Consider the following 127828-nt stretch of genomic DNA (forward strand, 5'->3'; position numbering starts at 1 on the left):
AAGTTTACCTGAACCATCACTCAACCAATAAAAGTGGGTTTAGACTATGATGCCATTTAGTCCTCGGACCCCATACTCTCGCCTTACCCACTGCTAGAATAAAGCATAAAACTAACTATTCAGCATCTGAAGTTGATACAGAAAGCACCACGAAGCCACCTGCTGCCCCCATATGACTGAAAAGCTATTTGAAACTGGGAGCTGACCAGCGCCACTTGGGGGTGTTAAACCGACAGGAACTCCTCCTAGATGTGGAGCTCAGTGCATTTCTACCCCAGGAAATCAGAGAGTAAAAACTGACCGTCCCGTCTGCTTCAGCATGTCTAACATCTTCGCCTGGAAAACAGGGTCCACGGCCTCCACACTCACTCCCTGCAGGAGAAGGAAAACAAAAGGGTTTCGCTGTGCAATGCTGGGGAGGGTTTTCTTCCAGGAATGTGCAACAAAAGGTCCTCTTTAAGGGTTTCTGCAATTTTACACAAATCAGTATGTGATACACTGGCATAGTCACCGCTGCACTCAAAATCTTCTTGCATCTACTGAAGCAATTCTAGGGATGCGATCTAGGACCCTACAGGTTACGAGCGTGTGACGTAAGCCATTACACCCCCCACCATCATCTTGAAGTTTACAGTGGAGTGCAGATGGGTGCGGTAGATGCTCACCGTTCCAGACTGGGGCATGGCAAACACGTCGATCACTCGCACGGTGTAATCATCCACAAACTCTCCCAGCATGAGACCCATGACCTCCATGGGGACCCCGGCTCGGCCGTGTTTCAACATCTGCGAGAGAGGGTGGGGAAATTCAGTCACCTGTGCCGCTGTTCCAGGGCTCAGTTCCACTTCATACTTTCCAGTTTTTACCCCCAAGAAAGCAAAACAAACAATGTACTGCATATACTTTAATGGAAAATTACACTCAGTACCAGTCGAACTGGACAGTACCACTTGTCAGAAACTAGTTTTTTTCCCCCCACGAGGTGTTTAGGCTAATCAGGAAACGAGATGTAGGACACTAAGTATTGCCCAGGTTCCATACGTACTGTCACTTCTCATTGATGCTGTATGTAGAAACCAGCAGGTAGGGACTGGTTTAGAACCGACGCAAGGATCACAAAGTCCACAATCCCTCATCCTTAATTATATTCAAGTTTTTATTTTATTCTTTTGTTTTCACACATGCCCTTCCTCACTTCACGGCAGCAGTACCTTGAGCAGAGCCAAAGAGGAGATGTAGACCTGTTCAGCTGTGTCTACTGCAGGGGCGTCTGTTGGTGGACCCTATAAGGAGATAGAAAGACCACAGACAGACAGACAGACAGGTCACCCCCATGTCAGAGGAAAAGCTTCAGTAGTGAAAGAACCTTACAAAGGAAAACGGTACAAACATTTAAAACTGTAAAGCTTTTGGAGACATTACAGAACCACTGTACTATAGTGTTACTTACATTTATATTCTGTGCTAAAGAACTGAAATTTACATCAGTAGCTCCTCCCTGAGGGCTCAATGAAAAGACCCAGTTGCTTGAACTAATGGGAAACAATCTATTCTATTCTTTGAGCTGCAAAAAACAATTGAGAGGAATTCAAAACAAGAAAAAAAGTGCTGAGCAATGCTGAGTAAACTTCCATCTGTCAGTGTTAGCAAACTATTTGAAGAGGCAGAGGCACCACTAAGAACTCAGCGAGACAAGACATTCATTACTGCAACAGAGCATCACCCACCAAACCACATCAACACCAAGTAGGTCCCAGCAAACCTATATGTTTAATTCAAACGATTCTGGCGTTTCTCCTCTCGGTGCATTCTACTTCTGAGCAGAAATGGTCTTAAGTAATATATTACTTGGCTGGAAACCGCAAATGAAAATGAACCATCCACACACGTCAATAAATGTGTTAACGTGACATCAGGAACCTGCGAGAAATGTGCTTCAAAGCACGTGTGTCGCACACAAAGCGTACCTGTCCCAGACCAGGCATCCCACCACCAAGTCTCAGCAACCGGTCCATGACTCTGCAAGGAAGAAAAATAGTAGTCAGCGCACCTGTGAGAGCTGCATCAACTCAACCAAATCCCCACCACGCTTTGAACGAGAAAGGTCAAACACCGAATCGGAAGGCCATTTTTAAACATCCCATTTAAAAAAAAAAAAAACCCAATTTAAGAATTAAAACATCACACTTTGTTAAGATAGTAGTTAAAACATAAATTCAGAACTTGCATTCACTTCCAAAAATAGTCATCTGCGTGCTTATGATGGCTGTGTTCGAGACAAGGCTTCTTTATGGGTATTTGCATTTTTATTAAGTGCTTCTCAATTGTTCAAGGTTTTGTTTCCCCACAAAAGTAAGTAAACAAGCAGTGAGTATACAATTGTATCTAGTCAAAAAATATCATCCAAAGACATATTAATAAACTAGACTTTAAGAGCAGATTCTAGAATTTTACAGTAAAATAAAAAGTACCCAAGCAAGCCTAAACTGCAGAATAATTAACTTAAAGTCGTGGTGTCTGCTTTTCATTTACACACACAGCACATTTCCTTTAGCCAAACTAGACCTCAGGTAAACATTTCACTTCCATAATCTTCTTTCATCATTTCAAACTATGAAATGTTCTGAAGCGACTCAGTGTGTCTACTGTTGTTGCACTCAGGTCCACATGATCACGTGTGTGTGTGTGTGTGTGTGTGTGTGTCACACCATTCCAGTGCCAGCAAAGCAGGAGTCAAAACTGTGTGTGTGCTCACCACATTTCATTATTTGATTCCTCTGATTTTTTGTTAGATTTTCCCGCTGAAAGCCAGGGGAACACTTCACTTGTATTTCGCCTCTTTCACACAGCACCATGACTACATGACTTTCACAGTGAGTGACAGTGAGTGTGCTTTACATCCACAGTTCAGCTCCAGACGGGTGAAACTGCACACATTCGCCTTCACACAGCGTGACAGTGGAAACGCGGCCCTCAGCTACTACAGGGAAGCCAAAAAAAGCCGCTCGGGCCTGAGCCGACAGCACAACTCCGACAACAGCATCATCATCATGCCGCCTGTCGCGACAAAGTGCATCCGGAAACAAAGTTTCACCGTACGAGTTTAAAGTATCACATTCAGAACTGTTTCAATTACCTGTCAGGATGCCGTAAAAAGTCCTCAAAGCGGAGATATTTCGTACTAACTGTGGTGCAGCCTGCAATGAATCAGCCGGATTTCATTGAAAACACAATCACGCATAGGACGAGCACTTCCGGGTCATTAAGCGGAAACTTCCGGGGCATAAATGACTACTGATTTGCGATGGTTACTTCTGGGTCATTGATGATGTATTTCCGGAGATTCCACAATTGCTTCCGGAAGGTTGTTGCGCTTAAATAATTTAAGATAATTATTTTAGTCCAAAAATAACTCGACAGATATATATATAAAATATAACAATATATAACAGGTATATGTTGAGCACAGTTAACAAGTGTAGCTAAAGCTTAACGACAGAGTAGGTAGCAAGAGTGGGTTAGAGCGATAAATAAATTACAGAAATAGCAGCAAATAAGGAATGTTTGCATTTTATTTATTTAAAAATAAATAATAATTCGGGATGTTCTAAAGCTTTCTAGTTAGAATAGTTTTTTTTCTGCTGAGAATAAAAAAAGAAATCACTATTTCATCACAGTGAAGTAGTTTACAGTGAGGTGTACATCGATACATTTTACATGACGTGGATATGAAATTCACCCAGTAAACAGATGAGGTGAAAAACATAGAATCCCTGTTTTCCCGAATCTTCAGCACGAAAAGGAACCGCACAGTGAGAAACACTGATGAGAAACAGACCTAAAGCAATCTGGTCCCAGAAATACCTGGATAGTGGAAAAGATTAAAAAAAAGAGCAGGAATTATTTCAATATCAACAAAAATAAAACAAATTTTAGATGTCCTTTAAAATTAACTATTTATTACAAGATTAATAGTGATTAATAATTTTAAATATATCTCCTTCATTACGAATCAGACATTGATTTGGTATCGAGCATCTTTTGTGTAGACTGAAAGTAGAATATAATGTTAACTGCTCACAACAGACCTTCAGTCTTCCCATCTTATTGCCAATAATAGATTTTCTGATGATCTGATCGGTGCGTTTACATTTATTTATTTATTTATTTATTTATCAGACGCTTTTCTCCAAAGCAACTTCCAGTGAACTCTATGTAGTGTTATTAGCCCACACACCTTATTCACCATGGTGACTTACACCGCTAGTAAAACACACTCTCCCTCTGTCACTCACACACTATGGGGGAACCTGAACAGCATGCCTTTAGAGTGTGGGAGGAAACCAGAGCGCCCGGAGAGAACCCACGCAGACACAGGGAGAACATCCAAACTCCATTTAGTGTCTGAGATGATAATTCCATGTATGAAGGGGTGAGGAATGTGGCAAGTAACATTTCCACACATCATACAGGGTTTTATCATAGTTTAACTTGATATCAGTGGATGTAACAGGGCCTCATTCACCATGAAAAAAGCAATGTGTCAGTGGGACGGAACTGTACACTAGAGAGATGACTCATCACATGCTAGATCTGCGATCCCTTCAGTTTCATAACAAGCAAATTTACCAGTTCTTTGAAATAAAACCTCGAACGGCCCCAGTGCGCAATGACATCGACAGGTACCCGCTAAAGATGCCTCGACCTGCGAATATCATCTCCCATCATTCATCCGACGCCTTTATCCAAGGTGATCCGCAATGTGATGTTTGGACACAGAGCTACTTGGAATAATTTGGCCATTTATAAAGCAGGATAGTTTTTACTGTACCAGTTCAGGTTAATAATAATAATAATAATCATAATAATAATAATGTGCCCAGTATCAGTCAGGCAAAACCTTCAAACCTTCTACCATCTGGATTGCCGCTGCCACGCTCCACACACCTCTGTGCTGCTCCACACACACCGAGCGCTTTGTGTGAGAACGGGAGGGACGGTTAGCGGAGCTTTTGTTTCCCCTTTGGCTGCTTTCACCACTTTTGCTCCTGGCAACGGTGAAACTTCATAACCTGCCTGCCGTTCGTTCTCCCAGGTGGCTGGTGTCCCTTTCTCACACCTTTAATTCACCAGACCCTCTCAACATGAGCGCAGTGGTTAGAGCTGCTACCTGTGGACCTGAAGGTTGCAGGTTTGAAATCCATATATGGCTGCAGTACCACTGAGTAAAATATTTACATTAAATTGCTCTAGTGAAGTGACCCAGCTGTATAAACCGGTATATAATTGTTGGCAGATTAAGACTGCATGTGGCTTTGGAGAAAAGCATTAGCTGAAGGAGTAACTCTAAGTCCATATGATGGAGAAGTCAAAGGGCCCTTTACCTGATTCTGCACCCTCTCCAATCACATGGTAAAATCGGAGATGGTATTTCCTTGCATGTTAATAAAGTTCCCATAAAAATGTCCTCCACTATGTATGTTCTGATAGGAGGAAATTCACAAGTGTGATCCGTGTCTCCGGTTCCAGCCATCAGTTAGAAAGGAGAGTGAAAGTGGTGCGTGAATCAAATACATTTCCATGCTTTGTAAGTGCTGCGATTTTTCAGTTTTAACTTGCAAGCCCCTGTTTTAATCATAATTAATTTTGTGACAAATTGAATTGTAAAGGAACTGGGGTTTGTGCATCAGGAAGGGTGGGGGGTATGGGGTGGGGGGCTGGGAGGCCGCATGCTGGTGATGCTCACGCTTCACTTGGTTCTGCCTCCAGACACTGGCAACAAAATCAAGCCCAAAAATAGACGCAGCTGCTTATTATCCCTGGCAAGTGCTGCGAAAGCATTTTGTCCAAACAATTGGCACTAATTTTGCTCAGTTCCAATATGCTTTTCACCCACATAAAGCTTAAATTATTCAAAGCACACAATATGCTGCCATGCGGTTGATCTCATGGAGCCGCCTCTTCGGAGCAGCTTTCCACACGTGTCACATTTACACAAGTGGATGGAGTGAGGCTGGTCCACGTCCGTGTTCTTTCATATATTAATACAATTTTAGCAATTGTTGGTCACAAACATCTGTAAAAAATTTGGAACTTCATTGATGACAAAAACAAAAAATTGATTTTTTTCCCCCCCTAAAAGTCCATGAAGCTGTAGCCTTGAAGTCTAATTTTGTGACTCTTGACACAGATTATTTATGCTTCTCATCAGTATTTTGTAAATAATATTATTTAATCACATTTTTTAAAACTATGTTCTTTTAAAAATGCAATTAAAAACAACTTGGAGTTGCACATTTGAGGACTTGCATCATGTCCATAAACCTAATTTTGCTTTTAAGTGTTAAGCTGTAAAGTGAAGCTGTTGAACTCAAGCAGTAAAGCTTTTTTCAAAATTAATAATAACAATAATGGAGCATAATTCTACGTAATTATGGTACAATAAATGTTGAGACAATAGCAGTTAGTGGCCACTAGATGGCGGTGGTGAATTAGGAAAATACAGACCTGCTGTAAAATACATTTTTTTATTGTTGCTAATTTATTCCTTTGCTGACATATTAATTCAAAGCAGATTGCAACATTTCACCCATTTGTACAGCTGGGAGTTTTCTTCACTACAGTAGTGATGGGTCATTATTTCGCTGTGGGGGAATACAGCAGAAGTGGGGAATGGGTCTCAAACCAGCAACCTTCAGGTTACTTCGCGCTTATACTCTCCCCGCTCCCCGCAGGCCCATCTGCCCCAGGGACCTTCGAAACCTGTTTTGAAAAGTGGGGAAAACAGAAAAAAAGTCGCTCTCATGTAACACGCGGTGCAAATAATGCTGAAAGTCTTTGGATGAACAGAAATTAAAACCCTACTCCCCCCCCCCCCCCCCCCCCCCCCCCCGGGATGCGCGGACAAAGCTAAAGAGGATATGAGGCACTTTGGTTTCCTGTTTATTCCCACGCTGACATGAAACATACGTGAAACGCTTTGAAAATCTGCAGCCACGGTAACGCGGTAAACAAGAACAGGCTGAAAGTCATGCAGGATTAAAAATGTTGTGCTGTTATGATAAATAAACCAAGTGAGTAACAATGAATAAGTGGATAAATTCCCCCATTATAAATAAGGTTTACGATGTTGTTCGTCGCTCCGTGGCCCGGTGTCCGGGATTCGCACCCATCACCCATCCCTCTAGGATCCGGGTGCTGCTGCACATAGGTGGGAGGGTCAATAATTGATGGCGCTCTCTCTGCGAGCAGCGAGGCCGCGGGGCCACCCAGGCGTGCAAGCGCTTACGGCAGACCCGCGACGGAGCGCAGGGGTTCGAGTGCTTCGGATGTTTTTTTTCCTTCCCCCGGACACATCCTGCCTGGTTCGACGCCAAGGCCTCTGCGTTACTTTGCGTTTGCGCCGCTCCCCTCTCCTCGCCCCATGAGACATCTGAGAAGCGTGTTTACCTGGGTGTTTACCCCATCATGTGCCCTCTAGTCATCGGCGCATGAAACGCGCTCCGTGTTCTCATGCATTACACATGAGCTCCGGTGATGATCGGAACCCGTCGCCTTTCTGTACTCGGCATCCTGCGGTAAGGTACGAATCACGGTAAACAAAAGTGCATCAGCAACAGACGAAAAGCTTTAGAAATAGGATTATGGACGCACAACTTGTGTGTCTGACACCACCATGTTGCTGGTTCACATCCCTCAGGTAGCTCCCATTGAAGTGACATTCAAATGTCAAAGCAGATGGTGTTGGACTCATTCGTGGAGCTGTCAGAAGATTGTCAGAGAAGTAGCTCTGAAGGAGATCCGTTTGAGTCCCTTCTTGGATGTGGCAGGGACGCAGCAGCTCTGAGGGACAGAGGGAGTTTATTCCAACACACTGGGGCTAAAACTGAGAACATACAGACTTTTGATTTCTGGACCCTTTGTGAGCAGGACCACCATGCAGCTGTCTTAGCTCTGAGGTTGGTACCTGGATTTCACCTTGCATGGTATTTCAAGTGCTCTGACCGCCCTGGTACTGATTAAGCAGAACTAGGGACTAAATCCCAACCGTGCCTGTAGATGTGAGTCAAAAGTGGACACAAGATATAATTAAGGGAAGATTTCCAGTCTTTGAAACGAGAGGTTCGTAAAACTGATATGGCTGAATAACTGTTTCTACTGTTAATCTGAGTCGGATCCCTCAGAACCGGTAGGATGTGCTGTTCGGGTCCCGTTGAGCTTGGGGGCAAGCGGGATCCTCTATGGGTGCCACGCCCCCATTCCACAGGCCTCTGCAGCATTCCTCCCATGACCTCCGGACCCCATAGAAATGAAACAGCCCCCCCGGGCAGGACCTGCTCCCTGAACCGTGATCGGACCCGCAACTCAGAAGGGCTCTGATGTCACATTTAATGGCCTTCATTTCAAGCAAAGACCTGCTGAGACCTGAACCTCCCGGCAGTCATTTTCACACACAATTCCATCTATTGTCCTAATAACATGTCATTTTATTGTGTCAATTTTCAGAAATACAGTTACTTCATTCACAAGGCTAATATACTGACGCTCATCTCACACACACATCACACACATCAGTCTTTCAGTACAAGTGGGCAATGAGATCTCTTTAGCTGGTCTGTCTTCTCGTGGGATTATTATCCATATCAATATGAATATTAATAGAGTTGCTCCTCTTTTTACAGGCAAATCTGGGACCATAAATCTGTGCGCAGTTTTGTTTGTTCGTAACTCCAAAAGTCACTTTTACCACCGAGTCACAATCAATAAACTGGCTGTGTTGAATTAAGGCAGTAGAAACTTTCAGAAAAATTTTAGGAAGTTCATTAATGAAGGTAATGCGTCTGAAAATTCATTAACTGACCGGAGAATGTGTGCGACTCAATTTGTGCAATTTATGCTATTCATACACACGACTGTGCCGTTTGGGTGCTCAATTTGTATGCATTATTATTCTGTTTGGGTGCGTTTTAGCGACACCTATCTGCTCGACAGGTAAATGCAGGTCGTGTTCAGAAGACGACACACGTTGCGGAAAAAAAGATTCATGAGGATTTTATTTTTATTCCTTTAGCTGATGCATTTCCATAAATCGATGTACAATGTTAAGCTACATGCACTTGTTTATTCATTTATATAGCTGGGTAATTTTTACTGGAACAGTTTTGGGTGCAATAGCTCAACATGGGATTTAAACCTTTGACCTGGGGGCACAAAGGTAGTACCTCTAACAACTACCTATAAGCTAGCCACAAATATGACAATAAATGCAAGTAAAAATAAATGCAAAGATAATGCAAAAAAGGAAAAAAAATAAGGAAAATGCACTCAATTTGTACGCACTACTATTGTTTGGGTGCGTTTTACTGACACCTGTCTGCTCAACAAGTAAATGCAGGTCACATTCCAAACACAAAGCTTAGAAAAAAATTATAATGAAATAATAATAATTAGATAAACTCAAAAATGTATGCATCATACTTTGTACAATTCATACACTTCATACACATTTTATACCCCGCAATGGATGGGTGTCCTGTCCAGAGTATACCCCCCCCCAGCCTTGCACCCAGTGCTTCTGGAACAGGGATAGGCTCTAAACCCTTGTGACCCTGACCAGGACAAGGATTTAGCGAACACGAGTGAGATTAAGATAATACAAATAAAAATAAATAATCTGGAAAAATGTGCTCGGTTTGAGGGGGGCGCGGTGGCGCAGTGGGTTGGATGGGGTCCTGCTCTCTGGTGGGTCTGGGGTTCAAGTCCCACTTGGGGTGTCTTGCAATGGACTGGTGTCCCGTCCTGGGTGTGTCCCCTCCCCCTCTGGCCTTATGCCCTGTGTTGCCGGGTAGGCTCCGGTTCCCTGTGACCCCGTATAGGACAAGCGGTTCAGAAAATGTGTGTGTGTGTGTGTGCTCGGTTTGTACAATTTTAACACACCATTATTCAGTTTGGAAGGGGGGTGTGGTGGTACAGTGGGTTTGGCTGATGCCCGCTGTGTGGTGGGTCTGGGGTTCGAGCCCTGCTTGGGGTGCCCTATAATGGACTGGCATCCTGCTCTGGGTGTGTCCCATCCCCCCTCAGCCCTGCACCCTGTGTCGCCGAGCTAGGCTCCACCTCACCGTGATCCCCACTCAGGACAAGCGGTTGTAGACGATGGATGGGTGGATGGGTGGATAGATATTCCGTCTGGTTGCATTTTACTGACACCGACCAGCTGAGTGAGTAAAAGCAGGTTGCGCTCAGAATCCCAACATACATTTTAGAAAACCAGATAAACGAATATAATTCAAATGTAAATGACATTAAATAAATACTTTGAAAATGTGCGCATCTCTGCTGGTACAATCTGTAACTCGCTGGTTTGTAATAGGGGGACCGGTGTGGGTCACTTCTACACTGCTTTGGCTGAACTAGCGTACAGTGGCTAAGAACACGATGCCAGATCTTTCCACAGCACCGCATAGCTGGAGGTGTAGTGGTTAGAGCTGCTCGTTCAAATCCCACCTCCAGCTTTAGTAGCCTTGAGCAAGGTACTTACCCTAAAATTACTCCAGTAAAATGACCCAGCTGTACATATGGGTAAATGAGTGTAAGTCGCTTTGGAGAAAAGCATCAGTTAAATAAATAAATGTAAATGCAATTACATACATCTGCATTGCTATGTTTATTTAATTTTGGGGAAGAAATCTTAGAGGCGGTGAGCGCCAGCAGGCCCAGAGCAGATGCAGCGCACCAGCGGAGGCGGAAGAAGAGCTGGACCATAGAGATGCTGCTCTGCTCCCCTCCAGATGAGCCAATCAGATGACTGCGGAAGATAAGTCACCTCGGTTTAATCAGATGACTCATGTAAGCTAAGTCGCTGGCGGTCACACTAATAACTTCCAGTCAGAAGTCAGAGCACGCGCACACACACACACACACACACACACACACACACACACACACACACACACACACACACACACACTGCCCTGAGCACTGGGTGAAGTATTACTCACACATTTGCATGCGTCCATTATTAAGCGCACATCTGTGGCTCATCGCAACGATGGGACCCAAACTGTTCCCTGTGATCTGCGTGAGACGTGTCGCCGTGGGCGGCCGGTTGGTGACCAAGTCCCTTTCAGGGCGACAGCGGTCGTGGCGTTTGTTCCCTGCGTTGACGTCACCAAGCTTGAATCACGAAGGGCTGCTGAGACTTGAGGAAACGGACACATTTTGAGTACGTGGGGGGGGGGGGTCCAGCTTCACAGAGGCCCCCCTGGATGTGAATTTATATGAAAATTTCCATGAACACATTTATGAATATATACAAAAATACCAGAGGGGACTTTTGCAGAAACTTTTCAAAAAGGTGATATTTTAGGAGGGTTTTTCTTCTGAACGCAAACAGCTGAGTGCAACATGGTGGCGCAGCGGGTGGTGCCAGTGCCTCCTGGGTTCGAATCCAGGCCGGTGGAATTTGTGTGTTCTCCGCACGTTTGCATGGGTTCGCTCCAGGTGCTCTGGTTTCCTCCCACAATCCAAAGACGTGTGAACTGGTAACTCTAACTTGCCCTCTGCGTGTGTGTGTGTGGGAAGGAGTGTGCGATTGCACTGTGATTATGTATCCTACCCCACCCTGCATTTCTGGGATTGACTCCGGACCACAGCAACTCCGCACTGGACAAGTGGCCCTTGTTCATGGATGAATGAATGAAAAAAACAATACAGTGTGTACAGAGTAATGCTTTAAAGGTGGGAAAAAAAAAAAAAAGAAACAAGGTAATTTATTTCCACTAGGCGTCTGCCCTTTTCTTCTCTCCAGGTTTTAAAGAGGAAAACCTGCGTGAAATGGAAGTGGGAGTTTTTTTTTTGTTCCTCACCACGTCTGTTTCCACTGACAGGAAATGATTTCAAATTCAAATGCAGAGCACGCATTTCCCTGCAAGGCCTTTAATAGCTCTCCAACCCCCCCACCCCTCCGTGGAAACGGTCGCGTCACAAAATCCAGGAGTGCTCCTCTTTTGGAGTCGGGTTCGGAGCGCCGGGAACGCCCTGGAAAGGGCGGCAGGCAGAACCCGGTTCGCGGAACCAGACCCGTGACCGAAAAGCCCCCGGAACGTGAGCTGCCCTCGTACCTTCGAGCGAACCTCTTAATCTGAACTGCGTTGTGCAGTCAGTGTCCAGCTGTGCTGTCACGTGTCTTTCCGTCACTGTTGTGTCACATCTCCAGGGCTTCGGGTTCGAATCCATTCCCAGCTCTGTCTCTGCGGAGTCGTCCCCCCCCACCCACCCACCCACCCACCCATTGTTTGCGTGGGTTTCCTCCTGGTGCTCCAGTTTCCAGTTTCCTTGCACATTCCAGAGACATGTGGTCCAGGGAAACCGGAGACTCCAAATTTGCCTCGGTGTGTGCGAGGGAATGTGTGCGCACTGCTCGGGGTGCACCTAGCCTCCACCCGATAGGCTCTGGATCACCCTCATCCAAAGTGCACAAGCGGAGCCTGAAAAAGCAGACGGTACATGTAAATTAAAAACGGCTGCGACTGTTACTAATGAATATGCAATGAAATGTAATCACACGCACTCTGCGAGAAATACCGAGCGCGTAAAGCGGAGAAAAGGCCCGTCGCTCCTGCCAGCACACACCAAGATCTGAAAAATGGGTCCGGAACGTAGTTTTTTCCATTCGGTAAATGCGTCTCAAATAGACACGAGGACAACAGTAACCTTCACATCACAGACATGCTTCCGCTCTGCCGGGTGCCGGTTTGGGACTGGAGCTGTTCATTTTTATAGCTGTATGGGGCGTATTGAGCTTCCGCGAACTGCTGCAGAGTGCGTGTCGGAGAAATGAATGGCTGCGGAGACAGACGGGTGAAGCAGGGGCGGGAGATGTCGGCGGCCGGGCCCTTCGTATTAGTCTGCTTTTCTTAAAGCGTTCCTGTCGTAACAGCCAGGTTACGCTGTACATACTGTATGAATCTAAGGCACTAAATCAGTGGCCCTATAAACCGGCACTTCGGCATTCAGATACGACTGGGACTCGAAGTCTGTTTCGTAAATCATTTCGATCACAGCTACAAAGTCACCGTCTCCACTTAGTTACGATCTTAAAGATTTAGCTCCTATTCCGGAGTCACAGGCCACAAGGCTATGGGAGGGAGTCACCTGGGACATGATGCCAGTCCATTGCAGAGCTACATTAAAATGTTAACACATTTAAAATGACAGAAAATAGAAATCCATCGCTTCCAAGAAGGTCCTGTTCCGTGCCAAGTGTCGGCCGATTCATCCCGTAAACTGGAACATCAGGCACGAGCTGCAAACACTGTGGAAGTGAGTTGAATTGAAGCGGTTCCACACTTCGGCTCCTGTTGAGATGCTCTCTACGGCCATCAATTAGTTCAACTGGTAGAAACAGGTCACTTTCAACTTGATATACTGTATGCTGAAATATTTGGAATTAATTAAGTGTATTAAAAATAAATACTTTGGAAGATGTATTTGAAAATGTGTAACTCGGCCGCTCATAACACAAAAAATGACAGGCATTATAGTATATTTAATATATCGTGTGCTGTACGTATCATTGGTATTATATTCATAGCCTTTTGCATGGATACAGTGAACAAGTGGCACCAAACTGTAGGGATCAATAGCAGAGGGTCCTGCCGAAATTTCTTTATGTGATGGAGCTTTTGGGGGAGGGGTTTGTCAGGTGGGATTTAACAGTACAAAAAAAACTAAAGTCATGAGAAGAGCAAATGATGCTTCTTACAGTTTATGGATGAAATGTATGCTGTCACACCAATCTGAGCCAACGGTACTGCTGGTTATGAGTCGCAAGTTTATCGCACCTTTATATCATAACATGCTACTCCATTATAATTTCACCGTTTTCTTTCCGCTTTCGAGGCGACACCTGACAGTTCTGCCGTTGGAACATGTCTGCCCTGCGACGTGCAGCTTCTGTTCTGCGCCTGCCTGCGGGCGAAGCTTTTCCTCCGGCTTTGCTGGCATTGCTTCCGTATGCAGCGACAGCAGTTGGAACGGAAACTCTGAGCTGCTCGACACACAGGGAGGACAGCGAGGACATTACCCACGAGCACTGAGCGACGGGGGCAGAGGGCGATGCTGTGAACGTGCTGCCGGTAGACTGTCGGTTCAAATCCCAGCGCAGGCACTGCTGTTGCTCCTCTGTAATGAACCAGAGTAATAAACCACATCGGTAAATATACAGCCTGGATACTGGGTAAAATATAACCCGGTAAACCAAGTCTATGCAAAGGGTTATGAGAGCAACTATATACTGCAATGATGGTACCATAATGACAGGCAGGTGGGCAGTGTAGTATTTGCAGCTGCTGCCTTTAGACCCAAAGGTCACAGGTTTGAATCCCACCTCCAGCTCTACTATCCTTGAGTGAGGTACTTAGCCTGAGTTGCAGCAGCAAAGTTACCCAGCTGTATAAATGGGTAAAAAACTGTAAGTTGCCTTGGTGAAAAATGCCAGCAAAGTGAATAAAAGTTAATGTAAGAAGTGAAGTGACGCTTCCCGCTCAGGCGGGACGAATGCGGTTCGTTGCATTCGCTCTCCGGCGCTCGCAGGGCCTGTTGGCTGACAGGTTGCTTCCTCCCGGGCAGGTCCGCACGATCCGTCAGCACCTGGCACAAACGCGGCCACCTCCTCGATCCCCGGCTTCCAGCTCCCGCCGAAAGGCTTAATTAAACACACGCAGAGCCGAGCTCTCGCCTGCCAGCGGCCGCTAGCGCCGTTAGCGCGTTAGCATTTACGTCACGTGCTTTGCAATGCCTCCCTCCCTCTTTTTAGGAGGAACGACGCAGCTTGCTCGTGTAAGGGCAAACAAACTATGGATTCGCCGTCGCCTTATTGCAAACAAATAATACGGGAATGTTTCTGTCCGCCAACTGTAACCTCCCTGTTAGCGGAAGAATGTCGCTAGTTAGCAGGAGGCTTCCCGCTAACCTTTGCCCCTGAAGAGATTCTCCCTCCAATCTTTTCCCTGCGTGAAATCGAAACTGTTGGCCCCCGAATGGCCTTGAAAGCGCACCCTGTGTGGCCGAGTGAAAATGAGAGGACATTCGATCCAGATGGGAGGCGGATTGGCGGGAGCAGGGCTTGAGGGTGCGATGCAGGGCACCGTGGCGGGGGACAGGCGACCCGATCGCGGGGCGAACTTTAGTCACTCAGCCGACTGGGATGTTTCCCCCTGAGAGCTTCCCACTTTGCTGGAAACCACGTGAGCAAAGCTGGATCAATACCCGCTCCGTCTCCGGTCGCTCCTCCGTACCGTCAGCACAGTCTCAATCGCTTGTCTTTCTGGAAATTCACGTAACAGATTTAATTTCCTCAGCACTTTGTGTACCGTTTCTCCGGGCGACCCCCTGGTCATATGTTATTTATGAATGGTCATGTTTTTGGTTCATTTAATGACTTCTCCACGGCAACCTAATTCCAAAGGTCACGTCGCGATGCCGGTATTTATCTCCCACGGGCCTCCTACTTGTACCCCAGGAAGAGCAAGTTACCGTAGTACTTCCTCCGTAGATATTCTGAGCGAAACGTCCTGGAAAAAAATGCCTTTGTGCAGAAAATGTGCGCGGTTGCAGCTCCCCATTTGACTCGCCAGTCTTCCTCCCACATGATTTATTCATGTGTCATCGGCAAGCAACGGGGCTCCGCTTCCTGCCGATGAGATGTTGACGGAACACGTGTGTGACCTGGACACGCCAAACCCCCGAGATCCGAATCACGAACAGCCTCCCCCCTCCCGCACCCTATGTTTACAAAACAGACAGAGTGTTCCAGAACCTTGGCTTTTGGCAAACCACCGAAATCCTGAAATCCCACAACCCTCGCTGGGTACAAAGGCGGCAACACGAACCAAGTGCTGCAGGGCCACGGGTTCGGGAGTGGGGCAGATCGGATGGACCTCCGCGAGGGTCGGGGGGGGGGGGTCGCTGACAGAGGAATGCAGCGAAAGAACAACATCGAAACGGTCACATTTCGTAAACTTGGCCAACAGTCTTCTGAGGAATGTGCCATTAAGGAGAAAAATATGATTTCATTCCCAAATAATTCCTAACATAATAAGCGACTGGAAAGAAGAAATCGCCGCGCTCGTGATTTTGTTTTCCGCTCCGGGCTGAAGAGAGAACAAATGTTTATTTCTGCACTTTCTGTCCGCACCCCCCTCCCCTCCACACACTACGGCATGATTCGGAGGGGTGGAGTCGCCCCGGAGTCGTTCAGCTCTGTTTACTTCCTCGAAAATGTCTTTTACAACTCTTACAGCTCCCTAAAATGGGTCACAACTGCTGTGAGTCACGCAGTAGGCATCGCCGCGCCCGGGGCGGGAAAATGGCCGTCAGCAGGAAGTCGGTACCAATGCCGAATTGCCGAGGAGATCAGGATCCCCTCCAGAGACCGTCGCACAAAAGGACGTCGGGTCTATTCGGGTTCCGACCCGAACGGAGTCCGGGCTCTAACTGGCTGCGAAGCTGAGGAAACGTGGAGACACAGAGCTCGTGTTACGGAACGTCTCTAACAGCCATGGCTGCCTGGATCCCAGCGCTTCCTGTTATGCGGTGCTGCTTATTTATCTGGGAAAAGCACAGATGCTCGCAGCAATATTACACATTTAAGCAATATTTATAGACTTGAACCCAAGCAGACATGCTTAGTGTTTTCTGCGAGGTGCTGGGCTGTTTACCCAGTGCGCCTTGCTGTTCCGCGGCTCTCGTAGTGAACTTACACTAGATGTCTTATTATTCTTGACAAAAAATCTGAAAATTTGTCCCTGGACTAGTTAAATTTACACTTTTTTTAATGAATTCAGCTCACACTTTCCCATAGCAACTCACAATTATTTACCTGTGTAAATAGCTGGGTAATTTTACTAGGGTACCGCATACTTTAACTAACAGGAGACATCAACAGCCATGATGGCACCTGTTGTTCCTCTTTCTGCTTTGAGTATGCAGTGGACTTTATGTGCTGTGATCAACATTTCGTCTCTTGAAGAAGATAATAAACGAAGTATGCGTTGTCTAACACTACCACATACACCGCACATATGAGCAGAGACTACAGTAACACCCTAAAAATCCGCCGCAACTTTATTAGAAAACCCATGGATCTGCACCTTGATACCTACAGGACCTGACCATTCCCTACACCACACTTCTGGTCACTTGATGGTCCCACTCAGAAGGGATCCAAAAATCAAATGCCAGAAGCTTCTCAGCGTTGGCCTTAATGTGGTGGAATGAGCTCCCTCTGTCCCTCAGAGCTGCTGAATCCCTCCTGGCATTCAAGACAGGTCTCAACACCCATCTCTTTCAGACCCACGTCTTATCTAATCAGCTTTGTAAATGAATGAATATAATGGTGTTTCAATTATAAATACGCTCAACTGACAAAGTGATTGCTTTGACCACTGTTTGTATTTTGGACAAGGGGGTGTGGTGGCGCAGTGGGTTGGACCGCAGTCCTGCTCTCCGGTGGGTCTGGGGTTCAAGTCCCGCTTGGGGTGCCTTGCGGCGGACTGGTGTCCCGTCCTGGGTGTGTCCCCTTCCCCCTCCGGCCTTACGCCCTGTGTTGCCGGGTAGGCTCCGTGGCCCTGTATGGGACAAGCGGTTCAGACAGTGTGTGTGTGTGTGTGTGTGTGTGTGTGTGTGTGTGTGTGTATATTTTGGGCTCCAGAACCGGACCACCAGTGACACCCATAATGAAAAAAAAACTCAGTCCATATTCTTTCATTTTTTATGTGTAAATGGGAAGGGGGTTAAGTGAGAAGCTATGTATGTGTCCCATGATATAAACTTTATTAAGTGAATGATATTAAAAAAAACAAGAATAAAATAAGGTGCTTGAGATTCTCATGCTACTTAATCTCCTGGAACAAAAACTAGTGGAGATATGATCGCATTTTACCACATGCAGTGCTGCTTGAAAGCATGTGGATCATATAGGGATGGTCAGTATTCTTGTACAAAATATTAAAATACACACACACACACACACACACACACACACACACACACACACACACACATTGTCTGAACCGCTTGTCCCATACGGGGTCGCGGGGAACTGGAGCCTAACCCGGCACACAGGGCGTAGGGCCAGATGGGGAGGGGACACACCCAGGACGGGATGCCAGTCCGCCGCAAGGCACCCCAAGCGGGACTTGAACCCCAGACCCCCCGGAGAGCAGGACCCGGTCCAACCCACTGCACCAGCATTAAAATAAACTTAGAAAATCTAAATATTAAATTTACATAATGAATAAATGACTGTGATTTACACACCTGATCCTACTTACCTTCTTGGTGTAACCAGTACAACTTGGGCTTCACTTATTTTTACACCTGCGCTACTTGTCTCTTTCTACCTCACACACGATTTCCTCCAAAGCAACATATGGAGTTGGTCATTACTCACCTGTTAGGTGACTGGAGAAACACTGATAGTCATTCGATAACCATTTTGTGGTAAAACTGAGGAACACGAGGGTTTCACGCACTTTTAAACAGCTCCGTACATCCGTGCCTGATGAATGATTTCACAGGGGAGGTTTCAACGTGCTCTTCAGGGTTAGGGTTAGGGTTAGGGGACACATCCATTTTACACACACGATGTGACCGTATATAAGAACATCATGTCAAAGCAGGGACGGGGCATTCAGTTAGCCTCTCACGGACGGAGACACGTCCCCACAGGTGTGCTGTTAGACAGGTTCGAGACGTCACACCGCTCAGGTTCATGGACTGCGGCCACGATGGCCCTCGCATGATGTTTCCCGGCTCAAAATCTCATTGGCAATTGTCAGTACCTTCCAACCCCCGTGTTTTGACAAATATGACTCTGTGCGTGTGTGCGTGTGTCCATATGCTTGTGTGGCTATGCTGTTTGATTAGCTGCATGGGGGAAAGCCAGCCTTCACTCGCCTCCCTATCCTCCATCCCCCCACCCTCGGCAGGAACGGGCCAAGCCCATCCGCGTTGCTAGAAAGGAGTTTCCTGCTGCTGGAGTAGAAAGTTCACCCGCTGGCCAGAATCCCGATCAAGGCCCTTATCGTCAGCCGCCATGGCTTTTCCATTCGAAACGAAAAACCCCCTCATGCCGACCACCGGAAGAAGGCCGGGTGCACCCCCGAAACTTGTCACGGTCAAGCTGTGTTGAGTCACAGCAGAAGAGCTTGAGGGACCTTTCCTGTTGCCTGGTAATCTCAGAACTTGTTTTGTGATGCCACCCCTCACACACACACACACACACACACACACACACAAACGCAGGCTCAACTCTGCTTATGGTAGCAAACCCATGTCCTCTGCTGTTACCGTCTCTTTCCATTAGGAGGGTTTGGTTTCGCTCGTATTTTCCCCAGTGAATTAATAATAACATTTATGACACTCCACTGTGTTCATTTTGCACATTAATAGTGCAATATGTAAAAAAAATGTTGAGGGTCTAAAATATGAGCCCAAATGTAGCTCTGATTTCCAGCACTGGATTTTTAAACTGAAGGATGAGGGTTCGAATCCCCTTTGGGGTGTTCAAATGGTTTCCGAAGGTTAAGAGTTGCTGCCTTTGGCGTTGGTGGCTGCTGGTTCAAATCACACCTCCTGCTGTAGTACTGATGAGTACTGGAAATACCTGGGTGTGTAAATAATTGCAGGGAAGGTGTTGACTAAACAAATGAATGTTAAATCTGCTTTTTTGGGATTGAAAGTGAATCTGAATCTTGAAAGTGCTGTGTTTTTTTTTTTTTTCAGAAGCACATCAAGGCATCAAATAGTGTGAAATCCTTTCCAAACGCGAGTCTTTTATCCGGCGACGGCCTCCCAGCTCCTTGAATGAAAGCAGGAGGGTTCGAGGCGTGTTTTGTGGTTATAACTGAGAATGCGGGGAATGCGAAAGCTGAATAACTCTGCGCTTTCTAGTCCGGTTCAGCAGCACCGGGAAAACCTGGCAGTCAAGGGCAGCGCTAAACAAACACTTCTAAACAAATACGCTGGAAGTGAGCGCTCGGCCGGCTGTCGGGTCGGAGCCCGTTTATTCATTTCTGACGAGCCCTGCATTTCGCCGCCGTGCCCATGAACCGTCGAAAAAGCACCTTTTCATTCAAATAAAGCCACGTCCATTTACTCATCTGTCTGACACTTTTCTCCAAAGCAATTTACTATGATTCACCCATGTACACAGCTGGGTAACTTTACTGAAGCAATCGAGGGTAAGTACCTTGCTTTAGGGAACTACAGATTACAGCAAGAGGTGGGATTCAAGCCTGTGACTTTTGGATCTCAAGGCTGCAGCTTTAAACACAATACCACTAGGTGGAACAGCAGGTAGCTCTGGTGTCTCACAGCTAGGGGGCTGTGGGTTTGGACATGGGTTCAAATCCAGCTCAGCCTGTGTGGAGTTTGCATGTTTGTCTGTGTTTCTTCCAGGTGCTCTGGTTTCCTCCCACAGACATATGTTTCAGGTGAACTGGTGGCTCTAAATTCCCCATAATGAGTATGTGTGTGTGTGATTACCAATAAAGCGTGTAGCCTTCCTCACAACCAATGCTTCCAGGATAGGCTCTGGACCACCGTGACCCTGCACGGAACAAGCAGTAAGTGGTAATGGACAGACTGGCTCAGTCTTAGTTGATCTGAATTTGTGGGAAATCACGTGTCTGTTTTTGCTATGGAGACAAGCTCCAGCCCTCCGGATGTCCTCCGGGAAGTTTCCCTCCATGTGTAACACACACTTTACAACGTCTCCATTCATTAAGCCGTAAACACGCTGGTATTTCCTTTCTGTGTTCGTCGAGCATATTATGGAACTTTTCTTTCTGTGTTTATACGATTCACGGCTTTTGTAAATACGTCTCGCGGTAAAACGTTTTAAACACCTCTCACATTTAAAACGTTTGCACAGATTTTCTGAAATCACATGCTTGCGTGTTTATGATATTAGTGGAGTCTTTCTGGAGTCATCTGGTCATATTTCGCGGTGCTCTACACTGGTGTTTACTGTGCACATTGTTTATAGGAGCATGCGAGATGTTAGGTGCTGGAATTCATCAATCGGATCCACAGTCGGCCTTTGTGCCCATGTGAATATTGTCCAACCCCTGTCCTGAAGGAGACGGGGTGAGTGAGACGACTGGAAACCCCTGTCCGTCCAGCGCGTCTCCAAGGAGGGTGACGAGACTCCTGGTCGCGGATGACCTTCACGGTGACCCAGCATGGACCTTCTCTCCACCACCTTGACGGTCCTGTCCGAGAAGCTCTTGAGGACAAGGAGCGTAGTTACAAGAGCGAAAGCTTGTGGTTCCAGGATAGGCTCCGGACCACCCCGGCCCTGACTCAACACCGAGTGAGCGAGGGAGCAGCAGGGATGGGCGAGAGGGACAGCACTGACCAACCTTGATGGACCGAGCAACTAAAGCACAAAGCAGATGAGGGACAGGATACAGTGACACACGAGGGAGTCCGCAAGAGGTTAGCGATCGCGATGCGACGCGGGCAGTATGGGAGCTCGCACAGTGGCGTAACTGCGGAAACGGCTCTGCAGTCAACATCCCTCCTGCGCTCAGCACCTCCAGCCAAGCAGGTGAGTCCTACCCTTGTTTGCGTGGGGCTCCTGCTCCCAGGGTGCGTCCGCGTGAGAGCGTAGCCTCGGCGCATCTCCTAGAAACTTTTCCCGCCGTGGCAGTAGATGGTGAGTAGCGATTTTAATAATCCACTAATCATATCTGCGCTGATTTCCAGTAAAGTCTGATTATGATAGCATGCTGTAAACTGTTTCGGCGCAGAGGGACCTTCACGTTGTCGTAGCAATAAGGGGAAACCCTGAGCCTGCATTGCGAGAAAGCTGAGTCTGAAGTGGCCCACACTGCTTCGATGAGCAATAGAATATGCGATTCTGCTCGGAAGCGCGTGAAGCCCTCGTGTCCCTTAGTCTTACCACACAATGGGTATTTAATGAAGATCAGTGTTTCTCATGTGACATAACATGTGAGTAACGACCAATTCCATGTATTGCTTTGGAGGAAATCGTGTGTGTAGTAGAAAAGACATCAGTAGTGCAGGTGTAAAAATAAGTGAATTCCAAGTTCCCCTGGTTAAACCAAGTAGGTCAGTAGAATCAGTTGTATAAATCATGACCATTTATTCATTTCATGTGTTTATTTTAATGTTTTATACTTTTGGGTCAAATCCCAGACCAGTTTATTAGGTGACAGAACTGATGGGGGATGTTGTTGCACTGGATTATAATAGGCAATGAGAACGCCAGCGCCGAGAGTAATGCTGATGATGTGAATCGTTTGGTAAAAATAACATATGGAAATTATATAGTATTCAAACTAAAGGAATCCGGTTGGAACCGAGCAAGTTGAGCTGGAACAACCAGCATGTGAGCTGTTCCGTACTCACCCTTCACTGGATTACTTTTAACATGACATTTTTCAGTATGTGTGTGGATTTAAGTGAGTGCTCTGGATGGATGGATGGATGGATGGATGGACTGATGGATGGATGGATGGATGGATGGATCGATGGATGGACAGATCTGAGAAAAATCTGTGGTTTCTACAATTAGGAGATAAATTTTCCACTGATGTATGATATATGACTTAATCCTTGAAAAGCTGCTTGTTCACAGCTAATGCCAGCTCTGAATTTTCCTGCAATAAATTACAAAAAATTGATAAATCATCCATGAAATTACAAGGGGTCACACCGATTGGATAGCAGCATTATTTTTACGCCTTTGCGCAATCCTGTGGGTGTCTTAACCCTGTTGGAACCGGGGCCTAAGACATAAAGACAGCAGGGTGGCGATATTTAAACCAACACAATTATTATTATACCGTCTCACAGGAAGTTCAGCCCAGCAATAAATCCTTTGAGCCGCTGGATTCACGTCGTGTTTTGAGACGTGTGTGGGCGGTGAATTTCTAAACCCCAAAAAAGACGCCTCCTTAATGACATCAGAAAAAAAAACTTTGCTTTTGTGCTTCGCAAGACCTTTCCACTCTGCCCGGCATTTATCTTTCTCATTATAAAAGTTGCAAAGTAATAAAACTCATTTTATTTAATCCTTTTGGTTTCAAAAGGGCCCTCGTCAGAAGTGCACGGAAACGCGTCCATCACTTATAGGTAATGGCAAGTTCATTAACGATGGACTGGATCGCAAGAGCTTCGGAAACGTAAGGAGCGGCGCACTTACGGAGTCTGGTATTATTATGGACGCGAAACACACAATTTACATCTATCCATTAGCTGATGCTTTTTTTCCCCAAAGTAACTTACAATGTTAATCTGTTTACAGTTATTTACTCATTTATACAGCCGGGTAATTTTACTGGAGCATTTAGGCTAAGGACCTTGCTCAAGGGCCCTACGGCCGGAAGCGAGATTGGAACCTACGACTTTCGGGTCCAAAGTAAGCAGTTCTAACCCCTGCGTTACCAGCTGTTCCCACAATGAGATGTAAACAAGGACTTCCCCCCCATAGACAGCGATAACGGGGTCCCTCGCAATCCCCCCTTTCTCTCTCAGTCCATCTGAGCACTCCGGCCGCACCTCATGCTCGTCTCCCGCTCAGGTACGGCTGATCATCCAGGAGGTGGGTGTGACCTGCAGTCCTGCAAGCCGCACATTTCTTCCATACAGACTCCATGTTTACATGTGTTAACCCTAAATATTTCCTGATGCTTCCGCTGTTTATGCATCTGCTCCCGTTCGCCTTCAGTGACCCGACACGCCTGTGGGCTCCCTCCTCCGTAGGTGTAGAACTGACATTCTGGGTTTCACCTGTCCACGTTGCGCTTGTCCTGGACGTCAAGTGTCATGCATCCCGTCACCGTGGCAACCTGAAATCACATCCTGTTTGCACCCAGTTGCCTTTTTTCTGCATCTCATTAATGGTTAACGCATTACCGGACCCCCTGCTCATGAGATTTAAACCCCCTCTGGTGTATTGGCCATGCGGAAAGGTGGAGCACGTTCTGGAGGAGCTGCAAATCCCAGCAAATATCAGTAAATATAACTTAAACTATAGTTCTGATTTTTCTAGGCCACTGTCACATTTAACAGGCCAATAAGGGACACTTATCATCGCAAAACATACCTAGAGTGCTGCTGGTCACGAGGACTGAAACAAGACTTACAGTGATTATTAAAAGTGAACACCTTTATGCTGGAGGAGGGTATTCTGTGTGCAGAGAAAGAGGCCTTTGTGCTTTCCATCATCGGCGAAATCCCTCTAGCCTTCCGGAACAGCGCAGCGCCCACTCAGCCAATTAAAGTCTCTGTCGGGTGCAGACAAATGGCCACATCCGCTCGTTCTGCAGCCCTGTCAGCTGTCAGGCTGAGCCGTTATATATTTATTTGCCTATATATAAATATATAGCGTATACAGGTAAAACGTACAAGAGAGAGAACAATGAGGCGGCCGAAGGGGCGCTGCGGGACGCTGAAAATCGCATTTGGAGAGCAGAGGCAGTGGAGGGGCGCGTCCTTGAAACGTGATGCCAGAAGAACGAAAGTCAGAGGTGTGGCGGCGGCAGTGGTGGCAGTGGTGGCAGTGGCGGCGGCCTGCTCCCCATGGCGGGTAGGCCTGTTGAGGAACGTACCCTGAAGCTTCTACTGCATCCTCAGGGCTTCCTGATTCAGCTGCCTCATGTACGGCTGTGATGCGCTCAAGGTCTTTTCCGAGGACTCTTGAGGTAGGATGGCTTTCCATGGAGGGGGAGAGTGAGCCACTCCCCGGTATGAAAGAGATGCTCTTTTCCAACTCAGACCTCCTGTCGATTGCGGCTGGACCAGACGTTATGGAAAATGTGCGTGCCGACCGCACATTTTCACCGTAGGTGGAGTAAATTTCGGCTAAATCCGGGATTTCGCACCACGCAGGCTGCTGAGACAGTGCCTGGGCGGAGCGAGAGGACGTGGGTTCGATCCCTGCTCAGACAGTGTGGAGTTTGCATCTTCTCCCTGTGTCTGCATGTGTTTCCTTTGGGTGCTCTGGTTTCCTCCCACAGTCCAAAGACATGCTGTTCAGGTTCCCCATAGTGTGTGAGTGACAGAGAGAGTGTGTTCCACTGATGTATGGAAGAGTGACCCAGTGTAAGTAGTGTATCTAGCAGTGTAAGTTACCGCGGTGAATAAGGTGTGTGGGCTGGTAACACTACATAGTATTCATTGAAAGTCGCTTTGAAGAAAAGCATCTGCTAAATAAATAAATGTGACTCTTTACTGAATCTTCTCGTCTCATTCCATATTCCAACATGCTGTAAAGTTACCATCTCGTGCCTCATAATCTTTGTACAGTAGGTTCTGCTATGAAACATCACATTACGGTCATTTCTGTCATTGAAGTAACAGCTTCAGCTGAAAAAACAGCGTTGGGGTGGAACGTATAAAGTGCAGCAAATACAAAAACTTATTGCGCCTAACATAAATATATAAAAGACGTAATTTATTGCAAATAAACGACGACGCGCAGGAAAATAATGAACGAATATAGGGTACAGCGTGTGACAGTTTTTTTCCTTCCTTTCAAAGCGCTTTATGACATAAATCTTCTGCTCCAGGGTTATAACTTTCTTTCATGACCCCCACTCGCACCACCAACACGCTTCTTTACACCTCTTATGACTTTGGCCAACCCGTAGGAACAATAGATGAAAATTAAAGGCAAAATGCAAAAAAAAAAATGGGGAATATGGAACGCGGCGGCCCTGTTGCAAAATCACGCTCGCAACAATTTGCATCCCGTAGACGTCGCTCCTCTATTTATGCGCCGCGCTCTACCCAAATAGAGCAATTACAACTGACATTGTGCACACACAATTGGTTGGGTCTGATTTTTAATTTACCACTTCATTAAAATGTTAGCGGAAATATATTCATATAATTTATGACGGCAAAATTAGTATGGAGGGAAGTTTGGCGTTCGTACATAAAGGCTAAGTCTTTGGGAAAAAAAATCTAATTATTGTGCTGCAGTGCTCTTCTTGGGGGAACATATTTGACATATGAGGGCTTTTTCATAACTGATGCAGCTAATATTGTGGAGCTGCATCAAAGTCAATATTGTGCTCTAAATCAGCGGAGTCTCCGGAACTGGGTGTTAAAGCAGAGGAAACGCAGCAGTAATGTACGATTACTGCGTTTTGGTGCAGGCTGCGCAGTTTTTACCTTGAGCTGGTACTTCGCCCTCCTCATCCGCCGTTTGGGGGAGGGATTGACACTCAGGCCGCACTTGATCCATGACCACACGGAGGAGGGCGCTCAGTGGCGCGGGTTCGGGTTCTGCTGCGTTACGCGGCTTTACGGTGCCGGTCAAAAGTTTGAGTACACCTGGGCAATACCAGGATGGGAGGAGCTGGAGAGAAGAGCAAAGGTACAGCAGACAGCTGGTAGTGCAGTGGTTAGAACAGCTGCCTTTGGACCCATAGGTTGCAACTTTGAATCTCACCTCCTGGTGTAGTATACTTGAGAAAGGTATTTACCCTGAATTGAGCCAGATGGGTAAATAATCATAAGGGTCTTAACATTGTACATTTATTCATTTAGCTGATGCTTTTCACCAAAGCAACTTACAATATTAAGGTCACAATTATTACATGCTTGCAGTCATTTACACAGCTGGGTAATTTTACTGGAGCAATTTAGGATAGGTACCTCCAAATCAAACCTACAAGCTTCGGGTCCAAAGGCAGCAGCTCTAACCACTACACTACCAGCTGTCCCAGAACATTGTAAGTCGCTTTGGAGAAAAACATCGGCTAAAGGAGTAAATGTAAGGTGAAGGTAAAGCAGCACACCGCTGGCCTGTAGCTCTGTGACCCGAGAAGACGTGGCGCCTCATCTCCTTATCGGTCTCGTTCGCCAGATGCCTTGTAAAAAAAGTTGTTTCCGCCAGGTGTCCACAAACATTTCGCTGGTCAGCTGACGGGGAGTTTACGTGCACGGCCCCGGTCTCGGACCATCGTTCGCTCACCGGATACGGCTGGAGGAAACGCCGGTCGGCAGGTTAGACGCCATACGCTTTAGCGCGCAGCCCGGGGTCGTAACAAGCCGCTCTCCTGTCCCGCTGCTCCTTCGTGCCGTGTTAAATAGCCCCGTTCGGTAAACGTCAATAAATCCAACGTCACAAATTACCTGTTACACTAAGCAAGGGGGTCATCAGCAGGTCATTCGTAGCCTCACACGTTGCGCAGGCGGGAAATGTACACTTCACATTCTCATAGTTTCAATAAAATTATAAAACTGAGACCTCTGGCTTGTCATTAGAGGGTTAACAAGATTTGAACGTTTTATCTCATGGCAACGCGGGTGGTCGACCAACGACTGTGCTGCACCATATACTTCATTACAAAGATCATTATGGGATATTGTACGTCGGTTCGGGGTAAACGGTAGCGGACTCTCTGGAGCCACTTTCTCTAGATCCAAAGGTTACAGGTTTGAATCCCACCTCCAGCTCTAGCACCCTTGAACAAGGTACTTATCCTCAACTGCTCCTGTAAAATTACCCAGATGTATAAATGGGTAAATCACTGTAAGTTGCTTTGGAAAAAAGAATCTGCTAAATGAGCAAATGTACTGTGAGAAAATTAATAGATGTGTAATGCAAAGCGATGTGTGATTTATCGATATGGTGCACAGAGCAACAGTTTGTTTTCTGAGATACCACATGAAAGTTCACAGTTTATCGTTGCCTTGGATACGGAGCGAAAAGGGTAACAGCTTGTCGTCGTCTTGGTTACAGTTAACAGGGCAACAGCTGTTGCCGTCTTGGATACGGTTCACAGGGTAAGATAAAATCTGTTTAACCCTACTGAATCTGGGAGATGTTCATCCGAATTCAAAATAAACTTTTCTGATTTTTTCCTCGGTATTGTCATCGATTTCACCCGAGAGCAGTTTTCAATCACCATCTTATAGCTGAGGAGCACAAAAAAAAAAAAAAAAAAAAAAAAAAAAACCACGAGTCAAATAGATTTGCATGCCTTCTGCTTTTGGTGTGGTATTTCTTCCGCTGCAACCCCATGACATTTATTGAGCTGAACCGGCGAGCTCCCTCTCGCTCTCTGTAGGAAATAGTTTAGCCATGACGACCTCTATAGAAACCGAAGCTGTGAGCGATGGCCTGTTGACAGGGAAACAGTGCAGCGCCGTATCGGATCTCTGACGACGGTCACCCGAGCAAAGATCAGCCGCCATATGATCGGAGGTCCGCTCCCAGTCTCACATGAATCTCCTCCTCCCCCACAGGGGTAAGGAAGGTCATGGCTTGAGCGCGACAGGACTCCCTCAGACGCAGAGCTCTCCGTAACGCAGATGGGTCCAGAAAGCGTCGCAGAACAGGGCGGCGTTTCTCGAAACAGCTTCGCAAGTAAACATCAGTTCCCGGGGAAGGAAAAATAAGCTGAGCAGATAATCGAATTAAATGCTGATCAACCCAACTGCACCGCAGCCAAGGCAGAGTGATGGTGAGGAGCCAATGTGCCGAGGTTCCCGGGAGGGGAAACCAGCAGGGCGGACGCACTTGGGAACACACTTCACCCGGAGTGAAATAAGAAATAAAGTGTTTTAGGGTAAATGTGCGCACTGCGCCTTTAAATTTAAATGGCTTTCCTCTGGGTGCTCTGGTTGCCTCACACACACCAAAGTATGTTTCAGGTGAACTGATGGCTCCAAATTGCCTGTAGTACGTGTGTGTAATTGCCCTGGGAGTGACTGGTGTCCCGTCCAGAGTGTACGCTGCTTCACAACCTATGATTCCAGGATAGACTCTGGACTTCTCTGAGCCTGCAATGGACAAGAGGTTGTCGATGACGGATGGATCGATCGATCGATTAAGCAGCTAAATGATTTAATCCGAGATGCCGGGCTACGAGAGTGTGTAGTCGGTGCCATGTTCGCTCTGCACACTATGTGCAAGAGGTGTAGCGGCTCACACCACCACCTTCCGTTTCGAAGGACCTGGGTTTGAATCCCCTCAGTTGTGGTGCTTACCCTGAAGCGATACAGTAAAAATTACCCAGCTGTACAAAGCAGTAGGAACGTAACATCAATGCAGCTTTGGAGAAAAACCAGAGCTAAACACGCCAAGATAGAGCTCAGACACGTATGTACATGTGATGTTCGTGTCCTTTCCTGCCACCTGGGGAGCAGAAACTCTTTCGGTTTTGATTCCCCCCCAGTGAGATGCGGCTGAAAGTAAAACCCGAACTCTTTCGCTTCGCGTTCTGCGTTTGAAGTGGGTAACGTGCGGCCCGCCTTCCCGAGGCCGACATCGAAGACGCGTCTCGTTCGTCACGTTTCCCCGAGACACATCCAGGCCAAGCGTGTTCGTCCCCGGAGGGCGAGCGGGAGGGCGCTGCAGCGGAGGTGCGTTTCACCCTGCGTTGAGGCGCACGCCCTCATCGGCGCAGGGTCAACTTCGGGGTCTGGTCGCCACTTCCTTCCTGAGCTCACGGGCCTGCGGCACCAGAGCTACCCACCGCCGCTGCTGCTGCTGCTGCTCGGCTCTCGGAGCTGCTCGCCTACGTGCCGGTCCCACCCCACCCCCAGCACCTCCCCGACAGGCAGGGCTTCTCGATTCTCCGCCGGAGTTGGCTTGTCTTCCTGTACTGAGAGCACTCGCAAACGCATACGCCCATACCACACACACACACCCGTGCATGTAGGCGCACAGACGCCTACTGGCGCCACCACGGCTCCTGAGTGACACCCGCGGAGTCGACGGAGATGCTTTTGTCGCTCCCTCCCAGGGCCTTCGGCCCCCGCGCTCACCTCTCGCAGCCGACGAGGAAGGTAACCATGGCGCTCGATTGCTCCCAGAGGACTCCATCCCTCTCTCCTTCTCTCTCCCCCCCCCCAGCCCCGGGAAACTGCGCACGAGCGAGTGCCGGGGAGCATGCGGCGCCCGAGCAACCCGAGAGGAAGTCACACAGGGAGAGAGGTTCGAGCATTTCGAAAGGAAGCCTTGATAAATAGATGGCAGGGCGACAGCGCTTGCTCGGACGTTGCGCCCGCGCACGGTGCATGAACGCAAACGGCGGCCGTCGTGCGTCGCAGGGGTCGCCGCCGTAACTTTTCAAAAGTGACAGAAGATGCGGTTCCTGTCTGATCTCCGGCCGCGGCGGCGCGAACAAAGTTTCCCGTAAACAACAAGCGCCGGCGGCTTCGCCGGGGGGTCCGAGGAGGGAGGGGCTCCCGCCGGCTCTCGGCTGGTACCCGGGACCAGGCGGCGCACGTGAAAACGGAAAGGGAAAGGGAGGGGGCCGCCGCCGCGCTCGGCTTGGCTCGGCTCGGCTCGGCTCAACCCGTTTTGTTTGTTTGTTTGTTTGTTTGTTTGTTTGCCCCGTCGGTTCCGCGGAGACGGCGGCGCTGTGAGGAAACCGCCTCCCAGGAAGCGATCGTCCTGTTTTCCAAAGAGTTTCTGCAGGTGCGGCATCACGTGTCTCTTAACGTTACTTATGTAACTCATTAGCGCCGTATCGTCACCCACGTGCAGCACAGCAAGTCTTTTACACCGCTCGTCCTCCGTAGCAGAACCTTAATTAAATCGCATTTGCACGGCTTACACTTAGTTTTAGTTTTATTCCTCCGCCTTTACTACTCGCGACGGGGTACAGTGGCACAGCGCCCGGGTACGAGAGGACATGAGTTCGATCCCCGCTCAGTCTGTAAGGAGTTTGCATGTGTCTGCGTGGGCTTCCTCCGGGTGCTCTGGTTTCCTCTCACAGTCCAAAGACATGCTGTTCAGGTTTCCCCAAAGTGCGTGAGTGGCAGAGAGAGAGAGAGAGAGAGAGAGAGAGTGTGTGTGTTCCACTGATGTATGGATGAGTGACTCATTCATTGTAAGTAGTGTATCTAGCAGTGTAAGTCACCACGGTGAATAAGGTGTGTGGGCTGATGACACTACATAGAGTTCATGGGAAGTTGCTTCGGAGAAAAGCGTCTGATAAATAAATAAATGTAGTACAACACTTTGAATTATATCCAAACTGATCAGCTTGGCAGCATTTATTCCATTGACAGTGACCCTTTGTTCTGTACAGCAGCTGTGCAACGCAGACAAAGTGTGTGAAGAAAAGCTATTTGTGGTTCCATCATAACTGTTAAGCTATTTTGTATGTTTTGAGCACAAAATCCAGTAAATATTATACCAGTAACATTGTACAGTGCTGCTTGAAAGTATGTGATATTTATGTATAAATGTACGAGATACGTGTGTATTGCCATGCTCATTATTCTTGCATAAAATATTAGAATAAACTCATGAAATTTAGAAATTAAACCTCAGAATAAACTTTTGAATGAATAAATGATGATGATTTATACACCTAATTTTACTTACCTATTTGGTTCAACCAGAGCAACTTGGGGTTCATTCAATAACCGTTTTGTGGTAAAACTAAGGGACGCGAGGGGTTCACATAATTTTCAGCAGCACTCTATACGTCCTAATGCAAAATTTATGTAAAAATAATATGATTTAGTGATGTTTTAGTCCAGGGTTATTGATTTTTAATGGACTGAATAGACATTAATAATCGCTAAAATTAAAAATAAGAAAGAGACTACATAGTGTTTGGAGCCATGGCCTTACAACCCGAAGGTCGTGGGTTTGAATCCCCACTATTGTACGCCTGATGAAATTACTTACCCTGAGCTGACGCAGTACAATTACCGTGCTGTATAAATGGATAGATCGGTGTAAGTAGCTTAGTGTAAAACGTCAAGTTGTAAGTTGCCCATGAGAAACGCGTCAAATAGTTAATAATGAAAATAAGTGATTCCAGCATTTGAAAAATGTTGGGAGAGAGTGAACAGAAAGCAATCGTTTAAAATAATACTTGGCAGGATATGAGATTCCTCCTGTACAACCAGGAGAACTTTGCTCTCGGCCCCCTTCTACACAGTGACCTCCCCGGAGTGCTGAGTCAGGTCTCTCTGTCCCCTCTCCCTCGGTGACCTCCTGCTGCTTGGCTTCGGGTCCGAACCACCCTCTGCTCCCCCGTTACGCTGACCTCCTGTGTGGGGACAGTGGGGAGTGCTGTGATTTAGGAGTTGAACTTGTTACCGGATGGTTGCAAGGTCGTGTCCCGCTGCGTATGCACCCCTTTCATCCTTCGATCCTACTTGGTCAATGGCGAAACCGAGCCTGCATGGAGAGGAAATAAGCGAAGAGGCTATAATGCGATAACCGTGGAAGGACCAAAGAAGGGAACTGGTACTGACGCAGTTATGGGTAAACATGTAAGTGGTGCCTTAAAAAGTTTAGGATGCGAGAGCAAGCATGTGGAGTGTTTAATCTCCTTCGTCCACGCGGATTTGTCTCATCTGGTTCCTCCGAGCTGATTCCAGTCCGCTGTTGACATTTCTCTTGTTTGCAGCGGTCAAAAGACCAGATGTCGCAAGCCTTATTAACCCAGAGGAGCAAACAGAAAAGGCAGGCACCGATGGAGCCCTGAAATGCCCTTATGCCGTGGAGCTGGGGGGCCGGGTGGGCTGCGCAGTGGAAGTGCTGTTTCCCTGATGCGCAGCCGGGCTCCGGGGAGGCGGGGGTGGGGGGGAGGGGTGTGATGCTGATACATGGAGCCTCATTCCAGGAAATGCAGAGTCGTGGCTGAACAATGTAGACTGCGTCCTGCGGAGGGTTTTCTTGAACACACGCACAGTGTTCGCCTCCTGAGAAGCTGTTTTGGGATGTGTTTCCATGATGTGTAGAAAGCGGCGGCTCGAGCCCCACCTCCAAACATGTGCTATCAATAAAAGCATACAATGTCCTCCATAAAGGGGATTTGGAGTCTGCGCTGTAACGCACACAGTTTGGGAGACAGGCTGAGAAATATTTGTCCTCTGGAGTGGACGTGAATGAACGCCGGGATCTCGGGAGGGTAAAACGCTGCTGCTGCGGGTTCCGGTACGAGGAGGTTCCCGTAACCGTCCGGTGCAAATCAAAGCGAGTGGTGTGTGGGGTTCATATTTTGAGTCGGTGCGTGTCTCCTCAAGGGGGGACACGGTGGTACCGCGGGGTTGGCCGGGTCCCGATCTCTGGCCGGTCTGGGGTTCGAGTCCTGCTTGGGGTGCCTTGCGGCGGACTGGCGTCCCGTCCTGGGCGTGTCCCCTTCAGCCTCGCGCCCCGTGTGGGCCGGGTGAGGCTTTGGCTTGCCATGACCCCGCTCAGGACAAGAGGTTTCAGACTCTGTGTGTGTGTTTCTATTCCAGCCCAGGTGCTCCCCAAAGTCTCGGACCTGAGGCCAACAGGTCCCATTCACCGGTGGGAGGCTGCGTTCCCGTGTTTTCATCGCCTCGGAGAGGCTTTGGGCAGCTGCAGCTATTGGCTGCATGAAAGTGACAGGCCAGGGATGCGCCTCCCGCGAACGCGCTCCCGGTGCTGCTTCAGCGGCATACTCTCCGAGTGTGTCGAGCGTGTGAGAAGGCGGCGAAAAGCAGCAGGGGGACACGCTTTAGAACGAGTTCGCGGCCCAACCTGTCGGTTCCCGTTACTAAAGAGAGGGGCGTGATCTGTGCCGCACATGTGCGACGCACGTTCCGGATTCCGCGCCGCATGTTTCGGATGCTTTGGCCACCTCGCGCTGCTCGACAGGTCTGTTCAAACCTTATACCTCTAACAAGAAAACTCTCCGAAATCCGAGTTGACTGGCCACTTGCGTCGATGTAGACAGCGACATGTATTCATTTCTTTCCTTGGATCCTCGGTTACGTCACGTCGGGAAACGGAAGCGTCGCGACGGCAGTTGCGTCGCGGGGAGTTTACGGGGATTTTTTTAATGTGAATCTGTCGATCTTAGTTTTGCGGGTGGTAATTTTATCGATAATCGAGGCCCTTCGCGGTAGACCGTGAAATGGAAGCGTGGTAAAGTCTGCCAGATCCCTTTTGGCCCATGTGGACACTGAGCCCGTTCCTCGTATTGCAATCTGTTTTCCAAGTACTCCGTGCAAGACGTCCCACCAGGCAGGAGGTCACGAGCAACAACTGGTAGCGTAGAGGCAACTTGACCTCGTAAACAACAACCGCTCTGTTTCTCCTCGCTTCTTCCCTCCGTGTTTCCTGACGCCCGCATGGCTTCGTCTTCTCTTCTCGTTTTTCGGGCCGCTGAAGTGAAGACCGAGCCCGTCCTTAATACCCGTCGCTTCGATTCGTACTGCGAGATGTTTCAGTAAAAAGCACGCAAGCCAGCCTGAGGAACATTCCCAGAATGCAACAGGGGAATCAGTGTGGGCACATTGCCCCCGTGGCATGGAATTTCGGCTCGGTCACGGCGCCCGATTGAGCGAAGCCATTCGCTTTGCGTTGCGTACAAACGCCGCTTTGTTTTCCCCAGACCGTACGCCGCAGAGCCAGGATGCAGTTCACTCGTTGTCGGTCTGCGTTGAAACCTTTTTGTTTCCCAACAAGGGCTCGATCAGATTTGAACGTAAAAAACAAAAAAAGTTTTCCATATATGCAAATACAGATGTGCCGTAATGTTGCAGTAGGAAAAAAGAAAGGTCCCGTTATTCCAACATTTTTTTGTTTTTTGAAAGAAATTACTAATAATGCTGTTCACGTGACGTGTTTCTCTAAAGTGACTTACGATGTTAATCTGTTTACCCAACTGGGTAATTTTTACTGGAGTAAGCTTATTCGTTTAGCTCATTTATTTATTTAGCTGACTCTTTTCTCCAAAGCAACTTGTAACTTAACGTTAATCTACCTACAATGATTTAGCCATTTATACAGCTGGGTAATTTTACTGGAGTAATTTCAGGGTAAGTACCTTGCTCAAGGGTACTACAGCTGGAGGTGGAACTCGAACCTGCGACCCTGGGGTCCAAAGGCAGCAACTCGACCCACTACGCAACCAGCTGCCCCATTAACTGTTGGGGTTGAGGCTCTAATAATTTTTCTCTGTCTGAATCCATTTACGCAGCCTCTGACACAGGGACGCATATCATATACATATCAGCCGGATTTCATAAATCCGGAGGGGACGTCGCTGCTGTGACAGAAGCGGTGATCTATTATTATTCTCTATCATCTTTGTCATTGTGTCCTGGTGGCTTCCTGACTTTGTGGCGCCTCAAATGGCATTTAGCGTCCCCGAAAACAAATCACGCGGCCGCGATGCAGACACCAGGGATACCAGCGCGCTGCATTTATGCGTATTTGTTAGGTGTACCGGATGCCGCGTTACATAAACGTAAAACAAGCGCTGAGCAAATCTAGATGTATGACAATGCAGACAGCGCTAAGCGCTTATGATGTATCTGATGTTTTAATATGTGATTGTCAATAATCGGATTAATTTACATTTATTGGACGCTTTTGTCTAAAGCAACTTACAGTGTTAAACTGTGTACAATTATTTATTCATTTACACTGCTGGGGAATTTTAGTGGAGCAGTTTAGGGTAAGTACCTTGCTCAAGGGTACTGCAGCTAGAACCTACAACCTTTAGGTTCAAAAGTAACAGTTCTAACCGCAGACTGCTTCTACAAGGCAGATTACAATGTTAGGTTTGTACAGTAAACTACTTAGAGCGATTTACCCATTTACACGGCTCGGTAATTTTTGCTGTATCAATTCAGGGTAATTACCTTGATTGATGGTATTGCAGAAGGAGCGGGGAATCAAACCCAAGCCCTCTGACAGTAAGGCATCTGCTCTAACCACTGTGCCACCTGGTGCCAAACTATAATAATTATCATACCAATAATAATGAAAGATCTAACGAAAATGACAGTGACTTTCAGGCAGCTGAGCAGCTCGGCGTCACCAAACTGATCTTTCACCCAGATTTTAGAAGAACGCAGAAAGCGCGGTGGAAATACCCAGAGTGTTTCCGACCGTGTCTTCAAGAGAAACTTACAAGTTACGAGAGTTTCCCTGAACTGTCCGTTACGAACCTTTACGTCTTCACAGCGCTCCCATTTATGGCCCAAGCTCTTCGGTCGATGACTGGGGACATTAATAATACACGACTGTCGAAACACCTCGAGGACTTTTTGACAGACGGGCCGAAGGCGCGACTGTTGTAGCAACCTGCCGTCGTGCGACGTCCCGGTAAACCGCAGCACCAAACCACGCACTCATCACTTCTTCTGGTTCACCTGGCTTTCGAGCAAACGCTGTGACGTGGGTGCGGAACAATGCCGTCTTTGAGATTCTGCGTGCTTTTCAAAGGCTGGAGGCACTCAATGGCTTGTGAGTCAAGTGAGGCCTTTTTTTTTTTTTTCTTTTCCGGGGCTGTGCGAGTGGGCGTCCGTCAGCACATGGCCTTTTGTGCGAGGGCGTGTGCGCGCGTGTGCGTGAGCGAGCAAGGGAGCGTTTGGGTGGGCGGGGGGGGCGGGCAGTGTTTTTCTCTGTGATGTGATAACCCTCGGGGCATAGGTGACCGCAGGGTCCTTCCATTAGGCTTTTACGAGCCTTCACGGAGCACTCAGCTGAGGGGTTGTAGGGGCCGCAGGGGGCGGCTGGGGAGGTGTTTCGGGGGTGGGGGGGGCAGGGATTGACCAGACTGTCTCTTTTTAGGAAATTCTCTGGGTAGTTGCTCCATTCAGTGACGTGGCGAGACCTAAGCGGCTCAATGGAAGGAGCATTTAAACCGATTCCTGCGACTGCGACGCATCCCACGGGAACTTGGTTCCAAGGTGGGCTTCTTTTTACGGTAACTCGGCAGGGGCGACGAGAGGGCGTAAGACAGCGTGCAAGGACACCCCCCATTACCACGCAAGTGGAGAGCATTGTCCGCAGGGGGCGGTACTCTCCAAATATTTGATTAGGGTCAAATGGGGTTGGGTGGGATTCAGGGAAATGCAGTTTTGTTTTCCAGAGGGTTTATTATAGCCGGGCTCATGATCACTGTTTAGGCCTGATGGGTTTGGGTTTGATTTAAAGGTGGTGTCAAGTCGTTTCCAGAGTTCCAAACCCAAAGTTTATCCACTGCGGCCCGCAGCGAACAGCGTGTTCCCACTTCCCACACGAAGCAAACACACGCCGAAGACACCCATTGCCGGGGCTTCCCGGGACGGTGAAGACGGTCCCGAGATCTCCACGGGTTTGTTCACGGAGGGATTGATGGCCGCGGTGTGGAATGCGTGGAATGCGTGCTGGAGCAGCTTATTACGTCTCCAGGGGTGGAACAAGTAAGACACGACAGCCACCGAGAGAGAAATCGTATCCTTTTATCCATGCTGTTGCTGGGTATGTATTATGTACGTAGTACATGTTGTATAAATGTATCTGCGGTGCAAAAATCGGGTTTTGTTACTAGTAATTATGTTAGAAAGGGCTGCGTCTCTGTGCCTCTCCCCTGTATCGCACAGTCAAGTGGTTTGCGCCGCGGTGGGCGTGGCCTGGCTGCCGAGAGCCCGGGACAGATCAATGAACCCCGCCAGAACGCGCTCGCAGGGCAGCGCGAGCTGATTCAGAGTCGTCGATGCGTTCGGTTGTTATTGGAGCGTTTGAGTGAAAAATTGCGTTGTTGTGACGCGAGAGCAACGGTTTCTTACGTCGTTGAAAGGTAATCGGGGCGTTATTGTGACGCGTAACGCGCTGGGCCGTTTTGGTAACATTGAATGCCGGAGCGTCTTCGGGGAGCAGAGAGGAGCACCTTCGTTTTCAGCGTTTCAACTGGCTGGGTGACATTTTACAACTTTTCACGAGCTGCTCTGCGGATACAGGTAAAAAAGACACGCAAACACGGTAAAAAACGCGGCTCAGCTGTGTGGGGAGAGACACTACGGATCGGTTAAGATGATTTTTTCGAGCACGACGAACCCCGTGAGGACGCCGTACCGCAAACAGGTAGGCCGAATGCTCATGAATGTTAATGTATATTAGAAATCTCCTTAAATGAATTTTTTTTTTATTTCGCGCTGTTAAATGGGCAGCGAAATGAGTTCTGGGGACGGACGGTCTTTCTCTTTCTGTCCAGTGCGCGCGCTCGCCCGCCGGCTCCGTGTTTTACCAGGGTGTGAAACTGGAAATTACTCGAATCTCATCCTTTCTGTACTTACTCGCGCGTTACGAGCTGTTGGGACGTGTTTTTTTTTTTTAATTCTTTTGTCCGCCGCGGTCCAGTCGTGGTCGCGCTGCGGTCCGGTCTTGCTGGGGTCACGGTCCTTCGGTCACTACTACCGGTCTCTCGATCGTGTGGCCGCCGCGCTTCAACGTTACTGCCTCCGTCCGATCTCAGGATGGGTGGATGGGATGGGGGGGGTTGAGGACCCGGTTCTGCGGTCATGGAGACCAGGTCACGTCCTTCACACGTTCAGCTTGTGGATCCAGGGCTGTGGACCGGGGGGGGGGGGGCTCTTCACACTGGTCTTCCTCAGGTTCTCCAACAATCATAATGACTGGGGGTCTCCTCTGGTTTTTCTGGTGTCCTTCAGTATTTTAACATTAACTTCTACTGTACCCCTGTATGTGTGTGTGAGCGAGAGAACCCAGAAGTGCTTACTTCCCTGCAGGCTTGGTGAAATTACAGCAGTCATCGTTGTGTCCCTTGCTCAGATTTCCCAGAGGCAGAAAATGATAGATTAATGATGGCCTTTGCTGTAAATAATTGACCACACGGGTGATGTGCGGTGGATTTGATCTGACCCAAGTGTTTCAGAAGGCCTTCTCTGCGCTCTAACCTGCATGCTCTTGTTCAGTGAGCCAGCGCTGAGGTCATGGAAATAAAAATGACTTGTACCGTCACAGCACCACGATCTGGAGCGGCTAGACGTGCCTCCTCCTCCTCCTTCCGCCCAAGGCTCCCGAGTTCGTCCGGATGGTTTCCGGTCGTCATCGCGTCCATTTCTTCTAACTTTCACGCCACGTTGGAAATCTTATTCGCTCGTGTGTCCCGTTTTCTTAATGGCTGAATAGACTGGGGGGAAATGATCGAGCCAAAGCTCCTGTGCAGGTTATGTCTTAAGAAGCGATTGTTTTCACCCCCATGCCGGTTTGATGGGGGCTTTGGCCGTAGGGACTCTACTGAGCGCCTGGCCTGTTTACATCATGGCTACGGTAGGCTGAGTCGGTCTGGAGCGACCTGATAAGCCGCGGTGGTTTAGCTGCCCTCGCCACTCAAAAACATGCGCGGGACACGATGGAGACAGGGACACCTGGGGGACTTTGTCAGCTTTGAGCGTGGGCTCATCGAGGTACCAGGATGATTTGCATTGGTCTTCACGAACAGGTCCGATATGCGGCCTTAACGGATGTCATAAGCAGGACCTACAGCAGAGACTGTTCTCTCTTGGCCTTGAGCGACCGAGGATTTTGTTGTCCTTGCCACCCTTGAGTAAAACGGCTTGGTCAGTACGTTTCAGCACCGTAATGTGATCGGGTATATTTAATTGCCGGCATCTTCCGCTTGAAACCTAATTGCAGCTTTTAATCCTTTAAGTACTGTATCGGTGGCCGTAAATGTTGTCAAGATGGACTTTACGCTCTACTCTTTTGCATCCCGTCTAAGTGTGGAGGCGTCTGCTTATGAGCAGGGACATGCTGATGGCTTTGCCTGGGTTCGGTGAACGCAGATGCCGTTTCGCGTAGCTGCGTCCCGGGGAATGACAGCGGGCCTGCGCGGGGAGTCGGAGTGAATCTTCTCCCGTCTTGGGGTGATGCCATGGGAGCCGCAGCTCCTAGTTCCTGACGATTGTCAGCGGCTCCTTCACAGGCTGCCCCTTCACCATGCGACTCTTCTTGGATCCCGGTTGACCTGACACGCACTGTCGTGGCACTCCAGTTATGGGCACCCTGCCATCGTTCATGGAGTCCCCTGTAAAGTTCTCAACTTGGGAAGAGGAACGCGAGGCTTATTTTTAGCCCTTTTGTATTGTTAACGCTGATACAGAGGTGCGCTATGGGAGTGTGCTCCATTTGATTAATTAGCCACTTTTACGAGTGAAGGGGTGTGATGCCTGAGCGCTTGGGCTGACTGAGTGCTCCTTGGTACAAAGTGGGTCAGCGGAATAGAAAAGCGTTCAGTTCACTCGGAACGCTTCTGCTTTCGACGTTACTTATTACTTCTGGGCCTCAACCCAGTGGTGTCCACCAAGCCCCCCCCCCCCCCCCCCCCCCCCGGGCTTGTTTAATTTTGAGAAGGTCGGCTGCCGAGGACCTCCAGACCAGGCAGGAGGGGCGGGGAAGCTTTCCCGAAAGCAGTGGTTTGGAATTAATGGGATATTGGGATGAGCAGCTTGGCTGCTGCGTACGCTGCTAACTGCCCCTTGCTAATTTTGCCTTGAAGTTTTGATTTTTCAGAAAATGAGGATAAAGCAGGACATCGTCTTGACACGCAAGATCCTTTTGAGTACAGGAAAGACTGCTGTGAGATTAATGTCTGAAAACCAGACGTTTACAATCAGCAGGGTAAACATTAAGGGAATGGCGCTTTGGTGTCAGATTTCAGCTGCAATAGATCCGGTCCGTTCCCCATGGATCAGTCTCTAGGCCCTTTTCTGAATTCTTATTTGAAGCTCTTTTTGGAAGTATGTTAATTGTTTCACCACTGAAATTTTCTTTGGGCAATGTCATGATGATGAGTAAATCAAAGGCAAACTGTCCTACGATGCCAGAATACGTACAATTTCCCAGTTTTTAACCTATGAATCTCTCAGTAAATTTAGTTTAAGATCGATCTGTCCTGTTTTTAAAGCTTTAAGTTCATGGTAATCGTAGCTGCTGTTAACGGTGCAGTACACATCTAACTTAGAAAAATAGTGTATAAATTTCTACTTCTAAGCTCCACCTGAATGAGCAGGGAGCAGTCGTGCTCAAAGGCAGTGTCTTTAAGACAGTTGTTGGATGGTTGGCGAAGCTGTGGGTGCCTGCTCGGCTGGCTCGTTCAGAAGCCCGGATCACATGCTGTCTTTGCCCTGCCTGGAAATCACACGATCGTGTTGTGCGCCCCATCACTGGGAAGATGCACCAAGGAAGCTGGTGGGACAAATAGTTTCTGCCCAATTCGTAAATGAATGCTGCTCTGTTTGCTTCGGCACCGAATGCCAAGTTGAGAGCATCTCGCAGAAGCCGTTGACCAAGTGAGGTGGTTGGTTGCAGATAAAGGCAGCGTGTTTGATATACGAAGAGCTTTAAATCTGTCCACAACATACTTTTTTTTTTTAAATTTATTTTTTTATTTAAAAAAAAAAGCACCTGAGAGACTGTTTGATGGGAACGTCAGTCCGGCAATGTGGAGCTGGCAAGCGCTGTCCTGTGTTTATGAATGGTGTTATGTGTAGATCAATGTTATATATGAATGCTCACACCGAAGGAGGTGGCATGATTGTGTAGTGGGTAGCACTGGTGCATTGCTGCAGCTCCTGGGCTGTATGGTTGGCAATGGGTTCGAACATTAGTCTGACGTTTGTGTTTGCATCTGGTTCTTATGTGCTTCCTCCTGCTGTGGAAAGACATGTCAGGTGACTTGGTAACTCTAAGCTACCGTGTGTGTGAGAGAGAGTGAGTGATAACTCTGATGGACTGGTGTCCTCTCCAGGGTGTATCTTGTGTCCATCCTCTCTTCCAGGACAGAATGGAATTAAACTATTTTGAACAACCTATGAATATTAATTTGTCACATGGAATAAACCTGTTTCAAACTGCTGTTTTAGTCATTCTTTAAACTTCCCTTTTTTGTGTTTGAGGCAACATGTAGACTAGGATTCTCTCAGCGTAACGCTCCCTTTTCTACTGAAGCTCCAGTATACTGTGTCGCGGTGTGAAAAGGATGTTTTCTCGCCGCATATTTCTGCCATTTGGTCCGAGGTTTTTGCCAGAGAAGAGCTGGTTAGGGTCATCTGTCATCTTTACACTTAAGATGCGGTCACATCTGGGCAGATGTATTGAAGGAGTGTAATTTTACACGCCGCTGGGCCGAGGCGAAACGCGAGCTCACCATGAGCAGGAAGTGAACCCGTTTTGCCCCCCTACCGAGGGCAGGCTCCAGACCTGTGGGAGGAGCTCCGGCATGGACCGTGTCCGCCTAGAGGCGGCAGAATTCATTCGATCCATGCGTCAGTCTGAGATTTTTCAGTTTCCTACTGCACCAAAGGGCCTCAGACACACATGCAGAGCAATTTCATGAAGACGCCTCCCCCAATGAAAACAAATTACAAAATATTAGTCAGTTGAGTCATGAGGTCAGGTTTGCTGAGAGTAAGCGGTTTTTCTTTTTAATCTTTTTTTCTGTGCTGCACAGGGATGTGAAAGTGTTGCTGTGTGCATGTTATCAAACCCATTAATGCACTGGAGAGGTTACACTTTCGTGGTACATGCTTTCAGCAGCTCGTGCGCGTTTGGCAGAAGCAACGATTTGTTGACGTGTTTCCGTCTCAGGATAAAAACATTTTTAAGAAGTGCAAGTGCTGTCTTTGGCCAAAGGTACTTATGCACCTAGTACTTGGCTTATCCTGTATTTGAAGGCTGTAGGTTCAACCCCCCCCCACTCTTGGTGTACTATTCCTAATCAAGGTACATACTAAGGTTAAAAAAGCACACCTAGCTGTATAAATGGGTAAATCATGGGAAGTTGCTCAGTGTTGTAAGTCACATTGGCAAAAGGTGTCAAATGAGTGATGGGAATAAATAAGCATTTTAAAATTCTTGCGTTTTGCATCATAGTGCTGATTTGTGGTGTAAATGGAACTGCCATATGTCCCTGCTGGTGTCGGCAGTAGGCTGAAGCTTTGGTGTGCAGCACCACTCGGGTGGGGGTTGTGATGGCAAAGGGGGCTTTCTGCATCGTGACCCAAAACCTGCTCCGGCAACAGCGTACCAGAAAACACCATGGGAGCAGAGGGCTGTGCAGGCAGAAAAAAAAGCTTGTTTGTTTGGCTGTCCCTTTGCGGGTCGGAACAGTGGCCTGGCCAGGTAGCACGAATGCCAGGATAGGTTGGAAATGCTTGCCCCCCCCGAACTTCCATTCCCTCTCGGGTGCATACAGATCTGTTGCTTTTGCCTGCGTCAGAGAGCAGATGTTGTACGCAAACCTCATAAGTTGTTTGGATTGCTAACTTTGGTCTTTCCTTCCACAGCCACCTGCCCTGCCCATGGCCCCACCCAGCCCCAGCAGCAGCAGCGCCAACCACAGCAGCAGTAGCAGCACGGCGGGCTGGGAGCAGCTGAGCAAAACCAACCTGTACATCCGTGGGTTGTCCCCGGAGACCACTGACCATGACCTAGTGAAGCTCTGTCAGCCGTGAGTACTGCCGCCTGACTGAGCATCGCAGCGGTGATAACTAATGAAGGAATGCAAGTGCATCCACAGGCCTCTTAAACGTTTTCAATGAGTCTTGACAGCTAGATAAAGTTTGGATGTGAATTTCTACAGAAGGGTCTCTTTTAGAAAGGATACGTGGTTGAAGATAAAGTGAGACCAGCAGGTGTGGTGCTGGACACCCCAGCATGTCTTAATTTGCGTGAAAAAAGGATATCGGGAGCCCAGCAGCGGCTGAGGGTGACCGTGTTATAGTGGATGCTGACTGCTGCTGCGGTAACCCTAAATCCACCCTCCCCCGACCGTCCTCGCATGGGTTCTTGTACCGTTGTCGTGGGGACATCCAAGCATGAATCCTCTCTCTGGGAACAGCCTTAAGGTCCTTTTTTTAAAATGGGGCATTAATGTCGGGGCCAGACGTTTCAGGTCAGCCAGCATGGCTGTGGGCTAATCTGCACCTAGAGACTTCTAAGGTTTAACCTTAGACCTTCTCCCCTGTGGCTTATACAACTTTTCTCTCACTGTGATCTTTATTGCCAATTAGGTGAATCAGCTTTGAGGTCTCTGCTAATTTAGATCTTTGCATCAAGACGAGACGAGAGGCTTTGTCATTTCACCCATATACAGCTGGTACAGTATGCATTGAAATGAAACAATGTTCCTCCAGGACCATGGTGCTACATAAGTTACCTACACAGACTACATAGTGTACACGTGCAAGACTTGTGCAAACAGTGCTAGGTGACATTTCAACAATTACTAAAACGGCACAATAACGGGACAGTTCAGCACCAACCCATGCACAAGTTCTAGTGTCAGTCTAGTCCCTGAGTACTGAGGAGTCTGATGGCTTGCAGGAAGAAACTTACTCTAGCCATGAGGGCCCGAATGCCTCGGTACCTTTTACCAGATGGCAGGAGGGTGAAGAGTTTGTGTGCTTTGCTTGTGCTTTGCTTTTACTTTGCTTTTACTTTGCTTTACTCAGTTTTAAATGGTATCTGTAGACTTTGGGGGAGACACTTTTGTCTGGTCATGGTAATGCTTGGATGGTTTACTCACCGCCTCTTTCTGCAGCTGGGCTTACGCAGACCTTCCTGTCATCACTTGGAGATCTGAACCCTTATCGTTTACCACTGGCCTCATGCACAGTGCTTTCCATTGCCACTAGTACATCACCAGGCAGCCACACCTCCATATGGTGTCTTACAGATTCTGTTTACTTCAGTATCATGAGGGCAGCCATTTGTTATCTAACACCCCCCCCCCCAGCCAGTTCAACTTAGTCTCAAGTGACTTACACTGATCTGATGTATTCTCACTTATTTTTCCTGTATCAATTCTGAGTAAACATCTTGATCAAGGGTGCTACAACAAAATGTTGTTTGAACCTGGGTCCAAAGGTGGTGGCTACTTGCTGCCCCAGAAAGTGCAGTAGTGGACAGGACCTTTGCTGCTCTTTCAAACAACCTGGTTTTGTATCCCAGATCCTGCAGCAGTACCCTCAATCAACGGGTAAATCGGTACGAGTAACTTAGCATAAAAACCCTAACATTGCAAGTTGCTGTAGAGAAGTGTATCAGGTAATAAAAGCTATGTGCAAAGAGATGTAAAACAGCGGGTCGATTGAGTTCCTTTTTGCGTTCTTGGCCAGCGGTGTGTCCCTCACTGGGGTCTTGGCACGATGGTAACCTGACCCTCAGTTGGGGGCTGTAATGCAAGATCAAGGGTGGCCAAATCCAGCCACCCCCCTTGGCGTCTCTAGGTATCCGATGCCGAGCGTTCACACTCACCCCGTCCTGTCTAATCCTTTAGGGAGGGACTTCCAACATCTCGCTGAGAAACACAGAGCACAGGTCGTTCTTTACAGCATGATGGCCAAGTGCTGGTTTATTTAATCTTCTCGTTAAGTTGGGTGTCATGCAATCAAACGTTCCGCATGACCGTTGTTTCAGGTCAGCAAACCAGGTCCTCCTTAGCTATACGGTACACAGGTTTTGCTCTTAAATCCTTTAATAAACGAGTTATTTGGGTAGTAAATCGGCTCACCTGATATTTGAAGTGTAAATCAGGTGCTAATTAAAACATGTTCTAAACTCTTTTGGTTGGTGCCGTGTGGTGGCTTCTAATTGGATTTGTGAGCACCATAATCTTATTTTGTGTTGCCTTGTGTCCTTCACCCTGCCTGCCCTGTGCAGTCCTTTCGGTGGCTTTTTAAAATGTATTTTTAAATGAATATTTATCAGATTTATGGCTTTGAGTAGTTATCTGACCTGCTAACAAGCACAAAAGTGTAGCGACGTGTTCTTTATTTCAGCCAACTTAAACAGAAAATGGAGACTATATAAAAGGCTGCCAGCTCTCTAGAATTAATATTTTAATGATGAGCTGCTGAAATGTAACATGCAAATCTCCACTGACCTGTGCTGGAACGGGGTCAATGCCGGTTGCCTTCAGCCTGTCCGGGAGAGAAATGGTGGCTGAATAAGCAGCTCGTCTCAGGCTTGGTTGTTTTGGTGCAGCATTGGATGACTTCGCCCCCCCCCCTTGAAACAGGTCAAAGGTTGGCACCCCTCTCCTGGCTCCCAAGGAATCTTCATCTCCCAAACAACCTCAGCAGATTTTTTTTTATTTTTATTTTTTTTTTTTTTAAATTTCAATGGATAAATTTAAATTCCAAATAAGAGAGGAAGTAACTGGAGGTGTGCTATAGTTCCTGGCTACTATTTTGGTTTTGCCCAGGATATAGCAGAGTGGTTGTCAAGGGCATATTGGTGTCACTGAAACTGAAAGTCGCATTGGGCTATAAGGATGGAGCTTAAGTGTCAAGCCCTTTCTGGGTGCGTGTCCAGGAGCTGAGCTTCCTTACCCACTGTCCATGTGACAGCTACTTGGTATGTGTTCACATACCAGACTGTGTCAAATGTGTTAACATATTCTGGGTCTGGTATTTTGGTTTTCTGACTACCACCACAGAGAAGCAGGAAGGCTGCTATGTTAAAAGATCTGGTTCATTGTTTTGGTAGAGGTCTTACTTTCTCAGCCCCCCCCCATATGTCCCTGTTTCCTAGCCTTAGTGCTGACATGAATTCCTAGATCCAGTGAAGTCAATTCCCTGTGCTCTTGTGCACTGAGCTGTGACTGGTATGCAGACAGGGAGGTGTAGCGTGGGTTGACCTGTGACTGAATAACTGCCAGATTGAGTCCCCAGGACAGCTGGATCTGACACTTGAGAAACGTGCTTATTCAGTAACAATGTCCTGGTGTATAATGGATTAAATTCCATCCATGCATCAATTATCAGTAACTGCATGCTCAAAACTGGATCACAGTGGACTACGGCCTGTCCTGGAAGCATAAGGTGTGAGGCAGAGAACACCCTGAACGTGACACCAGTCCATCACAGGGCAGTCTCACTCACGTACCCACACTAAAGGGGAGGTTAGAATGACCAAGTCAGGCTGGTTTGCATGAGGTTCATCAGCACATTCATGCGACCTCATACTTCATGAGGTAGTAATCTTTTAGATGTTTGATGTCGTGAACCGCTGACGCAGTTTGTGCAGTGCGTCCACAGCCTTCTGGGGTGTTACGCAGTTCATCAGTTGCTGCTGTAAGACACGCAAGCTGCGTAAAGAACTCAAGCCTCATTCTGCCTCGTGACTCTGCAGTGATGTCACCGGCTGCTGTAGGCATGCTGCCTTTTGTGCCAATTTTAGCCGAGTATGCGATTGCCGGGTCTGTGAAGAAACCTGCCTAACAGCATGGCCTTCCATTTGTTTTCACAGGTACGGGAAGATCGTCTCGACAAAAGCTATCCTGGACAAGACGACAAACAAGTGCAAAGGTATGTGTGCATCTGGCTGACTCCTGGCACGCATCCCCTTTGTAAAGAATGGGTGCGTACATGATTACCGTTAGGCATGACACGCCTGGCTTAATCACACCCAAGCTCTGTTTTAGCTCATTTCTTTCAAATGGCTGAAGAAACCTCAATCCTGAACAGTTCTTGTGACCTGCAATGTTTTGTTTAAACTGATTGTGGGTGGTTGGTAGAAGGGACACTTGTTGAACCTTTGAACAGGCTTTTGTGCAGGTTCCTCATAAATAGCAAACTTGATAAAAGGTTGACATCATTCTGAGACAAGGCCCTAACAGCTGAAAATACCCTGCCCGTGGTTGTGTCACATTCACTTCCTTTCAAGAGCACCATTGGGAAATGTATTTAAGCGCTGACTGGGTATGCAAAGCACTTGAAGTCGATAACCGCTTATCCCGAGGCTCGGTTGCATTGGTCCAGAGCCTGTCCTTGGGACTCAGTCCACTGTAGGGTAACTACATACACAATCATAAATGGCAGGGCACTTCAGAGGGATCATTTGACCTTAGACACGTCGTTGGTCTGTGGGAGGAAACCACAGTACCCGGAGGAAAGCCCCGTGAACTTCAGACTGAACAAGAATCAAATCCATGTCCAACCAAACAGCCTGTCTGGTGTGGAAAGAAAGAAAATAGGGAAAAAGTTTGTAAATTTTGGAGAATCTAATGGAACAACTTCTCTAAACCCCCCCCCCCAAAAAAAAAATTGGTCCTTCTGTTATGATTGTAATTCACATGTCTCTAAAGTACTATAACAAACTCTGCACTATTATAGTGGTCTTTACATCACAAATCACTTATGGCAGTTTCGTTTTGATCTACAATCTTCCTGTCCTACAGTGGTACGGGAAACAGGCAAGGGCAGTGAAGAAACGTGCTTCTTCATTCTTTACTCTTAAGTGGGCGATTCTCATACATCTGCAGACAGTGGTCACAGTGGCAGCTCGCTGTGCTCTGGGAAAGCCAGGCACGCCTGGCACAACACCATCCTGCTTCCTGTTCCCGGCACTGGGACGTAGGATGGAACAGGCCTCCTTTCCGCTTGCTGCAATATTTACACAGCACTCCGTCATGGTCTTTTTTGCAACACAACCCTCCCAGCTGGCTGCTTTTAAATTTACGTTTTTTTTTTTTTTTTTTTTTTTCCTTCCTTCCCCCCCGTTTTTTCCTCATCCTGGAATTTTCCACTATGATGCCGATAAAGCTGCCGGGGGTGTTTAACTGACCCAAAATTTCAAACCCATCTGGCCCGATCTCCGCCTGAGATATACTGCCTTGGGTCAGGGAAGCCGGGAAGAGTCTGACTGTGGACATCTTCGACTTATTTGACTAGTTCCCTCTGAGCCAAAAGGTCCAAGATATTTTTTCTAATGTCCCCCCCCCCCCCAAGTACAAGACTTCCTGAAGTATTTTAAGTATCCATTTCTTTTATCAATATTCTGAGGAGCTGTTGTGACAATTTGCAGTTGTTTGGCTCCAGAAGGACTGAAGATGCAGTACAGATGTATATGTAAGCTGTTCCTGCACTTGGTGACTCTTCCTCCCCCCCCACACACAGGTTATGGCTTTGTGGACTTTGACAGTCCAGCTGCTGCCCAGAAGGCTGTCACCACCTTGAAAAACAACGGGGTACAAGCTCAGATGGCTAAGGTGAGGGTACGGCATCGTCCAATGTCATCGCCTGCTCCCGTACAACAGAGTGCGTAAGCCTCAAATTGTCCTGCGTGCTGGGAATCTAGGGGCAAATGGGCCTCTGTTCATTGTGTCCAGTTTCGGAATTCAGGCCCTGTTATCTTAAGTTTTTGTCCTATCCCATCGTATCTACTGACTTTTCCTGAACTTCTTACCCATGCTGTATATTACTTGTCATTCTGAATTTTTACATTGTGTTGTGTAAAATATGTGGCTGTATCCAAGAAGATTGACAGTGATCTGATAGAACTTATATATTGCCTAGAGGGCTATTGAATGTCCACCTTGTATACAGTTTCATGAAGTCTTGTTCCATTGCCATGATCACATGATGCTTTCATGACTCTTATTCTGTACGACAGCTACAACCAGTGACTGCTGTCTTTTTACATGTTGGAAGTAAGTTGCAAACGGTAGGATCAGAGAAATGGGTTGATCAGAGGAATTTCTGCACCAGTGGGAGCAGCTTCTGAAGTCATGGGTGAAGTACCTTGGATTAGGACTTTGGTAGAGACTTATTTTTCAGTGAGGGGTATCACACTTGGCTATCCCAAGTCTTAGCCTGTTCATCTCCTCTCCAAGTCAATTAGGTAGAGAGGTCCCATGTGGCCCTTGAGTGGACATGAACGGCCACTGTGATCAGCAGTAAGTTGGTTCACGTTCTCAGACAGAAGAAAGGCAAGGACAATAATTGGTGGTTGCCATGACAACCAGACCAGCAAAGCCAAGCGCGGGGCCCCATGAACCCAGACAAGAGAAGCCAAATTTAATTTCCCGTGAATCTCAGCAGGCTAATGCAGTCTTTTCAGACGGCCTCTCTTAACTTTTAATTAAGATAAAACAGTTTTGTTGGGCTTTGCTAAGTCTAATCTTGGTATTGTTTGGGGCTAGAGGCTATTAAAAAGCCAAAGCTTTTGAGTTAACTTTTCTCTCTGTGCCTTTCCTGGCCCCAGTAGGCTGTCTGACAAAGATGCTTGTGCTCCCTGCTTCTCTCCAAGGGCACTGTTCAGAAGGCGCATCCATTATTTGGGGACGGACAGGAAGTCTTTGAAGGTCATCATTTTTGGTTCTGACTTTATTTTTTTCTCCCCCTCACCTTGCTGACATCTTCATCTGGAGTGGCTACAGTTACGTTGATTTATTTAGCTGGCACTTTTCTTCAAAGCTACTTAAAATATTAAGTGCTTAGTGCTTTGTACAACTGGGTAATTCTTATTTTTTTGGGGCAAGTAACGTGCTAGAAAAGGAGATGCAATTCAGACATGGGTCTTCCAAGTGCTATGTGGAAGGTATAACCACTATACTACCTAATGTGCCCCCAGTGCCTTGCTATTTAGGTAGCTGTTATTTTTGAAATGTACAAATCTGCCTTGTTCAGCTGTAGGAGACTTAGCTGACTGCCTTCATCTTACCCTACTCTTAACATCTAGAGTAGCAGTGAATAGTGTGGGTGTGGGGTCCAGCTGGGCAATACCTGTATGATAGGCACTGAACAGGCATTCCACAGGTGTTCTGCATCTCTGGAAACTGCAGACAAGACATGTCAGCTCACTTCCTGGTCAAACTTATTAACCAAATTACTGGAAGGGAGGACTAGTTTCCAGCAAGTGGACTCGCTTCTTACTGGTGTTGTCACAGCCTCACTTGTGGTGACCTCTGGTTATCAAGTGTATTTTGATCACTTTGCCTTTTTGAATTTGTGCACAGCCTCACCCTTTCGATTGCACACCTTTTGCTGGGTGTGTTGTTGCGTTGACGCCCGGAATGTGGCCAAACCTGTAGACAGATGGAGCTCGCAACCTTATCGTAAGGTGACATCCAAGGGAAACTAACACTACAATTCGCTTACCACAGAGCATTCTTTATAGCTTCAGTAGCTTAATTTTTTAAAAAAGTTCACAGGTTTTTAATTTAAGCAACTCTGAGAAACAGCACAGGATAGTGGGGTGAGAAAACGCTGAAATATTCTGGTTTTAGATCAGTTGGGGTCTGCAATGTCCGAATTCCAAGCATACACTAGGGTCCGTTTTTCCATGGCATTATGCTGGCTCCATCTCTTAAACACAGTTGGGACCAGGTCAATTCTTAAATCCAAAGGCACTTTTATGCTAAGTCATAAACAAAAGCTTAAAAATGGAGCTCCCTCAGTTTCACAAGTTGGGTTTTGTCAGTTTTACATATCTCAAAAAAGGTTGTAAGGCTGTTTCTTAATTTTTAACTTCAAGCTGCAGTAAAGTCAATGTCTCCACAAATTCGTATTCAGTGCAAATTGTCATTATCCCATAAATCTGTGCAATATGTTTTCGTTCTCATCTTCAGTTTAGTACACGCTTTTCTCCAATGTGACATACAATTCAGAGTGTAAAAAAAAAAAAAAAAAACAGCAGGCAAAGGGTTATTGACCACCTGATTGTCAAAGCAGTCTGATTCTCTCAATTTTTTTTTTTTTTTGCAGAACACCCAGCTCTGTGAAAGTGAGTTGAAATAAGGTGGTCCCACACACACATTGTTTGGGTTTATTTTGCTGGCTGCTTAAATACAGGTGGTGTTTGCTCTACTGTAAATTGAAGCGTTATAAAACAAGCTAACAGAGAAAATACTATTTAAAGTAACCTGGAAAATGTTTGTGTTTCTGGAAATTTGTAACGACTGTGACACAAACTGGGAGTATTCTGTGTGTATCTGTAATAATCGTATATAAGGTAGAGAAGGCATTTTCTCAAGGAAATTTCAACATAATCAGAATGTTTCAGTTTAACTGAGAATTCAGTGGTTACGGATTAAGTTTAAAATCAATACCCCAAATGTACATATAATGCTGTAGCTTCACTGATTTGGTTTCGATCGACAGTGGCATATGAAGCTGCTCCAAAGAGCTGATCTACCACTTTTTTTTTTTTTTTTTTTTTTTTTTAAACCCTGGGTGTGACAAAATCCAATGGAAACGGGTTATTGCCCTTTGAAATCCCAGATGGGTGTGTCCAAACTGATTTTACCTCAAACAGATGTGCTGTTGAGTGAAGAGAACAAGGGTTAAATCCTCTACACCTGGTCTTCTCTCAACAGGCCCCATCATATGACTTGGTAGCACTCTGCAGAAAAGCATGTTTTATCTCCCTGAATGTTCGAGGCCCAAGTCTGGTCTCTTAGACAGCCAGGTCTTCCAAAAGCAGCAAGACGGCCTGAGCGCAAGTTCAGTAGATTTAAGTGCTAAATGCCACAGTGTCTAGTTGGAGATTCTGCATACGTTGCAGTATGTTCACAATTAAATCATGCTTTGGTTATATTGTATTTGAATTTTTTTCTGTGGAAATGTCCATCAGTAATAAAATCTTTGTTCCCACAAACTTGCAAACCTGCACCTGTTTAAAGCTGTAGTCTGGGAGATGCTTGTACATGAGGTCTAGGCCCTTAGTGTCCTTCTGCCTGTTCTAGCATGTGCTGACACTCAAGGTTTGTCTAAACGAAGCAGATACAAGAACATTAATGTTGCTGGGATGCTCGTGTTTCACGGTGCTTTCTAATTCTTCCCTGCTTTCTTCTCGCCACAGCAACAGGAGCAGGATCCTACCAACTTGTACATTTCCAACTTGCCCTCATCCATGGATGAGCATGAGCTGGAGAACTTGCTGAAGCCCTTTGGCCAGGTGATTTCCACCAGGATCCTGAGGGACTCCAATGGGACCAGCCGGGGTGTTGGTTTTGCCAGGTGGGTATGGCGCACGATCAGAATTTGACACCCGCAAAGCTCAATTCTGTTCAGCGTCGGCCTTGACCCCTGGCCTGGGACCTCTAGCTCCATTCAGGGCTCGAACAAGCGAATTTAGCCTTTTCAGCCTCCCTTTCAGCTAACCGTCAGCTGAGAAACCAAGACTTTCTACAGGTCTCTGGAGATATCTGCTTCAAGTCCTTCATCAGCATGTGACGCATTTAGGTGGTGACAAACCACCCTTACATCTCATTGGTACCTGTATTTTTCCAGGGGTGCTGAAGGAAAGTCACTGTGGTAAATGTGCAACACTCCCCTGAAGTTGACATGTTTCACATCATGCTCCATTTTGCTTATCACTGTTCTACATTGACTGTGTGAAGCACATATTAAGAGGCCACTTATTAGGTACCTTAATTTCCACAGGCTAGAAGTGCTTTAACAGTTTTCTACCCCATTGAATTGATGAAACAGTTTTTATAGCAGAATGTTGCTTTTGGAGAGGCGGTGTAATAGCTTAGCCGATGCTGCTTTTCAAGCTCAGCAAGTGGAGGCACTTGACTGATTCACCTGAACCAGGCCCATGACTCACCTCTGTAACCCCCCCACCCACTCCATCGGTGCACAGCCAAGCCTCAGCTCACTCTGAGGGAGGTGGGCAGCGCGGTTCATCCAAAGCACAGCTGCTTTGCCCTGCTGTTTACCCCCCACTGTCAGAACAGGCCTCGCAACCCTTCTACTGAATCACCTTTGATCTCACTATAAAGGTGGTGCTGTGTGGTCACTGCAGAGCTGTTCTGTAAGGCTTCTGATGGGGAATTCAGCATGGTGACACAAACCGGAATGTCTTGTTCGTGACTCTCGAGAAACATGTCAGTGACTATTGTGATGTTGATAATGGCCAGCTATAGACACTGAATAACTAGTAAAAAATTGAATTAATATAACATTTAATAGCTCAACTATTGTAAGAGCAACATATTAATTTTGCATGAATCTTAAGGTTATTAAAACCTAGCAGGGGCACTGGTCATTACTGAATGAATAAGCACTGAAGTATAGGATGCATTTTATCATAGTACTACAGACTGAGTTCACAGATTTCCATGTAAATTTGTGTGTTTGTGTGCCAGGATGGAGTCAACTGAGAAGTGCGATGCCGTGATTTCGCACTTCAATGGCAAGTTTCTCAAGATGCCACCAGGGGTTATGGGTAAGTGTGCTCTTTCATGCAGGGCCCGCATGCATCCATCTCAGCTGGTGCACCAGCACCTCCAAACCTTGGGTGGCAGAATGTCAAGGAGCTTTGTACCACGGGTTTACTGTGAATTTCTCTAGCGTTTGGAGGAAGTCACCTCTCCATGCCGAGAGTTTATCACTCCTTCCCAGTACACTTTGGCTGCCGTCATGCTAAATTCTTCAATGCTGGCCTGTGTCCAGTTGGCTGAGCTCGGCTCTGCTTTACACTCCGCTTTTTGACAGAAATGGTTTTCTTGGCCCAATAAAAGAACTTTTTGGCAGGGGAAGCAGTTCACTGCACGTATCTCGGGACAGGTTGGCTTTGCAGATGATGCAGGTCCGGCAGGCTGAAGAATTTGCCGTCATCTCAGTACGAGTTGGGTCTTTTTGTTCTGGGTGTTAACCGTGTGTCTCCTCCAGCTCCGTCTGAGCCTCTGCTGTGCAAGTTTGCCGATGGTGGGCAGAAGAAGAGACAGAACCAAAGCAAATACATGCAGAACGGACGTGCCTGGTCGCGGGACAGTGATGCGAGACTGGTGAGGACAGATCCTTCATTTTGGGACAGGGTTATGGACAGGTTGGGTGGTGCTATGGAATAGCCGGGCTGGGCTTTCACACCCATGGGCACGTTTACTGGTTGATCAGAATCATCCCGTTTTTGGATTTTTCAGAACGGAACTCTTCTTTTGAACCCAATGCTAGCTGAAGTTTCGGGAGGTCATGGGCTTTCTTCTGCACGGGCAGGGGGCTCGAGGGATAGGGTGTACGCTTTGAGGGGAGTTACTGAGTGGGTAGAGGTGTTGATGTTTCAAGCCTGTTCTCAATCTCCACAGGCTGGCATGACTCTGACTTACGACCCCACCACAGCAGCTCTGCAGAACGGGTAAGAAGATGAGCATCAGAAGGTTTCCACCGTTGCCAGCTGTATGACTTCGAGCTCTAAATCTAACTGTGTTATCCTACGGCACAGATTTTACACCTCGCCGTACAGTATTGCGAACAGGATGATGCAGACATCTGTATCGCCATACATATCGCCCGTTTCCCCCTATCAGGTTAGTAGTGGTTACTCATATCACGGTATCATAATGTGAAAGTACCCTGTTTAAGTTGGGACCAGCCTATCCTGTCACATAAAGGTGTGCTTTGGTTTCTGTGGAAGTCCACATGTTCTGCTGGCAGTCTGGAAGCATGATGCAAGATGACCTAGAATGTTGGGGTTGTACAGTAAGCTGCTTACACTGATTTACACTTGTGTAGCTGGGTAGTTTTTACTCAGTTCAGAGTAAGTGTCTTGACCAAGAGTGTTACAGCAGGAGCAGGGATTTGAACCTGGGTGCTTTGATTGCAAAGCCACAGCTGTCTGGGCTCATTCCTCTTGCTCATCGAAAGAGATGTGACCTGCAATATGTTGTGAAGGCTCTTGCTCTCACTGTGTGTTTTTCCAGGTGCAGAGTCCCTCCTGGGTTGCCCACCAGCCCTACATTATGCAGCACCCGGTAAGAGTGTTAAAAACCACCCCATCCTCCATATTCTTTTTCCCTTCATCTTTTCACCCCTGTGGTTTGCCTCGGAGGCAGCTGCTGGGTATGTTAGGCCTTCCTCTGAAAGGCAGGAAGTTCCCACCGGCACCTCTGCAGTGAACTGTTTCGAGGAGGCTTTTCCCAGCATCAGCAGCTGGCCCTCTTAACCAGAAAAAGGTTTCCAGATCAGCCCTGCTCCCACATTCTTGTTTGTTCTCGTCTCTCAGCCTTTTCTGTGAAGACCTGGCATGTTACACTGGCTGGTTTCTGTGCTGGTGTACACTGTGGTACAGGTTCCCTTTCACATTTTAGTCCATACCCCAGTGCCACTCAGTATGGGGGCTGGTCTCCAAAGCCGAAAGAGCGACTCCCAGTCCGACGTGCAGCTGCAATGTCTGTTAGACGTATTCCTCTCAAACACATGTATTTGATTAGTTCGGTCAGACATCCCCTCGGCTTGGCCAAAACGCAGCTTTCGATGTCTGGGTTTCTCTTTGCCTATTTTTAACCCAATACTTTTGCCTCAAATGGAAATTTGTCACTCGGATTTTCAGGCTGCCGGTTGCAGGCTGATGTTTATGTCTGCGTGAGCGCTGCTGAATCATTGTTCTCCTGTGGTTTCTATATTAGGCCTTTTGTATTTGATACCCATCTATAAATAGTACATTTCAAATGGACCTTTTCATTGGTCTGTTTTGAGGCAGAAAATTGGAAATGCACATCCTCTAAAACTTCTGTACCTTTAATACAGTTGTTGCTGTTTCAGACATGTTTTTTTTTCTGTTTATCTAATTCGTTTAGTTTAAGTTGGCTGCTGTCATTGTGACACAGAGCAAACTCTTGTATGTTTTCCAGGGGGCAGTTCTGTCGCCCTCCGTCGAACACACCATGTCACTGCAGCCTGCCTCCATGATAACACCTCTGACTCAGCAGATGGGCCACCTATCGCTCAGCACCGGCACGGTGAGGTTCCGGCTCCAGGCGCCAGCCTGTTTGAGGAGCCCTGTTGCGAGATGTCACAGTTGGAGTTAAAAGTTTCTTCTCTCTCACTCACTCACTCACTCACTCCCCCCTCCCGTCCCCCACCTTTCTGTTGCAGTTTGTGCCAGCTACTGCAGCTATTCAAGGGGCTTTCATTGCCCCATACCCCCACGTGCAGCCTGTGCCGGTGGAGGTGCGTTGCCCATACCGCTGAAGCATCTGTATTTGCTCCCTAACTTGACACTAGCTATCTTAAGGCACAGTGGTACTATGTACGAGAGTGTGCTGTACACACTGAGTGTCATACCTCTGAGTAAGTCTTAAATGCCACAGTGGTATTGATCGTAAAGGTTCACCAGCATTCTTTGTCCCGTTCATTTTGGTCTTCAGGAGAATGGTGGGCAGCATCCCGTAGATTCGTCCAGCGATCACTCTTCGTATCCCTTTCAACCAGCCAAGTAAATGACAGGTATGGTAGATTGCAGGTGTCCGAATACAGATAAAGGATATGTTTTGGGGGGGGTTAGCTGAGTTGACACTTTCTCAAGCTCAAAGGTGTGATTCTGCCTTTTTTCTACAACCACTGTGGAAATATTTTGTCTGAAATTGCTATGCCATATTAACAAATGGAGTATTACCAACTCCACCAGTTAATACTTAACTTTCTCAGTTTGAGATTAGTAACCATCGCGACACGTTTTGTGCCCATAATGAACACGATTTGATCAATAAGGAAAGTGGTGTCTCATCCTGCTGAGACTTGGCAAAAAAATGCACATAAAAACATGTCCTCTAGAGAGGAAAAATGAATGTCTGGGTCTCTGTAGGTTTACATCCAAAAGTTTGTGTATTTTATGTGGCAGCTTTATATATATATATAAGATGTTTCAAAGCTTTTGATGCTCTCTCATTCAGAGGGAATGAAAATACAGGAAAAACCCAATTTATCAGTACTTTGAAAATGGGGAAATTATTGCTCAGTGGCAAATACCAGTGTTGATCAACCATTGAAGAATCCAAACACTGACCGCATGTTTTGTGATGGCAAGGGTGGAAACATCTTTCAAGCTTGTATTGTGGGAATGTTTAAAAAAAAAAAAAAAAAAATTAAATCTGTGTAATGTGTATCACTTTGTTCAATTAAGCTGTTTAGCATGAAAGCAACATTCTGCACCAGTTTTAGTGTTACATAGTTTGTGAGTCAGAAAACCTGACTAAATATTTAATTGCCCTCCAAACAGTGTTTTAATGTAATATGCGGTATATAAAAGATAAAGTACAGGTAGAAGAGAGGTGTGCAGTAAGTAAAAGGGAAGGTGTGGACTTGTGCCTCATAGGTTGTTCTGGGTGTGAATCTACCGAGCAAATTGTGTACAACAAGCAGGATGGCTATTCTCTGTACCTCATCAGCTGAACAGAATTCTGCATGTCTCCCCCCCCCTTGCAGTTTGTGTCAAAGGCTCAAAGGACGAGGGGCACCGGGCTGTCGGCTGAAACAATCATGGCTTCCGAGCGGATCCCACTTTGCGGACACGTCTGCATATGTCTGCATTTTGCACAGGTTCTACAATTTTTTTTATTTTATTTTATTTTATTTTAAAGGAAATGAACCGTAACTATTTTAGCGCAAGTTCCAAATGCTTAACTTCAAGGGATTTTAATTCTCTGGACAGAAATGCAAAGCTTTATTTTAATAAACCAAGAACGTTTATTTTTAAACCGAGGATTGTCAAACGGACACAAGGAATCTGATCATAGGGGGTTGTGTGGTGTTTGTTGCATGACTGTAAATATTTTTTATGATTTCTAATTTTTTTCTACGGAATTAGCTAGACATGTTGAAATTTTGTTTTGTGCTTGCTGTGTGAGTGTCTAATGAAATGACTGTTCCCCCTTCTTAAAGCGCTTAGATGTTTTAGTTTTGAGTAATAGGTCTGTCCTGTCGTTCGATTTTTGCCTTAACTTTCTGAAACAATTGCTGTATGGACATCTTCCGAGGCGCGTCGAGCTCAAAATGATGGCCTTGTACGGCAACGGACTAACGCTTCCTGGCGTAGAGCTACATCTGTCCGCTTCGGCTCATTCGACAGACTTTCAGGCTCGATCGCTAAAATTCCCCTGTCGGGGCGATGAACATTTCCGAGTCCAGTCAGCTTTGATACGGCATCACGTTTGTGGACTCGCCGCTCGTCTTATTGAATGTCACAGAAGCCGCGATGTCGAACGATCGCGTTTGAAATGTCTGTAGTCGCAGGAGAAGATAATGTCATGGGGTGTCAAGGTCAGGGTGGTGGGGGTGAGGTGCTCTGTCATATTGGCAGTTTTTTGTTTTATTATGTATAAATTTCTCTTGTCGAACTGAATTGCGAACAGACACACCTGATGTTGAGGACTGTGCACTGGCGTGCAACCCAAGCATCTCTTCGGACGATTCTGGTAAAGGCTTGTTTCTAGGTGTAATTTTTCCAAGAATCGACACGGGGGGGGATGACAACATAAAGACAGCAGCTTTTCAACAGGAACGGAGGGAAAGCATGGCACTTTCCGGAACAAACAGGTTTGCTTTCCCCAAAGAGCTACAGGCTGGTTAATAAGGACATGCTGCAATACCGCTCTGTCTCCTGGAAATATTGATGACACCCCCCCTCTTCCCTGGCTATATTGAAGATTGTGCCTTTTTTGTACATTTGCAGTCTATTTATTTTTCCCCACTTTGATTATTATATACACACAAAGGATGAAGGAAGATTTTTGACCCACTGCTCACAGGTTCCATCACTACAGAACATGAAATGTGTATAAGGGAGGAAATGAGACCAACTTGCTTCCATGCTGTGCGACACATGCGTCGTTCTTGGTTTTAAATACCAACGCGCCCCCCCCGCAAAAAAAAATAAAAAAAATAAAAAGGCTTTAAATTACATTGTCTTCCATGAGGCTTAATGTAGTGACCTTGTCAGTCCAACCAGCTATCTACCTCAGACTTTTTTGTTGTGTGGTTTAAAAATTTTTTCCCCCCCTTTTTGTTTTGGGTCGGGTTAGCAGGTCCAACCCACCCTCCCCCGACCAAAAGCCAAGCTCAGGAGCTGGTTTGTAGACGTCTTTCTTTCGATATATTTTAGAAAAAGACAGTTTTTAGCAGAACCTGATTATCCTGACCCATATTTTCAGTCCAGGAGTCTGGTTTAAGTGCAACCCCACCCCCCCCCCCCCCCCCCCTTTGCTGCTATGGCCTCACGATGGAGTCCTGTGAAGCGGCCCAGGAGTCTGGGCGGGGGGTCAGCTGTTGGGCAGCAACCCCCCTCCACCCGCCATTGCGCACGAGGTGTGGCGATGCAGACCCCAGAGGACGTGTCGCAGCTGGCGAACACCCACAAGCGGTTTTGCTGCTAGTCGCTACCGAACCAAGTGCCATAGTCCATCTGGGTCCAGAGTGCAGAGAGCTCTGGGTGGGAAAGAAAAGCCCAGTTATTGAACCATCTTGTTCTAGACAGCCATTAAGTTATATTAAGAAGTAATAATTTATGGAGACATTTTGTACAGAAATAAAGATTTTCATAGAAATGACTTATATGATGCAGGTTTTGTTTTCTTTTGTAACTGCCACAGCAATGCAGGTGGCCACATGTGTCCAACTTGTACCTTCTTCTGTTTTGCTTTTTAGTCATGGTCATAGCTTTTTTTTGGGGAAATTGTGAATGACTTCTGTTTATTTCTGTTCACTTGTTTTGAAACTATTCAATAAAAACCATGTGTTGGATCGGTGCTTCGGTTTGTCTTCTGGGGCATTCACGTTCAAATGGTGATAGTTGCTGTTCTGGACGTGTCGTTCTCTTGTACCTCACATGTGTCATTTCAGCACCACCTTGGATTGGTTCTTGTGCTGATCTGCAGCAGCGTCACAGGAGCACGAACAGGTTTATAAACATCTGCCATAAGCAAGTAACTTTTTTTTTTTTTTAAAAGGAAACTTAGTTCAAGATGTTTCAGATACAGAACTTTTCTCTACATGTTCTGAAACAAGGAAATATTTCTGGTCATCAGACTAATCCATTGTGTCCAAAGTGACTGACAATGCGAGGTTGATACACTAAGCTACTTGCCAATTTACCCATTTATACTAGAGGGTAATTTTTGCTGTATGTATTCAGGGTCATGGGGGATGCGGTGGTGCAGCGGGTTTGGCCAGGGCCTGCTCTCTGGCGGGTCTGGGGTTCGAGCCCTGCTTGGGGTGCCCTGCAACGGACTGGCATCCTGTCCTGGGTGTGTCCCCTCCAGCCTTGCGCCCTGTGTTGCCAGATTAGGCTCTGGTTTGCCGCGGCCCTGCTTGGGACAAGCGTTTTCAGACTGTGTGTGTACCTTGATCAAAGGTATTACAGCATGAGCAGGGGTTCAACATGAGCCCTTTGTTTGCAGTGTGATCTTTTTAACCACTATGCCCCCTGCTGCCTTTAAACATTTTGTTTGCTCTGATTCAGGCCCACATCCGTATTTAATTTCTGTACTGTAGTTCAGGTGATGTGCATCTGTTACAATGTAGGGTGGCTTTGACCTTGGATCTTGTAGATTTGAATCAGCTCCAATACCCTTGAACAAGATACTTGAAACAGTACAAAATTACCCAACTGTATAAATGGGTAAATGAATATAAATCACTGTCACAACTTACTAGTCAGATGTGATAAGCACTCATACTGTGTTTAGTCCCAGTCCCGTTTGTTTTGATGCTAGTCTCGCTGTTCAAAGCAGTCGAGCGTGTCTCCTTCGGTCCAGTTGAGCAACAGTAGCATGGTTTTCCTGTGCTTGGGGAGAGCAAAACTACGCTGTTGGTGACTACTCACGGTAAGGGACGGTACAGAAGTGGTTCGGCAGCCTCTTCCTTGCATCCCTTTGGACTGTGGGAGGAAACCCTATACAAACCCACGCAGAGGCTGAGGCACCAGTGCTACCTGCTGGTCCACCCATAACACACCCTTGGAAGGACAGGAGCAAAGCAGCAAATGCTGTGAACCCTCCTCTGCTGAGTTTTCTTGGACCGCTGTGACTGACGCCTGTGAAATAAAACTAAACCTACGTAGTTAAGGTAAGACTCCTTATTTCATTATCTAGTCTCCCCTTCCCCATTAAGTTCACTTGGAAGATGCCAAGGGTTGTACAGAACATACGTGCGGTCATACCTTACCGTGTAGAGTGAACCAGACCGAGAGAAGTAAATATTGTGTGAAAAGAGTAAAAGCTGCCGTTAGTCTGAGATAGTTGGCCGGACTTGAGGACAAGTGAAAGAGAACTTTTAATAAGCCTCACGTGGCGCTCCTTAACTGACTCATACTGGGTGACCGGAGCTCTGGGTTGGGGCATCATAGGAGTTTATTTCTGAACTGTGTTGTGAGAGCACCCCCTAAAGGACAGATTTTAACAAGGAAAATTCACCAGATCCTTTTTTCAACACACTTGACTTCATTTACATTTTCACTTATGATCTCAATGAGCTTGTCGTCATAAAACAAATGGGCTGGTTGATTGCCCTAATGTTTTTGTGCAATTCATTTCTTTTACGTCCACAGGATTTCAAGAACAGGAGCCACCAGAAGAGGAGGAGCTGGGATCCAAGAATGACCCTTAGTAAATGTTTAAAATACTTCGTCACTGACTAAAGCTGATTGCAAACCTCTAACTTGTCAGAATTTGTCACCTGTCTTTTTGATCCATTTCCCGTTTTGCCTGGTGATTTACTGTAAATGTATGTGTGGAGCCCTGGTGAATTTTTAACTGCAGTTAACCACTGACCTTCAGCTTTTGCCAGGATGTACAGGTGCTGCTCAGAATGATCTCCTTTCTGGCGAATGGAAACATTGCGATCGAGCTGCGTTACTGTTGCATTCATTTAGCTGACGCTTTTCTCAAAAATGGCTTATTGCGTTAAGCTACGTACAGTTATTTACTCATTTATGCAGCTGGAGTGACTAAGGGTAAGTACCTTGGTCAAGGGTACTACAGGCAGATGTGAAATTTGAACCTGCAACCTTCAGGCCCAAAGCCAGTAGCTCTGACCACTACACTACCAGCTGCTCCTAGTCTTAATCTGTTTGCTGCCAGTTTAGGTACCGGGAGAGGCAACACTGGCCAGGTGTAAATGTGCCATAATGTAAGTGGCTCTGAAGAAGAGCACCAATTAAGTACTGATTTGTATAGAGCAGGATGAACCCGGAAGGCTCTGGAACACAGGATCTGTCTCAGTCATCCGATCTATTGCCACTCAACCTGCTGCGCCACTGTGCCGCACGCTAGTTTCCGGGAGCTTTTCCCCAGGTTCCAGAAGTGAGGGACATGAATTAGCAGCCTGTGCTTGTCACTTATAATTTCACACTCTCAACCGCTTGTTTTCCAAATGCTGGTCATCTGGCGATTTTGATTTCCCTCTCAACTTGGCTGACAAATTTCAGTAAAATTCAGCAAACAAATAGTTTTAAGTGTGAATGAAGCTATTAGGAGGTAGTGACAGGATTTTGGCAAACGGAGGACATGTGGCAAGCAATTTGCTTCATCCAAGACTGGTGGGGTGAAGAAATAATATGTTGATTATCCAACATGTCATCTGTAGACCATAAAGTTTTAATTCAGTGTGTAATGAATGTCAGATGGAAAAACAACTGTGGTCTTTCAAGCATTGGGTTGTGTTCAAGACTGCATTCTACTTGTGGTGTTACTGGTCAAAATTGGGCTGTGCTTTAAGTGAAGCAATTATTTTAACTTAATTTTATTCTATAATTATAAAGATTATCATGTAATGTTATGTCTTTTAACCAACTTCTTCTCTAGTTATTACCACAGTTTGTTTTTGGAATTTGTGGCCTGTACACATTTTTCTAGAATGATAACCACGGAAGGGGGGGGGGGGGGTCCTCAGTTCTGCATTTGATGATCTTTGTTCTTTATTGTAGTCTCACCCATTAATTACGGTGGCCAGAGCCACCCGGACACACAACAGATGCACACAATTAAGTGTATAAAATAATTTAATTTTGATTTTAAATAAACAGGAAGAATTCAATGAAACTGATTAGTATTTTAATGTGTTGAGGTGTTCCTTGTGGAGGGTGTCGTGAAGCCTTATGGCATTCGGACGAAAGAAACCATACTTTGTGACTGGAGTACAACCAAAATGTTAAAGGTAAATAATTTGTAATTTTGTTTTTAATCTTAAAAAGGAGGGCAGTATTACATTTGCTTTTATTCTTCTAAATTAATTTGTGCGCCATCAAAAGAAATGTGAAATGTTCCAGCCCACCCTCCACTGACCTGCTCTCACCTCTGAAGGGTGTTATTTATAACTGAACGTAATACTGTTTACTCTTTCGTCGCCTGTGGGGAACACGTTCCGCTGCCCCTACGGATAGATGATGATCTAATGCATTTAGCACTCCTGTCCAGACGCCCCCCCCCCCCCCCCCCCGCGCTCCTCCAGACCGGTGTGGTGTGTTCATGTCCGAGGAGGGCGACGGTGATCCCTGAGAACCACAGTGACAGTGAGCACTTTCGCTCCAGCAAGACAGGGGAGGGGAGGGGAGGGGAGGAGAGGGTAGGGTGGGGTGGGTGTGAACATCACTTACATTTACCTGACACTTTTCTGCAAAACAATTTATGACATTAAGGTTACTGTTATTACAAGTTTACATGTATTTATTTGGCAGATGCTTTGTCCAAAACAACTTTCAAAGGGAGGGGGTGAGGGTGTGGCAGGTTTGAGGTTCGAGCCCTGTTTGGGGGGGCTTTAGGGCGGGGCCTTACTGGCAGGGCATCTGATTTTTAAAAGGTTGATATTTAACCCTTTTTCAGACGGCCGTGCCATTTGTTGAGTTTGGACAGATTTTTAATTAAATGTGAATGTTTGCTGAGGTTAGGGGGGCGCGGTGGCGCACTGGGTTGGACCGGGTCCTGCTCTCCAGTGGGTCTGGGGTTCGAGTCCCGCTTGGGGTGCCTTGTGACGGACTGGTGTCCCGTCCTGGGTGTGTCCCCTCCCCCTCTAGCCCTTTGCCCTGTGTTGCTGGGTTAGGCTCCGATTCTCTGTGACCTCTTTGGGACAAGCTTTTGTTGGCAGTGACACGACGCTGACTTCAAATGAACTCTCACATACACACCTTATTCGCCGTGGTGACTTACACTGCTAGATACACAACACCGGGTCACTCATCCATACACCAGTAGAACACTCTGTATCACTTGCACACTATGGGTGAACCTGAACACCGTGTCTTGGGACTGTGGGAAGAAACAAGAGCACCCGAGAGGAAACCCACCGGGAGAGGGGGAGAACACAAACTTCACACAAATATTTAAACAGCAGGGTAAGTAGCTTACTAAAACGAGGAAATACGGAAGGAGGTGGGATCTGCGTAACGGCGTGAGCTTCTTCGAAGAGAAGCGTCAGCGAAACGAACCCCGAACGCAAGCTGGACCGTCAACTGCAGGGGGGCGTGGTTATGGCGGGAAGGGGCGTGGTCAGGGCGGGGCCCTCAAGGCAGGCGCGATGTCGTCACCGCCCCCGCGGACACGCCCCACTGTCAGTTTTCCCACGGCGCGCGCCGCCTGCTAGAGGTGCGTGTTAGTTTTCGGCTTTACGAGCGCGGGTCCGAGCGAAGAGGCTGAACCCGTGCAGGGTGTGTTCGCGAATATGAGGAAAGCTGCACTTTACTGTGTGTGTTTGGGACTCGTTGCAGTTCTGACGGGCCGCTCGTCTGCCGGACAGTCCGGTGAGTTCGGCTTACTTGGTTTCTGCGTGTGTGTGCGCGTGTGTGCGTGTGCGCGCGCGCGGAGGGTGTCTCCCTTGCTTGGCACGTTCCGCCACAAACACAAATGCTGGCGGAAAGTTCGCGCACTTCAGTCCCGTTTGCCGAAAACGGGACGCGGGGAAGTGACTTTTATTAACGCTCATTTACTTAATCTTTAATGACACGATCATTTTTGTTGTGTGGTCAGCAAAGGGGACGAATGTGAGGTGTCGCGCGCGCGAGACGTCGCGAAGTTCGCAGGTGTAAAAGTACGGTAAAAGTAACGTCGCATCAAGAGCTCGAGAAACGAAACGGTGACGAGAACGAATCGTTCAAGTAATGACGTAACAACGAGGTTATGACGTAACGGAACGACGCCAAGTAACATCGGAGACGATCGCGAGGCCAATAATAAAAAATAATGATGACGATCACGATGGCGTAGCACAGTAACAATGACGGCTCGCTACTGTAACAACAAGAAATAATATTAATGAAACTGCGTGTTAACGTTGCGGCTCCAGAAGAAGGACAAAATGTGACTTATCACTGGCTGGGGGTCAAATTCATTGTGCATCGCCGTCCCCCGAAACAGACATAGTCATAGGTAGTCGAAATGGAGTAGAAACGCAGTAAAACATGGTAAAAACAGCGTGCCGGCTGAAATGGCACGGCGACTTGGACTGAAGAGTAAATTGAAAGTAAAAGTAGAACAATTCCTATCAGAGGTTCCTGGTCCAGATTCTCGTCGTTCATCACATCTCTTAAAATTATATGCAGATAATAATGCATTGCATATAACTCAAATATGGCATTTTCAGCTTTGTTGATACCAGTAAAGTGCAAGATGTATAAAATGTAATGTCCTTCAAAGTCAGCACAGGTGAAGGATACATTTACACTCAGGAACAACCCAAGGGGTGAAATCAGTGCTCATTCAAACTGCAGCTACTGAAATGTAAATAAAATGTCAAGAACTAAATCTCACTTTTATTTGACGTGATAAAATAATAGGACACACAGACTCTAGACCGATATCGCAGTGTATCTGTCTAGTTTAAAATCTGTAAATCTGCTGGGTGGCACAGCGAGTAGCGCTGCTGTCTCACAGCACCTGGGTGGTGCGAGAGGACATGGGTTCGATCCCCGCTCAGCCTGTATGGAGTTTGCATGTTCTCCCTGTGTCTGTGCGGAATTCCTCTGGGTGCCCTGGTTTCCTCCCAGTCCAAAGACATGCTGTTCAGGTTCCCCCAGAGAGTGTGTGTGTGTGTTCCACTGATGTATGGATGAGTGACCCAGTGTAAGTAGTGTATGTAGCAGTGTAAGTCACCGCGGTGAATAAGATGTGTGGGCTTAACACTACATAGAGTTCACTGGGAGTTGTTTTGGAGAAAAGTGTCTGTTAAATTTTCTGTATAAATCTAAAATGCTCAGCAGCTTCATACATCTTAAAATCTATCTGCTGCATTATGGGTCATCTTAAAAACCTTAGCAAACACACACACACACACACACACACACACACACACACATTTTCTGAACCGCTTGTCCAATACGGGGTCGCGGAGCCTACCCGGCAACACAGGGCGTAAGGCTGGGGAGGGAACACACTTGCCAGTCCGTCGCAAGGCACCCCAAGCGGGACTCGAACCCCAAACCCACCGGAGAGCAGGACCCGGTCCAACCCACTGCGCCACTGCGCCCCCCTAACCTCAGCAAACATTCACATTTAATTAAAAATCTGTCCAAACTCAACAAATGGCACAGCAGTCTGAAAAAGGGTTAAATATCAACCATTTAAAAATCAGATTAAAATCAACAATAAAACAATTCTTCCTAACAATAAATACCCTTCCCCCCCCCACCACAGCTCCCAGGTGCACATTCTGCATATACATGCGAGAGATGGCAGCTTATTGACTTAATGAACACTTTGATGACTTGTATTACGTATGTAGGTGTGTCCACTATATTTCCTACACATGTGGCGAAATGACTCCCCCCCCCCAACCCCCGCAAACACACAGCAGTCCTGACTTTCTGTTTCCACTGGGTGGTTCTGCTTCACATATTTGTCTTCCCTCCTGATGACACACCGACCCCCAGGGACCCATGGAGATCCACAGGGTTTCACATGAGGCACATGCACCCTCGTACTGTTTTCGTCCCTGAAATATGTTGTTTTTGAAGTTTTGCTTTCTAGTGTATTTCACGAATTGCGGGGTGCGGTGGCGCAGTGGGCTTGGGCTGTGCCTGCTCCCTGGTGGGTCTGGGGTTCGAGTCCTGCTTGGGGTGCCTTGCGACAGACTGGCGTCCCGTCCTGGGTGCGTCCCCTCCCCCTCGAGCCCCACGCCCTGCGCTGCCGGGTTGGGCTCCGGTTCACCGTGACCCCACTTGGGACAAGCGGTCTCAGACAATGTGTGTGTGTGTGTGTGTGTGTGTGTGTGATTTACACAATGTAAGAGAAATTTAACTGTTGATTTTTTTAAATTTTTTTTATTTTTTTGCATTTTCCATTCGGTTATGTTAGACTAATCATAATTTTGGCAGTAGTTTGTACTATATGTCAGTTTTTAGAAAAATATTCCACATTCTTGATATCTTGAAAGCAAATTTTGGCCCCAAGTCCCAATCACCGAATATTCCGGTATCCCAGGATGTCTTGTTCGGGCGCCTTCTAGACTCTTCCCGTGGCTCTAAAGTACCACAGTAAAACCGACACTGGAAGAACTACGGGCAGTCACCGGATTACGAATGAGTTCTGTTCCCAAGTCAGTCTTTAAGTTGGATTTGTACGTAAGTTGGAACAGCTCCGTACGTCTCGTATCTAATAGTCAGTCGGTTGAGAGAAAGTCAGCTTTTTTTAATAGGCAGGGGGTTGTTCGTAACCGCGGGTCGTACGTAAGTCGGACGTTCGTATCCCGGGGACTGCCGGTAAACTTTAACTAATCGTAATCGACGCAAAAATCGACGTAACTAAGAGCTTAGAAACAATGATTTCGCTGTTCTGCGTTATGGGTTCGGCCACTTTTCAGCAGCTGTTTGCGTAAAGTGCCGATGCGTGTATCTGGTACGGCGGCGTATCGGGTTCGTGGTACCAGGCTCGTTTCGCGTGGCCTGCAGAATCTGTTCAGCGGCGCAGCTCCGAGGTTTAAATGTGGCTTTGCTCCGAGTGTGCGCGTTCATCCCGCGTTTGCTCAGGTTTCCTCCCACAGTCCACAGTAAACCACATCTGTACACTTCGTGCTGTGAAAACCACACCGGTGGTTGCCGTGGCTCTTACGCCTTACCCTATCGACGCCGTATGCCGAACACAGTGCTTTCTTAAAGAGTCCTCTGATCATTCAGAACATTAACGTAACCTTTCGCACCTTTTTTCCTGTGCTGTACGTTGTTCAATTATTAGACAACACACCATTTAACGCATGCGTCACGCCGGCCGACATCTTATTTGTGTTTCCTCCAGGAGAACATGCTGAACTCTGGTCTCCTGAACTCCTCTGAAGTTTAGGCCTCATTTATCTGCTGATGCGTTTATCTGATTGTGGTGGAACCTTGGCTTTACCTGCAGTAGGTGGGGGTCGCTTGAGGGCGCCTCTGGGTCGAGGTCTTCGGTCAAAATCACGCAGAGGCACTAGTGAAGGTGCGGTCGAGGTGGTCCAAACGGCATCGCGCCGCACTTCTGCTCCTCACCGGGCTCTCCTGCTGTCTCCTAGGTGATGATACCTTCTCCGTCGAGCACCGAGGCTCCGGACGCTGTCTGGTGGCGGACGGGCAGCAGTTGCGCTTGGCCGAGTGTGCGGCGGCGGATCTCTGGAAGTGGGTCTCCGGCCACCGGCTCTTCCACGTGTCCAGCGGTCGCTGTCTAGGCCTCGAGGTGCGCAGCAAGGCCCTGCGGCTGCTGGACTGCGCTCCGGCAGGCGACGTGCTGTGGTGGCGCTGCGCGGACGGAGTCGTCTACACGGCCTACCAGATGTGCCTGGCCGTGGTCAACGGCACCGTGGGCGCCAAGCGGGACTCGACCGACCGGTGGAGCGTCTGCGAGCGGTCCTACCAGGGTGAGTCGGGCGGAGGACGGCCGCCTGCCGTCAGTAGTATCATCGTGTTTAAAAATGATCTGTTTTATTGCCTGAATTGCATCAGTAGGAGTATTCAGGGAAAATGGCTAGAATGCCAATGTGAGTTAGACAGGATTTAGCAGGGTATTAGCAGGGTAAACGACATCAGGAAATGGCCAGGTGTCTCAGTGTTGATGTACTTTGTACCCCTCGATGTGAAATTTGAAAGAGATTTTTCTCTTTCCCTTTTTTTTTTTTTGTGCGTGGCCAGTGCCGTACCATTGGTGCCCCATGATTCCTGGGCTGTGGGTTTGGATGTGGGTTCAAATCCGAGTTCGCCTGCATGGAGGTTACGTGTTTACCCCGTGTACGCGTGGGTTCCAGGTGGACTGGTGACTCTAAACTGCCCATAGTGTGTGTGTGTGTGTGTGTGTGTGTGTGTGTGTGTGTGTGTGTGTGTGTGTGTGTGTGCGAGGTTGCCCTGGACTGCTGTCCAAGGGTTGCTTCATTTCACACTCTCTACGACCACAATAGACCGTGGGCTGCCTTGATGCAGCGCCGGAGAAGCTTTTGGTAATCGGTCCACGGTTTGCTGGACGTCTTTGAATGACGACTTTACTTCGTCATCGTAGCTGTTTGAACATGCTGTGATTTATTATTATGTTTTTTGATGGAGCCTGATGCCTTTTAAAGGAACTGTATTGCTGTTGAGTGTTTAAACAGCTCCCGGACTGATTTACTAGAATTTCGAAATAAGGTGGCAGCTCTCTGTGGGGCAACGGGTGGCGTAACTGTTAGAATGCTCGCCGAGGGGTGGAAGGGCGCAGGTTCAAATCCCCGCTCCTGCCGTAGCACCTTTAATAAGAGTACTTACTCTGAGTCGATACAGTAAAAAGTACCCAGCTGTACAAATGGGTCATTATTTTTGTGTCTTAGTGTACAAACCTCATACTTTGAGGCACTTTGGTGAAAAGTCTCAGATAAATAGACGAAAAGGTAAAATGTCTTTTTTTTTTTTTTAAACCATGATTGTATTAACATCTGTGGTGTGAAAAGAGAGCGATCAGGGTTTCCAGAAGCTCCCTGACTCCTCTCACATGTCCTTTACTTGCGAGCATTCAGTCCTCTCTGTCCACATTCGCACCTTCAAACCCAGCGAATGAAAGTCCCCGTTTGGGGGCAGGTAATCGGGCCGCGAAAGAACCGCCGCGTTTCAGATGCCGCGTCCCTCCGGTTTCGGTCTTATTAAGTTAACTCATTTCCTACAGGCCTCTCTGAACATCCTGTCTATGTTGCGGAACAACATGTAGAGCAGCTTTCGTAACCGTGAGGCTGGAACATAGTTTTTTGTCTTTTAAATCACGAGATGCCAAGTTGGCTTTGGATCGCCGTTGAAGCACGCACACCCACGGACATTATGGATGAAGTGTTCCTCTGGAGAGAACCTTCCTGCCCTGCATAAGAATGCTGCAGTCATATGATGTTTTTTCTCTTGCCATGCTGTGGGGTTGGGTTGGATTGCGTTGGGGTGGGGGCGGCCGGGGCAACGTCACTGCCGAAGCGCTCTCTTTTGACACCGTTCTCCCCTCCCCCCATCCAGTTGTGCACACCACCCTGGGAAATTCCTACGGGGCGCCCTGCTACTTCCCATTTCGCTACAACGGCAGCTGGTTCCACGAGTGCCTCCCCGACGACTCGGACGACGCGGCGCCGGGGCTCTCCTGGTGCTCCACCACCCAAGACTTTGACGCCGACGGGAAGCGGGGATACTGCCTCAAACCTGGCAAGTTCGCCCTTGACGCGGTGCGAGCGGGAGGCTCGCGGGCCGGTAAAAGGGTGCGGTTCTTGATCCGGAAGGAAATTGCACCATATACTGTCGGATCCGGTCCCGAAAGGGGTCACGTTGTTGAACCCTTGAGAAACACAGTTAGCTGGAACTCCATTGATTTCACTTTCGTTTTCTTCGTCGAGCAGAGTGAGCCAGGTAGATGAGGTAGGGTGGGTGTGGAACAGCGATAATATAAGGCTGAGTTGGTTGGGTAAGACTTTGGCAGCCGAGGCGAGGAAAACAAAAAGCTCCCATCCGTGATGAAAGCGAGGTGATGAACCTATGAGGGGGGAAAAGTGCTCCGAAAAAGAGCTGCCACCCTTCCTGCGCTACAGTAATGCACCTATCTGCACGCGTGGGTAGAGTCCAGGAGCTGCAAGTTGCGCTCATTATTTTGTATAAAAGTTATCCGAAAACCAGGAATTACGGTGGCGAGTGTAACTGGAGGGCCGCTTATGGACTCCGAAGGCCTTGTTCTTGCCGTCGGCGATCGCTGTAGCAATAGGGGCCCGCCACACATGTTGTTTCTCGCCGGATACGCAGAGGGTCCGTGAGAAGCGTCGGCCCACGTGGGCAATAGCGGTGCGGGAGGAGCCGGACGGGAGAGCGAAAGCAAAGCGGCGCGGAGCCGGGAAGACGCGGCGCCGCGTTTCCCGAACATACGGTGTTAACCGAATGAATTGTGAAACGAAACGAGTTTCAAGGTACTCTCGCTTTACTCTGGTACTGCGGGCTGCATACCCAGCATTCCTTAGGGTCCTTTCAGAGTGTCTCGTGCACTTTGGCGAACCCTTGAGCACTTGAGCAGGAGCGGAGCGAGTTGAGCAGGAGGACAGCGGGCCGCATACTCCCCGCCCGGTCGGAAGGGACAATAGAGCTGTCGGCGCCGACGGCTCCCTCTAATTCTCCTTGGGCGCCAGGAGAACGGCGGGACCCGGGGCTGGGTGCGGGGCTGGGTGCGGGGCGGGCCGCCGGCCGTTCCTCCCAGAAGCGCGGTCTTGGAGCCAGTTATCGAACGTGGTGCGTTTCTTCACCCCCCGCTGCTCTCGGCTTCACTGGGTCATTCTGACGTCCTCTCGGTGTTTGCGTTTTCACTGCGAAGCGTCGCTTGTTACCTTGTTAAGTTTAATGTTTTAATCTTGCTTTAAAACTAAAGACCGTTGCATTTCACTTTTTCATTCATTTCATTCCACCCCCCACCCCCCCCCCCCATGAAAACAATGAAAAAGTGAAATGTATTTCACCCGTCAGCATCTTCAGTTCGCGCTGTTACCATGGTTACTCGTTGGATGCTGTATCCAGAGTAATTTGGACAGTTTACAGTGTTTCACTTTATCCGTTACACAGCTGGTTTAAGGATTACATTTTTCCTCAAGCGGTTCCATGTGAAGGACGATTCCCGTGGGTTTAGGGACTGCATCCCCCCGGGCTTTGAGCTCGGTATCGTCTTTGGTGTCGTAGCTTGCGTGCCCTAATCGCCGCCCCTCCCGTTGCGCACAGAGACCGGCTGCGGGCCGCTGTGGTCGGAGAAGCCCCGGCAGGGATACTGCTACCAGCTGAACCTGCGGTCGACCGTCAACTGGCACACGGCCCTCGCCTCCTGCCGGAGCCAGAGGGCCGAGCTGCTGAGCATCGCCGGCATCGAGGAGCTCGGCCTCTTCAAGGGTGAGGAGAACGTCCCTCGGGGGTCCCCGCACACCTTCGCTCGCGCTCATACGCTCGCTATAACACTCTGACGCAATGTCGCGCTCATTCTCACGGTCCTGGAACGGGGGCAGCAGGTGGCGTAGCGCTTAGAGCTACTGCCTCGGTTCGAAAGGCCCGGGTTTGGATCCCATCCTCTGCTGTAGTACCCTCGGTCAAGGTAGTTGCGCTGAACTGATACGGTAAAAATTACCCAGCCGTTTGAATGGATGGGAAATGATTGAGGAAAAGTGTCGTCTTAATGAACAAGCGTCGGTGTAAATCGAACTGAGAGGTGAAACACGGTTTACTTAATGACAGTAAACGGTGATGTAATGCATTAGTCGTACAAATTCTCCCGTCCCGCATGGAAAATTATATTTACTGTAGGAAGGCGCACAGTGATGTGCAGAGTGGGGACTCACCCCCACCCCCACCCTGAGGTCTCTGTTTCGAGGCCTTTCTGCAATGTGCCGGTGCAGAGCTTGCGCTCCAGGCTCTAGTCGCAGAAGTCGGTTTCCTGGAAGCGACGCTGCCTGGTAATGGTTGCGTTGCGTGTTCTGCACTACGGTAAAGTTAAAGACGTCATGCACACCTTTGTTATTGGGTCTTACCGTAGTGTGAAAATCCAAACGCCCATGTGTAAAGCGCAGGTTTGCTTTAGGGTCGGTTCATGAACCGTTTCGTTACTGGATGCGTAAAAGATTTTCTTTGACGCATCCAAGTATCGGCATCAGTAAACAGCCGCTTCCTTTGTAATGTTTTGTTTTTTTTTTTGCAACCGCAAGAAGCGTTATATCTGTTGAAATGAATATAACTATTAATATCTTGAGATTGTTCATAATAATCATGCTATAACGGTAAAAGTTACATTGTATCCTCGCAGAAAAAAGGGTTAAAAAAAAAAGAAAACCTGCACATCATAGCCAAAATTTTACACCATCTCTGCAGTATTGCGCACACGTGTATTTTGCGGTGTCGTTGACGTGCGGACGCGTGTTTCTCGGCTCTCTTGCAGACCGGTCGGACCTTCCGGCCCAGGTGTGGATCGGACTGGAGCAGCTGGACGAGGCGCGGGGCTGGCGGTGGGCCGACAGCTCGCCCCTCGCGTTCGTCCGGTGGGAGTCGGGTGAGCGTCGGTGCCGAGCCTCGTCCGGGCGAGGGGGAGGAATCACGCGGAAGCAAAGGCGCGGACTCGAGCGAGCGAACAAAGGCGCCGTTTACGGGCGTTGAGCGGAGTCACTGGACACGGTGTGTCTGGCTATTGTTGGAGGCGCCGGGTGGTACGCCGGCGGACTCAACGGAGCCTTTGTGGTTCAGCCCGACACCGGAGAACCCGGAGATCGTGGTGCCGGCGGCACTCCGTCGCGCTCGTAGCTGTCAAGCGGCTGCGGTTTTGTCGACGGGGACGTGGGCTTGCGATCGGATGAGCGGTAGGGGGCGTAATGGCTAACGGTTCGGTCAGGTTCCGGATGCTGGGAAATGCCCTGCGGCACCGGTGAGAGATATCGAAGCAACCCCTGTCCCGCATATAAGCTGTGTGTACATTGCTTTTCGTAAAAAGTGTATGCAAAGCAGGGGGCGCGGGGGCGCAGGGGCGCAGTGGGTTGGACCGGGTCCTGCTCTCCGGTGGGTCTGGGGTTCGAGTCCCGCTTGGGGTGCCTTGCGACGGACTGGCAAGTGTGTGTCCCCCCCCCCCCCCCCCCAGCCTTACGCCCTGTGCTGCCGGGTTAGGCTCCGGTTCCCCGCGACCCCGTATGGGACAAGCGGTTCAGGTGTGTGTGTGTATGCAAAGCATTATTATTATTATTATTATTATTATTATTATTATTATTATTGCTGCTATTATCATTGTTGTTATTGGTATTATTTATATTATTATTACTGAGAGGAATAATACAGGATCTCAGTTTAAAAGCAAGATAATTGAGTAACCTTTGTTAAGCAAAAATAAATTAGATGGTAATGCTATCGAAAGTGAGTATAAATTATGAATTATGTGAAAGCGTAGTGCTAAAAATAGTAACGATGATAACCCAGATGCAGCCTCTCTGTTCTCCCGCCGATGGTCCACTTTGCTCGCGGTTCCTCAGGGATGCCCAACACCAACGTGTTCAGCGCCGCAGAATGCGCGGTGATGAACCCCAGGGGATTCTGGAAGTCGGTGCTCTGTGACAAGAGCCTGCCGTACATCTGCAAGAAAAGCCTCAATGGCTCGGAGGCTGAGTCGCCGGGTGAGTTTCTCCGCCGGCGGTTTTCGCCTCCCGGCCCGTCCCGCTGGAAATGTTATCGTTTATTGCCCGGCACCTGTTTAACACGCCGTGTATCGAACTCGACCCTGAGCTCGTATCTCGGAGCTGTTTGACGGCTGCTTTGTAAAGGGCGCTTACGGCGTGTTTCTCGCCCAAAACCGCGCCTGCATCTGTGCCGCCAGGTGTTATGCGGGAGATAACGTTGTCGTCCGCTCGCTTAGCTCTAACCGTAGTAACTCCGCCCCCTAACGACCCAGGCCTGTGGGTGAACCAGTCCACAAAATGCGCGTCCGGCTGGGCGCCGTGGAACGGGTTCTGCTTCAAGCTGGAGAAGGAGCGACGTCTGGCCATGGCGGACGCCCAGCAGCGCTGCAGGACGCTGGGTGCGGAACTGGTCAGCGTGCACAGCCTGGCGCAGGTGGAGGCCATCAGCACCGCCTTCCACGCAGGTAAGACCTGCGCACCAGTTGCCCGCGTCCATCCCGCCTCCCGCGGATGTCCGTCGCACCTCCAGCACATGTCCTCTGTTGCGATCTTCACCGCACCCATGTGTCCATCACACCTCCCGCACACACTATCACACTTCTGCCACCAGAGACTCTGACCTCACTTGACCTGATGCTCCTGTAGGCTTAGTGGAAGGGCACTTGGATAGAGCCAGAAAAAACTTTGAAAGGGTTTGACCCCTTTATCTGTTAGTCAGCAAATAGTGCACGTGTATTTATTCTTTTTTGTAGGTTTTGCTGAAATCACCGTTTGTCAGGACCATGTTGAACAGAACGATGCAATTGCGTGTAGCTTCCAGCATTTAGCACCCGCACACTCGCTGTAATGCCCCGGTACAAGGTACTTACCTGGAATTGCATCCGTCCAGCCGTACACCCATCGCAGATGGTCGCATGTCCTGTGCAGGGTCAGGGTGGTCTGGAGCCTATCCTGGTAGCATAGGGCATCAGGCAGTCACCCTGAATTAGTACAGTAAAAAATTACCCAGCTGCATATATACAGTAGGTAAATCAGTGTAAGTAGCTAAGTGTAGAAACATCATTATAAGTCAGTTTGGAGAAAGGAGTTAAATGATAATGATAAATAATAATAATTTATCCTTTAGCGTTAAACCTTTAGCCTTTTACGTTTTGCGCTCGGCCTGTCGGTGGACAGAAGGATCCCGAAGTTGGACGGGAAGAGCCACCCAGAGGGGTGTAGATCGCAAGCGGGCAGATGGCAGGTGTGGACAGGTGCGCGGGCGTGTCGCTGCGCCAAGTACCGACTGGTTCCTGGCACTGACTCTGGGTGTGGTCCTCTCAGATGGTGCCTCGGATGTCTGGACGGGCCTGAAGAGCGAAGGCGAGCCGGTTCTCTTCCGGTGGGTCGACCGGTCGCCCGTCTCCTTCACGTACTGGGCCAGGAACGAGCCCCACCCGCTCCCCGGCAACAACGCTTCGTGTGTCTCTTACTCCGGGGAGGTGTGTGTGTGTGTGTTAGTAAAGAGTGCAATGAATATGAAATGCACTTGTCACCTGTTTTCTGGTCCCAATCTGTTCCTGAATATGGACCAAAGATCAGACAACCAGACAGTGAAATTTTTAAAAATGTATTTTATTTTATTTACTTATTTATTTCAATTGAAAAAAGGCTTTCATACCAAGAAGCCACCATGATAGTGTGTGCGTACTGGCTAGAGGAAGACAAAGGCTATATGTCACATTTCAATAAGTAGCGATTGCAAAATGAGACAGTGGGTACAGGATTCCCACAATGCACTGCGTCCGTCTCGCGCAGCTGCTTAGCTGTAACAGGATGATTGAAAATCCGAAAAGCGTCACGATAAGCGGGGTTAATAAGCGCGGAGACGAAATAACGGGGAACGAGTGTGTCGGGAAACTAACTAGCGAAGCTCCGCTCGCTTGGGACGTATCGGAGCGATGCGTTTCGCACGCTTACTCACCGGTGCCCTTTTTCTGTTCCCAGTTTCATCTGTGGAGAGTCACTCCATGTGATGAAAAGCTCTCGTTTCTGTGCGCGAAGGAGGGTGACGTGAACGACACTGCGGTCGCAACCGGATGCCCGGCTGGCAAAGTGAGTCTCGCGTTTTCGTCCTTCCTGGAGTCAGGTAGCGGTTAACGCGCAGCGGTTAAGGAACTGGAGTGGGATGAAGAAGCACGTTGACAGCGAGCTGGAGCTCAGGGAGCTGTGACTGTAACCGTGAGCGCGGTGCAACTGTAAACTGATAAACCGACGTAATGAGTTTGTTCAACCTCGTGTGGCGCTGCACCCCCCCACCCCCAACCCCGGCTTCACAAGTCCTTTTGTGGCGGCGTAGGAATGGAAGCGTCACGGCAACGCGTGCTACAAAGTGGACCCCAGGGAGGTGCTGTTCAAGGACAGGTGCAACCTCTCCATAACGAACAGGTAACGGCAAGCTGTGGTCACGTGACCCAGGCGCACGGCCCAGGTTCCTGACGCCCTCGGTTATCCGCAGGTTCGAACAAGCCTTCATCAACAGCCTCATCCGGGAACAAGCGACAGCCGTCACCAGCTACTTCTGGACGGGCCTGCAGGACAGCAAGAACGTGGGCGAGTACCAGTGGATGACCACAGAAGGCCCGGGTGACCGAGTCACGTTCACCAACTGGAATATCTACGAGCCAGGTGAAGCCGCGCGGATTTTCAGAGCGAGGGGTCAAACGGAGACGCGCGGCCGTGGAAACGAAGGGGTGGGCAAAGTAGGAAAGAGAAAGTCATGTCCCGTGGGAGAGCAGTGTGCCCCCTCTGGTTCTAGAAGTTTCCGGCGTAGGCCTGCCACACGGGGTCAGACGGCATGAATGTTGGCATTTTAGTCGTAACAAAGATGTTGGTGTCACTCGCCGCGAGCGGCTTCAAATGTTAACGGGAAGTAATTGTGCTTCCCGCTGGAATTTATGACTTTGTTTTGGCTGCTGGATTTTCTTAGTATCGCTGATCTTTCGGTGCCGAAAGGAGCGGAGGGAGCGCTTGGGTTGCGGGTTCGAATCCACGCCTTCGGCCTCTAGAGGTTGTGCGATTTTGGTTGTGCGACTTCGCTGGGTGTTCCACGTCGCGGTGTCACGATCCTGATGTTTTTGCACAGGACTGGCGATTCGAACCTTACAAATTTGCGGGCGGGCGGGCGGGCGCTCGTGTGCGCGCGCTGTCTTACACACTATGCTTCAGCGCAGCCCTGAGGTGGTAAGTGGTTTATAAGAACAGATGGGCCAATCTGTGGCGTTTTAAAATATTGTTTCATGGGATGTGTGTTATTGCAGCGCTGGCAGGAGGCTGCGCGGTCATGACCACGGGCAAAACCCCGGGGAAGTGGGAGGTGAAGAACTGCACCTCCTTCAAGGCCGGTTCCGTCTGCAAGGTGGACGCGGGACCCCGCGTGCCTCCGGAACCCGAGCCGGACCTCGGTCAACCCTGCGCTCCGGGATGGGTCTCTGCCGACAACATTCGCTATTGCTACAAGGTAAGAGCGAGGAGTGTGCGCGTGTGCGGCGTGATCAGAACTGTACGCAGGGCGCTCGTGTCGGACACGCGTGGTGTTTACCGCCCCCTTCGCCGGGTAGGTGTTCCACGAGGAGAGGCTGAGCCGTACGCGCACCTGGGTGGAGGCGGAGCACTTCTGCCAGGCCCTGGGAGCTCACCTGCCCAGCTTCAGACACGTGGAGGAGATGGATGCCCTTCACAGCTTCCTGAGGAACACCATCAGGTCACAGCACCGCCGCACCCCCGCCTGACCTTCCGGGGGAACCGGACCATCCCGGAGCAGCTGATCCTTAACGCTTCGTCTAAAGCAGCTGTAAAGCATACACACATTATGCAGTTTGGGAGCGCAGGCTTCACGCGGCTCGATGTTTTTACATTGATGTCGCATTTCGTTTACATGTCGTTACATTTGTTCCTGTAACTTTAACTTATTTACAGTGATGTCCCCATTTACGCAGCCGCTTAATTTTTACTGGAGTATTTTAGTGTAAGTAGTGAGGGGATACTGCAGCGGTAGGTGGGAGAGTCTGTTTCTCAAGGGTACGACAGTGGGGTCCCTTCTCAGATTGGAGCAAGAATATTGTGGACAAATAAAGTACCACCAAGAGCTATGGGAGAAAGGGGAAAATGAAAATGAAAAATTGCCGTCTGGGGGCAGGAGCCCTTTGCTGGGTTTTGTCAGACTGGTTCAACCTCCCCCATGCATGGAGGACGGAGGAATGTAAGTAATGTGGTTGCGGGGCATTGCACCTCCCGCCGCTGCCTCCCTTCCCCCAAGAGTCCCATTAGTTAAAGACGGCCTCGCCGATGGGCAGCTTGGGTGGCAGAGCGAGGGGTGTGTCCTCACCGCCTCCCGTCCGCCTCCTTACTCTGTTTCCGGAGCGTCCGGGGCCTCCTGCATACTGCAAGTTATCAGCTTTTAATGCAACTCGCTGCATTTGCTGTTGCCTCCCATCTTTTTTTTTTTAAAGTTTAAGCATTGATGTTAAGGCACCTTTTGATTCAAATTCATTGTTCTTCATCTATTTGGTACTTTTATATTTACAGCAGATGCTTTTCTCCAGATTTACTTGAGCTACTTGCACTTATTTACCCATTTATACCACTGGGTAATTCTGTTGGAGCAATTTGTACCTTGCTCAAGGGTACTACAGCTGGAGATGGGATTCGAACCCGCAACCTTTGGGTCCAAAGACAGCTGCTCTAACCACTGCACTACCCGCTTCCTCTTCTGCTGCTAGATTTTGCGCTCGTGTGAATTAGAGAAATTTTCTTGAAATTCCTTTTTTTAACGGGGGTTGCAGTAGGTGATGCAGTAGTTACAGCTACCTTAGGACACAAAGGACACAGGTTCACTACCCTAGATCAAGGTACTTACCATGAGTTCACACAATAAATGGGTACATCACTGTGTGTACCTTAGTGAAAAAAACAAATGTTGTAAGTTGCTTTGGAAAAAGGTGCCAGGTAAATGGATACACATAAATGTGTTACAATACGCATTTTCACTAATAAGTACTGTATCTCCCACTACAGCAATGACCGGTACTTCTGGGTCGGGCTGAACCAGAGAAACCCCGGGGCTGAAGGCAGCTGGGAGTGGTCCGACGGAAGACCAGTGAGTCCATTACTGCACGCTGCTACACCTCAACATACAAACGCACCTGGGACCAGAAGGGTGTTCGTAATTCGTTTTGTTCATAACTCAAAATTCACATCTACCCCCTACAGTTTAATGCAGATGTCCCTCAATTTACTGGTGTGTTAGGTTCTGTTAAAACCTCAGATATAGCTGTTTGCAATAAAAGTAAATTGTCTGTTTTTTATTTTTATTAACTTTGAGCTCCTTTAAAACTACTCTAAAATCACTGAAAAATACACAAACTTCTCCATGACCTCCTATTTAGCCGACCCATTCATCCCATAAACATATCCAGCCCTCATCATGTTGTTAGTAATCACCATTATTCAGAAACACCAGCCATGAGTTGTAAACAAGGTGGAAGTGAGTTGAATGGAGGCGGTCCTGTACTCGTATTCTGTTCCAGCACATTTTACTCCCATCTCTGGACTCGGGGGGGGGGGTACGCAGAGATCGTATGTGCTCTCCTTTTTATAAAGTAGTCTTGTGAAGAAAATTCTATTTAAAGTAACCGGGAAAATATTGGTATCTTTGCAAATTTGTCATTTGAAAGTGTGGTGTGTCCCCCCCCCCGTCCCCCCCCCCCCGCAGGTCTCCAGCTCAGTCTTCCCCAGGGAGTTTCACGAGGATGACGAGTATAACAGGGATTGCGTTGCCTTCAAGGTGAGTCCGGCAACCAGGTTGCCATGGAAAACCCCAGGAGGTCCTGCCCCCTTGCTCCCTTCCTAGGCTTCTTGGAATAAGCAGGAGGTGGGAGTTTTCCGCAGGCAGTTCTGTACCAGGTAGCTGGTATCCCGTACACCTTCGAGCAGCCAGGGAGGCCCGTTGGGCTCTTCTCCTAGAATGCATCGCCTTGCTGTTCTTCTCCTATATGTGGCGTGGAGAAACTGAGCCGGTGTCCTGCATCGCGCTGTAACGCTGATGCTGGACGCGCCGAGATGGACGCGCTCGCAACGTCCCGTGTGTCATGTGTGTTGAAACAGTCGGAGAGGAGGACCCTGAGGACCTTCTTCATGCTGCTCTTCGACCTGCCGCTGAGATCCTTCTTCGCCAGCCCGTTCCACTGCGACGCCCGCCTCGAGTGGGTCTGCCAGATCCCACGAGGTACGCTCCCACAAACCCTGATAAAATTTGGACTATTTACTCTTTTTTTTTTTTTCCCCCCCCCTCTGTTGCTTAGCCAATCCTTCCTTTCAGTTTATACAGCTGCGCATTTTTTCACCGAAGCTATTTGGGCAAAGTGTTTCTCCAAGGCTGGGCTTTTCAGCCCTTTACCACCATCCTGGAAGATGTGGACGTTTGTGCACATTCTCCAGTTCTCCTTACACCGCTAAGAGCTTGCAAGGTGTGTTTAATGGTTTCAGTTCTCACACTCGAGTGAATCGAGTCCTTCTGGAACCGCACACTTCGGCCCCAGAGAACTGAATCCGGTAACCCTGGTCTCGGGTTCTAGCCTTGGCGGCGGCACAGCAGGTAGCGCTGGTGCCTCACCGTGCAAAACCAGTGTGGGTTTGATCCCAGCTTAGTCTGTGTTTGCGTGTTCTCCCCATGTTTTCATGGGCTTGGCCAACCAGTAACACAGTGGTTGGCGAAATTTTAGGTTTGAACCCTCCCTACTGCTGTAGTGCCCTTGGTCAAGGTGCTTGTGTTGAATTGAATTTAGTAAATTAAATGCAGCATAATGTTTCCTTCCACAGTCCAAATGAGTGTTTTTTTAGGTCGACTGGTGACTCTAAATTGTCCACAATGAGTGTGTGTGTGTTACGCTGCTCTGCTCTATAAATGGGTGAATGGCTGTAGGGAGTTGAGTGTATCTTGCACTCTAAGTCGCCCTCGGACAAAGGTATCAGTCAACAAACATGATTTTTCACAATAAGGACACTTTTTTTTTTTTTAAAAAAAAATTGATTTATATTTTATCTTTTGCAAATTGCTTAGTTTTCACTTAACAGCAGCGCGGGTGTGTCCGGTGTGGTGCCCAACGACTGAACAGTATTGAGCCACTATACAGCACTATAGGAGTACAGGTGCATGTGCCCTTGGTAACTTATGATGGCTATAAATACACTACTTGCGCTAGGTTCTGGTTGTAGGATACACATCAGTGAGCCTTTTGTTGATTTGTACCCCTCTCCTTTAACTGGACTTTTTTTTTTTTTTTTCCCCCCCTTGTGTCACCAGGGAAGACGCCAGAGACTCCAGAGTGGTACAACCCAGGTGGGTTTTTGTCTTCCTCTGTCGTTGGACGTCCTGTAAAGGTCGTGCCTGCTTTCTGTGCTCACGCGAGAGGCGTGTCTTTGCGGCAGGCGGACACCACGAGACTTCGGTATTCGTGGACGGAACCGAGTTCTGGTTCGTCAATGATACGAGGCTCGGTTACGAGGAGGCTCAGCTGTACTGCTCCAACAACGAGAGCAAACTGGCCAGACCCAACAGTATCCTTGCTTTCAAACAGATTTTGGAAACCATTTTTAAGGTAAGGACCGGTCCAGAGAATGTCACTCCCAGTACCAAAGAGGCTCAGAACCTGGACTTGGCATCGCAGACTGTGCCGTCAAGTCCAAGGATGGATCTTGTTGTTTTATCCTTTGTTCCTTTTACCTAAAATTTGTTAAATTGACGAGCGTGACCCGAGTACGTTCCCCTGGATAAACATATCGGCATAAGTTTATGTTTTAGAAGCTGTTAAATGTACACGAGACCCTTCACGTTTGCACGGGTTTCGTGCACAGCCCTCTGCGAAAATTACATTTCCATAGTTTGCCGTGATCCTATAAGTCCAGCAAACCTTAAAAAATAGCATCTATAAGATAAAACGTGTTTCTTTCTGTATGACCTTATAATATAGAGTAGAAGAAAAAACATGCAGTGAAAGATAAAGAAAATTCATTGATTTGATCGCTTTTCTAAATGTAGACTCTAAAAGAAAGTCTCCTGTGATTAGTCTGTGTGAACATGGGGGGAAAATGGGGGGAAAATAGCTGTGGTGCAGGGTGAGATGGTACTTGGGTGACTCTTTGCTCTTACAGCTCCATTCCTGAATGAGAAAAGCTTCGCAGATGTATTTGAACGAAATAAATTTGCCGTGAAGAAACGGAGGGAAAAGTAGAACAGTGTAAAAAATAAGACACGAAGGGTAGATGGCACTTTGTTACTCTGCTCCTAAAGTTGCTTCCAGTACGCGATCACCGCGGCCGGAGGGGTGATGATGTTTGTCTGGCGATTCCGCTCTCCTTCTGGGGTCGCTTCGGCAACGCAGGACTTGAGCGGAAAAGCGAACGACCGCTCTTCGATCTCCGAGAGCGGTGGTAACGGGCGCCGTGCACTTTCAGATCGCGGACAGCACGCAGAGCTGGTGGGTGGACGTGGACGAGAGCGAGCAGAACTTTCGCCCAAGGTGGGTCCGTCGTGCTGGTGGAGACGTGAGGAGGTTTGTTGCTGGAGGGCCGAGCGCCACGAAGGGCCGCGAGCCGGGTTCGGTCGATACGCCGTTTAGTTCGGTCCCTGGTTCGAGCAAAACCTTCTCTTGGACTCCAAGGCTTGTCCAGACATTTAGAGAAAAAATAAACAATATTACTTTATTTCTCTAACCTCCCGTAAGGTGGCCGCCAGCGATGACCCATGAGCCCAACTTTCCCGGCACCTGCACTTCCCTTAGCATCCGGTCCATCATCCCAGGTAAGCGGACGATCAGGTGTGCTGGCTGTACCGATGAAGGTCCGAGTGAACGGTCACCGAGCTGCCGCGGGTTCGAGCGTCCGCGTCGCTGACGGATGTTGACTCGGTTGATCTCGACGTGCACAGAATACCGCTACAGCTGCGAGACGCTCCTGCCGTTCCTGTGCGAGAAGCTGAACCTCACGGCGCTAGAGAAGCAGCCCGCCCTTCCGCACCCCCCCGGTCGGCCCTGCGGAAACGACTCCCTGGCCTTCAGGGACAAGGTTTGCGTTCCACCTGCTTGCATTCCTCGGTCCCCCTCCTGCCGCACACAGCAGTCGTGCTCAGGGAACAGCCGTCACTACGCAGGCATTATGTAGAAAATAGCTCTTTATTGCTGCCTTTGAAATGTAACGTTTTGTTCTCAAACAATGTAATTATTATTAGTATTATTAGTATTAGCCTTCCTTTACATGGCACTTATATTCAAGGCAACTTACAATGGAAGAGGAAAAACTTTACATTGATTTACCCATATATGCATCACGATATTTAAACTTTTTTTTAAATTTTTACCATATCAATTCAGGGTAAATACCTTGATGAAGGGTACCACAGCACTTTAAGATTACCCTGAAAATCACGCTGTGTATTAGACATCAGGTGGCGTAGTGGTTGACGTAGCTGTTGCCATGGAAAGACCCAGGTTGAAATCCGCACTCCTGCTGTAATACCCTTTATCAAGGTACTTACACCAACATGATACAGTAAAAATTACCCAGCTGTACGTAACTCACTGTGTGTAGGTTAGAATACAAGCATCACATTGTAAAGCATCCAAGTGCGCAAATTGATACTTTTGTCATCCTCAGATGAACGATATTATTTGAAAATGCAAAACAAAAGAAAAAAAAAAAATCACACTTAGAGTTAATGAACTAGGAGCGATCCCAGCGTGGCGAACCGTCCACGGGACTCTGTGAGGGTGTCCGCGCGAGAGACGCTCTGCTGTCTCTGCAGTGCTACAGGCTGTTCAAACCGCGGCACATGACCTTCAGCCAAGCCAACGAGCACTGCCAAACGATGGGGGGGACCCTGCTGACCGTCTCCAGCCAGGTGGAGCAGGGTGAGTACCGTCCTCCTGCACGGCGCTCCGCTTCCTGCGCCCACGAGCTTGAGTGTCGCAGACCTGCGGCTCGTAGGAGGGGTTTCCGTTTTAATTAGCGCCGCGTTTACACCCGGAACACCGGGTGAGTCGACTACCTGCACATTTAAATTATTGAACGAAGCTGCAGGGAGCCGGAGGATGAGCCACGCTTACGGCCTGCGATTACTCACGCCTGCTTGCACCCTTCCCTCATTTTTCCACGTTTTGTACATTGGGCTTCATGTTAAGAGCTTATAGGCCACTGCGTGTGAGGGAGTTATTACTATAATAAAAGAAATTAAGAATGAAAAGAATGATTAGAAACCACAGCTGAGAAATCTCCACGCAAGGGGTAGAACCCTTAACGTGTACCTAAGAACTGGAGGTATTGTATGACAATTGACCGATATTAGGGGTTATATTACGTGAGGGATTACGATTAAGATCCGGAGAAACAGCCCTCGGCCCGGTGGAAGCTCAGTTCCAGCAGCTTTGCTTTCACTGGCCGGTTTTCCCGCTCACCTCTGCCCTCAGATTTTATCACGTGGGCGCTGTCGAACCGGTCCCAGAAGTCCTGGATCGGCCTGAAGATGAAACCTCAGGAGATGGAGTGGGTGGACGGCTCGCCCGTCACCTTCCTCAACTTCAACCCCCTGCTGCTGGGACAGGTGCGCCCCCTGCTGATCCACGTAAGTTTCGCCCACTCTTATTGGCCTCTTTGCTTCGCTCCCGCTGTTGGCTTTTAACACGTCCCCCGGACACCCGCCGGGATCGCAGCTCATCCCGGCCCTCCCGTCTCTGCCGTGCCAGGTCTTGGACCCGGGGAGCATGGAGCTGTGCGGCTACATGTTCACCGAGCGCTCGGCCTTGATAGGCACCTGGGACTACATGCCGTGCAGGGAGTCGCAGTATGCCTCGGCGTGCCAGTACTACGCAGGTGGGCGGAGCTCCCGGGACCCCCCTGCTCGACCTCTGGAGTCTTACCAGATGTGAAATTACGCTTGCTGCTTTACAAACATTTCTGCTGAAGTACATAGCAGTCTCTAGGGTACAACGGAAGAGCTGTTCCAGGGATCCGGCAAATTTGAGCAAAGAAGCCAATATTCTCAGCCACCTTGTTACCTACTCTAATAGGGGTGTCCAGTGAACTAAGGCTGTGACTTTTAACTTTTCTGCAATTTATCACATGCATTATATATAATTCAGATAATTACCATTTTTATGAGATGTCATTTTGAAAGAACTTGTTAGGGTTATGTCAGTATGTTTGTCTTGTATGATGTCATCGAGAGAGTCACTGGGAGTCCTGCAATCTGAGGGCGGCTTGTTTAAGCAGCAGACGTGATTCCTCTCTTTTTACCGTTTAGAGGGAGTTTTCTTACGCAATTGCCCGAGAAGCGTACTAAATACGGCGTCATGTTTTATGTGTTCTATAACTGCGTGTGTCTTTAATGTGCAGATAAATCAGAAGAGACTTTCATTCCTGAGGGTAACTTCACGATGGGTGAGCACACGTACCTGGTCGTGCAGGGGAACATGACGTGGCTCGAAGCGCTGGAGCAATGCAAGAATAAGGGCATGGAGCTGACCAGCGTATCAGACGCCTTTCAGCAGGCCGCTCTGACCGTGACCGTCAGCAAGGCCAACACCTCATTGTGGATCGGCCTCTACAGCCTAGACGTAGGTCACGCTCTCGGTCCGCTTTCAAGTGGCCCCTCCGGGGAAAGTGGCGGGATGGGTGCCACCTTCTGCAGGAGAAAATTCCCCCGCGAGCCTCGGGGACAGACAGAATCTGTCAGGAGTGCTTCCAAGATTACATTTCATGTAGTGCCCCGCGGTCAAGCAAAATGTCTCAGGAGTGATGATGAAAGTGTTACATTTAGATTTATTCACTTACCTGACACTTTTCTCCAAAGCGACTCGCAGTGTAAAGATACTTGAAATTATTTACTAATTTATACAGCTGGGTAATTTTATCACAATTTTAGGGTTAATACTTTGCTCAGGGGTACTACAGCCAGGGATGGGATACAAACCTGTGACCTTTGGGTTTAAAGGCAGCAGCCCTAACTGTTATGCTACCATCTGCTATGCTTGCAAGACTACATTTCCCACAATGCCACAGGGCCGCCTGAAATCAGCATGTTACTAGAGGGGATTGTGATCACTTTCAGGAGTTGACCATTTCTAAGGTCGCAGGCGAAACATCCTCAGGACGAAATCTTAGACCAAGTGTGCTTAGTGAAAGGAATTTGACCTGTTTTTATTGTTTTGTATTTTGTTTATTGAACAGTTGTTATTGTTAAACCAACCAACCAACGTCAACAACCTCGTATCCCGAGCAGGGTCACGGTGAGGCGGAGCAAGGGTGCAAGGCCGAAGGGAGGGGACACACCCAGGATGGGATGCTAGTCCGTCGTAAGGGCTGAACCCCAGACTCGCCACACAGCGGACACTGGCCAAACCTGCTGCGCCGCCAAACCCTCTGCGCCACCCCCCATCGCTCAGCCATTTTAGTCAAACTCCTCATCTGTCGTTTCTAACTGATCACAAAGACCTCACATGCTCTTACTGGGGAAAACAGCAAGAAAAAAATCCAGCGCGGTGGTCACTGAATCTGACACCCCCTCGGACAGGTTCCTTCCCAGTTTCCCCGCTCCACAGTGAGAGCTCCTTTCCTCGTTCCGCTTTGGCTCTTCTGCCTAAAAGCTCTCGTTTCTGGGAGCCGCGCCCGAGCCCCTGAACTCCTTCCCAAAAGCAGCAGATGTGTTTTTATGAAACTGGGCTCACTGCAGACCGGGTTCAGATGTTGTGGCTCAGACCCCAGGAGTCACGGTGACTCAGCATTTCAAGTCGGAGTGAGTCACACCTGTGGTACGAGAATGAGCCTAGGCGCCGAGGCCTGGTCCCGAGGGTCCCGTCGTCCGCATTTGTCCACATCTGAGTCATAGTGCTTGTAAGCGATGGAGGATAGTGGGGAATTCACCAGGACAGCTGTGGAACTTGCGCTGGTCACGTTGTATTGGCCCTGTGCTGCATGAGCGCCCCCTACAGGTCTACAAAGTGCATGTAGAACATTGGCAGTATGAGATCTGTATCACCGTCTCCACCGAGGATTAAACTGGAGCGCAATAAGTGCATTAGCCTGAAAATATAGAACAAAACTGAGAAACGAGTCACGGGTGTTCAGCGTACAGTATTATGATAGCGGGGTAATGCGTATCACTCAAGTGCGTTAAAGATGAGGCAGCAGGTGGCGTAGTAATTAGAGCTGCTGCCTTGCGGTCAAAGGATGTTGGTTCGAATCCCGCTCTTGCTATAGTACGCCCGAGCAGTGTACTTCGCAGATGTAGGAATGGCTGCACAATTACTAGTAGTTTAATGCGCAAGCCTCACATTTAAAGCTGATTAGCAGAGAGGCATCAGCTTTATAATGATGTGAAACCAGAGATTCTTTTACCTTCCGTCAAAGGGGTTTACAGTAAATTCGAAGACAGTTTAAAAGAATCAGTCAACTTAGCTGGAGCGTGCATGTACGCACGCACGCACGCACACACACACACACACACACACACACACGTACACACCCACGCGCATTCCTCAAAGCCTACGTGTGTGTAGGAGGCCGGTGCATTGCGGGCCGCTTTCTGAACCTGGGTTGGGTATCTAGTTGGGGAGCAGGGACAACGTAACACGGGCTGTCCGGTCCCAAAATGCCTCTCTGTGCGTCCCCAGGATGGAATCCACTATCAGTGGACGGACGGGAGCCACACGGTGTTCAGCCGCTGGTCCCCGGAGCCGACGTCGGGCGAATACGTCTACCTCGACGCTGACGGCTTCTGGAAAGCTGCGGATTCCGAAGAGGAGTTGGCCGGGGCCATCTGCCACGTGCCGCGGAGTAAGCGCGACGTCCTCCGACGGACCGGCAGGCGACGCGGCGCCCGACGATCCAAATGGATTAAAATCCCGGGGAGGGACCTGCTGTCGCGCGAGCGGCTCGCGTCGCTCCGTCGTACGTGTGGCAGTGACGCACGGAGAGCGCTCGTAATCGCATTAGCGATTAAAAATGTCGCGGCGTATAAGGCAATCCCAGAAGAATTCTAAAATTCAGAACATTTGGTCATGTTATTTTTATTCTGCTAACTTGCTGACGAAATAAAAGCTCGCTAGCAAGTAGCAAGCTGTGTTTGCTAGCTAGGACTGCATAGCTAGCTTTCTGAGTATGAAATGTGAACGGATCAGGTGTCTCTCAGATGTGTTTTTTTTCTTTTTTTTTCCTTTTTGCTCAGTAGATTGCTCCGCAGGGCTTTGACGGAGCCAGATAAATGCGTATCGAAAAGGTGAAACGGCGGCACGCTTTTTCGGAGTTGAACTCGCAGGTTGTTTAGAAGCGTAGCGCCTGTCGTGCGCGTCCAGGTATATTCGACGTTTCAACGGCCTGCGTTGCAGCTGAGCTCGTGGCTTTTCTCCCTCGACAGATCAGTCAAACGGGGAATCCAGGGACGTCGTGGCGAAATGTCCCCACAAGGGCAGCGGACCCAACTGGATCCCGTTCAGGAATAACTGCTACACGTTCCAGCTGGCCTCCTCGCGCTGGGACGATCTGGACAAGGACGTCCGCAACACGTGCGCCAAGTTTGGTACGTTCGCGTGCTTGCGGACGATCCCGTTTCCACCCTCCCCCCCCCCTTCCTTTTCAAGCCAGACTTCCTCCCTATTGCTCATCAAGGGACAAGTTGCGTCAAGTGTGCCAAGAGCACAAGGAATGTTTCTTACCCAGGCATTGTCTGCCCTTTACCCTCAGACCCAAAGGCCAATATTCTAACGATCAGGGACGAGAAGGAGAACGAGTTTGTGACTGAACAGCTCTGGCCTTTCAGGGATCTGGCACAGTACGTGTGGCTCGGGATGGTCAAAGGCGACGGGGGTCAGTGTTATCGCGTTTACGTTTAGTTAGTCGTTTATCTGATGCTGTTTCTCCACTTGTTGGCAGCGTTTTTAGTTTTTCGTTCATTCGTGCTCTCTCGTTTCGTTGACCGTGGCCTCGTCTCGCCGTTTTCGCAGCGAACAGCTTGAAGTGGTACGACGACACGTACGTCCAGTTCTCCAAGTGGCGCGCCGGCAGGCCTAACGTTACCCAGCGCTTCATGGCAGGCCTCAGACTCGACGGCCTGTGGGAGTTCTTCTCAAATCCGCAGCTGTTCTCGCTTTTCAAGGAGAGGAGTATCGTGGTCTGCAAAATCGAGAATGGTTTGTTTTTCAGTGCTTGTTGCGGTCATCGCTTTATTAAACGGCACGATATTGGCCGATGTCGGCCTCGTGCTTGCTGAAATGCCGGAACGCATGTGGAGCGCAACTGAAAACAGGGCTTCGTTCTCCCTGTTCCGTAAGGCTCCAAAGAGGAGTACAGGAAGTCGGCCGGCGACGCCGTGATTGTCGGCAACTGGAGCTACCAGGGGATCAAGGGAAGGATGACGTGGATGGAAGCAGCGCGGGCATGCAAGAGCGCCGGCGCCCACCTGGCCAGCATCCACAGCTCTAACCAAGACGACCGCGTGAAGCTGGTGCCCCAGCGAGACGGCTTCCCGCTCTGGATTGGATTCTCCAGTCAGGATGTAGGTGGCGGGATCTCACTGAAAACAGAGCCCCGCATAGGGTCTTATCCTTTCATGGAGCCAGATATTGACTGAGGAAAATCAGATTAATGGTCATGCTCAAGCATGCAGGAGTACTTCCTCCTGACCATGACAACACTTTCGGGCCTGTAGCTGGAATCCGAAACAGCTTAAAGGTTGTGTAACCAGCTGCGGTGTTTCCGCTTGCTTTTCTTAGCCTGTCACGGAAAACAAATAAGATTTGTTACCCCACCCCCATTTTCTCAGGGAGGCTTGTCCATGGAGTGGTCAGATGGAACAACGGTGGACTACAAGCCTGAGGGTTTCCTGAGCTCCAACAGCAGCGGCGACTGCTTCATGTTGAGTCCCAGCGGCTCCTGGGACCGGATGGATTGCCAGGCCAAGTTGGAGGGAGCGATCTGCTACAACAGCAGCACAGAGCGTAGGCCACCTCCTCCGACATCTCCCACATCTCCCACATGTGCACGTAGACCCTTCCCACGTATAACGGGCTCCCGTACAATAGCAGCTACAACCGCTTTTGAAAGTATATACCATTTCTCTCAAACAGCAAACATATTATTCGCTGCATCAGCATCCCCCCCTCCCCCCATAATGCAGTCATTTTATGTCCACAACAGGCCTTTTATTCACTCTTTACTACGCGTCTCACTCTTGAAAGCTTTTTCTGTAACTAAACTAACTACCGTATACACTTCATGCTTTCTGTCACATGGGCAGTTTCAACCAGTCATAACATTGATTATGGTGAAGAAAAATCTAAAATGTTACATTAATACTAACTTGCAAACTCTATACATGTAATTTTTCACTCTGTTTAAATCATATAAAAAGCTTCTGCATCATGATTACCCTTCCGCTGTGGTAAATTAAGTGGTTGGAGTCCAAATTGTGTTGCTCACGGTCTAAAAATTATTAATTCTTCCGCAGATTCACTGGTTCTTGCAATCTGAATATGTTGGTGTTGCCGTAGGCATGTATAAAAATAACCGTTTATTTTTGTTCATTTTTAATTTCGGGTTACATATTTTTCATCTGATTATATTTTTGTCCTGTAAGAAATAATGGTGAAGGAACCCCCTAGTAATGGTGTTTCCCCTAACATGATTTCACAGAACAAATTGGCCCCATAAGGTGAAGGATGAGTGTATTTTACCTAGTTACTCTAGCAGAAGTTTACCTGGCTCACGGCAGTGCCCTCCCCACAGGGTCAAGCCCCCTGTCCACCCCACAGGACAACGGATGCCCCCAGGGGACTGGGACGGCCCGATGGATTCAGTACGAAGGCCATTGCTACGCGTTCGACATGGCCTTCTTCAACTATTCTGTGTACTCCATGGAGGATGCCAAGGCCATCTGTGGAGCCCTAGGTGTGTCATCATCACCCCCCACCCCACCCACAAGGACAGGAGCGACTGTGGCTGTAATTTTTATAGCAGGGCTGTGAGGTTCAGCTCCAGAAGCACTAGCTGTGAAACCGTTTTTATCGCAACCCATTTTCCATGGGTTCATTTGACTCAAATATATTAAATTATGTGCCATTTTTGTAGCCATATCCATTCCTCAGTATAGTGCAGTGGAATTCAGGACTTTCTAGATCTTCTTACACTGCTAAGTGGAAAAGAGCTGTCTTCACACAGACTTTGTCCATCACCAACAGACAAATCAGCGGAGCTGCTGGTCGTGAACAGCGGCGAAGAGAACGACTTTGTCTCAAAAAACGTGGCGCAGAATCCCTTCATCACCGGACGTGTTTGGCTTGATGTGCAGCTCAACAGACAAGGTAGTGTAGAGAGAGCCGGGTGCGCTGAGCTCTAAACTCGGAGTCCGTGGAGCCCTCGGGGGTCTGTCAGCGCTGCTTCTATCAATCACAGTTCTGTCTCAATACAGTCAATTGTCAGCGGTTTATTTTCTCTGAATTTATTCATTTCTGTTTTTCTTTGACGGCCGCTTAGTTTTCATCAGATTATTGACAGCGTCGTTGCCCTAGGAAAGGTTAAGGAGAAGCATCTAGAACAAAAAGTGCTGATCAAGCGAGTGAATTTTGTTTTCTTGTTTATCCACCGATCCCAATTTGAAATTTAAGTCATGTGTCAGTCCGACTTCCGTGTAGTCAGAATCCAGGCGGACAGCGATGGAGAAAAGCATATTTTACCACAACAATGACATTCGAGCAGCCAGGAGAAACAATGGACAGAATGTGAACCACTGTGGTGGGAAATGCAGGTCAGATCAGCTGGCTGAGAGCGGCCTTATCGCTCACACGCAGCCCCACCCCCACCCTCAGTCCCCAGGCAGGGCTCCTCGTGTTCCACAGCTCAGAGACAGATGGTGCGTTCATCATCGGCACGGTGGCCCCGCTTCACCCCTGTACCGCGTCCATCCCCGTCCCATCCCCCCACCTCCCCAGCAGGTCAGTCCACGGAGTACTCCAACTGGGAGAAGGGCAGCACCCTGCGTTCGCCAGCCGACCCCGCCTGCGCCGTCCTGCTGTCCACCAAAGGGGGCGCCTGGGACCGCGTGAGCTGCCGGGACGCGCGCAGCCGTGTCGTCTGCAAAGCGCCGGCCCGTGAGTGTCGCCCTGGCGGGCAGCGGTGACCTCGTCACGTGACCCGAATTTAATACCGCTCAGCCTCTGCTTGCTCTGAGTGCTGCCAGCGATTGGCAACAGCAAAGGTCTTCATGCAAGCAGAGTGCAAAAATATCCAGCTGTCATAAAAATGTCATATAAATGCATGTTATGTTATTCCTCAATGTCTGTTAAATGTACGTTGAGAGTTTCCGTTGTGTTAATCGTTTCACGAGGGACTTAAGAAGGGTGCGCTCTTGATTTTTGAACCTGCATCGCTAGTTCAGTTTCTTAATTGCTGTTTTAGCGGCTTCCTGGACCCCTGCTCCTTCCTTCTAGTCCCCTCGACCCGCTTGTGCTCGACCCCAACTGTACCTTGCCCCTCCTCTGTCCTGCCTTGGCCCCACCCACCCATCTTGGGCTCCTCCCCAATCCCACTTCTGCCCCACTTAAACTATACCTTATCACTACTCCTTTACTTTCCTCCCGTTTCCGCTCCTCCCCTTCTCTAATCACGGCCCACCTTTTCTTAGCCCATTGTTGCAGAGTGTTTAACTGAAGTCTTGGGAATTCCTTGACAACTTTACCACATCTCCCTGCAGGGTCAGAAGGCTCGCCCGCGGCGCTCATCCTGTTCCTGATCGTCACCTTTCTGCTGCTCGGCGTGGTGGCCTTCATCGTGTACAGGAAGAACAGGTCACGCTTCTCCTCAACGGTGCGGTACAAGAGGAACTTCGATGAGGCGGACAGCACGAGTATAATAACACAGACCGAGTGAGCGGCGCTCTGCACGAGACAAGAGTGGCGTAGGTGCCTTTCGCGAAACAACCCATCGGCCAGCAGCAAGCACACCTGCAACACTCCATCCCTTAATACGCTTCACACCTGTGCCAACGAAGGATCCCGAAAGTCATTTTCTCCTTTAAGGCCTACAGTTTCTTTTGATGAAGCTGCTGAAATGGAAGTGTGTTGCCATTAAGTTTGAAATTCACAATGGTCCCTGGAAGGGCGGCCTGAATGTCACAAACTGATTTCTATTGGATCGAACAGAAGCACTGAGGTTGTTTTTACCGTGATGTGAATATTTTACCGTCACCCATCCTGTATGCATAGGGGGATTTTTCTTTTGTTACTCTAACGTGCAAATTTTACTTGTGACTCCCCTCCCCCCCCCCCCCCCCGTTCAATGCCAGTGTTCAGGTAGGCAAAGCGATCGCTATCAAAGCCAGTGCCTCCGTTTGCTCCAGTTGTCGCTGATCCGCGTTAAAAAGAAATCTAAACACTGTATTCATGTAAACCAATTGCTTTGGATTTAACCTTAACTGTGTAAATGTAGGATTGGAGTTTTTCCTGTTTTAAACTGACAATGAGGTAATTTGAAGCTATAAACCAGGGTCACCTGCTGTTAAGGAAGAGTACGAGCTGTTTGCCCATTGCCAGCATATTCATATTGCTATTAGTCTGAAGTGTTTCATGGATGAATTTATAGTCGACCTTCATGGGGAGGATCATATGCACTAAAACTGCGGCAGGGTTTGAGCACTTTATCCAGAGTGAGCTTAAGTACTCTTATTTGAGTTTTTTTTTTTCTTCTTCAAGCACAAGCGCTTAAAAACGTAGAGCAGGGGCTGGCTTGGCGCGTTTGTAAATAGTTTGTTCTGGAGTTTATTTTAAACTGTAAATTTAAGCCAAAGATGGAGGTGGAAGGAAAGCGAGGAGTATTAAGTCACATTTCGAAACACACCACTCCAAGTCACACTCCCAGGAACAAGATCACCCACATCGTGTCATTCTGCTTCTTTTCTTCGTTCGTTTTACCAGGTCTTTTAACTTTTGTCCTCCTCCTCGTTCTTGTCCTTTGTGGGCCTCTAATAAAAACTCCTGCCTTCAGGAACGGGGGCGTGATGTTATTTCTCACACGTGAAAAAACACTATAGCGTCTTTCCAGCAGGCCTGCAAACAAAGGGTTAGCGTTGCGTCCGTCTCTCTCCCCCCACAGGTAAACGTGTTCCTGACAATGAATTTGCCATCGGTTTTTGTCCATTCCTCATTCCCAAAATTGACTCATTTATGCTGAAAATGTGCCCAAGTCCTCTAAAAAGATTGTTAGTTCAACAGTCAAGTTATATCAAAAAGGTAGTTTCTCTTCATTAAATACCTTCTAATACTGTATAGGTGGAAGCCTTTACCTTTTCCAGAGCCATGATGTACTCTAGTAGCTCGAAACACTCGTACTCAATGTCTTTTATAGATTAAACCTTCACTCCAGGAAATAGTGAAGGCAAAAGAAATGAATCAGTGCTGACTACGCAAACAAATTTCTACTCAAATGTGTTATCATGGTACCTCCACCCTCCGGTCACACTCTCCCCAAGGTCCTCATCTAACACGGGTATCATACCTGTACAGTCCTGGTGCTGATGAATCCAGCTGGCAGAAATACTGCTCATCAGCAGTTTAATGCAGTCTCTGCGAGGGCCAGTAAGTGGCAGACTGGTTGGAGTTGTCACCTTCCCCTCAAAGGACATGCACTCCTATACCACCTCTTTACTGTAGTATCCTTTACCAACACTGATGCAGCAGAATTACCCCATTGTATGAATGGGTAAAGTAACAATACGGTACATCACCTTGGAGAAAAGGAGAGTAAAGGACCCTTATACATTAGGCACTGAAATATCAAAGCTCAGCATTTATACCATTTTCAATTCCAGTTTGTCAGACCAGATGACTTAATAGGTTGGAAGTTGTGCACAAGAAGGTCCAAAGTCACCCTCAGGAAGCGAAGGGCCATCACTACGTAGTCTTCCAGCTCCACATGTCCACTGAGAGTCACAAGGAGCTAGAGAGCACTAAAGCGGAATGAAGGAGCGGGTGATGGGCCAGAGAGAATGCACCCGGTAGCCCTGTGGGGGGTGGGGGGGCACGATCTGGACACCAGCCTGCTTATATGACTTGTGTCTGTACTCAGAGCTTGAGCACAGTTCTAATTGCACCTTCAGCTCTAGCTAAATATCCTAAAAAATGCTTCCTGTACTGTTTAAATAATTTCTCCAAAGAGGAAATTCTGCACTAACAGATTCTGCAAGAGTGTAGAAACCTGCTTCTGGTGCTGGACAGTTAATAGAACTCCTTGAGTATCAAACCCTGAGGCTAGATGTTCATCGCCATGTCCCTAACGTTCAATGATCTTCTCCGGGCGTCATGTGCAGAAGAAGAAGGAAGCGTGCAAGAGAGCCCAGAGTAACAAGGGTGGAGATGAGGGTGGAGCAGCCAACAGCCCACCTGCCAATAGCACATCTGATTTTTTTGGACAAGCTCCACCGTTTCCATTGTCAGCACCGTCAACATGAGAAGGGCCTTCGTCATTGGGAAAGAAAGAGCATTGAGATGCAGCCAACGGAGGAATGGAATAATGCGTCGCACCTTGGATTCACCCACCCTGCGTCCCCCTCCCCCCCATGTAAGAGCACCCTGTAGATGTTTGCACAGTGACCAGCAAAACCCCAACACAAACAAGCCTGATATCCCCACCCATGCACGTTAAGCCAAACACGCAAACTGTACATCAAAATCTTTTAATAGTTAAAACATGAACAACATGACCAGGAAATTATATTTTTAAACTTCAACCAAAAAAAACCCTCAAAGAAAAGCCTGACGGAACAAATACCAGTCAGTCACTAATTGAGTGGAGAATAACGGCCACGTTCTTCCATTCCACCTCCTGGTCGCTGCCACACACCCATATCACTGACGGTAAAGCAGGGAAGGAAAAACTCACTGCAAAAGGTTAGGACGAGTAAGGAGAACAGCGTACCTTCCTAAACTTATTAGTAAATAAAGTCGTAGAGAGAGAAAGGGAGAGGGATGGGTGCGAAGCGTATGACAACCACCCCAACGCATCAGGGCCCCTGTGCCGCCCTCCCTCCTGGAGGACCAGCTAAACACTCCCAGTAAAACTTAGCACTTTCTAATGGTAACACTCCAACCAGGCACCAAAAATACACCGGGTAACACGAGGAGAGGATTACAAAGGCGACTCCTCATCGCACTGATTTGCACAACTCACATGGCAACAAAAGAAAAGGGAGCGGAAGGTGACCGATCGGCACACCGTCCCCACCCTCCTCAGTCCACGTTCTCCTCGTCGTCGTCCTCCAGGTCACCGAAGTCGATCGAAGGCCTGTGGTCCCGCACTTCATCGTCCTCGGAGTCCCCGTTGGAGCCTGCGGAAGGGCAGAGAAATGGCCGTCGGGTCAGAGCCTCCTATTGACCAGTTTAAGCAGGTTAATTAAGGTAACAAGAGATTTAGGTCAAAGCAAGTAAGCTTTCTATAATGAGAAGCAAATCAACAGCAGCCTTATAGCAAAACAGAGTTACACAAAAGCCTCAAATTTGCTTTACTACTACATTTGTAAACATTTAATATTCCAGCCTTTTGGCCCAACTTGTGTCTAAAGGTTTTTTTTTTTTTTAATGGTAAAAAACAAGTCTGATGTTTGCATCACATTTTGATCTTTAACTGTCTCCCCCCCCCAACACACACCGTGGGGTTTCACCAACCTCCACATTCTCTCCTTATATGTTTATTTCATTTCCAGACGTCTGAAAACAAAAATGGACCAATCGGGGTTGGCAACCGTTGACCGGTACCTGAACAGCGGCTAAGAAACCCGACAGACCCATCCGAGAACAAGAGGGAAAACGGCTACAATCAAAATCACTGGCTTCTCACTCTCTCTCACACACACGACCCAAGGGAGTTTGGAAACATACTTTCAAGATCGTCCATGTACTCATGAAGGGTCCTTGCCAGGTTGAAAAACTGGGGAAGAAAGGGTGAAAGTTTGAGCCACATCTCCAAACCACAGCAGACAAACAGAGATGCAGGTGAGCACCGGGCTCTCGTACCCCAGCATCGTTGGCCGCGCCCAGCACGTCGGAGAACCGCTGTTCGCACAGGTGTAGCAGGACCACCAGGTACAGGCCACAGCTGATGAATTCGCTTTCCGACTGGAAGCACATCGCAAAACGCAGCTTTCAGAACCTCACCCGGTACCAGAGCCCTCGACACAGTGAAAAAACCCTCCCCTTTATTTAACCTTTATTTCTTCTACCAACTCCTTCAACAGCACTCTCAGGCTTGGACTGAACCTTCTTGTAGTTTGCAAGTAGAGGCGTGGACAAAAACAACAGAAACACCACTTTCAGAAAAAAGCTTAAATTTTAAGTAGACGGTCCCCGACTCACGATGGGGTTGCGTCCGTAAGTCGAAAATGCATTTAACACACCTAACCTATGGAACATCATCGCTTCTTTCCTTTAAGATGGACGAGATCGTCGATTGCAAAAGTCCAAGTTCTCATGCAATGGCCATCCTGGGCAATTATCTTGAGTTTCTCCTCAAAAGTAATTTTCTTCCTCCTCTTCTTCTTCTCACCAGTAGCATGAGGCACAAATGGGTGTTTCGTAGACATGATGGACAAAACAATGCAGATATGGGGGGGGGTATGCAAAAAAAAAAAAGACACTGGCAACACAAAACACTGTAGAATATCGGTTCTATACACTAGCGACCGTGTGGCAGACTGGGAGATGCGGATCGCTGCCGCTGCCCAGCATCACGAGAGAGTATTGTACCGCATATGGTTTGCCTTGGGGGGGGGAATCAAAATTCGGAATATGGTTTCTACTGAATGGGTATTGCACCGTCATAAAGTCGAAAAATCATAAGTCGGACCATCGTAACTCGGGACCGTCTAACTAAATCACAATTAGAAACACCTGGAAAGGTTCGACAATTAGCTGTGTGCTTTTTTTAGCTATGAAAGAGCTCTAATGATTGTTCTGGACAGTCGTACAGCAGTAAAAGGATATATGGCCATAGACACCGATACGCAAATATAAGATCGGTATGAAGTCAAATGCCTTCCATGTCCTAGGAAACTGCAACATCTAAACATCACTGAACCTATTTGGGAAGTTCTGGAGCACAGAGTGAAAAGTATATTTCCACCTCCTTCATCCCTCAAAGAAGTGGAGGCTCTTCTTGTTGAAGAACAGGTCAATATTCCACTACACACCATTCAGGACTTGCATGCCAGCATTCCAAGAAGGACTGAACCTTTGTGGATGTTCTCAAGGCCAAGGGTGGCTCTAAACCTTGACAGATCCAACATATTAATATGTAGTTAGGCATTTCTGTTATTTTGTCCACCCCGTATTAATATTAACTTTGGAAAGTGCAAACACTTGACCTCGACAACTTGGGCACCACGTCGAATCCCACCAAAAACAAGCAAATGCGGTTCTCCAAAAGTTTTTGCACTTAATCTGCCATCTCCAACTCAAAAACTGGATAAAGCTTCAATAAATCCCACAGATGCACGTGATCCAGGGCAAGGCACCCTCCACCACGACCCGCACACTCATCCTTACCCTTTCGTGAGTCCTGTACAGCTCATTGATGTCAAAGTTCTCGATGTTCAGATGGAGCTTCTCCTTGCACAGCTCACAGGTGGCAATGGCGTCCAGATCAGAACCTGTTGAAGAGGAAGATACTGAGCCAAGGGTCTGCAAATAAGGTGACCTGGGCATAAGCGTGGTTCAGATTAATAAGAGAAGTTACCAGAGCTGATCTTTGAGTGCAGCCACTTCTTCATGCATTCCTGGTGCACGTATCGCAGACTGCCGGTACACCTGCACGGCTCGATCAACGGATTGGATGCTGAATCCTCTCCCATCTGGCAAATGCGGCAAAGATCGCCCTCCTCGTCGGATTCCTCCAGCAGAAGGCTGAAGAGGAGACGGGTTCGGAGAGTTTTTACTTTCAGTACAAATGCATCCGCTTTTGCCGTACGCTTTCTATAGAGCGTCAGTATGTAACGAAATAGAGTGCAGCCACCACTACATGAGAACTTCATGGAACAAAGAGTTGCACGAACAGAGGGAAGAGGAGCACTGATGACCTTCTATTGGACATATGGAGGTGGACTGTTGAAGATATGACCCATACCCCTCCTCACCTTTCCTTGATTTTCTTCAGCTTCTCTGGATCCTGTGGGGATGCCGGTTTCTTCTCCAGCAAATTCCGTCCAGTAGGCACGATGTCCACTGTGATCATCACGTTGTCGGGCAGCGAGCTCTCCAACGAGGGTGCGACAGTGAGGTGAAAGAGCGAGTTGGGCGTGACCCCGGTCAGCCTCCGGGTTCTTGCTGTGCGGGAGGCCTCTGCGGTGGCTTCTGAAGGACCTACAGCTCCTACCGCTTCCGACTCTTCTTCGTTGTCTTCATCATCATCATCATCATTTCCCCCTTCATCGTCGCTGTCTTTCGTCTCGGAAGAGGACATCCGTCGGAGAGGGAAGGGAGTGCTGCGGTGTGGGGGCCGCACCGCCTCCTCCTGGCCATCCCTCCTCCTGCATGAGAACAGCGGGGTGCAACGGCTCCTCAGGGACGACGACAGCCAGGAAGTGCCAGCCCTCGAGGGTTCCGGGTCAACCTCACCGCAACGCTCCTCCCGTGCCGAGGAGGTGCCTTGGCGCCTGCGGCGGAGGAAGGCCAGACCTTGGGGGAGCTCAGACCCCCGACCGCTCGACACGTCGGGGCTGCCGTTCCTGCTGCTGCCGCCAGAGCTGGCAAGGGGGCTTTGCGCCCGGTGGGTGTCGCTCGTCTCTTCCGAGGACTCGAAGGATCTGGAGCTGTTGGAGTCCTGGCTGGACCTCCTGGAAAAGAGCGTGGAGGACATGCTGCTGGCCAGGCGCGAGAGCAGCTGCCTGGTGGTGCACCGGCTCTCAGGGTCTCCTCCTTCGACAGGCCGCCTGTGGCTGGCAGGAGGGGTCCTCTCTGGGGGCGAGGTGTACCAGGAGCGGGAGCGGGACGAACCAGCCCAGGGGGTGGAGGGCCTCGTACCATTGCTGGAAGCGGAGGGTGGTTCATATCTGCCCTGCTGGCGATCCCGGGTGGGAGCGCCGGCCCGCGCGGATGAGTAGAGACTCTCCTTTGGCCTGGCGCCTTGAGCATAGGAGGATGCCATGCGGTCTGGATCTGCCAGGCGACACACAGACACGCTCTTCAGTATTGCAACAGAAGACGATGATGGGCTTGATGACTGGCTTTCCGTAACTGGGAGATGGAAATTTGAGTGCGTGATATAGACATTAAACAGGAAGGAAGTGCTGGAAATGTCCAAATGTGGCGATGGTGGTGCAGGAGGGAGGGAGGGGGTATGTATGTTACACACACAGTGAGGACGACAATCCCGCCGCCCTGGGCCCGAGGTCCGCCGCGCCGGAGAGGCCCGACTCGGCCCGAGAGTCCGACTCCCTCCGGGGCCACAGACCCTGCGAGGGGGATGAAGACGAGGACCTGGAGCGGGCGCTGTGCGACTTCCATGACGGTTCTAAACAGAAGGTGTCAGTTTGGTTATTCACCTGTATATTAAAGAAAAATACAAGGTAAAAACAGGAGTTACTTGTTGCCCAAAGCGCAATGGTCTCCAGGTACCAGAAACACCAGAGGGAAGTGGACTCCTTGGAGCAAAAGCCACCGAGCAAAAGGCATCAACGGCAGGGAAAGCTCCTCATATGGCAGGTGGAACACGTACTGAATGAGTACCGTGGCACAGTGAGTACTCGGTGCAGTACTGACAGGCACCAGTAATGATCAGGGCCAGCAGGTAGCACACTGCTTATAGCAAACGGCTTGCAGCTAAAGCCCTGGGATTGAATTCTACTCCTATTGTAGTACCCTTGATCAAGGTACTTACCCTGAATTGGTACAGTAAAAATGACCCCGCTGCATAAATTGTAAATAAATAAACCTCACATTGCAAGTCAACTTGGAGAAAAGTGTCAGGTAAATTAATAAGAAGGAGCCACCGAATTCTTAGCATGAGAACATTCCAGAGTCTCGCACAGTTGGGAAACTTCTAGCAGACTGCATGATGTCAACCGACGGGGAAACTACCAGAGGTGTAGGTGCCGCTCAGCACAGAGGACACGACGGGTGAAGACGGGTCTCTCGAGTAGGTCGCCCGGTTGTAGGACAGCTTGGGTCTTTTGAGATCGTCCTGCGTTGAACCCAGCAGTCCCGAATACGCCCCCAGCCGCTCCGAACCCCCCTAGAAAGGTAAGAAAGATGGCACTCGGTTGAGCTGCGGTCCAGGTACCAGACATGGGATTCGTCGGAACGTTTCAGGTCATTTTACCGGTTTGCTTCTGCTTCCCAGCGAGGTGTCGGCCCACAGGCGATCACGTGACCCGGAGGAGGCGGTCAGGGGGGAGCTGAGCCTCCAGCTTGAGCGGTGCCCCTCGGAGATACCGTAGTTTCCAGAGGAGAAGAACCTTGGGCACTGTGGCATGGAATGCATCAGCCGAGGTCACTCTCACACACTCTCTCACACACACGACCTGAGCTGAGACTCCACTGCAACCTCTTTAGGACAGGAACCATCTCATATCAGGCCAAAGATCCTTCAAAGATCCTCTATGGCTTCTTCACGCCTAAACATCACGAGGTCCTTTATCTAAAGTGAGCTACACTTTGAAGAATTGCTACAGCTGAATGACTCAAACACCAAATATGAGCGAGTTGCTTTAGCACAGGTGACCATTCCAGATCACGAACGAAGGAGTCGGATATAACAAAAGTCCTGGAGACCATCGAGAACCTGCTGGGTGCGATTGGACAATCGTAGCATAGATGCCCTAAAAACGCTCTTCTTTTTCTGAAAGGGAATCAGTTTCACCGAGCAGAGCTGATGAACGCACACGGAGCCCGGAGCCACCGGCATCGTCCCTCAAGCCTGCGGCACCTTCGGAGAAAGGCATCAAAAACGACGCAGTAACCTAATCCTCTGAGTCAGCCTGGACCGGCAGGCAGGGGAAGTGCGCGGCGCGGCACGGCACACCCGCACAGGCCTATAAAAAGATCGGCCAATATAGCCGCAGTAACCCGAATACCTGCGCGCGCAGAGGGTGCTGCCGGAAAACACAGCGTTCCTGCGCTAAAGGTGGACCTGGGCTGATAGACGCAGAAGAGCAGTGCGGGAGCTTCAAGAGCTCCTTTGTCCTCAGGAGGAGGACGCCGCCATGCTAAATTTGTCCTTTCACATCTCCCGTGCGAGCGAGGAGGAGAAAAAAAAAAAAAAAAAAATTGGAGCATCTCAGACTAAACTGGATTAAACGTGTTTCAAAGCAGCATGTTAAAACATGAACTCAGGAGATACGATGGGTATTCTCAAAGGCCTGATTTTGACTTCACAAAGGAGTTTACGCATCTTCCTGCAGCAGCATGTTTTCTCCAACTAGATTTATTAATGTACCACGAGCTCACAATTTGCCTATGATATGCTCCTGGTGCACCACCATGGAGTAATGGAGAGAGGAGAGAAGCCTGTAGTAAAGCTCTCCGGCCCCTGGGGATGGGAAATACCTGGAGATCCGAGTCCAGCTTGGAAGAGGTTCCCCTGGAGAAGCTGTCGCCGGCCGTCCCACGGCTCCTGTTGCACAGCCGACCGGCGCTCAGGGACGCAGAAGCAGAGGAGGACAGAGGTGAGCTGCTGGACGGCACGAAGGGCAGCCTGTGGGACCTGGAATCCATGTCTGATCCCCGGGACAGAAGACAGGAGAGAAGAGGAGGACACTGAACCCACAGGAGAGGCTTTCAGATCCACACGCCGAACAAGAGCATCAAGGGAAAGAGAAAAGTGCCATTTCGGCCAACGCTGCACCCACAGCTTTTCCTGGACCGCAAGATGAACCTTTTAAAAAATAAACACCTCCCCCTAAAGGAAAGCAGCAGGGCTCCAAGCATTGGGGGATGGGGAGGTGGGGGAATTTGGGGGGGGTAAAGTTAATGCATGCGCCAGCCTCCCCAGAGGGTAGGGTTTCAGCCAGTTCGCTTCCGGAGCTGAGATCCAGAACCATCTGAGACCTGTGTGGTGGGTGGGAGCGCGACCCAAGGGCTGGGTCATTCAGGGCTGATTTGACCAGGCAGAATGACTCTCTGTCTGTGTGTGTGTGTGTGTGTGTGTGTGTGTGTGTTGGGAGGAGGAGGGGGGGGGGGTCCATTTCCCAGAAGGCAGAATGAAGAGAAAGAACTTGTTCTCCAAACCCAGCTCTCCGAGTCCACGTCTAACCTGCCGCCGCACATCTTTATATTAATAATCGGACCTTTTGAACACGTGTTAAACACAAGTTCCTGCGCAGCGACACTGAGCGAAATTCCCGCACGGAAACACACACCGAGTGCGGACACCAACTACTCGTTACCCACCTTATAATACTCGATCCACTTATATTACTCAAGTGATGGGCGCGCGCAGAAAAGCGACACGGCACGAGCTGCGGCCCAAAGTGACACGTTACAATGTAGCAAGGGGCGCCTCGCGCCCATTCTTTTAACTCGCCTCGAAAGTCCGCTTCGCTACAAATCCGAGCACCTTCCTTTTCTCTACGGAAATTCTGCGATAAAAATAATATTCAACTGTATCATTTCCTACGTCTCGCGCGCACCAGTCTCTTCGTGGCCCAGACGCTGTTTATAAACACCGAGATGACATGATGATGCAGTGAAAACAGGAACAAACCCGGTCCGATGGAAAGGGAGGGGGAGGGGGAGGGGGGGGGGGGGATCCTACCACCAGCTGATCGTTATAAATAAAGACCCCCCGCGCCCTTCTACTCCTCCCCCCCTCGAGTCGGGGGGCTTCTTCTTGGCGACCCTGGATGAAGCCCCGCCCCTAACCCCCCCCGAAGCTCAGCTCACCTCCGATCCGATCCCCTCCGTCTCTCCTCTTCCTTCCACCATCACTCAATGGCGGCCGTGTTTTGTTGCCAGCGACAGGTTCACGTGACGCGAGCGGACGCGGCGAAGGGAGACCCGCGACGCCCCCTGCCGACCGCATCGGGAGCGCGCACGGGCGGAGGCGCCTGCGCGCGATAACCGCCCGGGCGTCGGAAACGCGCCTTTGCACGAACGCGTCCGCCTCGCGCTGCATCAGTGCGGCGGCGAGAAGTAAATATTGACAGCAGAGCCTCTCGGACGTGTAAAGGTTAATAGATGACGGGGGTTGGGGGTTGGGGGTTGGGGGTTGGTTGGGGGGGGGCAAGGACATCGTGCGGTCCTTCCAGGCTATGACAGCGCATGCGCCCCTCCGGTCAATAGGGGGCAGCAGTGAGTCGCTACACTCCGGCTCTTCGTGATCCAGTGACGACTGACTTCTGTCTGCTCCTAAAGAGGTGTATTGATAGATGTGTTATTGTGCGTGATGATTATACATCTTTACACGCCCTGTGAACGTAACCGCAGCAGCAGCACGTCACGGCCCTGCGCGGGGACATGCGAAAGTCAAAGTACGTGTAGGTGTATAAATAAGACATGGCATCATGGTTCAGGTGTTCAGGTACCTGTCAGGCATTGAGAAGTCAAGTGCCGCTTTGTGCTTTTTTGTCCTGTTATTCTTCTGCTCTGATGGGGTGGGGGTGGGGGTGCCGCCAATGCCACGGATTGATGTGCGGAAAAGCCCAGCAGATGTTGGAGTGCGATGAGATACAGTCCTCCGCCGTGTAGCTCGCTGACCTGTCGAACCCTGGCCAACCGGGCCTGAGCCGGCGCTTCTCTGAAAGTCCCGCGAGGATCTGCTGTGTTCTTCGGAGAGCCACGGGGGGCACGGGGGAATCCGCCAGAATGCTTCTCAACTGCCTTTGACATATGGGGTAAAATTTTCCATGTTGCTCTCAGGAGACACGCAAACCTGTGGAGACTCGTGTGTGTGTGTGTGTGTGTGTGTTACCCTAAATTGCTCCAGTAAAATTACCCAGCTCTATAAATGGGTAAATAACTAGGTGGATTGACCTTGTAAGTCGCTCTGAAGAAAAACATCAGGTAAACGAACAAATGTAAATGTAAATGTGTAAATCAGTACTGGCTTTAAATGTCACTAAGTACTTTATCATTATTTTTATTATTATTGTGTTGATTCACTTAATTGACACTTTTCTCCAGAACAACTTACAGCGTTAAGCTACTTTACAGTTATTTACCCGTTTATACAGCTGGGTAATTTTACTGGAGCAATTTAGGGTAAGTACCTTGCTCAAGGGTAATACAGCTTCAGGTGGGATTCAAACCTGTAACCTTTTGGTCAAAAAGCAGCATTTGTAATCACTACAGTACCAGTAATGAAACCGGTGGAGACCCCCCTTCTTCTTATTACTACTGCTACTACTGTTTTTATTATTATTATTATTATTATTGTTGTTGTTGTTGATGATGATGATAATGAATATAATAATAAATATTGGATATAATACCTGCCTCACAGTTCAGGGGGCAGCAGGGAGTGCAGGGCTGATGCCTTACAATCTGAAGGCTGTTGGTTCGAGTCCCACCTCCTGCAGCAGTACCTTGAGTACCAGTAAAAATTACCCTGCTGTGTGACTGGGTAAGTCCCCGTGAGCCGCTTAGCGCACGAACCTGACGTTTTAAGATACTTTGGAGAAAAGGAGCCGGATAAGTGAAGGTTAACCGAAGTGTGGACGACGCTTCTCTCCAAATTACGAAAATACAGTATTTATGCGGCTTTAATCCGACACGTAAACAACGAGGCTCGATGTTGGTGCGGCGCGGTGTGGGAATTCTCACTGTTATAAATTCGAGTTGAACAGCAGCATTTGTGTGCAGGACAGTGCTGGGGAATGTGTGTTGAAATGATGCTTTCTCCAGGCCTGAAGGTGATTATCATAATTAATTGTCATGCAAATGTGCGAAGGAGAGCGGAGCTCCACACCCTCCAAACGGACGGGACCCGTCTTCCGCACGCGTCGCTCTTTGTGTCGCTTTGTGCTTCTCGGTGCTTTTCCCAGTGTCGGCGAGCCGCGGTCCTCGCGGCACGGACCTCTTTTGCCGAGGGGATGCGAGCCCGGAGCCGTCGGGTCGTGACCCCAAGGGCCTGTTTGTGAGCCGCTGTCGCCGGGGGCGTATCACTTATCTCCCTCGCCGCGCTGCTTGCAGGGACCCCAAAAAGTTAATTAAGGAGCCCGGTGCTGGGGAAGGAAGACCATCCGACGCACGCTGACAGTTGGGGTGTAAATGTGTGAGGGCGGATCGGGTGTCGGAAGGGAGGGGACCCGACACCCTGCCGTTTGGCGAAGCCAGCAGAAACGCAAGATGTTTTTCAGCGCAAATAAATATCTCGATGCATAATGCGACGCGACGACATCTGTCAAAGTTCTTAGTTCTGTCTATTTTTGCGTCGATTATGATCAGAATCAGAATTGGCTAAAGTTTACAAAAATACCCACCGGTTTCTCTGGAGTGTCCGTTTTCGGCATGGGATCTCGCTTTCGCTATTTTTTGTGAAATGTATGAGAATTTTTGCTCACGCATATAAGAAACACACACACACACACACACATTTTCAGAACCGCTTGTCCCATACGGGGTCACGGAGCCTACCCGGCAACACAGGGCGTAAGGCCGGAGGGGGAGGGAACACACACAGGATGGGACGCCAGTCCGTCACAAGGCACCCCAAGCGGGATTTGAACCCCAGACCCAGTGGAGAGTAGGACCTGGTCCAACCCACTGCGCCACCGCACCCCCTTATAAGAAACACTATATTGAGAATTTTTGAATGCCATTTATTAACAAAAAAAATGTGCCTCTGTGTGTCAGAACATTCTAGAACATTATAGGACGCACCAGACCGTTGTAGAAAGCGTCAGATCCTAAAAGGTACCAGAATATTCGATACCTGGAACCAAAGCTTGGTGTCAAAATTTAACAGAATTTGCTAATTTCAAGAATGCGGAATATTTTTCTAAAAAGTGACAAATAGTACAAACTAATCCCAAAAGTCTGATTAATCTCAACAAAACTGAATGGAAAATACAAAAAACGGACATAATAAAATTTCTGTCTAATTGTGTTATTCACACAAAGTCCCCTGATGAACACAGAGGCTCCGCACCTGGATCGTTCAAAGTCACTTTCAGCACAGTCGAGAAAAGGTTAACAAAACACACGTCGCTCAATGTATTCACGGGCTAAATTTTACAAAAAAAAATCATATTCACATAAAGACTTTCCACGCCAAGATTTCTATGAACTCTGAGTTACTTCGAAATTAAAACCCATTTAAACTGAGAAACATACACTGTAAACACCGTGGGACTGAGTTGAATTGTGGCGGACCCAAGTGACCCTGACCCAAGTGCTCTCTGCTGCCACCTATCGCCCCGGCAGGAAAATACGGGTCGCGCTCCGACGGATTGCGAAAAATAAGCGATAAAGGCGGAACTTAACACGAACAAAAAAAAAGTCAACTGGTTCAAAAGTCGACTTCGTAACGTGAGCGGGCACCGCGCCCATTCCCGTCTCCCCCGTTCGCTGTTGAAACGGCCGTGTCCGCGCTCATTTGAAGTGGCTTCATGACCGTGCTGCCCTAGCATTTCACATTTTTTGGCGTCTAATTCGCAGCGGGAGTAGTGCTGGGGTGCGCAGAGCCGGATGTTTTAGCGCCCTGCAAAAGGTCGGCGGTTCGCACGGCCCGGCGGGCGGCTCCGTTATTGTCCCTCGCATCCATTCCGGGTTCCGTTTCATCCTTTTTGTTGCGTCGGACACCAATACCCTGCTCTCACTCGCTCTTTTTTTGCCTCCCTTTATAAGCGCGGGTGCGAGCGGACAGTTTCCCGTGAAACACCTGCTTCCCACGGGCCCGTCTCGAGTTTCCCCCTCGTCCCCTGTTCCGGAGCACGCTTCAGTTAGCGCGAGAGAAACAGCGGCCACGTCCGGGGTGGGGGGGGGCATTTCCGAAGCCAACGGGGAACGGCCCGTTCGTACTTTGAAATAAACGCCGTTATGTTACAGTGTGTGAGCTGTGGGTCCTCGGTACCATCCACCTCATTATGCATTTTTAACGCGCAGGAGCCCGAGTCGAGTCCTGCGGCTTCGGTCCCGGTCGGGTGACACCGCACCTGAGTACCTCGGTGCCGTGGGGCTCAACCCTAGAGCGTGGCACCTCCCTGCCGAGCTCTTTGTCTTCCAGCCTTTGTGAGAAACACCTCTTGTGTGGTCAGCTGACAGCGGAGCAGTGTGTGTGTGTGTGTGTGTGTGTGTCGCTTCCTTCTTCAGAGCAGGCGTCTAACGCTGCAAGCCTGGGACCCGAAGGCCACACTCGCATCTCTATCTTTTTTATTCAGCCTGTGTTCAAAGCGGCTTACAGTGTTCAGTCACTTACACTGATTTACCCATTTATACAGAGGGGTAATTTTTACTGTCTCAATTCAGCGTAAGTACCTTGATCAGTGGTACTACAGCAGGAGGTGGGACTGGAACGCAGGTTCTTTTTATGAGTAGCTGGTGCTATAGTGGTTAGAGCTGCTGCTTTTGGCCCCAAAGGTTGTAGGTTTAAATCCCACCTCCAGCTGTTGTGCCCTTGAGCAAGGTGTTCACCTTAAAATGTTCCAGTAAAATTACCCAGCTGTATAAATGGGTAAATAATTGTGGGTAAATTAACGTCGTAAGTCACTTCGGAGAGAAGTGTCGGCTCATTGAATAAATGTCGGTGAATGGCGGCGGCTCTAACCACTGCGCCACCTGCTGGAGGTGATTAAAATGTAAGTTATGAGGGATTTCCTTTATTTTTGTCTGCACATGTGAGCCGCTGTCTGTGTCCGCAGGGTTGGCGTCACCGAAACGGGCCACGTCGCTGCGACGTCAGGGCGCCTCGCACTTCAGTCCGCCCCATCGCCGACCCTCCCGCGACAGAGGAGGAGGGCAGTGGTCCTCCCCGAGATGAGCCCACCAGCCAGCCTGTCTCTCTAAACGCTGTGGCCTCACTTCTGGGTGTCACCTCCCGCTAAAGTCAAAGGTCATGATATTTCTCATCGTCCATGAATTCTCCCAAGTCTCGGATCAAATGACTCACAGCTCTATTACACGCTGTCGCGCTCGCCACTGTTTCCCAGAATCCTTTGGATGACACTGTATTCTTTCTTATTATTGCTACGTAAATTTACCATACTATTTATTATACTGTACAAACACACACACACACACACTGACTGAGACCGCTTGTCCCAAGCAGGGTTGCGGAGAGCTGGAGTCTAACCCGGCAACAGAGGGCGCAAGGCTGGAGAGGGAGGGGGACACACCCAGGATGGGATGCCAGTCCATCACAAGGCACCCCAAGCGGGGCTCGAACCCCTGACCTGTCAGAGAGCAAGACCTTGCCAGGCCTACTGTGCCACCACACCCCCATCCCTGTATATTATGATGTCATAATATTATCTACTGTATATATTTACACTGTAATATTTGTCATACTAGGGGGTGCGGTGGCGCAGTGGGTTGGACCGCAGTCCTGCTCTCCGGTGGGTCTGGGGTTCAAGTCCTGCTTGGGGTGCCTTGCGGCGGACTGGCGTCCCGTCCTGGGTGTGTTCCCTTCCCCCTCCGGCCTTACGCCCTGTGTTACCGGGTAGGCTCCGGTTCCCCATGACCCCGTAAGGGACAAGCGGTTCTGAAAATGTGTGTGTGTGTGTGTGTGTATTTGTCATACTGTTACATTACACATTACATATATTTACACAATAGTGTAATTGATGCTATTATTATGTAAGAGTAAAATGTAGAATTGTACTAGTTGTACTATGTTTGTACTAGTATTAGTAGTAAATGTGTATATTATGCACATGACACTATATGGCAGGGGGGTGCAGTGGCATAGTGGTACAACGGGTTTGACCGGGTCCTGCTCTCCAGTAGGTTTGGGGTTTGAGTCCCGCGTGGGGTGCCTTGTGATGGACTGGCATCCCGTCCTGGGTGTGTCCCCCTCCCTCTCCAGCCTTGCGCCCTGTGTTACTGGGGTAGGCTCTGGTTTGCTGTGACCTCGCTTGGGACAAGTGGTTTCAGGCTGAGTGTGTGTGTGTGTGTGTGTGTGTGTGCGTGATGCTATATGTTTAGTGAAGAGTTTCGGAAAAATTTTGCTGCTGACCCGAACCCTGCCCTGTTGGCTACAACTGAATTTTAACTGATTTTCAAAAATGCCAATCAGAGGTTTTTTTTTAAAAAGTGACATTTTTTCTCGAGGCATCCTCTCAAAGACTGTTGTCACCATCATGCGATCGACGCGTTCATCTCTGCCACGGAACCGGCGTTCACAACGGTCGATGTTGCATGTTCCGTGGCGGAGATGAAGTGTCCTCTTCAGGGCCCTGAGCAAAGTGCTTTCTGTGTCTCCGCTTGGACATCGCAGTTAAAATTTGCTGCACGGGCCTTTTCATCACCTCTTTATTTTAACGGCCATGTTTCCTTACTTATTTCACCGAGGCCGTACGGCGCCGGATCGACTCCGATAAAAAACGATACGTTCTCGAGTCGTCCTACTGCACGGTACCGCGGCAATAGGAGCCGACGGTGGCTTTCGACGCAAACCGGGAGTGAAATGAGCCGAATTAGAACATCCCCGCGGCGGCGCTTCTCATCGTCAGCCAGCATCGCCACACCCTCCCCGCCATCCCAACACATCAGCGGTTAATGGAAACGCGCACATAAATTACACATCGTTTACAGACACCGACGGTGGGGGGAGGGGGGTGGGACAACAGGCGCACGCGCCGCTGCAAACACACCGGTACAATGAGGTTAGTGTGTGCGCGTGTGCGTGCTCCGCAGGACGGCTCTGAGCTCCACCACTCCTGAACTAAATCCACAACACACACTTGTGTAACGCAATGATAGAGTGATGCAGTATCTCTCCGTTCATCTCCTGTTAAGCTCTACAAGACGGTTAGAGCAACTCCACCTCCGGCTGCTCGGTGGCCCCCCTCACAAGGGGTCCGAAATGTAAACTCCATGGGTTCTCAGTTGTGGCCCTAATGTGATGGGATGAGCTCCTTCCCTATTTCCCTCAGAGCTGCTGAATCCCTTCCACATTCAAGAAGGGTCTCAAACCCATTTCCTTCAGAGCCACTTCTCTCCTGATCTCCTGGCAGCTCTATGAATGAGTTCAGCACCATCTACTGTGATTATCTATGTATTTGCTATTGTGTGTGTGTGACAGAGAGAGTGTGTGTGTTCTACTGATGTATGGATGAGTGACTCAGTGTAAGTAGTGTATCTAGCAGTGTAAGTCTTTGGGTGCTCTGGTTTCCTCCTACAGTCCAAAGACATGCTGTTCAGGTTCCCCATAGTGTGTGAGTGACAGAGAGAGTGTGTTCCACTGACGTATGGATGAGTGACTCAGTGTAAGTATTTGCACGGCTTACACTTAGTTTTAGTTTTATTCCTCCGCCTTTACTACTCGCGACAGGGTACAGTGGCACAGCGCCCGGGTACGAGAGGACATGTGTTCGATCCCCGCTCAGTCTGTAAGGAGTTTGCATGTGTCTGCGTGGGCTTCCTCCGGGTGCTCTGGTTTCCTCTCACAGTCCAAAGACATGCTGTTCAGGTTTCCCCAAAGTGCGTGAGTGGCAGAGAGAGAGAGTGTGTGTGTTCCACTGATGTATGGATGAGTGACCCAGTGTAAGCAGTGTATCTAGCAGTGTAAGTCACCGGGGTGAATAAGGTGCGTGGGCTCATAACACTACATAGAGCTCATTGGAAGTTGCTTTGGAGAAAAGTGTCTGATGAATAAATAAATGTAAATTTTATTATACAAGTGTCACCTCTATAGGAGCTACTAGAGGGATGTGAACCAACAACATGGTGGTATCAGAGAGACAAGCTGCATATCCATGACCCTGTGTCTAAAGCTGTTTGTGCGTTGTTGATGCACTTCTCTTTACCACGATTTTACCTCACTTTGGAGGAGCACGATGCTGAAATAGTACACGTAAAGAAAGAGCTGTGCGCCATCACCACTATGGCTCTGCTCCGTGACATAATATGAAAAGGCCGTTGTGTTTATTACGCTGAGAGCTGAAGCATGTGACGCGGTTCTGGCGGGAAGAAGAGAAATTAAACGAAGCGCTGAGAGGGCGCTTAGGCCAACGGTCGCGCCGGAAGGACCGCGTGCAGCTCCCAGGGAACCCTGCGCAGCGAGACGCAGCGAAATGCGTCCGCGGCCCCCGGAAGGCCCTTGTTTTTAATGGAGCGCGGCGCAGTGAGATGATTAAAATCGGAGCGAGGCGCAAAATCGATTGGCGCGCAGAGCCCCATCGTTGGGCGGCAAACCGCCGGCTCCTCCCTCATGGTAACCGGGGGAAAAAACAACAAAAAAAAAAATGACAACGGAATCGCAAAATTAATTTGCTTTCCGTGGACCTCGTCAGGAGATCATCCTCGACGGCTCATTATACTTTCAAATGAGGGCTACTTTAACAAAAAAAAAAAACTGTTTTAAGGAGATGGGCTGGTTGCCCCCCCCCTCGTGCGCATGCATCGCTTTCGCACTCATTGTGGGGACTTATTATGTTACAAATGGCCGAGGTTCGGCTTCCTTTCTCCCGGCGCGCGGAGGAGGAGGAGGAGGAGGAGGAGGAGGAGGCTGGGCCCGCGAGGCGCTGTCTAATGAAGCGGCTTGAAGCGCGCCTCCCCGCGCGCCGCACCGGCCCCCGCCCCACCCCCACCCCCATGCGCCCCTAATGAAGGCTCTCCTGCACAATTAAAAAAAACCGAGCGCATGGTTCGCTGGTGTGACAAATGTGTCCAATCATCCTCTCTCCTGCCTCCCCCCATTCGTGCCACTTCCCCGGATCCAGCGGGGACTTGATGCGTCCACCCGCTCCCCCACCCCCTCCCCATCTCGATTTTTCTACAGCAGCATCTCCTGAGAAGGCCTGACCACCATTTCTACACTTGGAAGGAGGGGGAAAAAATCAATAATGACACAAGATGGTGAACGGGTTGGAAATTCTTAAAGCTCGACGAAGTTGATGGCGCTGAATTGAGGATGGACTTGAGTGTCATCTGCGTGTGTGTATGTGTGTGGGCAGCGGGGGCCAAAGGAACGAAGCTTTAGCAATGACAGACAGTTTTATTATAAATCGAGACCACTGCAATAGCATTTTGCTGCAACAGGCAACGTCCTCAGAATCGACACAAATTTTACAAATATCATATTAAACAACGTGTAATTATTGCCCCACATGGACTGATCGCTCGTCGTTTAGTGGCCTTTGAAACTAAATGCAATCGGTGCCTGTTTTCCCCCACTGCCTGAACCCTGGATGATCGGTTGGGAAACAAAAAGGGAACAAGTCAGAGAAACGTAATTACGTTGTTTGTAGCACCGCGTTCGCTCGTGCTTCCCCAGCAAATCCGAGTTCATCGCATTCGCAGATTAGTTCTCCTCCAGCTATTGTTCTCAGGGCGCTCGGTGGAGTGCTGTTGAATATAATCATCTGCACCCCCATCGTGACCCAGACTGGGTCAAAGGACCCCCCCACTCGGCCTGTTGCCCACTGTTGAAGAACACTGAGAGGGAGGGAGGGAAACTGATTTATTATCATTATTATTATTTAATCATAAAATAACCTGGCACGTAGGGCCATCAAATTTATGCTTCAGCGATATTAGTAATAATAATATTAGTATCTGGAAATATGTCATGCCAGTGGAAGGCGGTACATTTGAAACTGAGAGGTAAACAGATGGTTCTCTAAACGGTCACATTTTTATTTGGAAAAAAACCTAAATGACATCAGTATTTTATTTTTATTATCAGCGCATAGCTGAATCACATCAAGCTGCATATCTGAAGTACACCTTAAAACCTCTTATTCATATTAAGTGTATGAATTTATGATAACATGATGTACTTGCACTAATTCCTAATTTTTCACCCCCCCCTCCCACCCCAGAGATTATAAGGACAGGAGGGCACATAAATGTGTTCCCCTCTCTCAACATTTGGCCTTGGGGGGCATAAATAAGTTTAAAAAAATAAGAAAAATCAGCTGGAAATAAAGTTTAGGGGTTTTATAACTTTACCTCCAATTCAGTATCCTTCCCAAGCAACAATTTTTAAATAAATGTCAAACCATTATAATAAGTTTCCAGATGTGCGCATGTTCCTATGGGCTGATGCGCACCTTCACCTTGATGTGTAATTATGAAAAGGACTGCGATGCACAGCGGAATGAGGCACGTGCCAGAGGATGACTGCATGCAAATCAACATTTGGAGACTGGAAAACGCATCTCGGAGCGTCTCTCACACACACACACACTAAGTGCTCTCGGGTCGCGCGCTGTCCCGCTAGCGCTTTTCCCACGACGATCAAGAGAAGAGACAAAAACACAAGGCGCCACTCGCACACCCAGTTACGTAAAGTACACACATTTTACACGGCCGATGTAACGCCGCTCCCCTGCCCTCGCGCCGCACCTCCTCGCGACGGCCGCCAAGCCAAGGTGTGTGTGAGTGGGTGTTTATCCGAAGGCACTTTCTTATTTAAAAGGATACTTACATTTGTGCGCATTTCACTGTTTTAATAATAATAATAATAATAATTACACGCATACCTCGTGTATAACAATAAAAGCCAATTAATATTAATCACCCCCCCACGTATTCAGTTATTAGAAATATATATCTGTGAGGGGATGTCATATCAAAGCTCACGGTGACAATCCCTTCTTGGAGATGTGACAGGAGTGTGACGTAAACTTGTGCAGTTTTGTTCCTCGCGACACGCACAACAATGTCGCGCAGCGCAGGTGCGCCTTTTTTTTTTCCCCCCCTTTTATTCTTCGCGCGTGTGTTTGTGTTTATGTAGCGGAAGCACTTTTGCTAAGAACCGATGTGCACAAGCGAGGGATGGACTGAGTGCCGATCTCACGTCAGGTGGATGGGATACCCGCGGGTCAGCGCCTCCGTCTCTGCTCGCCGCGAAACACACACACACTTCTGGAGGTGCGCTTTTATCTGTCTTTTCACGCTTGTGGGATTTGTGGCTGACGTCACTTCGGTTCCTTGAAGTGAAGCTGAATAAGACGCGTCTCGTGTGATGACTAACACACGCGCGCGCGCGCGCACACACACACACACACACACACACACTCACTCAATTACAGCGCTCTTCCCTCCTTCATCATCTCCCCACACACCGGTCCCTCCATCAAACAGGAACCCGAGCAGGAAGAGGGAACATCATCGCGCTTACTGGTTTATATATATCCGCGGAGAGGAGAGACACACACACAGCGACACACACTCGCACGCACACACGTGGGGGAAGTAAGGTAGGAGAACTTTGCGTGTTTTCGTTCTGTGTCCGTCTTGATGTGTGTGTGTGTGTGTGTGTGTGTGTGTGTGCGCGCGCGCGCGCGCACGGACGGACGGACGGACGGCTCTGTCCGGATCGCCGCGCCGTTCACCCGTCTCGCACCTTCCGCGTCCAGCGCGACGCACGCTGGCGCTCTCCCGGCGCGCGCGCCTCCCGGTCCCGAGACGGTGGCCAGGCGCTGCGTCCGAGCGGCCGCCCGCGTGCGTCCTCGTGGAAGCGCGCGCGCGCGTGTAACCGTACGCAAGTGTGTGTGTGTGTGTGTGTGTGTGTGTGCGCGCGCGCGCGTTAGTGTAACTTTGCGGTAGTTGTGGCACAAGTGAAGCGGCGCTTCAAGCGCTCGAAGCTCCTCGGTGTCGCTGCGGGTCTCTCTCCTTTGTGTCCCGTTTGCGTCCCGCGTGCTGCCGCTACACTGACACGGTGACGACAGAGACAGACAGACAGACAAACAAACAAACAAACAAACGAGCTACTGAAAACAAAACAGAACAGAACAGAACAGAACCGCAGAGTCGCGGCGAGGAGGGAGTTCCTGTGCGGACGCGCGGGTTGTTCGCCTGCTGCTGTTCAAACTTTACAGTTTTTATAGCAGATGTGTGTGTGGTGGCGGGGGGGGGGTGTACAGTACTGTCTGCCTAATACAACACGTAAGAGGTGAAAACGACACGATGAGACCTGAAGAACTGTCGTGTGTGTGTGTGACCAACAGCTTGACCGCGCGGTGCGGTGTGTGTGTGTGTCTCTCGGACTCCTCCTGTTCGTCCTCCATTGTGTCTCCTCCTCCTCCTTCTCCTCCTCCTCCTTCTCCTGCTGCTCGCCGCCCAAACTCGCCCCTTTGTGTTTCCGACACTCGCTCTCCTGCGTCCCCCGCCCCCACTGGCCTCCCAACAACAAGGCTCTCGCCATCTTGGCTCGTCTCCGCTTCCCCATCGCCGCGCTCTCGTCGTCTGTCAGGGTCCCGGGCGCGCGGGGAGGCGGGGGGGGGCCGTCTCCGTGGGGGGCGATGACGTCATGCGAAGTTTAACCGAAATTATTCCTCGGCGGTTTAGTGTGCGGATTTCTGGGATGTGGAGGTGCTGATTTAATACTGGACACTGAGCGCCGCGGGTTCGTGTGACATCGCAGAATTGAGTGTGTGCAGTTGCAGAAGTTCAGCAATTAATAAGCCCTGGTGGTAGCATTATTATTATTGTTGTTGTTGCTATTAGTATTCCTCTTTTGTGAAGGGATGCCCGCTGGCCATACATAGTGAGGGAGATATATGAGTAGGTTATGCAAAAGCAAAAAGAGGAATATATTTACATTTAAATTTATTTATTAGGAGGCACTTTTGTCCAAAGCGACTTCCAGTGAACTCTATGTAGTGTTTTGAGCCCACACACCTTATTCACCAAGGTGACTTACACTGCTAGATACACTGCTTACACTGGGTCACTCATCCATACATCAGTGGAACACACTCTGTCACTCACACACTATGGGGGAACCTGAACAGCATGTCTTTTTGGACTGTGGGAGGAAACCAGAGCACCCAGTGGAAACCCATGCAGACTCCACACACATTTTTAAAAGTGACTAAAAACCCAACTGGTTTCCGTGCACACATTATATTGTATATTGATTTTTTTTTTTTTGTGGTTACATTAATGCAATGAATGCACCGGCTGTTTATTTACCAGCCACTCTTGCGTGCCACTTCCCAGAACAAGGGCCTATTTGTATATTTTTGGGTAATTACATGTTAACTCAGGTTATCAGCCTTCCTGGGACTTTGGAATATGACGTTAATAACGCAGGATTGAACAGAATTACAAAGTCGTTTCTTGGCTTCCCACTGAATAATGACAATATTGGGAAGGAATATGCAAAATTGCACATAGCAGCTGTATTCTACTGCCACATTCAATAAAATTCTTTAATGCGTCGTTCATGTGCGGCACCTCGAAATCTGAGAACCCGGCTTCAGACCTGGTGTTTCATTGATTTAGGTCTGTAGATTCATGCATGTAAGACATATTCCGAGTTGTTCCTCATCTAGCGTTGGTGCTGTTTTTGCTAGCCCTGAAAGTCCGGCCTGCTTTTAACGAAGACATCCCAAGGTACTTTATTCTTACGTTGGATTTTTGCAGCTCCTTTCCTTGACACAGGTCTTCGTAGCCCCTATCAGACCTGTTGTCAAGCGTCTTGCCGCTTAAGACGTGGCCTTGAGAAAAAATGTGTATGCAGTCAGTGCCGAGGTACCGGAAGAGTCCGCTGGGATTATCGGTGACCTCATTGGGAAGGATGATGCGTTTCCATAATGCTGTCGTTGAAAGGAGACACGCAGTCCTTAGTCCTTTGTCATACCCATCAGGAAATATAAAAAGCTTGACGTGCATTTTTCCGGTTGCTGTTGTGTATGAGATTATATCTCAGTGCTGAGGGCAAATTTGGGCCAGGCTCAAACTCTACAAAGCCATACGTAAGGTCACTAGGTCATAAATAACTTTTTGTACTCTTTCAAGTCCCTTCATAGTGGCAAACAAGTGGAATCACGTTGGATTGGTGTGCGAGCCATGCCTTGGCTGTGTTTACGGTGCTCATCCAAGACGTTTATGCTGTTGTGGGATTTGGATTTATGGCTTGATGTCCCGAAGAGACGCCTAATAATTATTGTTTTGTCAATTGATGTTCAAAGCTCTATGCTGTAATCGACCTAAGTGTGGTTACCTTGTTTTTCTGCCACGCAAGTGAAAGAACAACTCCGAGGGTTTTTCGAACCTACCAGCTCGGAAGGAATAAGAGTTGTCTGATCCAGCAATAAACTTCAAAAAACGATTGCATTTTTATTGTGGCTTAGGAAATTTTACCTGTATTATATTAAACTGATTCATCTCATCAGATTACTTTCGAGAATTTCACGTGGCTCGTTTCCATATTCCTGGCAGTGCGATGCTGCAACGGGGCGTTAGAGAGACCGAACAGCCAAACACCAAACTGTCGGTGACCAAGTGATTCATTACGTTAATTCACGAGTTCGGTATCAGTAATTGCTGCTACGCTGGAGCGTTGCGGTGGTGCAGAGTGCAACCTGGATGCGTCGAGTGCGAGGCAGGGTAAACCCCAAATGAGATACTAGTCCATCACAGACAAAAACTCACACACACATACACACACTAGTGGGGATTTACTATTCATTTAGCAGAAGCATTTCTGCAAAGCAGCTAACCCTGAATACTGTCTTAATATTTAGCTGGCACCTTTATACAAGTTCGCTTGCCTAGGTACGCTACGTTAAACTCCTTGCAAGCGTTGAACCCGTCTGTGGACCACAGCAATGTAGCACACGCACATCGATGCAAAGTAGAGCGGGTTAGTGACCGCTTCACCCGAAGCGGCATGTGCGTCTTTGCACTGCGGGAGGAAGCCCGCGTGAGCATAGGGAGAACGTGCAAACTCGGCGCAGGCCGAACGGGGATCGAACCCACGTTCAATCGTAGATGAGAGACACCGGTGCAGGCTGCTGTGCCGCTATGCTGCCCAAGGTCAAACCGGCAATTTTTAAAAAGCCAAATGAAGGCAAAGCAGTTTCCGTAAGGTAATCCGGCAGTCGTTTGGATAGGCTTTGGACGGCTCTTGTTCCTTTTTTCTCACTTGCTGTATATTAAAAAGAAAGAAAAAAAAATATTATTAAAAGGAAATGGTGGAAAGCAGACAGGTAGAGATGTATTAATTGCTCGGATGCTTGCCTGGATTTGTTGTTCAGAGCCGAAGCATAAGGTAGCAGATGTTTGCCCAAACTCCTGGTGCGTAACTCCTACTTTAGCTCTTTTTTTTTAATATATATATTGCTTCAGTGTTTTTTTTTTCTCCCCCTTTTTGCTGTGTATGTGGTTTTTTTTTTTTTTTTTTTTTTTTTTTTTTTGTGGTGGCAAAATCATTAGCGTTATTGGCAGATTGAGACGGAGGAGTCTCTCTTTTTCCTGACTTCCAAAGCACGGACGCCTCTGGATGTTTCTCTGCGGTCCGCCCGCAGAAGACCCCCGGCGGTCCTGCGCTGCCTTCCCCTTGATGTGAGCGAGAGGAAGCCTGTCTGTCAGGACTTGTTTGTAATGTTGTTGTTGTTTTTTTTTTTTTTTTTATTTTTAAAGGAATGCGTGTCACTTCTTTTTTCAATCCAGCTTGAAAGCAGAAATGACTGCGTGCTGGCGAAGTAAGGGGGGGGGGAGCCCCTGAAGGTTAGTGCTGCCCCCCCAAATCTTTTTCTTTTTCCCTCTCTCTTTTGGGTGGAAATATGAAAACAATACATTTACAGGATCTCGAGTTCTTGTTTTCTGCGGAGGAGATTAAAAAAAAAAGGCTACACCAAATGTGCCTTGAGCAATTATAAATAGACGCCGATAAACCGTATTTGCATGTCAACCAAAGTTGCACAAAAACAGTTGCTATTGGGTAAGCTGATTAAAGGAAATCAGGATTTGGGAACCTTGCGTCTGGGGAGGCTGAAACCGATGAAACTTGAGCAGCTTGCGCGCCGATGGATCCGCTGCGTACGTGTGGGGTGCGCGCCCTGTACGGTCCGAACGTGGGTGGAGATAAGATCGTGTCCTGCATCTCCCGTTTCTTTTTTTTCTTTTTTTTTTTTTTTTTTTGCATGTCAAATAGTGTGGCCTTTAAGCCTCTTTTGTATTCATGGCTCCCACCAGCAAAGCTTGAGTAGCCATTCAAGACTTGAGTTTAAAATATTGCTTCAATAAAGGGGCGTCCTACAAGGCGCGTGCGGCGCGGACTCTGCCGTAGGCTTCGGCTTCAGGACGGTCACCTTCGGCGTCTGAAGAGAAGGCCCCGAAGATTCCAACCCCGCGTGCTCCGGAGCCCGCTTATGCAAATGCTCCATCTGTTAAGGGCATCTTGAGGTGATGCGATGGTTTTGTCGGACGCTGCCGTCGGGGGGGCCGCCGTTGCGCCGGCGCTCCGTGGACTTCTGGGCGCGTGGAGTCCCTGCAAGGCGGTCGTGCCGCGTGGGGTTGCTTTCCGCTGTTGCCGGGGGAGCCTTCGGGGATGGGGGCGGCCCGCGTTTCTGGTCTCGGGGTCGATGGGGCGGGGGCGGGGGCATCTCATCAGAAAGGGCCAGATTTGGCCTCCTGCAGACCATGGCACAACCGCGAGCGGAACACACACAGCTGTTCCATTTCATTGTTCGCGCTCTTTAATTTTTAATTTTCCGAAAGCAACGATTTTGGTAACTTGTGAATTTTAAGAAACGGCTTTCTAGTTTCTTGGCAGACGTCTCCTCCCCCCCGATCGCACAAGTCGCGTCTTCGTGCCGCTCGTTGCACGCGTGCAGAGCAGAGCCGAAAGAACGTCGCGCGTACCGGTAGAGTTAACCTCCCTCGGCTGGAGATGACGCTCATTTTTATTTAGTTCTCTTCCAAATTGTTGTGCTTTAATGCTGTTCTGCAAGCAGTTAAACGGTGCTGATGGCAGCAATAATAAAGTGCTATAAAACATTAATGCATGGCTGCTTTAAGGTCCATCGTTCAGACGGTTTGAACAGAAGAGGAAGTGAGATGAATCAGATTAGCTTGTGTGTGTGTGTGTGCGTGTGTCCCTGACACGTGCACGCACACACACCCTCGCACACATGCGCATGCTGAGTCAGCCAATAATCGCATCCAGATCCAGAGGTGAAAGGTTACGGGATTCGTCCGATTCCGGCGTCGCTTCCCTGGAAATCTTACCGGTGTAAGAGTGCGGTACGGAACGTCTGGTTCCGGTCTCGTTTGGCAAGTTCCGACATACGATAAACATGTTGAACGTCATCCTGTACGATTCCTCAAGGGTGCAGAAAACATAATGGTTGGAAGAAAAAAAAAAAAAAAGGCTCATTGGTTGCTGTGCTCTGCCTCTGGTAGATGGATTTTCATAATTTCGTGTCTGGGAAGTACGTTGAGTTTTCTAAATGAGCCACTTGGAGACTGAAAGTCAGTGACACACGGTTGGGTTTTTACCTTATCTGCGGAACGCACGCTCGCTCGCTCGGCCGCAGCGTCGAGATCGCCGTTTGTTTTTCTGCTCGCGCAGTTTGGTGTCTGAATTTTGCCGATTGCCCAGGTTCGTGTAATTGTGACACCGCTCCCTTTTTGTGTTGAATTAAAAAAAAAAAAAAAGGCAACACGTGGTCCTTGGAAGACTCGAAGAGCTTGGTAAAGAATTGTAGATCGAAATAATTAAGAGAAAAAAAACGATCCCCGCAGTTAGAATCGAGGAAGATCTCGTCAGCAACAGATGTGAATATTATTAATAGAAATGTGAACGAAGGCCTGGCGGAGCAGGGTTGGCCTTCGCTTCGGGAGGCAGCGGTGCTCCCGTCGGCTCGTGCGCGGCTGAAACGAGGTAATTTTTCACAGCCCTCCGCGATCCCGACTCGGCACGGTGCGCCATTTCAGCCCCGTGCTACCGTTCGCTTGGAGATCCAACCAGTTTGAGTTCCTCCTTAAGACTCGCTGGATGTAGAATCGTCCTTCGGACTCCGGGTCGCGTTCGGGAGGACGGGTTTTGGGTTTGACTTGGGGGGAGGGGGACCGCACCTCCGTGGTAATTGGGAAAAGCCGTCCAGACTGCGTCGATTTGTATGTTTTCTGTCCCTGTTTTTTTTTTTGTCCCGCCCGCGCACCCCCCCTCCACCCCACCCCATCCCCCCCCCCCCCGCAGCCGCCTTCCGCTGCGCTCATTAATCAAAGGCGCGGCGCTCCCGCTGGGGGCTGCGGGGGTCACCGTCTTGGCAGGCGGCTTCTGCGCGCTGTGCCGCGCGTCGCCTCTCCCCGCGCCGACGTAAATAAATCCGAGGTCTTTGTATGCAAACCCCGGAGGTTAATACTGTATAATTCAGTGTCCTCTCTTTGTTTCCCGCTGTGATTGATTGTTTTGCGGCCTTTTAAAGGTTGACGCGGGGGGCCTGCGGTGCCTCGGAAATGGCGCCCGCTCGCCGGCCGAGCTCGCGTCTTAAGTGCGAGGGTGAAACGGCGGCATCTCCGAGGACCTCGCCCCGCCCCGTCCTCGGTTTTCCCTCTCTCCTCCCGAAGATGGCTGCCCCGCTGCCGCCTGCGCCGCGGAAATGGCCGATCGGCCGAAGCGCCCCCTTGCCGCGCCGCGCCGGTCGTCCGCGTTGTTCGCGCCTCTTCTCTCTGCCGCCGACATGAGCCACGAGCCAGCAGGTGGCGTAATGCCTAGAACTCGCTCAAAGGACCCAGGTTCAAGTCCCAGCTACCGCTGTCGTACCCTTGTTCAGAGGTATAAAGCAGAGCTGATGCAATAAGACTTGCGTTGTTAAGCTGCCTGAAATTATTTATTTTATTCTGCTTTATAATTTATACAGCTGGATCGTTTTTTTTTTTAATTGATGGAAAGTGTTTAACTCAAGGATACCGTCGCTGGAGGCGGGATTTGAACCTTTGGTCCTTTGGGTGCCGGGCAGTTCTAACCGCCGCTCCACCTGCTGGTACCGTATGAACCGTTTCAACACCGAAATGGGCACCGACCCCCGCAGCGTCCGGGACAAGTGGGCCGGCAGCGCGGCGGTTTCGATACCGAGCGCCGGGAGAGTAACGTCACTTCCAGCAGTTAAAAATGCAGCTCCGCGAATGGGTAAAAAATACGAATAAAAGCGATGGCTAAGCACTGAAATGAATAGCGTGCTCAGCGACACGGAGTCTCGGTATCGCCGCGACTCGTTAAGGGGAACGGAAAGCGTCCGAGGAGCGGGACCCGGTGAGGCGCGAGGCGACGGCACTCCGCTCCGATTCGCCGGGGGGTTTGGTCGCGACGCAATAAATTTGCAGCGGGGGGGGCGAAGCGTGCGGCGCGGAGGCGACGCTTTCCGCTCGAAGGATTTCCTTCGCCCACGACCCGGTTTGAACCGGGGTAAACAAACTTTGCTTCAATTGGATTATCCCACCGAACGCGAGCGCCTTTCAGCCGCGTGGTTGGAAAGGAATCCGCGGATTGGCAGGAGTGGATTATAGGGCAGTAATCCGCAGGAGCGTGGGGCAGCCCCGCCATGTGCTCCTCGAGGTCCGGGGATTACGCATCCTGGTTCGGCCAGGACCTCCTCTGGTCCGCGTGCACGTGGCGCCTCGGCCGGCGGCGGCACTACGCACTAATAGCCGGTAAGGGATCTCGTCATAGAGCGGATGTTCAGCCGTAGTCGCGAGCACTTAATCGACATCTTGATGTCATTTGGCAGATGAGGTGCAGACTGGATGCGAAGCCCTTTCATCCGTTCCTCATCCTTCCCACTTTTACGTCTGTTTCTTCATCCGATGACTTAGTTATTTAGCCGTTTATACAATGTTACTGCAGCAATTTTAGGGTAAGTACCTTGTTCAAGGCTACTACAGCTGGAGGCGAGACTCGAACCCGTGACCTGTGACCTGCAGCAGCTCTAACCACTATGGTAACAGCTATCCCTGGTTTACTCAGTGAAACAGCTGGAGCAGTACAGGGTAGGTACCTTGCTCAGTAGTACGACGGGCGGTGGGTTCCAAACCTGGGAGCTCTGAGCCCAGAGGCGCCGGCGCCCCAAACGCTACGTCCCTGGAGAAGGAATTAAAAAATGCTAAATGAATGAATGTAAATGTTAAAGGAGAGAGGAATCGGAAGCCCCCCGAGAAGACGCGGTCGAGAAGTCGCCTCGAAATGACGGGTGCGACCGCTGGCGACCGCTAGCGACCCCTCACCCCGAACCTCCGGCGGCGCCCCGTGAAATTTCGGAGCCTGGTTCGGCCCAAAGGCTCCGGCGGTTTTACTCCTCTTTTCTGACTCTGTCCACCTGCCCTGTTTGCCAGAAGATCCAGCGCGGTGGACGCTTCGAACCCCGGGGCCTGGACCGCGAAGACTGGCGTCGAAGAGGCCGCGGGAGTCCGCATCTGGTCTCGGCTCGCGGGTTAATGGCGTCCCTCGTCCCTCCCCCTTCGCAAAGTGCTACTGGCACAGCCTGTGTTTCCATTCAATGAGTGTTTGTTCTCCCCAGCGGTGTCAGTTGAAGCTCACGCACTCCCCTCCCCCACCTCTCTTCGCCACCGTTCACGTTGTTCTGCACCCCCCCGGATTCTCAGAAAAAAATCCAGAAGCAATATGATGCTTCACATAAATAGTCCTACATGAAAACAGGTTATTTAAATGCGATGGCTGTGATTATTTAGCAGCATAAATGCAGATTGGGGATTTTAATGAATAAACGGAGAACACCTTCCCGGTAATCTGCTTCGTGCCGCTGGTCATTCCCCCCCGCGCTCTTCCTCTTTGGAGCTCTGAGGAACAAGGCCGCAGACTCTGAATTTGCTCTTTGTCAAGCGATGACTGCTGCCGGAGGCGCCCTGAACGCTCTTCCCGATGTTGCGCGTGCACCGTTTGCGGAAAAAAGTCGAAAGGAAACTGCCGGTTGCCTCTCGTGTTACTTTTCCGCCATGTGTACAGATGTGTGCCGAAGATATAATATGAGTGCTGTATCATTATGCAAGAAAAGCTGCCTTCTGGAAATCAATTATCCTTATTTATTCATTTATCTGATGTCTGTGTGTAAGGTAACTTTTATGTAGGTTTTTGTTACATTTTCATCTGACGCTTCTCTCCGGAGCAACTTGCAGTGTTAAGGTTCCAATTATTTCCACAGTTGGGTAACTTCACTGGAACAATTTAGGGTAAGTCCCTTGCTCAAGGGTTCTACAGCTGGAGGTGGGATTCAAACCTGCAGCCTATGAGTTTGAGGGCAGCAGGTCTAACCAATACGCTACCAGCTGTCCCACCGCGCTGTTTATTATTGCCTGTGTATAGAGCGGGATTGAAACCCACGTCCTATACGATGAACGCTCAAACGTCCACGCCAACTTCAATTTGGTTTCCAAACCCACGGGCTTCTGTATGACCGCGCTAGATGGAATGACCTTGATGCAGGTACAAGAGGAGATTTGCAGCTCAGGCGGATGAGTTTAATGTATAACTAATCCACCGAACACCTTTCCGCTCGGTATTGATGTTACCTGGAGCGGTCGCGAAATGTTCGGCCCCGATCTTGCAAGCTGGGGGACCAGTCGTACGCAGAATTTCCTCGTTAAGCAGAAGACGTGACTTTATGATGCACGACTAGCAAAGGTGGACGCCGCAAGTCTGGGCCCCTTGTTCACTGGGCTCCAGCCCAAGCGGGGCTTCGTTTTTGTAAGTATAATGTGGAATTGAGCCGAACGCGGTTCAACAGCAGAACCGTATCCTGTCGAATCAAGCGAGCGTGGGGGGGAGGATTTGAGTCGGACACGCGTTGTTACGCAGGTTCTGGGAACATCGAGGGAATGTCTCCCCCCCACGTAACAATGCGAGATGCTGGCAGGCAGGAGGGCGGGAGGGAGGGAAGCGGCCAGGTTAAACTCCTCTGTAAATCGCAGCGGAAATGAAAATGAGGAAAAAGCAGCGCGAGGATCCAGAGATAGAATAGAAAGCCCCTCGTTGTGAGCGCGTGTGTCGAAACGATGAATCATTGGTATTTAGGGATCGGTTTCGCGGAGAAAGAAAGAAGATCGTGTGATGATTCTTTGAGGGATGCGTCGTCGAGGCTTGTCCGCTGTTTTTTCCGTGGGCCGCGACACACCGCAGCGAGCGGCGATCGAAGCTGCGGCCTCGCTCGCGGCGTGCGTACGTACGTTGGGGGGGCTCGGAAAGCGATCGCTCGGGTGGGTTCTCCTAGCATGACCGTTTGGGTTACGCCGCACGCTTTGTAGCGCCTCCGAAAAGCGCGACGCTTCCTCCGACTCTCTTCTCCAGCATATCTTACAGCGATTTACCGAAGTATAGCGCAGGGTAACTTTTACCGTATTAACGGAGGGTCATGACCTCGATCAAGAGCATTACAGCGGGACTGGGGATTTCGACCGGGGACCTTCGATTGCAAGGCGACCGAACTCACTGCGTTCCACTCGAAGGGTATTCATTCCAAAGACTTTTTTTCTTTATTGCCGACTGACCCAGTGATGCAAGCGAGGCTCATAATTTCAGTTAATAACCACTATAATGATAATAACATCTTAATTATTACAGCGGCCGTTATTGGAGTTTCTCTAGAAGTCCGTCACTGCGGAGGTGACGTATGCCGCGTTCGTCCCCTCTCCGTACCAGAGGTGGTTGGATCGCGGGAGACGGTGTGGGCGCTTGGCGGCGCGTGAAAAAACCCTCGTCGCTTGCATAGAAGTCGCTCCATTTCTTTGTAACGTGCGAAGTGTGGCTTGTAATGTCATGCGTCACTTTTAGGTCCTTTTTTTTCTCGTTCCCGTAACCCAAACCGCTCAGGGTTGATTCCCTTCCATTTGGGTTTTGTGGCATGAAGAAGCTCCGAGCGTGTCGGTGTTGAGGACTCAAGGAAGATGTTGCGGGTCAGGTAGTACGCTATAACCTTTGTATGTCTAGGGGTTCTGTGCCTCCCACCGGCAAAATGAAATTTTCATGGATCGTTTGCGGATAGCCTGCAGAGCCAGCGGACCTTAAATATAGAAAATTGCAGATTTATTTATAGTTGATGTATAATTTAATGGAGAAGAAAAGTTAAATGAGATAA

At 48.9% G+C, this 127828-nt stretch overlaps 4 protein-coding genes across 10 annotated transcripts in view; 2 read left to right on the forward strand and 2 right to left on the reverse strand.

Annotated features, from left to right (window-relative positions):
• psmd14 (proteasome 26S subunit, non-ATPase 14) overlaps positions 1-3265 on the reverse strand; it is a 6457-nt gene extending 3192 nt beyond the window's left edge. Inside the window, exons 1-5 of the mRNA XM_018743230.2 lie at positions 3137-3265; positions 1968-2019; positions 1212-1283; positions 666-785; positions 302-372 (exon numbers count right to left, since the gene is read on the reverse strand). Coding sequence (XP_018598746.1) covers positions 302-372; positions 666-785; positions 1212-1283; positions 1968-2015 — 311 coding nt within the window. The 5' untranslated portion in view covers positions 2016-2019; positions 3137-3265. The remainder of the gene's footprint in view (positions 1-301; positions 373-665; positions 786-1211; positions 1284-1967; positions 2020-3136) is intronic.
• Positions 3266-29624: 26359 nt separating this feature from the next.
• Positions 29625-60030, forward strand: LOC108928978 (RNA-binding motif, single-stranded-interacting protein 1-like). 4 transcript variants are annotated; one of them, XM_018743219.2, is made up of 14 exons: positions 29625-29835; positions 43069-43232; positions 47036-47094; positions 48685-48782; positions 52370-52527; positions 53661-53740; positions 54187-54302; positions 54600-54649; positions 54737-54821; positions 55215-55265; positions 56145-56252; positions 56389-56463; positions 56661-56739; positions 57718-60030. In XM_018743219.2, the coding sequence occupies exons 1-13, from the start codon at positions 29770-29772 to the stop codon at positions 56730-56732; spliced, it is 1182 nt and encodes a 393-aa protein (XP_018598735.1). In that variant the 5' UTR covers positions 29625-29769; the 3' UTR covers positions 56733-56739; positions 57718-60030. The 4 variants fall into 4 exon arrangements, with proteins under 4 accessions (XP_018598735.1, XP_018598736.1, XP_018598737.1 ...); XM_018743220.2 differs by having other exon boundaries at positions 29626-29835; positions 48685-48776; XM_018743221.2 differs by lacking the exon at positions 29625-29835 and adding an exon at positions 37393-37843.
• A 4816-nt stretch (positions 60031-64846) lies between these two features.
• Positions 64847-95123, forward strand: LOC108928913 (lymphocyte antigen 75-like). 3 transcript variants are annotated; one of them, XM_029257780.1, is made up of 35 exons: positions 64847-65020; positions 68755-69096; positions 70697-70879; positions 72425-72589; positions 73626-73736; positions 74701-74841; positions 75117-75308; positions 76168-76325; positions 76831-76938; positions 77183-77271; positions 77342-77511; positions 78144-78343; positions 78444-78586; positions 79900-79981; positions 80597-80668; positions 80989-81109; positions 82187-82222; positions 82312-82481; positions 83338-83402; positions 83607-83683; positions 83810-83946; positions 84683-84788; positions 85344-85498; positions 85620-85746; positions 86269-86489; positions 88545-88707; positions 89288-89449; positions 89614-89736; positions 89874-90059; positions 90201-90424; positions 90692-90866; positions 91654-91815; positions 92106-92228; positions 92856-93014; positions 93617-95123. In XM_029257780.1, exons 1-35 carry the CDS (start codon positions 64942-64944, stop codon positions 93790-93792), a joined length of 5103 nt encoding a protein of 1700 aa, XP_029113613.1. In that variant the 5' UTR covers positions 64847-64941; the 3' UTR covers positions 93793-95123. The 3 variants fall into 3 exon arrangements, with proteins under 3 accessions (XP_029113613.1, XP_029113614.1, XP_029113615.1); XM_029257781.1 differs by having other exon boundaries at positions 92859-93014; positions 93617-95122; XM_029257782.1 differs by lacking the exons at positions 90201-90424; positions 90692-90866; positions 91654-91815; ... (1 more) ...; positions 92856-93014; positions 93617-95123 and having other exon boundaries at positions 89614-89701; positions 89874-90030.
• Positions 95124-96578: 1455 nt separating this feature from the next.
• On the reverse strand, positions 96579-105041 carry LOC108929021 (E3 ubiquitin-protein ligase MARCH7). 2 transcript variants are annotated; one of them, XM_029258134.1, is made up of 11 exons: positions 104787-105041; positions 103452-103621; positions 102226-102369; positions 101985-102138; positions 101260-101418; positions 100043-101063; positions 99646-99812; positions 99456-99559; positions 97929-98030; positions 97794-97842; positions 96579-97243 (listed from the first exon to the last, which is right to left on the reverse strand). In XM_029258134.1, exons 1-11 carry the CDS (start codon positions 105016-105018, stop codon positions 97146-97148), a joined length of 2400 nt encoding a protein of 799 aa, XP_029113967.1. In that variant the 5' UTR covers positions 105019-105041; the 3' UTR covers positions 96579-97145. The 2 variants fall into 2 exon arrangements, with proteins under 2 accessions (XP_029113967.1, XP_018598819.1); XM_018743303.2 differs by lacking the exon at positions 104787-105041 and adding an exon at positions 104295-104622.
• Between the last annotated feature and the right edge of the window lie 22787 nt (positions 105042-127828).

Source organism: Scleropages formosus, chromosome 14 (assembly GCF_900964775.1).
Source record: "Scleropages formosus chromosome 14, fSclFor1.1, whole genome shotgun sequence".
Classification (NCBI taxonomy): Eukaryota; Metazoa; Chordata; class Actinopteri; order Osteoglossiformes; family Osteoglossidae; genus Scleropages; species Scleropages formosus.

Coding starts and splice junctions, on each gene's coding strand:
- LOC108929021 (XM_029258134.1), bottom strand. CDS start 105,018: ATGCAGCGCGAGGCGGACGCGTTCGTGCAAAGGCGCGTTTCCGACGCC. Junction 102,370..103,451: donor AGCTGGACTCGGATCTCCAG/GTATTTCCCATC, acceptor TCCATGCCACAG/TGCCCAAGGTTCTTCTCCTC. Junction 102,139..102,225: donor TGGGAAGCAGAAGCAAACCG/GTAAAATGACCT, acceptor TTACCTTTCTAG/GGGGGTTCGGAGCGGCTGGG.
- LOC108928978 (XM_018743219.2), top strand. CDS start 29,770: ATGCTTTTGTCGCTCCCTCCCAGGGCCTTCGGCCCCCGCGCTCACCTC. Junction 47,095..48,684: donor GACGACAAACAAGTGCAAAG/GTATGTGTGCAT, acceptor CCCCACACACAG/GTTATGGCTTTGTGGACTTT. Junction 56,253..56,388: donor TATCGCTCAGCACCGGCACG/GTGAGGTTCCGG, acceptor TTTCTGTTGCAG/TTTGTGCCAGCTACTGCAGC.
- LOC108928913 (XM_029257780.1), top strand. CDS start 64,942: ATGAGGAAAGCTGCACTTTACTGTGTGTGTTTGGGACTCGTTGCAGTT. Junction 83,403..83,606: donor GAGCAGAACTTTCGCCCAAG/GTGGGTCCGTCG, acceptor ACCTCCCGTAAG/GTGGCCGCCAGCGATGACCC. Junction 83,684..83,809: donor CATCCGGTCCATCATCCCAG/GTAAGCGGACGA, acceptor CGACGTGCACAG/AATACCGCTACAGCTGCGAG.